General features: G+C 42.6%; 1 protein-coding gene across 2 annotated transcripts; it reads left to right on the plus strand.

Moving 5' to 3' along the window:
* Nucleotides 1–37,874: 37,874 nt before the first annotated feature.
* Nucleotides 37,875–100,160, plus strand: LOC147451097 (E3 ubiquitin ligase BIG BROTHER-related-like). 2 transcript variants are annotated; one of them, XM_086520058.1, is made up of 9 exons: nucleotides 37,875–38,031; nucleotides 38,256–38,454; nucleotides 65,501–65,795; nucleotides 66,391–66,428; nucleotides 66,504–66,545; nucleotides 97,165–97,289; nucleotides 97,389–97,497; nucleotides 98,716–98,795; nucleotides 99,007–100,160. In XM_086520058.1, exons 2-8 carry the CDS (start codon nucleotides 38,278–38,280, stop codon nucleotides 98,749–98,751), a joined length of 822 nt encoding a protein of 273 aa, XP_086376184.1. In that variant the 5' UTR covers nucleotides 37,875–38,031; nucleotides 38,256–38,277; the 3' UTR covers nucleotides 98,752–98,795; nucleotides 99,007–100,160. The 2 variants fall into 2 exon arrangements, with proteins under 2 accessions (XP_086376184.1, XP_086376183.1); XM_086520057.1 differs by lacking the exon at nucleotides 99,007–100,160 and having other exon boundaries at nucleotides 98,716–98,966.
* The last annotated feature ends 13,151 nt before the right edge of the window (nucleotides 100,161–113,311 follow it).

The following is a 113,311-nucleotide window of genomic DNA, read 5'->3' on the forward strand; positions in this document are numbered from 1 at the left end:
CCATAAAGGATTGTTTGACAGATGACAGTAGAAGAACAATCGACAAAATCAGTGAGTTTGTATGTTGGATCAGTTCAAAAGAGATAAGAAAAGATAGCATCGATCCAGCATGCTTAAATGCTATTGAAGCAGTGTGCATGGTGGAGAAGTACTTTCCAACAAACATTCTTACCATCCAAATGCATGTACATGTGCATATGGTCGATGAAGTTGCAGTTGTTGGGGTAGTCCATAGCAGGTGGATGTTCTTCTTAGAGAGATTTATGAAGACATTAAAAGGGTTCGTTCGTCAAAGGGCTCGCCCCGAGGTTAGCATGACCGAAGGATGGCTTGTACAAGAGTCTCTTGTCCTCATAAGTGAATTTTTGGGCTCAATTGATCCAGAGATGCCCCGAATGTGGACTACTGAGGTCAACATCAACGTGACATGGGACGAGCCGTAGGGACAAGGCATGATCAGGAAGATAGGCATCACAATGCGAGAAAAGGTTATGAGATTTTGCCTTCTCAACTCCGACAAGGAAAAAAGCAACAACGCTTAACAGATCACCTGCAATTCAATCGCAACCGTGCCACTAGAAACCTTCCTTTTCCAGATCGTCTTCAAAAATTACCTGACTTCCAACTGGGTGGTGGTTAGATACGACAATCGCAGAGGCAAAGAGAATGGAGTATTGATTACTAAAGAAGAAGAGGAGATGTCAGGGGGTTGCCATTGGCATGTATATTTTCATAACTTCCTTTTCAAGCTCCACATGATAACATTACTTTAATAACTTTAAGTTTGTTTCAATTTTGTGGCTGCAATATCACAAATATGGAGCTTTGTGGTCGCACGAGAAACACATCAGAGTGCAACGGATCGATGAACAAAGGGTCACTTTTGACAGTGGTGTTAGGGCAAGCTTCATCCAAGAAAGTAGGAGTAGTGCCAGGGATGAGAACACAGAGACTAGCCAACATGAATACTTTGGATACATCCAAGACATCTTGAAGATTAGCTTTAGAAAGTTTGATATTTTTATCTTTGATGTCAAGTGGTTCAAAGTTATTACCAACGGCCCTAATGCAACTATGCACAAAGACAAGAGTGGATTGATTCAAGTAAACTCTAGGCGGGTGTGGATAGATGTGTGGGATACATTCGTACTTCCGCAGCATTGTGAACAAGTTGTGTTCACACAAAATCCACTATGGACAAAAAATGATCTGCCTAAACCGCACTGGCTCTATGTTGTTCAAGTTGCTCCACGGAGCAAGCAAGTGTGAGAAGGGTTGGACATTGAGGTCAAAGAGGTGATTCATGAACAAAGTGCAGGTCCAACCGATGATATAAGTTTGTATATTGAGCTGGAGGTCAATGGTGAGCATATGCCAACCTAGAGATGAAGTGTCAAAACACTGAAGCTGATGCGGAGAGGGACGAAGAAGTAGGGTTTGATGACAAAGATGCAAAAGTACAGTTTTAGATAGACATCTTTGGTGCATTAGATCTTGTAGAAGATGAGAGATTAACTAATGATTTTTGCTAGGAACTCTTTTGTAAAACTCTTTTTATTAGTCTACAATACACTTTAGATTCATTCATTTGTGTTGGTGATTTGTTTATTTGTTATTTGTATTGATTAAGCGTTCCTTCTGTAAACTAACATATTTTGTGGGTGTTATTTGTGTATCTATAGCCATGGACGATGATGATGAGCCATACTCTCCTAGTTTTAGTTTTCTTGTCACTCCGGCCGGCATGTCAGCCGAGTAGATGGGCCTCTTTTTGACACAGTTCACACCAGAGCAGATTGCAAGGGCATAGAACCTTTGGGTAGCAGGTTCCTCTAGACCTACTACAACCGACCCTACGCCTAGGACTAATGTGGTCCCTACACTAACCGGGCCCCACATCTCAGTCGACTGTGCCTCCTACCCCTAGAGCTAGTGTGTCCCCTATATCGACGGGTGGTTCATCCTTGAGAGGAGGTAGGCGTTGTTCTGGAGGTGGTGGTTCTATGGTAGCGGCTCTACCAATGCATCCACACCACCGAGAGAGCGTCCACCACTCTCTTCAGTAGATAGTTCAACGATTGGCACACCATGTACAACTTGGGGATCACAAGAGCATGATCCTAGCAAGGTGTACAAGAGCAGGTATGGGGCTGTTGTGGTGGATAGGGTCAAAAAGGCCATGCGACAGAGGATTCGACAGCTCTGTACAATTCAGTTTAGTCACTTTGTGATGGAAATTTGGGATAATCTCAACGATGAAAGAAAGAGTTACATGGTCAAGGCCATTCACAGAGAGTACAAGCCGGTAGAGGGGTAAAATCCAATCTCGAATGGCTGGATTTTGGGCGTAGCAAAGGCCACAATGTCACACCGTCGGTCAAAGACGAGAGACACCTGCAATGTCGGCATTCCAAAGCCGGCATGGTTGGATGCAGAGGAGTGGGTGGGGATTGCACGAGAGACACAAGACAATCCTGACCAATTTCAGCAGCAGAGAGATGCAGCCAGAGCACGTTTGGAGTCTGCTAGAGAGTCAGATCTTGGGAATGGAGGCTATGACACACGTCGACATGAGTTTGTAAGTATTATACATATGCTTTGTATTGTTGAAAATATATATGTTATTTGAAGATTTACCTCATGATTAAACGATAATTTTGCAGGAAGTTGTCGTGAAGCGCCTTCCAACACACCGAGAGGAGAAGTATGGGTACAAGCATGGACTTGTGGCTCTTTTGACCCAGCTACAAGAGGAGAGAGAGGAAGTCGATTGTGAGGCATTACCATGAGGAGGGAGAGGACGTTGATTGGGAGGCATTACCATGAGGGTTTTCTTGATACAGTCATACTCAGTCATCTTGATACAGTCTTCTTGGTACAGTCTTTTTTGTAGCTGTGGTCTTCTTGATTTGATCTTACTCAGTGATTGTTTGCATGTAAAGTTTTGTAGTGCTTATGTTTATGATTTTGCATTCAATTTGCGATTATGATTTGTTTTGCAATTATGGTATGGCACAAAGGTTATGGTTATGGTTATGGTTATGGTATGGCACATAGGTTTTGGTCATGGTTTGGCAATCAGGTTATGGTTATGGTTTTGCAATGATGGTATGGCAATCATAGTATGGTTTGGGTTTCGAAATCAAGTAAAGGTTATGGTTTTGCAATGATGGTATGGCAATCATGTGATGGTTATGGTTTGGCAATCAGATTATGATTATGGTTATGGTTTTGCAATGATGGCATGGTTGTTATGCTTATGGTATGACAAGCAAGTTATGGTAATGGTTATGGTATGGGAAGTGGGTTATGTTTATGGTTTTTCAGTTTTCAAATCATGTTTTAATTATGGCTTTATAATCTTTATGCCGTTGTGCCTATGGTTTGGGAGTCGACGTTATGGTTATGCTTTTGAGAACTTCTCATGATTAAGCTTTTGATTTTGTGGTTATGTTCTTTTTATAGTTTTGCTCATCTGTATACACTCGCTCTTTAGCGTCAACTTGTAGGTGGAGTGCGGTTGCTTGTGCACTCTTCCTTTGGGCAGAGAGGGATGTTTTTTGTTGCTGCAGTACATGCAGCATCAGTTCCTAGCCCTTGCTGCCCAAAAAAAAACTTTGCAAGTTTGGTCTTTGAAACAGAATTCGGTACATGCGTCGGTATGGGCCTCGGAACAACCGTCTGTATATGAAAACATTTTTGACGCATGTAACTGCGTTTATTTCGACGTATATAACAACGTTTGTTCTGGTGCATATAACATCGTTTATTCCGACGGGCTTTATCGGTGCATATATCGACACCACAATACCTGTGTTTATTACGATGCTTATTCCAAGGCATGTTACTTTTAAAAGAAACTTTGTCTCATCGACATCTGTGCCGATATTTGCGTGATGTGTTATAGTGTACTTGACAATAACAAGTGCAGTGTTCTCTCTTAAAATTGAACCTTAACCTTGGCTTAAAACTTTGGGAGAACCACGACTTGATGAACCGCTTAGGGTTAAAAGTTCCCTAACCTTGTTTAGAATAGAAGCCAAATAAAAACTTCCATTGCTTGACTTAATGGTAACATTTACAGTATAATAGACTCTCACTTAATAGTACCAATGCTTAATAATTTGGAAGGAACCTCCCTCATGCTGCCACCCATTGCAATTTATAATATGCATACCAAATTGCATATTCTTGTACTATTTTAGTTTATGCCCATCCTTATTAAAAAACAGGAGAAGCATATTCCCTTTGAGTACCTTTGATTTTACTAGCATAGCAAACTATAGATTGTGTTATTTTGATTGAATAAGAACCCTCTTATCACTTTTTAAAAGTGAAAAACCTCCCTTGCTTAAGACTTTAAAGGAATCCTATATCCATTGTGTGGGAATGAATCCTACCTTAGCTTGGTAGTTGATCTCCTTGAAAGTAATGTTGGGCAGTAAGTGCTCCTCTCATTTTGGTGTGAAACTGTGTTTCTAGTGCCTTTCTCCCTCTACCTACTAGAAGGGTGGAGATTACCAGCCGTGGTGCAATTCTAGCTTCCGTGATGGCTATGGCCTTGATCTTCTAGCAAAGAAACTTTATGCCCCAACCATAAGTCTTGTTTTTTCTTCCTCGCCACACTTACCCTATGGGATTATATGTGAGCATGCAAATCCGATCATATTGCTCCTCCTATAGAGCTACTTGTTGATGCTCGTAATATTTTGGGACCTACATTTGACAATCCTTGTGGGCTTTGTCATAAATGAAGGTTTTCAATAAGTATGCTTTCCCTTCATTACTCTAAATTTTTTTCTTTGTCCCTCCTAGTGGGTTTTCTGTTGACCATATATGGCAAACACATTGGCACCATGGAGAACATGTTGTACTTGCTTTCCAGCATGGGGAAATGAAAAAATTGTAGTTATAAGGAGTGCTAAACATAGCATAGAGAAGTGGTGGTTGTCCTTGGTATTTTGTTCCCTCACTTAGCTTCAAATACGTGCCTGTGTCAATCACTCGCATCAAAAGAAAGGATTGCTAGTTTTTCCACAAAATGGACATTGATGTTAGAACATCCTCCTTGCATTTTAATGCTTTTGAACCACATTTGGAAGTTATTGAATTTTAGATAAAAATTTATCGGGCTTGGGTTGTTGATTTGTAGTTTTGTTAGAATATAAGACTCGAGAAATCTTTGACATAATTTTCGTTCATACTTGATGATATTGGTGTTGAGATTGGGCTACTAGGTGTTGACTTTGGTATTTTGATATTCCAACCTTGTTGTTTGCTATTGCCTCAATACTTGATGGTTATTGACTCTTTCTTGACTATTGGCCAAAGTTGTGAGAAAAGTGCTTCTTTTCTTGTTTGGTTATGGTTGAGGGCTAGTTATTGATTCCTTGAAAAAGATGGTACTTAATTTTAGACTATCCATGTGCTTGATTGTTACTACTCTTTGCCTTTATCTGATGCTTTTGGAAGAGCCTCATTGATTAAGGCTCGTGAATATTACCTAATGCTCTTCTAGTTATAGTTTGAATAATAAACTTCTAATGGGATTTTGGTATCTGAAGAGCTTACACTCTATTGTGTAGAAACGTAAAAGGTGTCCTATTTGGTTTATTCTATTAAAAGAAGAGGAAGGATATGAGGATACTCTTTTGCATAAGACGAACTTTCAGACTCCTTTGTGGTAATAGCCTTAAGGGGGGAAATTTTTTAGTCTATAGGCTTTTAATATTAATGTATTTTATGGATCACCATAGGTTTGTGGATCTATAAGTGCTACTACTTGTTAAGCTCTCCATAATTGCCTTTCCGTAGGGCTTTGATGGAATGTTGGGTTTTGTAATGCCTTGAAGATTTCCTCCTGGGCAAATTTTGACCTATAGTTAAGATTTTGTTGTAGGCTTACTTTTTTAGACAAGATTTCTATAGGTCTTCTGTCTTGGCCTCTTTATTAAGCTGATGACCTATTTGGTTTTGCATCACGTGTTGTTGATACCTACTTGGTTTAAAGGATGGGAATAATGGGATAGTTGATACCTATTGTGTTTAAAGGATGGGAATATTGGAATAGCTCATACTGATCTTTGTACCTTGTAGTCTTTCATTTTTTGACAAGGTGTATTGATTAAGTGTTTCTTATCATGCTCTCCCACTTTTACAAGATAACTTTAACTTGTTCATTCTTTTGGATTTGAATCTTGCAGTGACTCATGGCTTTAGGCTATCTATTGCAACCTTTACATGACATTTTCTCAAAGCCTATCTGCACTAGTGCTTAAGCTATTGACCCTTAAGAAATTTGGCTAGGTAGTGCACTAACTATCCCTTTGCCCTTTTGAACACATTTAAAATAGAGAATTTGTTTGCTACTTTTGCCTAAGATTGTTTCAAATGATGTTTTGACAATCATATATTTCTATTTTTGGGTATTTGCTCCTTTGTTTACTTTATCTTTTAGATTTGCTCCTTTGTTGCTTTACCTTTTAGACCATGGCATACAATTTTTGGTTGATAAAGGTATATTTGTTTCCTATTTGTAGTGTAGACCTTCTAGCTATGGTATATTTTTTAAACTTCAAGTTGCTTCTTCACCTTCTACTGACTTTGCATCTTGATTGTAGTGCATTTTCATTTTGCTTGACACACTTGTTGCACTACAGCACTGAACACTTTGATTATTGCATTCCTTGGATGATAGGAGATTCCTTGGGCTTTTAGCTTCTTGATTGAATGCCCTCTAACTATTCTTAGGTTTAGTTTGTATTTTCTTCTGAAGGATGCTTTAAGGTATTATGCACATCTAAGTAAACTTACCACAGGATTCATAGAGATTAAAATACTGTCTTCCAAATCAACTTATATGTAGTGGGTCGTACTCGTGGCCTAGGTTTTAAGTTGCTCTATTTTTTCTCTTGAAAAATAGCTTTGACCAAATCCAATGATTTCAAACTATAGGATGTTCTACTTATAAGTCTGGCTCATCATTGCAACAAGGGTATTTGCTTGATGGTAGTAACTGGTTGTTTTTTGAATCTAAGGTAGTTCCCTAGTTTCAATTAAACCATGTGAATTGATACCCCAAAGAATTACCAAGCTTGGCACATAAATATATTTGTTGCAGGTAAGGATTTAAATTTGCTACTCTGAGGTTGCTCTAAAAAGGCTTTTTACATGGAGTTATTTCTAGGAGTATGAATAATTTTTCCCCTCTGTATAGTATGACCTCTCTTCATTGTTGTGCATGATTAGATAGATTCCCTTAGGTCTTGCTTTCAAAGGATGTTTTATTTGAGTACCATTTTTCATTAAATGTGATTGAATTTGTATCATATGGCTAGGGATATTATAATAAACAAAGTTGAGTTTGGGTCTTTATAGAAAAAAGGGCTGATATGACTTAAAGGATGAAAAAGGTATGATTCTTTTGAGTAAAAATTAGCTACTTTATTCTAGAAATATTTTTAATTTCCAAAATTCTAAAAGCTAATAATCATAAATCATATTAGAAAAATGTATACTTCTTCAAAGATAGAGCCTTGATTATTAAACTTAAATTTAATTTTTGCATTCCCATCAAAATGGCTAATGGACTTTTGCATGAGAGAGAGAAAGAGAGAGGCAGGGTGTTGCTGAACCAACCAACTAGAAATGAATTAATGATTGAGTACAAGGGGGACTCAAGGTCCACTTATATATTAGCATGGGGGCCTTAAGTACCCCCCTCAACAAATTTCCCTACCTAGAGTACTAGAATCATGCCAAATAAGTAAAATAAATATAGAAGGACAATTAATTAACTAGGAACACATTTGGGCTAGATGGTTTTTTTTAAAGAGAGAATAAATGATTTTTTATTTTTTTTAAAGTTATGGGAAACCTTAAGGAGGTTATGGCCTCTTTGTTTCCTAGTCTTTTAAACTTTCACCCTTTCAAGTACTTTGAGTTTTTAACTCGATAAGACAATAGTTAATTTAATGATGTTTAAGTCTTGACATCGATAACAACTGATAGGCTCTTTGACACCTATAATACGTATCCAAAGCTCAAATGATCTATTTTTAAATATGGATGCACGCGAGAGTCCTATCCTTGCTTAATTATGTTTATGTTCATTGGAGTTTAACCTTGAAGATGAAGACCTAGTTCATCTATAGACTCAATTCTTGCCCTGATGTATCGGATAATTGGAGCGATCCATCATTTTGGCTAAACTAAACAAAAATGATTTTAATACATATATGTTTTTGTGCAAATTCTTTCCTTGTGTTTAATGTCAACTATATTTTGAACATGATGGTCTATTGTCTAAGTATTCTACTTGAAAAAACACACACGAACAAAAGTTGAACACAAAGTCCTCTCAGAAATTGGGTGGGCCAAGACATTGGCTCTAGAGTACACTTTGTCTATGGTCTTTGGGAAAACCCACTATTGGTAATCCTACAAAGGTTGACAAGTGTTGTATGGATTGGACAAAGAGATATACATGGTTTGTATGCGTAGTTATTGTAGTCCCTTGACTTATCTGGTTTCAAGATATAGGAAGTACCAATGTCACTCTCCTTTTTTGAGAATATTGTCTAAACTTGATGTTTTTTCTGCATGGAAAGACTACTTTTATACGGAGATTCTATTGCAATACATTATTCATGGAAACATTGTCTATTGGAGTACGTTGTTCATAGAAGCATTGAAAGACTACCTCGCAAAGTCTTAAAACTCCTACTAGAGCACAATGTTCAAAGAAACATTGTCTAAGACTAGCTTGCAAGGCCTTAAGACTCCTATTGGACCACAATGATTTCAAAACCTTTGTTTCTTCTTATACAGGTGTTGGGAGAAACTAAGTAACATTCTCACTCAAGATACTATTAGAAACAACCACTAGCCTCACTTAATGCTACTTACATACTCATCACAATAAATAATGAGGTAGCGAGATCATACTCATTGGGCCTACTGCAACACTGAATATGGTACCCGAGAAAGGGTAGGCACACACAAGAACATTATTATTATACTAGAATTAGTAGATAAGTTTACTCCTAATATTGGCTTTGCTTGGAATTTCTTTTGGCATGTTCTACTTGTCTTATTTGGTCTTAATCTTTTCACACAAAAGGTTCTACTATGGGTAAAACTACCCCATGAATTTAAATTGACACCTCAATCTATTGCTTAGTTCATTTATCTTGTAGTGTAATCTCATAAAAATGAACTTTATCCTTGGCTTAAAACCTTGATGGACACACACACACACACACACATATTATGTATTGGGATTGGTATTCTCTTCCTATTGCAAATCCTTATTCCGAAACTTGGCTTTGCTAAAAACTAGGATTGCATCAAGTTTTGTTGGCAAATTTTCCTTATCATAATGCTTAATTCACCTACCCTGCAACTTAGCAAACTACTTTGCCGTAACAAGTGTTATGTACTCTCTTAAAACTAAACCTTATCCTTGGCTTAAAACCTTGGTGGAAACCACCTCTTGATGAAGTAGTAGGGTTTAAAATTTCCCCGCTTTATTTAGAATAGAACAAAAATAAAAACTTTCCATTGGTAACATTTGCAGTATAATAGGCTCAAGATTATTAAGCATTGTTACTATTAAGTGAGAGCCTACTCCTTTTGAGTACCTTTGATTTTATCAGTTGTGCTCTTATAATAGGGTGAGAACCCTGCTATCACTTTTTTTAAGTGGAAAACCTCCCTTCCTTAAGACTTTATAGGAATTCTATGTCCAGTGTGTAGGAATGGATTCTACCTTAGCTTGATAGTTGATCTCCGTGTAAGTAATGTTGGGCACTAACTACCCCTCTCATGCATGTACTTGTTGAGTGCTACTCTGAACTTCTGCTATGAGCAATGAATTTGGTGCCTTTCTCTCTCTCCTACTACAAGGGTGGAGATCACCACATGGTGGGATTCTAGATTCCTTGATGACTATGAATATGATCTTCTAGCCGATAAAGTCTATGACCCCAACTATGAGTCTTTATGTTCTTCTTCTCCACACTAATTCTCATATACCCTATGGGGTTATTTGGGAGCATGGAGCATGGCAATTTGCCTCCTCATATTGGTTGATATAAGAAATCTTTTGGGACTTGCATTTGACAAGGCTTGTGGGCTTTTTCATAAAGAAATGCTTCAAATGGGTATGTAATATGTACCCCCCCCCCCCCCCCCCCCCCCCAAAAAAAAAAAAAGAACTCTCTCAATTACTCTTACTCTGTTTCTTCCTCCCTCCTGTTGGGTTTTTTGTTGACCATGTACGCAATACACGTGGGAATCATGGAGAACATGTTGTACTGCTTTCTGGCAAGGAAGCAATTAAGACTTGAGGGTTGTAAGGAGTGTTAAGCATAGAATAAATAAGTGGTGATTGTCCTTTGTCTATTGCCCACAACTTGTGTAAATTGATGTAAGGGACTCTTTTTGTCACTAGGATTGGATACTTTCCTTGGTCTATTTCATTGAGGGCTATTCAATACTTGCACTCGCACTTGGAAAGAGAGAGAGGGGGGGGGGGGGGGGGGGGGGGGGGGGGAGGGATGTGAATCACTTGCACATAAATAAGGGATTGTTGGTGTGTCCATGAAACGGACAATAATAATGGAACCTCCTTCTCATAGGTTAATTTCTTTTGAGTTACATTACATTTGGAAGTTCTTCACTTTGAGTAACTTTGAAAGGCTTGGATAAAACTTGGCTTGGGTTGCTGATTTTTATTTTTGTTGAAAATTAAAAACTGGAGAAATCTATGATATAATTTTTTGTTCATGACTTTATGATATTGGTGTTGAGAATGAGAGTCTGATTTAGTAGCCTTATTGTTTGTTATTGTTGTTTGCTCTTTCTTTACTATTAGCCAAAGCTTTGAGAAAAGTCATGGGTATTTGATTCACCTTAAGGCTTGTTTCCTTCTTTGGTTATGGATGTTGGGCTTTCCTTTGAGACTATCCTTGTACTTAATTGTTACTGATCTTTGCCTTTATATGGTGCTTCATTTTAATCATGCAGGAGCCTAGTTGATGAAGGCTATTGAATATTGGGATTTGGGTATCTGAAGAGGTAGCACTCTATGGCGTAAGAACTTAAATGATGTTCTTGTTTGGCTTGTTCTATTAAAAGAAGAGAAAAGGCATGAGGATACTTCTTTGCGTAAAAAGCACTTATAGACTCCTTGTGGTTATAGCCTTGAATGGTAAAGTTTTTGACTCTATAGGTTTTTGGACTTGAGGTATTTATGGATCACCTTAGGTTTTGTGACGTCAAAAATTAGAGTTACTTGATTCTAGAATTATCCTTTGGTTTTTCAAAGTTTTGAAAACGGATAATCATAAAGCTTATTAGAGAAATGTATACCTGTAAATTTAACAAAAATTTTACCAAACCAAAATGATTTTTTTCAAAAAAATCAATTAAAAAAAAACTATCAAAAAAACTTATGGGAAACCTTGAGGAGGTTAAGCTCCCTCTATCTCCTACTCTTTCAAACTTTTTCCCTATCAATTACTTTTAGTTTTCAGAAAAAAATTGTACCCACTAGGACAATAATTAATGTAGTTATGTATAAGTCTTGATAAGATAACAAATGATAGGCTCTAACACCTACAATATGTATCAAAGGCTAACAAACTCAATTATCTTGTTTATATGGATCTCAGTTAGAGTCATATCCTTGCTTAAAGATGTTTAGATTTGTTGGAGTCTCACTGAAGATGAAGACCTAGTTCATCTACAGACTCACTTCTTATCCTAATGTATGGGATAAATGGAATGCTTCTTCATTTTGAGTAAATTGTAGAAAAATAATTTGAATACATAAATTTTTATCTGCAAAGACTTTCTTGTTTTCTATAGTCTAGATTTCTTTTGAACATGATGTTCTTTTGTGCCTAAACCTTCTATTTAAAACAACGAAAAACACACACACACACATACACATTGCACTCCACAAATATATTAAGGTGTTGAGCATTGGCCATGGATATCATTTTTCTCCTGTTTTGAGATACTTACACAAAGAAAAATATAAAAGGCCAAGAAGCACTTATCAAAGAGAAAAAAAGGACAAGGCACAATTTTATCATGATATGGTACACACACATCAGCACCATATCATGACCAATGGAGAAATTTAGGAGGTTATGTTTTTCACTTCGGCTTGCATGTCTATTATTCTATGGAAAATTGAATATTGTATGCACATTGAGGACTAGAAGAGAAGTTTTTTTATCGCACTATGAGTTTTTCTTCCCCTTGGCTTGTATGTGTACCATCATATGGAAAATATAACCTATGTATTAGCGCACTCAATTAGATGGGACTTGTGTATGAGCTTCACATAAATTTTTTTCATGGGGCTGAAAATGTTTCTAGATCTAGTGTGGGCACCTTTGTTTTGATTGAGGGGAGACAAAATTTTATCTTACAGGTAGACAAAATTCGATTGAAGAGGTCCATGTTCTTACAAGTGATGTCAATGCCTCTTCTTACTTGCTTTGACTATTAGAGATGGCTAATTTACCCAAGTTTAAATCTCAAAATTTTAGTCCATCCTTCATGTATCTGTGTCACTTTGGTCAATGATTTTTTGACATGGTGATAGTGAGTGTTGCCATTGACTCTCTATTTATCTACTCACATGTGAGATGCTTGTCAAATCCCAAAAAGAGCCCTATTTTGCCTTGGCAATTTTATAAGCGTGGATTTCACACATCCTTTGGCAATGGTACGTGGAAGATCCAAAAGGTCCTTTTGATTTTGATAGGAAAGGTCAAGTGTAGCATTCTTTATCACTTATATAGTGTTGGGGTAAAGGCATCTAAGCTTCTTCGATCACCCAGGCTATGGGCGCCCACCCACTACTCACCCTTATTCTTGTACATATACCAAGAATAAGGAGTAGCTCATTATGATTCTTGCTCCAAACACATGGGCTACTCTCTCCCGATCCCCTTCTTGCATGCACACACACTCTTCAATTGGTAACAAGGCTATGGCGATGATCAACGTGCGCAACGGCTTTCTAGCGAGAGATGAGAGCGATGGATATTGGCTATGGAGGCACGAGATTGGGGATGGTAGATCTTGCTCGACAGTGCCAAATTGGAGCTTTTTGATGAGGACCCTCTTGGGTTTTGGGAATCTTGAGCATTCTTAGAGCAACTTGGAGGATCAAGCTAGGGACATCTCTGTGCAAAGAAGGGGATCCCTGTCTGCACTCTTCAACAGAGCTTTGGAGTAAAGCTTGAAGAATTGGCAAGGTCAAAGCTTTGCAAGCGAACAGCAAGGCCAAGATTGGCAAGCAAAATTAAGGAGCACTGAAAGCCTTTTGAGTAATTGGATGGGAGTGTTGGGAAGGCTTGGGCGTCCAAGGCAAATCGAGCAACAACTCAAAATTGGGCAGTAAAGATGAAAATCAAAGGAGCACAATCGAGCATGACAATTGCGGGTAGCATCGGGAAATTTAGCAGGAAAACGGAGCATGAGGAGGGAGTATAGCCATTAGCAGAAGCAAGTAATTAAGCAACTTGCAATTTGGGGAAGACCGATCATTGTGCAGGTAATTGGGGAAGCATTAAACAAGCAGCAATATGAGGCCAATTTCAGTAGTGTCGAGCAGAGCAAGTTGGGAGTCGATCAAGCAGGAAGCATTGTGGGAGTGCAGAGGAAGAGCAAGCAAGTGTGGTGTGTTGCACACATGCACGCATGCACACACAAACACATGCCTCGTTTAGATAGTCGAGCAAAGAAAAAAGTGAAAATAAAAATAAAAATAAATTTTAATGTCTCTCTAAGCATGTGTTCACACCCACACTTCTCACAAGATAGTACGAGAAAGAGAAGAAGCATCCACTGAGTAGCTCTAGAGAGAGACATCAAGTGGATCCATCTTCTTGAGAAAAAACAGAGAGCAAGAGAGAGAGAGAGAGAGAGTTTCAAAATTCTCTTGGTCACGACAAAACGAGCGATGGCGCATGCACTCTTGATGCACACGTGCGCACAAGCGTTTGCGAGCTTCGACGAGTCAACCCGGGCATCACTCAGCATGGGCCAAACTTTGGTGTTTTTTTCTCAACATTGACAACTTGGTATTGGTTTTGGGCATCGGATTTCAATGTTCTCCTCTATTGCTTTGCATTCACTACTTGGCATCAGCATCTACGACCTTGGCGAGTGCTTCTGTCCGGCGAGGAAGGCGACATCCACCTTCTTTTCTCGGCTTTGACATAGAGAGAGAGAGAGAGAGAGAGAGAGAGAGAGAGAGAGAGAGAGAGAGAGAGAGAGAGAGAGAGAGAGAGAGAGAGAGAGAGAGAGAGAGCAAGAGAGAGTAGTTGGGCTCTCCTCCAATGTAGCTTTTCTAGTGACTTACCTCCCACACCCATTTCATAGCAAACTTGCTCCACGGACATTGCTCAGCATCCCAGTCTCGATCTAGCACGACTTTGACAACTCCCATCTTCCAGCTTTCGTCACACACATCCAATGCATAGCGGCTCCACCGAACCATACCAAAGCGGTTTTTTCGTGAGCACAACTCTCAGACGGTGATTCCAACCACATGCAGCTGGTTCTGCTTTGCATTTGGTTTTTGGTCAATGTGCTTACCAACCGGCGATATGGTGTGTGCCAGTTTCCTGACATTTTGCTCATAGGTTGCACTTTCTTGTAGTACCAACTATGTATGATTGTGTGGGGCACTCCAAAGAGCATTTTTTAGCACGCTTTTGTGCAACTTATTCTATGCATGCATTTGCGGATACAACTTCAACTAGGTATAGCTCGCAGGTATGAGGTTAATAGGTTTACAACATTTTTGGACAGGTACAAATCCATAGAGCCACTCGTTGAGGAGTGAGCTAGTTTGCTAGGGTTTGGGCAGTGCATGTATACCATTTGTGGATCTATTTAATGCGACACTGAGTGTATGTCTATGCTTTATGCGGTATTGATACCAGTTTCTTGGCATGTTTCATTTTTATCTGCAGGTTTTGCTCTCTGATGGTTTAGTGGTCAAGTTTGACTCCCACTTTTGACAATGATCGAGTGTTTACTCTCACTTTGATAGGTTTTGGTAGCTTGGACACAATTTAGTGTGTTCTTGTACCCACTCTCATCAGAGTGAGGATTGCATATGCTCGTGTGGCTACATAATTTGCGAGTCACAGGTTTCACAGGTTCTTTGTAGATTTTTGCAAACAGTTTCTCTTGTTGGCTGCATTTTGAGCTAGTTTGCTCACTACTTGCGTACATAGTTATGCCCTTTATGCTTAGTTGAGTTGTTTGTCCCGGATTATATGCTTGCAATTTGTAGATTGTGGAGCTGTTTTTATGCATATGTGAGCATCATTTTTGATGCGTTTGATCAAGGTTTCCATGATTGTGTAGTGGTCGAGTTATCTCCCACTTTGTTGCCAGTTTTGGCATGGTTTATGGTAGAGATTGTACTTGAGTTTTTGCTCAATTTATAGGGGAGACTTTGTCGAATTTCTCTCAAGATTTCTTGCCATAGTTTCTTGGCATCTAGTTAGCAGACATGTGTGACAATTTAGAGTCTACAATGATGACTTGTGAGAGATTGCGGTCTCGATCTTGTCGATATATGCGATGTTGGCATTGTGGTCACACATGGCACATTAGGTGTTGTTGTTTCAGATGTATGAGACATCAGCAGAGATGTATGCGAGATGTAGATGAGGTTTTGACACATGCTAGAGCAGTGGCTTCAGATGCTAGTGATGGTGATGTCACGTTTGCCATTAGTGTTTCTCCTCATTACGTGTCTTTGAGAGGTGACACTTCTCCATGTTGGTTGCTAGATGAGCATGCAGTCTTCCACGTCACACCACATCGTGACTGGGTTAGCACCTTCTCTAGTGGGCTAAGCTAATGGTTTGACATTTGAGATTGCAAGTGCAGAAGAAGTTTGCTTGTCATTGCTCATTGGTGCATCATATACTCTACGACATGTGGGCTATGTTTCTCAATTGAGACATAGCTTGATCTCAGTGAGACAGTTAGCAAATTTTGGGTGTCAGACATTGCTTAGAGAGCAATTTTTTGAGATGCATTGTGGCTCCTTAATGATTGCCAGAGGAGCCCATAGTGGTTTGGTATATCATATGTATGTGTCTGACGTTCGATACAACATAGTCTTGGTTTTGTTGCTGGCATTCTTTGAGCGAGTGGTGAGACGTGTCTCCTTTGTTGGTGAGCTCCACTATGCTCATGAGATAGAACATTTAGATGTGCAGGATGTGCCATTAGACTTTGTAGAGATAGAGGTAAAGCGGTAGTGCTCTAGTGAGACACACCAGATGTTGTCAGGGTTTGTGCAGGCAAAGTTAGAGCCGGTATGCTCCCTAGAGACACAGGCAAAGATGACAGACATGGAGCTATTTGATATGCTCATGCTAGAGGCTGATGAGGTGGTTCCAAGATGCACAATTCCGCCCATGGGTGAGAGGGATGTAGCCATCCTAGTGTCAGTGTTAACACATCCATACGTGATGAGTAGTCCTGATGACGAAGTACACGTAGATAACACAGGCGAGGTAATGATAGCTAGTTTTGTGCAAATTTTGTCAGCATTTGGGCATCTCATGTACGACGTACTAGTGTAGAGGCCCAACCTAGCAGCTGCAGTGGGAGCATTTGCAGCAGCAGGGATTGTGAGTTGTACAGTAACTGACACTAGCATGATGCATAGTGGAGTTTTGCAGGCCATACAGAGTTGTCTGCAAGATTTACATGCAAACTCTAGCATGGATACGCATGCTCGCCTATCCCTAGAGACAATATGGTTGCATGTAGATCAATTGAGCGAGCTAGTGGCATAGGTTGAGAGAGTCTCTCACTTGTTTTCTTGTACATACCAGTAGTTTAGCTAGTAGGATCCACTTATCAGCACATTCACCTTTGATTGTTGGGAGATTATTGGGTAAAGGCGTCTATGCCTTGCCCGGCCACCTAGGCTATGGGCGCCCGCCCACTACTTACGTTATTCTTGTACATATACCAAAAATAAGGAGTAGTTCATTATGAGTATTGCTCCACCCACACACACTCTACTCTCTCCCTCTCCCCTTCTCGCATGCACAGACCACACCACATTCGCACCGCGTATGCACGCATCCATGCACAAGTACTCTTCATATAATTCTAATGTGCAAGATCTTGTTGTAAAGATAACCTAGTAGCCAAATTCTTATCGGTGGCATAATTGATTGTGCCATATGAGCCAGCATGGAATATACATTCTTTCTTGTTTGGCTGATCGACCTCTTTACTTTGAACTATGTGAGCATTGTGTTTATGCTAGATCTACTCATGAGACTTTGTTAAATAAGAGAAAGTTTGAGAAATGAACCTAATGCATTTGCAAATGTGTAAGCCTAGGTATTTCATATTTCACAACATTCATCAATGATTCTAGCCTAGTAAAAAATGGGCATCTCCAATGGCTCATGAAGGTGATGCATTTTGTGCCTCTCACAGGTATATGACTCTCAATCAAAATTGGGTAGACAAAAGGTACTTACATATTGTTAATGGTGGAGAATATATCTCCAATGGTCCCTTTTTCTCCAAGATAAAAGGCATTGAGTGAGAGCATAAAGCTCCTCATAATTTCAACTAGAATGAAGGATAAAAAAGTATTGTCAGACAATTTTGGGTTAAACCTATGAACACTCCATTTTGGGTGATTAATAAATCACAAAACAAGGCACTAGATGGTGATATGCCAGAGGTAGTCTAAAGTGGATACAAACCATCTTTTGATCTTACACGAGTTTTTGGTTGTGAAGTCTTTGTGCATGTGCCAAAAACTCTTTAAAAAGTCAAAAAAGTCTATTTTTGTTTGTTGTGGAGAAAGCGACAAGATGGGATATTGTTTGTGTGATCCAATGTGTCATAAGACTATTCATATTAGTAATGTCATTATCAATGAGAATAAATTTACAAAATCCCACTTCAAGAGGTTGAGATAAGGAAGGTTAATTTTCAAGATGTTATGGACCAATTTTTGAGCAATGACAACCAACTTACCATGGGAAAAGAGTGCAAGGTGATGCTCCTAGTAGCTTTGACCAAGTACAAATTAGTGGTAGTGAATCAATGTAATGCTAAAATGTTAGTGAGATAGCAAGTTGATGCTGCATAATTTGTTACATTGAGTAGATCAACTTAGTAGTGACATTTCATAAAGTAATGTAATAAGCAAGAGCAAGTTCATGATGTGTAACTTGTTGCGTTAAGTAGGTCAACTCGAGTCCCATACCGCTTGAATGGTTTGTGCCAAGCTTACATTGATAGAATTTAGAGAGTCCTCCGACCATGATGAAGCTATGTTGAAGTATGTCAATCTTAAGTGAAAGTGCCGTATGCAATAAGGAATGAAATATTTACAATAGGATCATATTTGGACTTAATACCTTTGCTAAAAGTGAAGAATTATTTTCCATGCACATGGAATAAACAAGTTGAAGATCACATCGAATACTAGTAAGTCTAAGTATAAGGGTAGATTAGTTGCCAAAGAACTCAAGACGTAGAAGAGGAGTATAGATTTTAATGAGGTCAAGTGTTAAACTGACTACTCCACTTTATAGTCTAAGCTACATGATAGTTTTAACATGAAAGATTCGGGTGAATCAAACCATATTCCTGGCTTGCGGATTTTACGATATAAGATTAAGAAGGTTCTTTACATGTCTTAGACAAAAAACATATGTAGAATTCTCAAACATTTCAATATGGAGGGGAAGCCAATTAGTACGCCATTGACTCCATATGTGACACTTACTGAAGCGGATTGTCCCAAAAGCTGATCAAGAAAAGGTTGAAATGGCCAAGGCTCATATGCATCTATAAGTTATACGGGTAGATTAGTTGCCAAAGAACTCAAGACGTAGAAGAGGAGTATAGATTTTAATGAGGTCAAGTGTTAAACTGACTACTCCACTTTATAGTCTAAGCTACATGATAGTTTTAACATGAAAGATTCGGGTGAATCAAACCATATTCCTGGCTTGCGGATTTTACGATATAAGATTAAGAAGGTTCTTTACATGTCTTAGACAAAAAACATATGTAGAATTCTCAAACATTTCAATATGGAGGGGAAGCCAATTAGTACGCCATTGACTCCATATGTGACACTTACTGAAGCGGATTGTCCCAAAAGCTGATCAAGAAAAGGTTGAAATGGCCAAGGCTCATATGCATCTATAAGTTATACTTTGATTAATGTCATGACTAGGGCTTGTGCATAGATTATATTTGTAGTTGGAGTCATTAGCAGACTCATGGAAAATTTTGGCTAGAAACATTGGGAGTTAGTATGAAATGTGATAAGAACATAAATGGTACGACAAAGTTGTACATTGTTTTGGAGGCAAAGATGCATGTGTAAATATATACGAGGACCATAATTATGTGGAGAATTAAAACAAAAGAGTATAGTAGGCTATGTATTTATAATCACTAGTGGTATAGTTTCATGGAAATCTTGTTTACAAGAGTATACACCTTAGTCTACTAGAAAAGTGAAGTATGTCGCAACATTGGAAGAGCAAGGAAGCTTTATCTCCAATTCATCTAGTGCAAGACTTGGGCATTAAATGAAAAGTTCTAATTCTGCATCCTGAGAGTCAATGTACTATTCAAACAAAGTACTTTGATTTTGGAGTGCCACTTTGTTCATGACGGGCTCAAGGACAACTGCATCAGGCTTGTAAAGATCAACATAGAGGGTAACCATGCAGATCTTCTTTTGAAAGTAATATCCTTCAAGATGTTTGCATACGTCAAATGCTTATTTGCATTGGGTAGAGATCCAAACTCTATGCATCTCATCTATATGTGCTTGAAGGCCAATTGGCCTTAAAGTGGGAGGTTCTTAGGTTAAAAATCCCATGCCTAATTAGGCATGGTAGCCCACTCTAACCTTATGTTAACTAATCTAATTCATTATTTATCTGATGGAGAGAATCATGAGATGCAACAAGTTAGTGTTGTAGGTAGAGCTCCATCCATCTACAATCTTGCTTTTCTATTGTATAGTTTTTTATTGCATGCACGTACCTACACCCATTAAATAACATAAGGAAGGTACATCCTTCCCACTTGCATAAATTGTGTAAGTGTTTTAGCGGAGCCATAGCTTCCCACAACCATGTCATTTAGTCCATGCAAGTAACATAAGCTAAGAAGGTGATGTTTTTTCACACCATGGTTCAAGGATTGGGACTGACTATAGAATGCAAATATTTAGAATGGTTAAATCTTGTAAGTATATATGCTACATTATTTCCCAAGTCCTCATTAAGGCCTTTGTAGAGGCAAACACCGAGACCCACATGAGAGACAACACTTTGACTTGAACTCTAATGTTTAAGATGGAAGAGAAGGATGAGATAGCTCAAATGAGAGAGTGCATATCAAGGTGGTATGCATAGTAGAGAAACGATTGGACAAGTGACCTATCTCTTGCCTTCTAGAGGGGCTTACAGATAAAATTCTCTATAGCCACTCTTTTGAAACAGTTACACAACTCTAATTCAATGTTACAGAGATGTTCTCTTGTATGCATATAAGTGTTGCCTCAACAAAGCTAGAGGTAGTAGGCATGTTGCCACCATAGTGGTCTCAAGTGCATCAAGCAAGCATGTAAACTTTGAATCCATTATGGATGGAGCTTTGTGCAGAAATGAGGCAAGAAGGGTGAGGTTCCTATTACTACAAAAAAGATTAAAACAATATTTAAGAGCTCATCTCTACAAAATTTGATCCCAACCAAATAGGTGCCAAGGAACAACATTGATATGATGTAATTGGGAAATTGTGGAAGCATGACACAATCAAGTTGCTAATATAGACACAAGCATTAAATGACATTGGAAGGTACACTAGCCACCAGAATGCCCAAGGTGGGGATGACCCTTCTATGGGGGGAGGTTGCCAAGTTTGATGATAGTTTTAGGAACTCAAGCTCCCCCGCTAGGAGCAACAACTCTAAGTGACAAATGAGGCCTCCGAGAGTAATTGTGAGCTTGTACCCATAAAGGGCTACTATAAGTAGGAATGTGACTCAAGATTTTATCTAGAGCATTGTTCCAAATCTAGTTATTTCTCTCTAGGTTACCCTAGTGATGGTCCTCAACCTTTCATGCTTGTAAATTAGCATAGGCCCATGCCTCAAATGGTTTGGAGACTACCACCACTTTCTTCACAAGGCCTCATATCCTTCAAATAATGGAGGTAACCACTAGATGAGAAAGTCCTTATAACAAAGGGGAAGGTTGGCCTATTGCAAAAGAATATTGTGGGGGAATGCCATGTCATCCAGTTAAGCCACAACTATCTCTCAAAGCCTAAGAAAGGGGTGTCAAAAAGAGCATGTCAAAGCCTTGTGGAGATACCTCTTCTCCATCTATTAAAAGAGAACAAGCAGGGGCTCAAGCAACTAGTGATGCTGATGAGACCAAAACAACAAGATCTACCCTACAAGGGAGCAAGAATGGGAGAAGATCCACAAAATGTAAAACAAGCACAAGACCAAAACCTACATCTCCTAATGAAATGGAGCACATTGACACACATGGAAGTGAAAAATACACATTCCTAGGAGAGCAGGGGTGAAGTCTCAAAAGTCTTTGGGACAACTTTGGGAGGTTCAATGCTTGTGCATACCATTGAAAGCTTTTGGGGTAGCTATGGAGCTGAGAGTGGCAAATAAGGCAAATTTTCCAAAGAAGCTTTAGGAAAATCCAAGTGCACTAGAGGGATCGCACGCTTCTCTTTTCAACCAATTGATCAAGAAGACTTAGACTATGGTCTCCAACAAGGACACCTCCTTTCAAGAAATCATTGAAAAAATATATGAAAGAAGCAAACATCTAAGGGTTTCGTGTGCGCGCGCACATGTGTGTCCAAGTGGTGGGTTGTGCCTAGAAATGTTCTTGTGTGTATAAAGTGGAATCTTTTGTTGCATGTTTGTCTCAAATGATCAATCCCTTCTCCCCTCTCTCTTGATGCTCTTCTCCCTACCTTTCAAACTATTGATATGTAGTTACAATAGCATATGAGAGTATGTGTGGTATATGGGTCTACAATGCAAACATAATTAATTTGTTGCCAAGATTCGTTCTCTCTTGCGTCCTCATAACTCCCCCCCCCCCGCCCATCGTGCCTCTGTGCCTCCATGTCTCTCGACTCCCTTGTCATCTCTGTGCCACGCACGTCATATCCCCACATCGCCTTGCCTCCACAAAACCTGCATGCACCTACTGAGTCCAAAGTTGCAATGCAACATCGCCTCGTCAATGCAGAAGGGGATAAAGATATCTCTCCCCCCCCCCCCCCCCCCCCCCCCCTCTCTCTCTCTCTCTCTCTCTCTCTCTCTCTCTCTCTCTCTCTCTCAAACTCTGCTCATCATGCATTTTGCAACAACAGCATATCACGCAGCTCTGATGCATCTTGCCCCCACAATGCATTGCTTAATAGTCCTTCCAATGCGGATAGCATCAAATTAGAGAATGAAAATCTCTCTCTCCATCCTCGCTCCTTGGGACGCTGGCATGTCTCCCTCTCTCACCCTCCTCCACACACCATCTTCCCTTTCTATTGTGCTCCAAGCCAGCTCGCTCGCCGCCTGCATTGAGTAGGTACTTTGCATTTGATAGGCCAACATACAGCCTCATGATAACATGGATGTAGTATGGGCAAGCAATTACCATAGATGATCTCAAAGTCTGGGACAAGCGAGGCTCATTGGACTTGAGGAAGTGGGCAAGAATGAAAAAATTGCTACATGTGGTAGTAGAGGTGGCTCCATGCTTCTTGCTGTTGAGCATGGAAAACGACTTTCATGCATAGAAGATTGGAAAATCATCATGCCACTCAAGCGATCATCTAAGTTTACAAATAACTACACTAAGGAGTTTGTGGACACCTGTGGTTGAACAACATTGCCTTCCTTAGGGTAATTTCATAGCTATGAAGTCTGCCCTCCTAGTTTGATAGGAGATTTCCCAGGTTTAAAAGGACACATAAAAGCCCCTACAAGGATGAAGGCTGCATTGAGGAGCACATGGGTCATATAGATGGTGTTCAAAATGTGATAAAATGTATTTCTATCAAGCACAAAGCCAGCTAAATCATGTGGCAATGTTCATCCAAAACCTTGATTCCACTTGTGTGTCATTGATGAGCCAAGGCATGAGAGCAGGTCACGATTATCAAAGATTAGGTATGTCCTAGAAGTGTGATTGCCCCTTCATTGTTGTGATTCAACATCCCTTAAATACCATAGACATTATAAGAATAATAATGCATGTAGGCTACAAAGGTCATGTGTTGGGATCACACGAAGATCTTTATCACTTGCTGGTGCTACCTACTATGAAAAAAAGATGCATAAAGGATTTGTTCAATGTTGGTACGTGTCACCATGGTACCGAGATGAGTGTCTCTTAAGGAACCACTCCACATCAAGATGGCATCATCAATAGATCAAGTGTTGTATAGATTCTTCATGATAGCAAAGGAAATTCAAATGATTTCATATAAGTTTTACATTAAAGATACTGTTTGAACAGAAGTATATCCACTCTATCTATGGTGAGTATTTTTTTGGTGGAAGTGGTGTCGAAGTTTACATGTGCCTATGTTTATCTGTGCTAGTTCCACACGAGGAATGCATGGGTAGAGCATTTGCTTTTATAGGTTTGTAATGTATATTAACTTACTAAGATGGATGTGGGGAGCATAGTAAATAAATAGTCTACAGGTTCCTAAGGAATTGCATGATAGTGTGTATACATCAATGGAGAAGCTAATGCAATGTGGTGAGAGGAGTAGGTATGTTCACTTGCTCATGGACTACTCATTCCACAATTATATTGTTAGGTACATTAGTAATGATTGAGCGGCAAAGGCATGCATATGGTGCTACATGTGGCCAAAATATGGATGAATATTTTCACACGGGCATGTAGACCACTCAACCAATCTAGTAGAGAGACTATGGAAATATGTGAAGTACATGCTCCAAGATGGAAAAATCAACCAATCAACCTTGGATCTGTTGCATGCCCTTTTGGATGGCTCAAGCACATAGACATGGATGGGTGGCACTACTATTGAGTTCTTGAAGAAAGGTAGGAGATTGGTATATCTTAATGTATCTTATTTCAATCTAGTTCATTGTGTCTGGGTTTACCTATGTGTGTGGGTTTACTTGTGCATGTTGGTATGGGTTTACTGGTGTGGGTCTGGGCTTACTTGTGAGTGCTTGGGTTTACTTATATGTCTGTAGGTTTACCTGTGTAACGTTGATCATGATTTTTTTATATGGGGTGTGTAATTTGTCTTGTATTAAATATGGGAAGCACAACATGTATGGAAATGACAAGATGCAAACTACACATCTTTCACGTGGCCAAAAATTCTTCGTAGATATGCAGCAGACCCTTTGATGGTTAAAGTAGCTGACCAAGATGCACTCTTCTTTGAGACTTGATCATGTCATACTCTAAAATATGGTATTATGTCAGCATACAATCCTGGTACAATGATTGCTTAGTTTGGTTTAGAAGTTGTAAGCATCTGTATAGGACGAGTCAATTTTGACAGACTCCTTTCCCGATATTCACAATATTTTGTCCATCGTGGACACGGCTCGAGAGCTAGTACAATATGTGATCATACAGGCTTTGACCCTCCTCCTGCGGAGGCGGATCCTATCCCTAATGTTAATTTGCAAGAGCTAGCACCAAGTCAAGCCTTAACCCAATGCATCAACGAGTTATAAGACCTCTTGCAAACGATTGAAGAGGGCATCCCATCATAGAATGAGTCACAAATCATATCCTTAACAAGGCAAGTGCAAGCAACGTATGCTTGTCTTTGTGAAGAGCACCTGCAGAAATCTCTCTGCTAAAGAAGGGAAGTGTAACACAAGTACAAGTACATGTGGCTACTACTCAAATAGGGCATGGCTATCCTAAGCCTCAAGAGGTGGACGCCCAAAGTACGGTGCCTACTCAACCTATGGTACAAACACTTCTGTTACAAAGGAAGCAGCAAAGGTGTCGTAATCGGGTTTGATTTGCAAAGCAGAAGTGGGTTTACTATCATCACTACTGCACAAGAACTCTCATGGTGGACAATGGTATTGAGAGATGTAAAACTTTCCATGCATTGCTGCCACTTACTCCATGGTGGACCACGTGGATGCATTGAAAGGCTGACAAGCCATCATATTTGATGGATCCAATGCTTATCAATGCCTCGATGAGTCCATGATATGTGGTCCAAATAAGGATGATGAATGTTCTCTTGGCTTGAGATTCAATAGTGGTAAATGCATGTTCAGTATCTTGGCATCAACCCATTGGATTGCACACGAGCAGATTTAACCATCATTCTCATTCTCCTTGCCAGTTCCAGGTTTAACTTGCCATGCTTGTGGGTATGTAATTGTTGTTCTCTTCTTCTCAATCTCCATATGCTTTTGGATCATTTGCTAATTACTTGCATATTATGTGACATAGATTAATTTTTTAGCTTGTTGTTTCATCAAGTGGTTTCAATGGGATTGTAATAGTAATTTGTTACAAAAAGTTTTACGTGCAATAAAAGAAAGTATCTAGTATTGTGGGTGAGTGATTAGCCAGAAAATTTATTGTTATCCCCTAATGTACCCATTCAAGTATGGTTCACAATGTGACATAATGCCAGTCTTTACAAGGCACCATTTTGACAAAGCCTTTCCTTTTGTCCCAATGGGCTGATAGTGATTGGTTTCAATAAATGATAACTAAGTGATCAATTACATTAGTTGATGGCATGGGTTTAGGGATGTGATTAGGTTATATCATGACATTAAAGACTTGGCCCAATATAAACTCAGACAAAACAATAAACCTGAACATAATCTAGAAGCTCAACCAAGCTAAGCACTTTAAACGAGTTCATGGGAATAGTTTCATAGGATTTATCATGTAATTGGGCCGACACATGGCATAAACCTAAACAAGTATAACCTCAATACTTTGAATGGGCTACTGGTGGTGTCATGGGTAAGTAATGGTCCCTTGTCAACCACAACCATGCCTTGCAGGCTGGAAAATTATTGTGCATCATGATGTTGTGTATGACGTACATGCATGTATTTATCGATTTTTATTTTTTTTTGTTGGAAGAGGTTTTAAGTCTCTCTCTCTCTCTATATATATATATAATATATATATATATATATATATATATATATATATATATATATATATATATGTACTATAAACCCAGCCACAACTGCAAACATGGACATAAATGGGTCAGTATTGCCTATGAACCAATGGCATGAAATTATACTTCAATCACAAATAAAGCATGGTAGAGGAAAAAGGATGTGAGCACACTTGATATTAAAGCAAATTAAATGGTAGAACACGACAAATTTTGTTTAAATCATAACCATAGTGATACTACAAGATTCTGCCCAAAAAATTACCATAAACTCCCATCACTAAAATAGTCTCACCCCTTCAATAAAAAAACTATCAGTGTACATCTCTTATGCATACTGACATGTATAGCAAAGTTTGCACCCAATCATCTAGATTTAGTTGCAACCTCAAGATTGTGAGGTGTGAGAACATAATTGGAGAATCCGAAAGCAAAAAACTTTTGATATTAGTGACTTTCAATGAAGGAATATAGGAACCCAAAAACACAATTAGTGCAGGCACTTTAAGTTGTCATACCCAGTCCTTGGGAAACCTATCAACAAAAGCTCCCTTATTGAACCTTTACATAAAAACCATGACATAGTTATAGGCTGCGATGGCCCATAAACTTTGATCAAAGAAAGCCTCTCCTCAGACCTAGCTAGCTCCTGGGCAAGCCTTGGTACAAGCATGTTGCTGACATGTAGGAGACTACACAAAAGCACAACACATGCATGTCAACCAAGGATTTCCTTCAAATATAAATGCACCACACCATAAGCTTGTAAATCTATGCAAGCCTTGGTACACGCATGTTGCTGACATGTAGGAGACTACACAAAAGCACAACACATGCATGTCAACCAAGGATTTCCTTCAAATATAAATGCACCACACCATAAGCTTGTAAATCTATGCATATCTATAGATTTGAGGAAGACACTTGAAAATTTATATCAATCCAAAATCTTCATAGAAAAAGAATTTATGTCTTGTCAATGGGCATGTATTGACTATTTTTGTGGCCATCCTTGAAGATTATAGCGAAACACAAATGGGCCCTATAGTTGACTTTGCTAGAGTGCATAAAGAAGCAATAAAACCACTTCAACATGCATGCAAACAACACAACTTGCTTATTGCACCACAATGGACAAAAATATATGTGAGAGAAACTCAAAATCAACACCCTCAACTAGCCTTGAAGGATTTTGATTGTTTCTTGCCATCCCATACCTAGAGAGTCTACCACCCACACCTTATTTGTTGCATTAGTGTCTATGAAGACATGAAGTTTGATAGAGGAGATGCTAAAAGTTGTGGTGCTTGCCACACCTACCAACAATTGGTAGAGAAGGCCCTGGTCAACGACAACCTCAAGAGTGCTATTAAGTGTGCTCTCTAAATGAACTGAGCAGGCAATGGTTAGTTTGAAAATTAGCACAAAGTTGTTCTAGACCTAAGTAAGAAAGATAGATAGGAAAATCCAACTCAACATTTAGCCTCGTGCAAACTAATAAACCAAAGCTTATCAAAAAAATAATTAGACTTTTAAACCCTTTTATAGAAGTAAGGGTAGCAACATTACTCTCCATCGTGTCCTCTCCCCACCATCCTCGCCACTTTCCCCATCGTCGTCCATGCTATCTTGGTCATTGTGCTAGCCATTAGACATGTCCCCAACATCATTGTCATCATATGGGGGCTTACCAACATAGGGGGCCTTAGCAACATTTATTGTTGAATCCTACAAAGAGAAGAAAACCTCAAAGTTAATCCACAACACTGCGGTCATATAAGTAAACCCACACATTATGTATACACTTCAATCATACGGGTAAACCCAAGCATTATGTATAGAACTCGATCGTACATGTAAACCCTCGCATTATGTATATCTATACATGTAGACTCTGGCCGAGGGGGCATAGACATCATGTGTATAGTTTATAAGGCTTTCTAAGTATGGTGAACTTACCACAAATGTGTAAGAGCTATCGAATCTAAGTACACATTTAACTTCAAGCTTCGACCGCTTCAGCGGGAAGGGCATGCTTGTCACTATCAAGTGGCCTTTTTACCTGCATACATGAAAGCTAAAGAGGACACACGGCTCAAGAAGGGAGTGCAAGGTTTGAGGAAAACAATTCTAAAGTCAAAAGCCTTTTTCTCCTTGTTCTTATCATATTTGTCTTCCTTGGAGAACCCCTTGTCTCCATTTGAAATATTTCCCTTCATTGGCTTCATTTTTGGCCCCTTGATCAAAATCATCATGCAACTCAAAAACAAAGGAGAGTTGCATACAAACATTGAAACATCAGGGTAGACACAAGCATGTACCTCATTTACAATTTTCCCTTTCTTCTAACTATCTTTATCCTTCTCCACTTTCACAATCTTTCCTTTCTTCTTAGTAGCTTGATCTTCCTTCTCACTAGCATACTATACTTGCTTCTAGCCCTTCTTGACCTTTACGTCTCTCTATTTCAAAAAATAAAAAGACACTATTAATACGAAGAGCACATATGTTTGGGGATTTATCGCAAAGAAAAGTAAACCCAACCCTTTGTCGTCTACTTGTTAGGCCCCCATGTTGCTAGCCTTCACTTGCCAAATAAGATGAAAAATCAATAGGATAAGTGCAAGCACTCATGTGGGAGAGACATCCATCTCCTCAAAATGAGATTGTTGATTCCTTCCTTCCATCTTTCTTGTCGTTGTTGTTCAATGTTTTGCGCTTTTCATTAATGACCTTTACTTGTGAATGAAGAGGACACTAAACAAAGACCTGCAAGCAAACCGGAATAGAAGCACACATTTGTCTTTTGAAAAGATTATAACCCTAAATAGTGCATCCATCAAAGGAGAGAATGTACATTGCTGGCCATGCATGTTTCTTTGCCTTTCGGAGCCCTCTCCCTGACCTTCACCTACAAATAGGGATGACTTCAAGACGGGTAAACCCGAGCAAACATACACTCTGCAAAGCTAGGGAACATACATCAGTGGTGGTAGTCTTGATACACCACCCATCACTCCCTCACCTCCACCCCTCCTGGCCCTTTGGAGCTAACGCCCTCCCCGTGGTGTTCGCCTCCATGTCTTTGCCTTTTAGAGCCCTCTCCCAAGCCTTCACCTTCTTGGGCTTTTGTTCTTCGATATCGTTGTCCTCCACAAATTTTTCTATTTTCTTGCTGTGAGCCCCTTGTGAAAGAAGAGGACAAAGAAACCAAAGAGAGGTGAGCACATATGTAAATGAGTTTCTGCAACACTGGCACACATATAAACCACGCTTCTACAATTAAGAAACACCTTTAGAGTTATTTATTGGCTTGCTTTCCCCTTCTTAAGGGGCTTCCCTTTCTTAATGACCTTTGGACTAAGCTTGGCGCTGGTAGCCTAGTTGGAACCTCCATTGCTAGGACATTACTATCAACATCTCCTTGTGAAAGAAGAAGACAAGGGAACCGAAGATAGGTGGACATCCATGTAAACCACATCATATAAATTTGAACATTCTTGCAGACAAACAAAAAATTGGGCACACATATATCCCATAACATTCCACATTATTGGCCATGGTGTCCCCTTGCCCCTTTGAAGACGAACCCTGAGTTTTCACTTCCATCCCTAAAACCGGTGAACCCTCATCCTTGTCCTCCTTTTCGAGTCTAGCTTGCATGCAAAAGAAAATCTAGTCTGGCATGCATTCAAACACGGTTTGCAATTGCTTAGACATACTTACCGGTTTGCTTTCCCCTTTCTTAAGGACCTTTGCCTTCTTAATGACCTTCATTTTTGGGACAATATCTTCTTCATTTTGCACTTCATCAACGAGCTCCTTTCCCTATGCATACAAACAAAGTCCCACAGTGCCTGCCTCAGGCCACCTACAAACTAACATAAATCCGAGCATTCTTGCAGATAAACATCAATTCGAACACCGAGCCAATACAAGCTAAGAGGGCTGACGAGCCAAACCTTGTGTCCTTGGGCATGGGCACATTTTCCTCACATGCAGTCACGTCGAGGAAGGCATGTCTTATGCCAGCCTTCTCCCTATGCGTGACTTCGACCTACCACGCATAGCCTTCATGAATGGGGCACCCTCATCGGGCTCATCGTCTTCAACAGGGTCCTCATCAGATTGCAACTCACTTTGCATGGGCAACGCTTTGTTCCCCCCTTCCTTGGAGGCCACCATCCTCTCCTCTTCTTCTTGCGTACATACCATTTCAGTGGCAAAGACTGTCTGCATCCTTCTTGCCAATGAAGGTACATTGGGTGTCTTGCTCCCTCCAGTGGCCGACCTTGCAATGAGCTTGGCTTTTGGTGGAGGCATAGAATAAGCCCCCCTCATTAGCCCCTGCTTGTGCCTGACATCCTCGCTCCGCCCTGCTTCACCTCCTCACGCCTCAAGAATGCTCTGCTCGTCTCCCCACCTTTATTGAGCATTGAAAGGGTGTGAGATTGCCTTTTTTGCGTATGCGTGCTCTGTTTCCCTTTTCATAACCCTCTCCCAACCCTCCTCAAGCCCCTATGGGCATGCAAGCATACTAGGATTTTACTTGACTTTGACCAGACACCACCCAAATCGAGGGCCCTTCTCATTGACGCCCCTCCACCAGCCTTCCATGTAGTTGTCCAAAACTTCCACGTTAGTGCCAAAAATTGCCACATCGATGCCCCTCGATTCTGCAATTTTTTACCGAGGTTTACACAATAAGCGCAAACCCTAGCCTTCAACCCCCGTCATGTGGATGTTTTTGATGCCCTCGTGATTCACTCCCCACTTCCACGCCATAGATCCCATCCAATGGGTTCTTACATTGGTCTGCACGGCCAGGGTTTGTCAGCGAACCCTGCTTTTAATCTTGAATTGTGCCGATTTGCGGAGTTGGGAAATCGCTTCTTCTACCCCTACGCCCGTTGAGAACGTGCAACCATTCATGCGTAGCCTCTGTGAAAGCATTTAAAAATGTAGTTCAATTTTGTTGACGATGGTGGGGGTAGAACCCCATCGTTGGGAGTCCACCCTTAAATGACATCTAAACTAACATAATATGGTGGAAGGGGGAGCCCTTTACACTTGTTAAAATTTGGGACATGAAGGCTAAACTTCAAAATTGAGAGAAGCCCCTGTGCGCGTGATAAAGAGGGAGAGAGAGAGGCCGTCGAAGGCCGCCGGCCGTACTAGTAAGGAATAAGGATAGGAGGGCCTCAACTATATCTAACACGCGCATGGGAGATGGGATCAAGGGTGGAAATGGGCCAAAAGTCACATCTACAAAGGAGATCCGTTGATTTTGTCGGCGCTAAAAAAGTAAACTCGGGTACAAAAGTAAACTCGAGTACCCGAATTTACTTTTGGTGGGGACGACGGAGGGGATTTCCGATTACTTTTAAATTTGGATGCACAGCATGTAAGGTGCTTTTATGGTGGAGAATTATAAAGATTTCCTCTAGCTTTCATGATTGTACCCTCTGCATATTATGATGATAGTGCTATAATCCAAGATACTTTTGTCATTTTGTAAACTCGGGTATTTTAGTAAACTCAGGTACCCGAGTTTACTTTTTTCCAGAATCCGGGGAAGGGGGCTTGTGAAAGTGAAGTACTACTTCCAAGCACATGCCATTGCTTTCTCTCCTTGCACACACACACCACTCCTCTTAGTTTTCAAGCATTGTTGTTTACATAACCTCCACTACTCTACTATTCACACTTTTCCCTATGTATTAAAGCGGTACTCTTGATTACCATGGATTGGATTTTCACAAGTGATGACCTTGAAAATCACTCTGATGATAGCACAAGCTCTGATGAGTCATGCAATACTTCAGACATTGAACCATTCGATGTGGTTGATCCTCTCCAATATTTGTCACCAACATTTTTCTCTTTTGACAGAGGAAATTACAACTTAATGATAATGGTTCTACATGAAGGAATGTCCATACCCTTGGATATTTTGAAAAAACATGACACTAGGGAATGCTAGATCTTAAGAAGTGGCGAAGAATACAAGAGAGCCTTTGTTTGCTACAAGATGAAGATGGTTTGCTTGGACTTTGCTTGAAAGTGGAACCCAAGCTACGGATTGCTTGCATTGAGGATTGGGAAAGCTTTGTTAGGCATGCTCATTGCAATGACGGTGGTGAACAACACCGAGGAGTCACTTCAACTCTCGAAGTTATCAAGGTAAAATGGTCTATTGATATTCATCGCCATGGAATACCGATAGCTTACATCAAGGCATTTGTAAACTCATGTAAATGCATTGTTAAAAAGAATCCTCACATGTCAAATACTCGATGCAATGATTTTGATCTCAATAAGCCAGCAATGTCCATCATAAACACAAACAGAGAGGATGTGGACAAGCATCTCACACATATAATGATAGAGCACAAGGTCAAGCTAGTGATTGCCCGATCGTCAAAGAAGCATACACCTTCCAAAGTCAAAGTGGACTATATATGCCATAGAGGAGGAACACCCAAGCGGAGTGGATTGATCAAGCGACTGCGAACATCAAAGAAATGTGGCTGCACATTCAAGGTACAAGTGGAGTTCATAGAGGAACACGATGATGTTCACATTATTGTCAATCCAGTCCATCAAGGGCATGTTCATGGGTCCATAAGTGATATTTATCATTTGCCAATTCACCCACATGTCATAAAATGTTGCTTGGATGACTTATTTGATGTTGGAAGCTCTCGCCATGTTGCACAATTGTCCTTGCCCAAATAAAAGATCCAAATGGAAAGGGCTTCCATACTCGAGTGCACAATCTACAGATTCTTTATGATCATAGGGGAGATCCAAATGTTGTCATATCGAGCTCGCATTCAAGGTACTTCTAAACAACTACCTATGATTAGAATCTTTAGTGAGTGTAATAGAATGTGAAAGTTAATGGCATGTGTGTATGGTTTTTACAGATAGAGTAAGTAATGATGATTGGACAACAATGTATATGGAAGCTTTAGCCTTGCAAAAACTACATAAGGTAAGATCCAAACCAATGAGAGTATTTTTACCATAACTACTATGTCTTGATAAGTTGTTACATGTAGGTGTTGTACATCCAACCATATAATCCCAATGCCATGGATCCAAAAGATAGACCATTCATCCTAATATTGCAAGATGAATGGATGCTCGAGATAGCTATGCGTTTTTCTCAAAATAACTCGTGGGCAATTGATAGTACCTTCAAAACAAATGCATTTGGTCTACCATTGTTTGTGGCTGTGCTTTCCAATCAACTTGGTGTGGGTATTCCTATATGGTTCATGTTGTGCACCTCAGATGTTGGTGGTCGCCATGAGGTTATAACTTTAGAGCTAACACTTAGTAAAGTGTTCTCAAAAATGGGACACATCCGTCCTAGTACTCTTGTTATTGATAAATCACAACAAGAAATTGAAGCCTTACTCACCTCTTCCTCTTGCAGGTTTTCACCAGCATCAATGTCGTTAGAGTCACCACACATCATCTCGTGTGCATTGTCCACTATGGGAAAAATGGTATTGCACACCTATAAGAGATGGGGACACTCAAAGAGAAAGAGATAATCATGCACCAATTGACGATGGCAAGAGATGCCTTGAGATCATTGGTGTCCCCATCTCAAGGCAAGAGATGCCTTGAGATCATTGGTGTCCCCATCTCTTATAGACATGCCAACTGGTGGTAGTGTGCGTCAATTTCAGGAGCATGTGACCCAAACTCGTTTAGGTCATGGTCATCGTGAAAGATCCAAAGAAGATAACCCTAAACCCAATCATGTGAGCATAGCTACGTGGCTTTGGGTGTTGGTTAGTAGCTATGCTCACATGATTGGGTTTAGGGTTATCTTCTTTGGATCTTTCACGATGACCATGACCTAAACGAGTTTGGGTCACATGCTCCTGAAATTGACGCACACTACCACCAGTTGGCATGTCTATAAGAGATGGGGACACCAATGATCTCAAGGCATCTCTTGCCATCGTCAATTGGTGCATGATTATCTCTTTCTCTTTGACACTCTTTGATGGTAGTCCTTCTTGTATAGCTAAAAGGGTTGCCTGGACTTCTTTGAAGGTAGTGAGCACCTCTTCCTCTTGCAAGTTTTCACCAGCATCAATGTCGTTAGAGTCACCACACATCATCTCGTGTGCATTGTCCACTATGGGAAAAATGGTATTCAAGTGGGGAAGCTATTGCATGACTATAAGACGAATGCCATATAAGTGTTTACATTCTGAACCCCAATCTGGACAATCACAGTAGTTGCTTTGTAAGCTCACATAGTACCATATATTTGGAGTAGTCATGCTCCGTATATGAAATTGCAACAACATCTCATCCACAACTTGCAAGCTTGTTGGGTCCTCTTTGTATATTTGCAAGAGCTTCTCCCCTTCTTTTAGCCGATGTGTGTGCCTTTTAGATGATCCACTTTGCCCAAATCGCTTTGAATCGGCTATCACCAATACATATTTATTATGATAGTTTCTAATTAACAAGCAAGAGAAAGTCACAAGACGATACCTATTTCTTGCTTTTGTTTGAAGAATCTCAACAAGGTTCCCCCCATGCGATTGCCAGTCTTAGAGTCTCCCACAAGGGCATGTAATAACTCTACAATTGATCGATTGATATGTGCTTCCAAAAGGGTATACTTTATGTACTGCCACAATCACTCTACTAAATTTGTAGTGTCCACATTGCCGTGGTTGAAAAGCCTTCCAAACTTTGGCCATCGTTTTCTCCACATGCAAGAATCCCCACACCAACCATTTGTGATGTATCGAACTATATTCTGGTAGGATGCATATCTTTGAAGCAATAGTTGGTATCTTCCCACAAAGTCTTCCTCTGTTGCACTATGCATGAGATTTGACATCGCCACGTATACATCTCCGCGCATCTCCATGGGAACCTTCCACAGGAGGAATGTACTATCACAAAAAATTCCCGCTATTCACAAAACATGCTATAAGAAAAATGAATACCTGTGGAAGAAGATTTTCAACCCAAGCCTTCTTGGTGTGGAACCAACAAAGCAACACATGGCAACAAATTTGGGATCGATCACCATTTGCCTCATGCATCCAACAATGCGGATCTTCCTCCACTACATTGAGTAAGGCTTCAAGTTCTTGTTGTGATTTATCAATAACAAGAGCACTAGGACGGATGTGTCCCATTTTTGAGAACACTTTACGAAGTGTTAGCTCTAAAGCTATAATCTCATGGCGACCACCAACATCTGAGGTGCACAACATGAACCATATAGGAATACCCACACCAAGTTGATTGGAAAGCACAGCCACAAACTATGGTAGACCAAATGCATTTGTTTTGACGGTACTATCAATTGCCCACGAGTTATTATTGAGAAAAACGCATAGCTATCTCGAGCATCCATTCATCTTGCAATATTAGGATGAATGGTCTATCTTTTGGATCCATGGCATTGGGATTATATGGTTGGACATACAACACCTACATGTAACAACTTATCAAGACATAGTAGTTATGGTAAAAATACTCTCATTGGTTTGGATCTTACCTTATGTAGTTTTTGCAAGGCTAAAGCTTCCATATACATTGTTGTCCAATCATCATTACTTACTCTATCTGTAAAAACCATACACACATGCCATTAACTTTCACATTCTATTACTCTCACTAAAGATTCTAATCATACGTAGTTGTTTAGAAGTACCTTGAATTGGTTTGGATCTTACCTTATGTAGTTTTTGCAAGGCTAAAGCTTCCATATACATTGTTGTCCAATCATCATTACTTACTCTATCTGTAAAAACCATACACACATGCCATTAACTTTCACATTCTATTACACTCACTAAAGATTCTAATCATACGTAGTTGTTTAGAAGTACCTTGAATGCGAGCTCGATATGACAACATTTGGATCTCCCCTATGATCATAAAGAATCTGTAGATTGTGCGCTCCAGTATGGAAGCCCTTTCCATTTGGATCTTTTATTTGGACAAGGACAATTGTGCAACATGGCGAGAGCTTCCAACATCAAATAAGTCATCCAAGCAACATTTTATGACATGTGGGTGAATTGGAAAATGATAAAGATCACTTATGGACCCAGGAACATGCCCTTGATGGACTGGATTGACAATAATGCGAACATCATCGTGTTCCTCTATGAACTCTACTTGTACCTTGAATGTGCAACCACACTTATTTGATGTTCACAGTCGCTTGATCAATCCACTCCGCTTGGGTGTTCCTCCTCTATGGCATATATAGTCCACTTTGACTTTGGAAGGTGTATGCTTCTTTGACGATCGGGCAATCACTAGCTTGACCTTGTGCTCTATCATTATATGTGTGAGATGCTTGTCCACATCCTCTCTGTTTGTGTTGATGATGGACATTGCTGGCTTATTGAGATCAAAATCATTGCATCGAGTATTTGACATGTGAGGATTCTTTTTAACAATGCATCCACATGAGTTTACAAATGCCTTGATGTAAGCTATTGGTATTCCATGGCGATGAATATCAATAGACCATTTTACCTTGAGAACTTCGAGAGTTGAAGTGACTCCTCGGTGTTGTTCACCACCTTCATTGCAATGAGCATGTCTAACAATGCTTTCCCAATCCTCAATGCAAGCAATCCGTAGCTTGGGTTCCACTTTCAAGCAAAGTCCAAGCAAACCATCTTCATCTTGTAGCAAACAAAGGCTCTCTTGTATTCTTCGCCACTTCTTAAGATCTAGCATTCCCCTAGTGTCATGTTTTTTCAAAATATCCAAGGGTATGGACATTCCTTCATGTAGAACCATTATCATTAAGTTGTAAGTTCCTCTATCAAAAGAGAAAAATGTTGGTGACAAATATTGGAGAGGATCAACCACAACCACATCGAATGGTTCAATGTCTGAAGTATTGCATGACTCATCAGAGCTTGTGCTATCATCAGAGTGATTTTCAAGGTCATCACTTGTGAAAAGCCAATCCATGGTAATCAAGAGTACCGCTTTAATACATAGGGAAAAGTGTGAATAGTAGAGTAGTGGAGGTTATGTAAACAACAATGCTTGAAAACTAAGAGGAGTGGTGTGTGTGTGCAAGGAGAGAAAGCAATGGCATGTGCTTGAAAATAGTACTTCACTTTCACAAGCCCCCTTCCCCGGATTCTGGAAAAAAGTAAACTGGGGTACTTGAGTTTACTAAAATACCCGAGTTTACAAAATGACAAAAGTATCTTGGATTATAGCACTATCATCATAATATGTAGAGGGTACAATCATGAAAACTAGAGGAAATCTTTATAATTCTCCACCATAAAAGCACCTTACATGCCGGGCATCCAAATTTAAACCGTGGTCCCCACCAAAAGTACCCCCGAGTTTACTTTTGTACCCGAGTTTATTTTTTTTGGCACCGACAAAATCAACGGATCTCCTTTGTAGATGTGACTTTTGGGCCATTTCCACCCCTTATAGCTGAGGATAGGAGGGTGGGTGTTTGAGTTGGCAGCAATTCGAGTTGTAAACTGCCAAAAATTGAAGTGGCCGTTAAGGAGTCAAGGTTTCAACTTTCAACGTACATGATCGAATAAGGTTCAAAATAATGTGTATCACATAGAGGCTTGTCTGGTCGAGTACTAGTAGTACTTGGCAGGGGAATCAGAGCATACATTTTATATTCTCTGCTCTTCCAAGCTGCACCTTGGCAAGTTGGCCCTCACCGGCCTTTTCTTCTTGCGCATCCATTGCGACAGTCTTGCACAGCAGGTGCTTCTTTACTCAACTTCTTTTCTGTCATTTTGAGCTCATTTTGGATTCAAGATCGCTAAAATTAGGGTCAGCTGTCTGTAGAGGTGGCGATGGTTGCCTTTGGGTGCGCGTAATGATACATACCCACTTTAGTTTATTCCTGTCACACGTTTTGGCTTGTTCATGAGAAACAAATGCTCCTTGCGGATTGGTAAATTGCTCCCATTTCAATGTTTACACAGGGAAAGCAAGTCTTTGGAAGCCATGGAGAGGTCTTCAGTTGATGGAGATGAGCTTTCCAAAGAAATTTTAGTGAATGAGGTTATTGAAGCCGTTTTAGAAGATGGTTCTTCCTCCCAAAGGACCTCAAGCAGGCAACCTTTCACTAGCCTGAGTCAAGTTGATGCTGACCTCGCGCTCGCTCGTGCACTACAACAGCAGGTAGACTTCTGAATACTTCTCTTCGGCTTAGAATTGATATATTTTCCCATCGATCGCACCCTAGTTCCGGTACCTTTTTGCTTTTTGGTGATGCACTGTTTGGATAGCTGTTATGCAAGTTTTGAAATAGATATGTAGACTAGAATTTATCAATAGCTATATGAGTACATTACGAATCTTTTCTATATACTAACTTGTGCTGAAGATTTTAGAGAACCAATACGGTTCATCCTCGAGCTTGGAGCCTGCAGCCAACAAGCTAGCCTTTACCACAAAGGTTGGCATCCCATACCACTAAGCCCACATGGATATGGGTGTACAGATAGAGCTGTCAAGGGCCTAGATTCCAAGTGTGGTGATCACAGAAGATGTTTGACAAATGAGACCTCTATCTTATTATCGGGCTCATGTAAGAGGTGGCCATGTTCACCCTCGACTAGACATTGTGTTAAGAGTTATGGCATCTCTTTGGATTCGTCTAGTCGGTCTTAGTGTCTCCCAAGGATAGGTGTTAGGGAGCGAGGGCTGTTTTGTGACTGTGCACGGCGAGTGTGAGGCAGTTTTCTCATGTCAGGCCATGTTTAGCTCACGGTTTTGGCTTGTTTTACATGGTCAATAAGCTCCTGCTAGCTGGGAGTATTTTTCCCAGCCTTGCCATTTTTCCCCTCCGAGCCCTACGGGGCATCTGGTGCCCGTGTTTGCTATTTTACCCATTTCTGGTGGACAGCTGGTAGACCAGCACCTCTAGGGCTATATATGAAGGGCAGGGGTAAGGGGGTAGTCAGTGAGTGCACATGCGTGAGGTTGCACGGTGCCCCTTGGGGGCAGCCCTAGGCTGAGGACGGCAGTCTGCTGGTGTTTTTCAGCACCCTTCTCCCAACGTTTTTGCAGCCCAGCGTTTTGCTTCACCTGCAGCAAGGCAGCACCATTGGCATTTGAAGGCAGCATGTGATCACCCTTGCTTTTTCCCTTCTCAGGGAAAATGCATGGAGGCGCCATTATCATGTAGATGTAGAGCACCTCCATTTTTGGCGTAGGCATAGGGGAGGAGGAGATCCATGTTCTCCAGGAGGCAGCCACACCATAGGGCAGCTCTGATCCGGTTTCTTCTGTAACAAAATGATGACGTGGCATGACCACCTGTGACCGGACAGAATTGATGGCAAGCTGACTGTATGAACACCGCAAATCGCGCTGATAGGCTGACTTGGCACAGCGTATGAAAATTTCACTTTTCACGTTGACAGGCTGACGTGACAGAATTGTACGGAAATTCCGCTTTTTGCGCTGCTGGTTTTTATGGCAAATTTTTGACCAACTGCTTTTGAGTTTATAGGCTTTTGGGGCTTTGCTTTTAGCACCCCTTGTAATGTTTATAAGTGATCCAAGGGGGCTCACTTCTTAGAGCATCTGGACGCAGAGTCTGAGAGCGAGCGCCCGCAAGAGTTGTACTTTGCTCAAAGGTTAGTATAAAAAAATACCGAAAGGGGCGCCAGTCGTTGGGGCCAATACCTCTGGGCACGTAACTTTGCTGGGCTGTGTAGACTCTCTCGCTCGCTTTTGATCAAAGTTCAGTGATTTTGAAGTTTCTGTTTGTGTGTTGCTATTGATTTCTCGCTTGGAGTGTCCAAGCCGGTAATAGTGGTATCAGAGCACAAAAAGATTCTTCATCTACGAAGAGTTCGATCCTTTTTGCAACATGCAGGTTTTTGTGAAAGAATCTGTGTCCTGACCCCGGACTTATTAGCCACTCCCACCCTTCATACATCGCGCATCGGGCGCGTTCCCGTCTTCATCGCTCTGTCTTACAGGGCATAAAGCCATAAAGAATCTTAGATTACACATGGGTTCTCTCGGAGAATCTGGCAAAGATAACACCTTTAGGGGGGCAGGCAAAAGAAAAGTTGAAATCCGGCGCGGAAACTGAAGAAAAGAATGAAGATTGGACAGATTCTTGGTGGAAAATTTTACCAGAGCGGAGTACAAACATCAACTGTAGGTTGATACATCTGTGAAAAGATTGATCAAGTACTCCATAGACCTGAGACTTGTGAAACACCAGACTTGTGAAACCCCATCGATAAGATTTACTCGAGATGGCATGGAGCCGTTGCTTCTTCTCTCAGGTCGGGAGGAAAGCCGAAAGGACAGACGAGTGCAGAAAAGCGGAACCTGTACTCGTAGAAAGAGATGGGCAAGAACTTTTGAAAAGAAGATGAACCAAAGGACCACCGGAAGATAAATTTGAGAGTTATAGAGCAATAGCCGAGTGCGGAAAAAAAGGAAAGATGAAAGCAAAACCGGTACCACAATGCGTGGGGACCGCGACCCGAATCAAATGAACGAAAGCACAAAACTTTGCTGCACATGTGGCAAAGTAAAAGATCAAGAAGCCCTTATTTTTCTTTGATGGAGGAGCCAAGGCCAACTTCTTTTCACTTGAATTGGCGGCTCGACTTGGAATTAGTAATTACACCCGACAGGCTGAGGCAACAGGCGGAGGCAGTTCTAGCGGCACTCGGACAGGTTGTTGCCATTATACCGATCGTTGGCAAACTTTGTTTTGCAATGTTAGGGATGTTTAGGCACGAGGACTTTTATATCATGCCTTTGGAAGGGTGTGATGTCCTCCGAGGAGTCCCTTGGTACCACAAGAACAACACCAAGGTTGAGTATCGGGCTAAGAAAGCGACTTTGACAAATGAGAAGGGCAAAGAGATTGTAATGAAATCAAGTTTTCTTTACTTGATTTTCTTGAAGGATTGAATGATGATTGAAGGTCGAATATGTTTGACCTCGAAAAGGAACGACAAGATTTTCAATAATAGAGGCCGATTGTTTCTCTGAAGGCGTACCAAGCGAGTTGCCTCCTTCACGTCGTGAAGATCACATGATTGATTCTTGATAGTACACCACGGAACTGGCCACCTTACAGAGTTAGTGGAGGCCAAAATAAAGAAACAATGAACCATAATAGATTTCCACATTACGAAGATCGATGATATACTCGACAAACTTCAGGGTTATACTTGCCAAATTGATCTGAAGAGTGATTATCATCAGATCTGTATTGCCCCTGGAGACGTCTACAAGACAACTTTCAGGACGACTTTTTAGATTTTTAGAGAGTATCGATCTTTTGTGGGTACTTTCTTTGACAACATTATTGTTTTCCCCAAGAATGAAGCAGATCACAGACACCACCTTTTGCAGGTTTTCCAAGCACTACGAAGCATAAATTCTTATAAATGTGAAAAAGAGCGAGTTTTTCTTGCCTAAGATACATTTCTTGGGACACATCGTGTCAGCAGAAGGGTTAAAGATAGATGCGGCCAAAATTGAGACTATTGGCCTGATTTGAAGAATGTTCATGAGGTTAGAGCTTTTTTGGGCTTGTGTTCATAATTATCGGTGGTTCATTCAAAAATTTGCAGAGATAGTTTCTCCTTTGCATATGCTGACTCAGAAAGGAGTTCCTTTTACTTGGGACCGACAGAGATTGCAGCCTTTGAGACTCTCAAAGAAAAGTTGACTACCGGATTCGTGTTGGCCTTACCAGACTTGCAAAAGACATTTGAAGTTTACTTTGATGCTTATGGTTGCAGTTGGAAGTAGTCTTGAAGCAAGAGGGCCATTGATACATGCTCTTACTTAGTGATGACACTATTTACTCGAAGCTGATTTTACAGTCTTTACGGATCATAAGAGTTTACGCTACTCCTCCTTGTCACAAAAGCAGCTTTCGAAAAAGCAGATGCGATGGGCTAACATCCTGTCACAATTTCACTTCCAGATTGTCCATGTTCAGGGACATAAGAATTTAGTGGCGGATGCATTGCCTCTGAAGCCCTTGGTTTTGGCTATTTCCGCAATTCATCATAGAAGCTTCGAGGATATGGTTGATCAGTACACCACGGAACCTGACTTGGCTTATATTTTTACCAACATACAAAATGGGGAGACAACTTTAGGCTATTCCGTGTGGGATGGCTATTTGATGCGGAAAAAGATGTTGTGTGTTACACAATGTTGTGTGTTACACAACATTTGAGGGAAAAGATTTTGACACAGTGCCATTGTCCACCTCTTAGAGGCCACTGCGGCATAGATACCACCTTGAAAGGTGTGGAGCATTACTTCTATTGTCCGAGGCTTAAGAAAAGATGTGGATGACTTTGTTCACAGTTGTATGCCAAAAGGTCAAGATTTGACAAGCATAAGGCTTTACCCATTTTCACCCGCCCCTAGGAAAGCATTGCGATGGATTCATCTTTGATCTCCCCAAGACTCAAAGTCGGCATGATGGCATTTGGATAGTCATCAATAGATTCAGTAAGCAGGCTCATCGCTCTGCGGTAAAGAAGATAGTTAAGCCCGATCGTTTGGCAAAACCATTTGTCTCATAGATTTTCCGAATACATGGCATGCCCGAGTCCTTTGCTTTGGATAGAGATCCCCGGTTTACTAGGTTGTTTTGGAGGGCAATCAAGGAGAACATTGGCATGTGGTTGCAGTGCTCGTCCTCGTTCCACCCGCGTAGATTGATGGGCATTGTGAGATAGCCAATCAAATGGTTTTGGATTGGTTGAAGTCTTATATTTCAGAACAGAAGACTGAATGGGAAAAGTATTTGCTCTTGGTTAAGTTTGCCTACAACAACACACGCGGAAGGCGCCATTTGAAGTATTCGAAGGTGTTAAAAAGGTTCCTAAATTTCTAAGCACCAAAGACGAGATTTGTTTGAAGCAGATTTTTGAAAAAGTCTAGAAGGCATAGAAGGCCATCTAGCAGTTTAGAGGAGGGGAGCTCGTCCTCTTTTGACAGTGACCAAATCAACAAGAAAACCAAGGAGTTCAAGGACGGGAGTCACACCATCACGTTTGAGATGTTTTTACACTACCAGGATACCCATTGAATTTGTACAACAGTTTGACGTCGCCTTCTTTGGAGGACGGTCCTCGGAACAATCCAAGGTGTGAAAGGCGGCATCTTACTTGAAATAAACTGTATCGACATGGTGGTCTACTCTGTTGTTACGCCAAGGAAGCACCTACGACGTGATCAAAATTCTTTTTTCCACGTCAACTTCGATATTAGATGGATATGCAAGAGATGTCATCACGACTTGGCATCACTTGAAAATGACTAACAAAGCTTCATAGGATGACTACTGCTAGAGGTTTTGGGATACTTGTTTGCCAGTGTCTTCATTTCGGAAGGTTACTTTGAAAGACCAGATTGAGCGGTTCTGCTGTAATTTGCTAAAGAGATTCAAGACTATGCTTTAACCAGAAGTCTGACTCCTTTCAGAGACTTATGGAACATGACTAAGCAACGATTTGGAATGCATGCCGACTCATTGACTTATGCAACGGACAGGATACTATCCACCTCAAAAAGGCAAGAGTCTGCCAGTGAAGAGAATGAATCAAGGGAACCATATGACAGCTCATCACCTGACTTTGAAGAATCAGAGGGTTCGACGAACTAAGGGAACCGGATGCAAGTTCATCAAACCATTTCAGAGAACGAGAAATCAGGTGATAGTGTGTCTTAGGGTTTCAATGGTTGACACTGACGTGCCAATGGACAGGGGAAGCGAAAGACGCTACCCACAGGTCCCAAGGCGCAAGGAAAGATAGGAAAAAGAAACTTAGAACAATATTTTTTGAAGCTGACCAGAACACGAGGGACTTGGACACTGCTTTTGCCAAGGTCCGTGAAGCTTTAGAGAAGTCTCACGAACGACATAAGAAGCCAGCAGATTGACATCGACGAGACTTGAAACTAAAGGAAGACGATTGGGTGTTGTTACGTTTTGAGAAGGCACGCCTAAGGAAATGAAAGGGAAAGGAGCGGTTTTTTCTTAGCATGAGGTATTATGGCCCTTTCCAGATTAAAGAAAAGATAAATGATGTCTCCTTTCGACTCAAGCTGCCGGATACTTGAAAGATTCACAATGCATTCCATGTGAGTCTCTTGAAACCTTTTAAAGGTGAGGTGCCAGTTGATGGGGAGCCTGATGAGCAACCCGAAGTGGAAGAGAGCAAGGAGATACTCGTTCTTGAACATATTTTGGCACACAAGGAAAGAAAGATGAAAGGTAAAGTGATTCGACAGTTCTTGATTAAAGTCAAGAACTATCCCCACATGTGGATGGAGGAGGAGGACCTAGTAGATACTCCTGAGATTTTGGAACTTTACCTTGAAGCATTCGGTTTAGCATCGTCTACTCCTATAGATGATCCCACAGATCAACAAGGTTGAATCTGGTGTAGAGGGATTGCACAAGAGGGGAGTCACTCCGCTCCTTTGTCAACAGATTACCTCGATTGAATAAGGTCACTGATGTCCCCTTTGGGTTTCAGGGATATTGCTGGGTTGACAGTATTTTGCTATTTGACTTTATGAAACGAAATTCCCAAAATTGAATATGATTGATTTGTTTTCTCTCATTTGATGAGTGCAGGAACTGAAAGACGAAATGATTGCAGCATTTTGGTCTCATAATAATCCGGCATCAATGAGGTCCGGGATGGATCTAGATGCAGTTACTAAATGCGTTGGTGGCAGTCATGGTGTGAGATTTGGAATGAATTTTTCTGTAATTGATTTGTTATTTTATCTCCTGTGATGTCATGTGCAGTGATGTGATTGTCGTCTTTGTACTAGTGCTAGAGGTGTCGTGTCTAGTGCGTCGGTACTTAAGAGTCAGTGTCTATTGAATTGGTCTATGGCCTCTGTCTGTTTTGCAGGCGTAATCGAGGGCGATTACAATTCTTTCAAGAGGGGGGTATGTCACAAAACGATGACATGGCATGACCACCTGTGACCGGAAGGAAGTGATGTCAAGCTGACTGTATGGACGCCGCAAATCGCGCTGACAGGTTGACGTGGCATAGCGCACGGAAATTCCGCTTTTTGCGCTGTTGATTTTTACGGTAGATTTTTGACCGACTGCTTTTGAGTTTACAAGCTTTTGGGGCTCTGCTTTTAGCACCCCTTGTAATTTTATAAGTGACCCAAGGGGGACTCACTTCTCAGAGCATCTGGACGCAGAGTCTGAGAGCGAGCACCCGCGGGAGTTGTACTTTGCTCAAAGATTAATATTAAAAAAAATACCGAAACGGGCACCAGTCTTAGGGGCCAATACCTCTAGGCATAGAACTCCGCTGGGTCGTGTCGACTCTCTCGCTCTCTTTCTATTAAAGTTTAGTGATTTTGAAGTTTTTGTTCGTGTGTTGCTATTGATTTCTCGCTTGGAGTGTCCAAGCTGGTTACATCTTCTCCTTTCAAATCAGTCTTCTTGCCAGGAGAGATCCTGCCAAAGCCTTGCTTTCTCAGGAGGCTAGGGCAGCCCATGTGGAGACCGTGTCCGTGGTCTTGTGTACAATTGCAGTTGGCAGTGTCAGTAGCAATTGCAGTTGTGTGTGTACCCCGGGTCTATCCATTGGGGCATCTCAGATCTATGCCGGACCACCCTTGGTCGCTTGTATGAGCAGCTTGTTATGTTATCATGGGGGGGGGGCATGTCAGATGTATGCCGGACCACCCTTGGTCACTATTATGAGCAACTTGTTATCAGCATGGAGAGCCTTTCCTCTCTCTCTCTCTCTCTCTCTCTCTCTCTCTCTCTCTCTCTCTCTCTCTCAGATGTCCCGTCTCTCTCTACCTCGGTGATCTCTCTACCTCACAGGTACCTTGTTCATGTATGTTGCATTGCAAGTGTTCTAGATCGGAGTTGAGGTGTCCACCAGATTGTGAGCGAGTTCTTGTCTTCATTGCATCTTCCGCTGCCACCTTTGATACATAGCTTAGGCGCCCATCTTAATGTCTATGGAAGTAACACTTTCCCCCTTAACAAGTTGTATGCTGTAAACTCGAGACCTCTCTCTCTCTCTCTCTCTCTCTCTCTCTCTCAAATGTCCCGTCTCTATCTACCTCAGTGATCTCTCTACCTCACAGGTGTCTTTTTTCATGTATGTGGCATTGCAGGTGTTCTAGATCGGAGTCGAGGTGTCCTCCAGATTGTGAGCGAGTTCTTGTCTTTAGTGCATTTGACATTGCCACCTTTGATACATAGCTTAGGTGCCCATCTTAATGTCTATGGATGTAACACTTCCCCCCTTAACAAGTTGTATGCTGTAAACTCGGGACTTCTCTCTCTCTCTCTCTCTCTCTCTCTCTCTCTCTCTCTCTCTCTCTCTCAGATGTCCCGTCTCTCTCTACCTCAGTGATCTCTCTACCTCACAGGTGCCTTGTTCATATATGTGGCATTGCAGGTGTTCTAGATCGGAGTCGAGGTGTCCACTAGATTGTGAGCGAGTTCTTGTCTTCATTGCATTTGTCGCTGCCACCTTTGATACATAGCTTAGGCGGCCATCTTAATGTCTATGGATGTAACACTTCCCCCCTTAACAAGTGGTATGCTATAAACTCGGGACTTCTTGCAAAGGGACGACTCGCTCATCCTGTCCAACCACTCCTTTGAGCGAGTGACGTGGGAACACAAAATGAACAGTAATGTGGAGGGGAGAATTGTTTGTAGGAGACAACATGAATCTTCGCAAAGATAATTTCGAGCATTGACCAAAACAGATCGTTTCAAAATCTTTTGGTACCTTCGGTACACCCACATCCCCTCTTGGAGGTCCATCTGGGCATGTGATACTGGCTCGGAACGGCCTGGAATGGCTTGGGCAGCCCATGTGGAGTGCTTTCTTAGGAGGCTAGGGCAGCCCATGTGGAGACCGTGTCCGTGGTCTTGTGTGCAGTTGCAGTTGGTAGTGTCAGTAGCAATTGCAGTTGTGTGTGTACCCCGGGTCTATCCATTGGGGCATCTCAGATCTATGCCGGACCACCCTTGGTCGCTTGTATGAGCAGCTTGTTATGTTATCATGGGGGGGGGGGGGGGCATGTTAGATGTATGCCGGACCACCCTTGGTCACTATTATGAGCAACTTGTTATCAGCATGGAGAGCCTTTCCTTGATCTCTCTCTCTCTCTTTCTCTCTCTCTCTCTCTCTCTCTCTCTCTCAGATGTCCCGTCTCTCTCTACCTCGGTGATCTCTCTACCTCACAGGTACCTTGTTCATGTATGTTGCATTGCAGGTGTTCTAGATTGGAATCGAGGTGTCCACCAGATTGTGAGCGAGTTCTTGTCTTCATTGCATCTTCCGCTGCCACGTTTGATACATAGCTTAGACGCCCATCTTAATGTCTATGGATGTAACACTTCCCCCCTTAACAAGTTGTATGCTGTAAACTCGGGACCTCTCTCTCTCTCTCTCTCTCAGATGTCCTGTCTCTATCTACCTCAGTGATCTCTCTACCTCACAGGTGTCTTTTTTCATGTATGTGGCATTGCAGGTGTTCTAGATCGGAGTCGAGGTGTCCTCCAGATTGTGAGCGAGTTCTTGTCTTCATTGCATTTGACACTGCCACCTTTGATACATAGCTTAGGTGCCCATCTTAATGTCTATGGATGTAACACTTCCCCCCTTAACAAGTTGTATGCTGTAAACTCGGGACTTCTCTCTCTCTCTCTCTCTCTCTCTCTCTCTCTCTCTCTCTCTCTCTCTCTCTCTCTCTCTCTCTCAGATGTCCCCGTCTCTCTCTACCTCACAGGTGCCTTGTTCATATATGTGGCATTGCAGGCGTTCTAGATCGGAGTTGAGGTGTCCACCAGATTGTGAGCGAGTTCTTGTCTTCATTGCATCTGTCGCTGCCACCTTTGATACATAGCTTAGGCGGCCATCTTAATGTCTATGGATGTAACACTTCCCCCCTTAACAAGTGGTATGCTATAAACTCGGGACTTCTTGCAAAGGGACGACTCGCTCATCCTGTCCAACCATTCCTTTGAGCGAGTGACGTGGGAACACAAAATGAACAGTAATGTGGAGGGGAGAATTGTTTGTAGGAGACAACACGAATCTTCGCGAAGATAATTTCGAGCATTGACCAAAACAGATCGTTTCAAAATCTTTTGGTACCTTCGGTACACCCACATCCCCTCTTGGAGGTCCATCCGGGCATGTGATACTGGCTCGGAACGGCCCGGAATGGCTTGGAATGCGCAGATTTTCAAATTTGGGTGTTTTTTCTTGTGAGCCTCCCCCTTATTAAATGCCCCTCCTCCCACCCCTTTACCTTCAAAATGCACACAAGCTCTCAAGTGCCAAAGGCTCAAGCTCTACCCTCTGGAGTCTCGTCTCTCAAGCTCTAGACTCTTTCAAGTCTGATTGTACAAGTCTAAAAGCTCTCTTCCTCCCCCCCCCCCCCCCCCCCTCTCTCTCTCTCTCTCTCTCTCTCTCTCTCTACTTTCAAGCTCTCTCCCTTTCCCTCTCAAGTCTACACGACACACATTTGCCATAGTAAGGTTGAATGGTCTTCAACTCAAGTTTTTTGTGAGTATTAGAGTCAAAGGACTCTGATACTACTTCTATTCAATCACACAGAGCTAAAAATTGCATTATTTAAGTGTTTTTAATATTTATGCCTCTCGTTCTGCACTGTTTTCGTTCCGGATCCCTCGACCATTCCCCTGTTCCAAGGGGATCCTGTCGCCCGTTCCGCGTTCTGGGTTAACTCTGGCGTAGAGAGGGGACAACAGGCTTACCTCGCACCCATAGAGCCAATGCGGGCTCACCACCGAGCTTGTAGCCAACAGGCTAGCCTTCACCACAAGGGTCAGTGTCCCATACCACCAAGCCCACACCCATACGGGTGTGCGGATAGAGCCGCCAAGGGCCTAGGGTCCAAGTGGGTGATGACACAAGGTGTCTCACAAATAAGACCTTTGTCTTATTCATAGGACTCACTTAAGAGGCGACCATGCTCACAATTGGCCGGACATAGCTCAGGCGTCCATCCTGATGATGGGGACGTAACAAATATAGTTAGACAACGTGTTTTTGACATTCGTTTGCCACAAGAGGAAGAGACCATTGACAAATAGTGGGGAGTAGCCCCATGTTAGACCCTTGATTGGGAGAGTGCCAATTTAGGCTTTTGAAACACTAGCTTCATATTCAATGGATTTTGGGTATCCTGTTGAAGCGAATACTTCAAGGGAGAATCTCTTAACTACCTGGACCATAGTTGTAGCCATGCTGGTATGGTTTGCTGAACCATACTCGTATGGAAAATTGTTTTCATACTTGTATGAAAAATGATAATGGCAAGAAAAATTCAAGCTATTGAGGTTGATGTAGACATAAATGATGATTGAAATTCGTAGTAGTTTTGAGACTAAAGCAAGATGTAAAAAGTTCTATTGTTCTATGGTGCTATGATTGCTTATGGTATATAATGTTTGTGTTTGTATGTTTGTATGTTTCCAAATAAAATTAGGGTTACATATGTTTCAAGTTGGGTCGAATCATACTTCCATACTCGTATGCGTTTGCCATATGGAAACGTATGGTATGACCTACACCAACTCATTAGACGAACCATTTGACCATACCACCACCAGTACCACCCTTGAGTTGTCTAGCCTCATTGGTTGACCACATGCACTCTGGCACTGAAGTCATCTAAAAATGAGGCCTTCCTCTCTTTTTGTAGGTGACTGGCCACATTGGTTGGTTCACACTGTGTGCACCGGATGGACACTCAATGCTGACTAGTGTCCCAAACTTCAGTCATGACAAGGGTCATAACCCCAGATTTTGATGCTTAGCAGAGGCTCTGGCACTCAAGTACTCTTTGGAGGTGTTGCTAATTGAAACTGGCCCTTAGGGTGGTGGACGTTAGCTTTCACCCGATTCTTTAACACTTGACTTTAGGACACAAAGCAATGACTTAAAAGGAGCCTGTAACTGAGACTGGAATTACACTTCAAAACAAAAGCACGGCCAGGAAGCTAGAATGCTCCCAAGCAGACAATGACACCTGTAGGCCCCAAAAGTTGGCGCCCCTTTTGGTATTTCTTTATTATCTTTCGGGAATGAGGAATAGACTACAAAAACCAGATTCCTTGAGCCCTTTACGTGTATCCAGCAAGATGGTACCTGTGCAGGCAAAACTTTTGGCAGCATAACGGCCCCAAAGCTTGCCCTGGACAGTTTCCCAAGCTCTGACTCGTCTCCAATAGCATAAACCCCCTGTTTCCTGCGCAAAAACAGTAATTACAGCACGCTGTAATTACTGGTTTTCTCTCTGTTTTCAGTCCTAAACAGCCCCCGAACTGTCGTCTAACAGTGGGGCACTGTTCCCAATGCTCCCGGCATCATGACGGCTGCAAAACAGTCCAAATTCAGCATGTACATAGTGCTGAAAATGCACTTGTGTGGTGAGGTTATCACCCTCACCGGTGCTTGCTTTGGTGTAGAAGTTAGCTACACCCGTTCTTGTTTAGAGAGGCTCTTGCCTCGGCACAGAAGCATAAATCCACACAGCTGTACATTGGTCAAATGAGAAGCCCACTTGAGGGGCATAACATAACTCCTCGTCGGGGGGAGAGAGAGCAGTGCGTAGCGTGCAGGGCATCACTCCTTGCACCGCACTGTACATAAGAGGGTAAGCAAGCATTCCATAGCTCTTGTACCTGTTGCAATCCACTTGGATGCTGAAATTTGCGCCCCCTTTCATCCCAGAGTGGCAGAAATGCTCACAGAGTGACACCTCGCCCAATTTCCGACTTTGGCAAACTTGGCTAAAAATATCTCAATTGGTGCATCAGTTGACTTGGCAGTAGAGCAATAAAATGTTCCCCTTGTCATTCCAGAGCTAATGACGCGAACACATTTTCAGGTCCAGAATAGCAGTTCTCTAAATTTTAGGAGATGCTTCCATGGCACTCACACGGGTCGTGTGACCATCAATCACCACTGGAACCACATAAAAAAATGCAATGTCGGCCAGCTACCAGGTGATTTACACTCGTAGCCCCACCGTGGCTAATCTTAATCCATTTGTCCAACTTTAGTGCTCACTGGCCGTCCGGCCTAGACTCTCACTGTCCGCCTCACACCATGCAACTGGGGCATTGGCATTTCCAGAGGGGTGCTTTAGAACAAGTCAAATAAAATTTCCGACAAAAAGAAATCAACAAGTAAAGTTAGTTTCCACAGACTTGTGACATATTCTTGCCATTGATGAGCAATCTGTTCCTGAGCAACTCTGCGAACACAATGGCTAAGTGATGTCTATGCTCCTCTTCATTCTTCGAGTAGACTATCATGTCCTCAAAGAATGTGCCAACAAAGTTCTGATATGGACGGAAGATCCTATCCATCATCTTATTGAACGTAGCAGGAGCATTTTTAAGACCCAATGGCATCACTAAGAACTCGTAGAGACCAAATGTCGTTCTAAACACAGTCTTATGCACATCCTCAGGCCTAATTCGAATCTGCTGGTACCCACTTTTAAGGTCAATCCTGCTGAAAATCGCCGCACCCTCTAGGCGGTCAAGAATATCATCAATCCTTGGAATAGGAAACCTATTCTTGATGGTATTCTTATTCAACGCACGGTAGTCAATACACATGCGCCACGAGCCATCCTTTTTTTGTACTAAGAGCATTGGAGAGCAATAGGGTGACGAGCTAGGCTGAATCAGCCCTTTCTCTAAGAGCTCCTCCACTTGGCTCATAATCTCTTTCCGCTGCGCCTCACTAACCCTATACGGTGGCCTATTTGGTGGGCTACAACCTGGCACCAAATCAATCGCATGATCCTCGGTCCTCTCCGGCGGTAGTTGAGACGGTAATGAATCAGAAAAACAACCATTAAACTTTTGCAAAAATGCTTACCTGTCTTTATCCAACACAGATAAATTTGATTGACTACTATCTGAAACATCACGTGCAAAAACCAAGTACGCAGAAAGATGATTCTTTATTACAGAAGTGATAGCAAAAGCAGATACTATAGGGACTGACTCTCCTTTTAGCTTTACATCCAAGATGTGAGTTTTGCCCCTGTTGTACAATGATCTTTTTGTTGTAGGCATCCAAGAGTCCATGCACTCGGAACATCCACGGGATCCCCAACAAGGCATCACATCCTTCCAGCGGCATGATGTAGAACTCTTCTGTGTCCACATACGACTAAATATGCAGACGCAACTTTCTAATGATGGGAGTGACGCACTCTGAGTGGCCTGGACATGCCAATCCTTCCTCTACGGTGTACCCCATCTCTTCAGCTCTGATGCCAAGCTTCATAGATAATTCTAGCGTGATAAAGTTCGCTTCGGTACCTGGATCAAAGAAGATGAGTGCCTATCACCCAACATGTCTGGCAGTAAACCTGCCGAGGGCATAGGCTTCTTCCTTTCCTGTCGTCTTTGTCATCTGAGTCAGCTGGCCTTTTCTTTTGTGGACAGTCGGCTGCAAAATGACCAGTCTGCTCGCATATAAAGCACTTGTTTTCAGCCATCAAGACCTTCTTTTCCTCGGGCGTCTTACGCATAAAAGGCTTCCGTTTCTGCTTCTTTGCCTGTGCTCTAGAAGTTTCGGCTGAACTCTTGCCTTTATTGAACTTCGCTGGCCCCTGGGATGCTTCAGGAGCCGCTTTTATAAAGGGCTGCTTTGCTGAATTTTTCTTTTGCTGCCCTCCTTTCTCGTTGCTCGAAAACCCACTGTCTTCTCCTTTCAACAAGGCAAGACCAGTGTTAGCAACTTCCATAAGTTGAGTGAGGGTAGCCACTCTGTTCTTGGTACAGAAATCGCGAAGCCCTTTAGGCAGCCCACAACAGTACTTCTCTATCTGCTCTGTCAATGGCACAAATCTGTAGGAGGTCACTGAGAGTAACGCTTTACAAAACCTCCTATTGTACTCGAGCAAGCTCTTGCATGTGGCCGAAGTAAGCTGGTGCCAATCTGTCATGACGTCCGCTTTAAATTCATTTGACAGCCAAGCAGATGCAAACATTTGCTTGAAGTAATCCAAGTGGCGGGTGCCTGTCCTTGCATTAGCAGTGTCGTCCACCGTGTAAGCGCATTGTCCTTTAAGAAAGTAGCAGCTTTTCTTACTTTAGAGGCCTCTGTAAAATTCCCTCCTGCATAAGCTGTATCAAACTGTTGGAGGAAAGTGAGAGCCTTTGCTTTATCCTCATAGCCACTGAAAGTGCTAAACTTTACAGCTGCACCACCTTCTTTGTAAGCTTTCAACTTTTCCAGTGCCCCCAAATTGTCATAAGGAATAGTTTGCAACATGGGCACTGTAGTAGGCATGATCGGCACATCTTGGCCATTAACATTTTGCGTCAGAGGTGTAGTATCTGGTTGCTGTCCAAAAAAACCAGCCATGCCAAATTGACCTTGTGGACCCCTCTAAACTGGCCCTGGTTGCACTGAAAACCTTGCTACATGCCGATACTACCATACATGGGGTTTGGCATCATGCCTTGTATACCCCCAAACACTGTTCTTGGTATGTATGGCTGACTTCTAGGCACATAACCAGCCGTACTTTGGAACACAGATCCACCCCCGAAATATTCAGGATGTACCGTGGGTGGTGGAAAAATTGGGTGCGGGCTCTGCAAGGTGGCAGGCTGAACTGGCATAACATGTGGAATAGGCGTTCTAGCCACCTGTTCAAGCACGGGAGGAACCTGTTTTGGAGGCCCTGACTCCGCAACATGCGAGTGTTCCCTGTCCTGCTGAGTCGCATGAAGTACTTGGGCTTGAGCCTCAGCAAGCTCTGTATGCGGTGTAGGTTGCCTCTTTTGTTGTTGCATTGGTGGCGTTTGCAAGAACTCCATAAACCTTGGATTCTGCACTAGTTGCAAAAAGACATTCACCGCAGCAACTAATTGAGTCCTGAACGCGTCATCCTCAAGTAGCCCAGTCGTAAAGCCCTGTACTACTGGAGGGAAATTCACATCAACATGAGGTACAGATTGAGGTGGCCTGTCTCGCCAATCTCGAAGACCATAGGAATTTCCAACCAAGGCTCTCTTCTTGAGGAAAAAGTGATCTTGTCCCGGTGACGGAACCATGAAACCGGCCCGTGGGGCAGTGGGCTTCACCTTTCACGTGATTCTTTAACACTTACTTTACGACACAAAGCAATGACTTAAAAGGAGCGTGTAATTGAGACTGGAATTACACTTCAAAACAAAAGCACGGCCAGGAAGCTAGAATGCTCCCAAACAGACAGTGACACCTGTAGGCCCCAAAAGTTGGCGCCCCTTTTGGTATTTCTTTATTATCTTTCGGGAATGAGGAATAGACTACAAAAACCAGAGTCCTTGAGACCTTTATGTGTATCCAGCAAGATGGTACCTGTGCAGGCAAAATTTTGGCAGCATAACGGCCCCAAAGTTGCCGTGGACAATTTCCTAAGCTCTGACTCGTCTCCAGTAGCATAAACCCCCTGTTTCCTGCGCAAAAACAGTAATTACAGCACGCTGTAGTTACTGGTTTTCTCTCTGTTTTCAGCCCTAACAGCCCTCGAACTGTTGTCTAACAGTGGGGCAGTGTTCCCAATGCTCCTGTAATCACTACTGCTGCAAAATAGTCCAAATTCAGCGTGTACACTTCGCTGAAAACGCACTTGCGTGGTGAGGTTATCACCCTCACTGGTGCTTGCTTTGGTGTAGCGGTTAGCTACACCCTTTCCTGCTCACAGAGGCTCTTGCCTCGGCACAGAAGCATAAATCCACAAAGCTCTACATTGGTCAAATGAGAAGCCCACTTGAGGGGCATAACATAACTGCTCGTCGGGGAGAGAGAGAGCGGTGCGTAGCGTACAGGGCATCACTCTTGGCACCGCACTGTACATAAGAGGGTAAGCAAGCATTCCATAGCTCTTGTACCTGTTGCAATCCACCTCGCTGCTGAAATTTGCGCCCCCTTTCACTTGTAGGCTCGCCCTATCTCTCCCAGAGTGGCAGAAATGCTCACAGAGTGACACCTCGCCCAGTTTCCGACTCTGGCCAACTTGGCTAAAAATATCTCAACTGGTGCGTCAGTTGACTTGGCAGCACAGCAATAAAATGTTCCCCTTGTCATTCCAGAGCTAATGACGCGAACACATTTTCAGGTCTAGAATAGCAGTTCCCTAAATTTTAGGAGATGCTTCCATGGCACTCACACGGGTTGTCTGACCATCAATCACCACTGGAACCACATAAAAAAATGCAATGCCGGCCAGCTATGAGGTGATTTACACTCGCAACCCCACCGTGGCTAACCTTAATCCATTTGTCCAACTTTAGTGCTCACTGGCCGTCCGGCCTAGACTCTCATTTTCCGCCTCACACCATGCAACTGGGGCATTGGCATTTCCAGAGGGGTGCTTTAGAACAAGTCAAATAAAATTTCCCCCAAAAGAAATCAACAAGTAAAGTAGTTGCCACAGACTCATGACACTAATAGCAAGGGCATGTGTGGACCAATCCCTTACATTTAGAGCACTTATCTGTGCGATTGTCAGCACATGAGAGGTGGCGCCCAGAGATAAAACATAGTGTAGCTTGTTGTAATGTGCATCGGAAGTGAATGATGATGGTGTATGCTCAGGATGAGTGATCAATGGAGAGAGAGCCCCCCTTAACTTAATGAGAGATTGTGCAATGGACCAATACAAAGAGACATAGAAAACTGAGAGAGAGAGAGAGAGAGAGAGAGAGAGAGAGAGAGAGAGAGAGAGAAGATCGACACTAGATGGGGTCCCAAAATCCCCTTCAAGGGGCCCCCTCTCTATTGCTAGAGAGGTATTTTCTTTAGATTGCACAAAGTCTGGTGCAATGGTTTTAAATGCTGAGATGCTTGACGACGACGACGTCGACGGCGCTGGATGTAAATCCTGAGACTGCGAGGCTAATGGGCTGAAATCTGAAAACACTATGGCTACTGACTGGGAATTGCGGGGCGAGGCTAAGGGCTGATTTGCTATCGTTGATGCCGACGATGACTGAAAACTGAAAAACGCTGGCTGTTCTGAGGGCTGAAAACTGAAAACCTGAGGTGTCTATGGGCTGAAATCTGACCGCTGATGAATTGCTGCGGTGACGAGGTACTGACGGCGATGATGAGGCTGAAAATGCTGAGGACTGAAGTGAATGCTGGTGTTTTGATGGCTGAAAATGCTGATGCTATGGCTGAGAAAACGTTGGTGTTGATGACCATCACGAGGTGCTTGGTACTGCTGGTACTTGAGAAGTTCTTCTTCACTGCTCCTCTGCTTGATGTTGGTGCCTCAAGGTTACATAAATAGGTGTCTACAGGCTGGGTCGAGCAGCATGCTACAAATCCCACGATTTGGAATTTGAAGAGTCATTTAATTAATAAAATGTCCTGTTAAGAGTTGGTTCTCGTGGAGTTTCGAAAATGGTTCACATGCGGTGAAAATGCTTATGCTTGGTGCTAGGTTCTGATGCTAATACTAATGGGTTGTGCAATCAGAGGGTATGCAGCTACTTTAAGTGCCTAGACATGTACATCCTGCGTATAGGCTCACAAGGTTGCCAGAACACTACCTAAGCTGTCCTAAACCCTAGAAATAGGAGTTACAGCTTGTTCACATGAACATAGGGTTAGATGTGCACATGATATCCCCCCCTTTTCAAGGTGAGGTATTGGTACCGAGCTGTATGGCTTCCGTAGAGTCCGCCAACAACTCGTCGCCAGCCCAGCCCACTCTGCTGCGGCGTCCTGTGATACTTGAACTTCAAGAATGTCTGTATTGCTTGCTTCTTTGGGCCGGCCGAAAGCGGTGTAGAGTGATCTGCTTCGGCTCCATGTCTGCAAGTTTGTCTACAATCTCGGGTTCATCTTCTTTAAGAATCTCCTTTGGGGGATTTCCCTGAAACCACCTTAAACAAAATATCATAGACACATCTTTTAATTGTCGAGTGACTGGAAAAAAACTAGGCTTCTTAAATGACTGTGCAAATGAAAAATGTGACGGAGTGCCAAACTTTCACCAAGTACATACCAAAATTGCGATCTAAACTTGACTTTTCGACCTAAAACTATCAACTGTGGTAGACCACAAAGGGAATACCAATGCTTGATGGACAAACGTGTGAGTGCTTTTGCGGAGATTGTGTCTTGCCAATGAGGATGCACTCTTATATAGAGAGCTATGTGAAGAGATGCACTCAGTGTTAGGTCAATAAGGCAGAGCCCTTAGGAAAGTTCGCCTGCTACATCCAAGTGAAATTCTTGATGCCAAGTGAGAGAGTAGTTCTATGGATTTTATTGTTGGTTTGGCAAATACTAGTCGTGGCAACAATGCCGTTTGGATTGTGTTGATCGAATCACAAAAGTGACAAAATTTATACCAATGAAGTTGATAGTAAAAAGCCATGAGTTGGTGGGTTTTGTTTGTCGATCAACTTTATAAGCTATATGGTTTGCCGAAGAATATTGTCAATGATCGAGATACCAAGTTCATTGGGCGATTTGGCGAGATGTGTTTGCTTCACCTTTGGACGAAGTTGAGTATGTCATTCTCTGATCATCTCCCAAGTCTGACGAACAAACAGAAAGGATGAATCAAACATTGCATGACTACCCGGAGGCCCGAAGACATTTAATAAGTTGTTCCAACTTATGGGTTCCTGTAGATAGGGCCTTAGGGACACAAGAAGTTGAATAAAGCTAACTGGACAGCAGTACGGATTTTTCGCAAATTACACTGACATGCTGAGTGGACTCCCATAAAAAGCACTGACAATGTTGATGTGCAGGCTGTACAGATTTTTGGAAATTACGCTGGTTGCTTTTCAAGAGTCCCAACGCTAGTTTTTGGACCAGATGCTTTTGGGATTTATTGCGTTTGAACTAAGTGCGTTTGGGGCTTTGCTTTTGGAGCATCCCTTGTAAGAATAAGTAGAGCCCTTGGGGCCTCACTTTGCAGAGCATCTGGACGCAGTGTCTGAGAGCAGAGGTCCCACGGTTGGGGCGCCAGATTTTGGGGCCAATACCTTTGGGCAGGGAACTATGCCAGGCTGTGTCGACTCCAATTTTTAAGTGTTCTAAAGTTGTGAAGTATTTTAATTGATTCTCTCGTGTGTCTTGCCAGAGCTAAGCCCATTTCTCTCTAGCCGGGAAATCCGATCATGGATTCAAGTGGAAGAATTTTGCCATAGGTGATGACTATCTATTCTACAAGGGTAGAGTATGTGTCCCAAGTGATCAAGAATTAAGTGTAAGATTCTCTACGAGTATCATGATAGCCTTAGTGTAGGACACCCCAGTGTATATAAGACGTAGTTTTATTAAAAGACAATTTTATTGGTCATGAATGCTAGATCAATAAAGGTGAAAGGTTAAAGAGTGGAGGTCTTCTCCACCCAGCAATGATCTTCATGTTGGTAACTCCTTCTCCTCCTCCTAATTGAATTTATTATTTGGGCCCTAGGCTTCGTAGAGATTTGCATGTAGATCTAGGTGAGGATATTCTTCTTGTGTAGGAGCACAAGTTATGTATCGATCCTTATCGTAGATGTGGCAAGTTGGTACCTGGGGATTCTCATACATTTTAGGAAATTGCGATTGGACAACAATATTCTAGCAGTGGTGTATGCATTTTTGTGGAACCTTGTTGGCGCCGTTGTGTACGTGACCATGGTACTTTGGTACATGGTACAGTGGTGTGGATTACTCTAGAGATTGATGATTCTCTAGTTGGTGTGATATGCATCAATGTCCCCACTTCAGGTCAAGAGAGAGCCGAGTTTTGGTAGTAGATTGTAAATATATTGCCAACTATGGATTTGCGGGTTGTTGGCGGTGATTTTAACAATGTAGAGACCACTCAGGACTAGTGAGCAGTTCAGCCTCCATCTTTACCATATGTAGCACCATGTGAGAGAGATGCTTGGAATAGATATAATTTTGTAGTTTTTGGTATAGATGCCTAGCATAGTTCCTATGTGGCTTGCTTTCCATAGTCATTGCAAATTTTGTGGGGTTTTAGAAGGCAATCAGGTCATCTGCTAGAGTGATTAGATAGAGTTCGGGCATCTCTCCGGATTCATCCAGTCGGTCCCAGTTTCTCCCAATGACAGGTGCTAGGGAGTGAGAGCTGTTTTGTGGCATTGCCTGGCCAGTGTGAGGTAGGTTTCTCATGTCGAGTCGTGTCTAGCCATGTTTAGCTTTGGTTTTGGGCTTTGCTCCATGGCGATTTGTGCTCCTGCAGGCTGGGAATATTATTCCCTAGCCTTGTGCTATATCCCCCCCCCCCCCCCCCCGAGCTTCCCATAGGCATCTGCTGCCCTTCCCCATTTTTCCTCCCTTTTCTAGGTCGTGAGGACTGAGGGCTGGGTCGGGCAGCTTCTGGATGGTCCTATATATGGACCGCTTGGTGGGGGAGTCGTCGGTCACTAGGACATAGTAGCTGTGCCTAGAGGGGGGCACCCTCCCTTGGGTGCCCGAGAGGGGCTTGGTGCAGAGGTAGAGCACCAAGCATTTCTCCTCCATATCAGCCAGCGTTTTGGCATGTGATGAGCCAATGTTTTCTTGCTCAGCAGATCAGCCCCAACGTTTTTGGTGGGCAGCAGATGCAGCGCTCAGAGATCATGTCCACGGTGTTGTACCTCCTGAGGGCAGCCCTTCACAGGCTTTGTGCCATGAAGTTGTCGGTTTCCTTGACCGAGATCTTGATCTACATCTAGGTCTAGCTAGGAGGAGATGCACCAGATCTATGCTCTCAGAGCATGTTGGAGGTGATGCACATGTGGAGACCGTGTCAGTGGTCTCGTGTGCCTCGGGTCTATCCATTGGGCATGTCAGTTCTATTCCAGACCACCCTTGGTCACTTGTATGAGCAAACTGTTATCAGCATGGGGAGCCTTTCCCAAATCTCTCTCTCTCTCTCTCTCTCTCTCTCTCTCTCTCTCTCTCTCTCTCTCACACACACACACACACACATGCTCAGATGTCCTGTCTATCTCTACCTCAGTTATCTCTCTTCTCCATAGGTGTGCCTTGTTCATGTGTTTGGCATTGCAGGTGTTCTAGATCTGAGTCGAGGTACCCACCGGATCAGGAGCCAGTTCTTGTCTTCGTTGCATCTTCCGCTACCACCTTTGACATTTACGTGGGCACATGGGCAACGTGTCATGATGGGACAATTATGATTTGGCTTGGCACAATGCTCTCTGATCATGCCCCAATTTCTTTGCATGAGATTCCAGACTTCCTCTGTGCCTAGACGAGGATCGACATACTCGACGGTGTTAGAGGATGCTTCATTGCCTCAATTTATTATTCAATGTTTGGACATGCACTGGTTTTGCAGACCCCGCGTCCCATCTGGCTACACGCATCAGAATGTCTTCTGAGGCTCGCAAACAAAAAGCTGCAAAGCGGCAACAAGGCTTGTTCCATAGGGAACGTGAGTTACATGACCGTTTGAGTTGTATACACCGGCAGCTCGAGGAGTTTCAAGGAGAGAGTTCTTGGGTGAGCGTGAGGTTGACATCCGAGAGGCACTTAGTCACAATTAGACCGAGAATTTCGAATTCGCCTATCATGCTTCGGTCTCGACATGGATATCCAAAGCGGATAGGATGAATAAGGATTTCTTTGCACACTTTGGAGAGCGTCCCAAGGGGACTTCTATTAGAGCCTTACTTGATTTTGCATATAGGTTACACACGGATCCTGATAAGGTCCTTGACATAGCCTCATTTTTTTCTTTTGTTTTTTGGTGATCAGATTGCTGATAATATTCTGGATGCCAGAGAAGAGGTTTGCCTCATGTATAGCGTGTGGGTACAAAGACTATGTGCCATATGTTACTAGCCCCCTTCTCTATGCAGGAGATGCTTGACGTGATGATTGGCATGTTGCCTCTTGTTTTGGAGAGGATGGGTTGACCAGAGAGTTCTTTTTGCAGTTCTGATTCTTTCAAGTTTACAACACATATTTGACACAAGAGAGATGCCTGCCTCTATGTGTTCGGGACTTATTTCTCTTATACCGAAAGGTGGAGATACATTGTCCCTTCGACAGTGGAGACCGATTACTCTCATGTCTTCCGTGTGTAAGATCTTTGCTCGCATGATCAGTATGGGCTTGAAACCCTTTATACCGGATCTCATCCATGCTTCACAAATAAGTTTTTTGAAGGATTGATGTATTGTGGATAACATCTTTACCTTCTATGAGGCAATTGAATGGGCTTGCAGATAGATCAGCTATAACATTCATGCTTCTTGATTTTGAGAAGGCTTAGGATAGAGTAAATTAGGGTTTCTTGGAGCCTTACTATTGCAAGAGAGACACATGAGGACCAAAATCAAAGAACAAAATGGATTCCTGCACTCTCACTTGACAGATGTTGTGTAGATTCCATGTTGAAATGTGCGCAACTTTTCAATTCCTATGGTGTTTTCCAAAGAGACATACATTAAGCTTGGACTGAGGGTCATGTGTTTGGGAATGAATGAAGTATTAATATTCTCAGATTCATTTCAGTTTTAGATCATTAGGTTTACTTAGAATAGGGAAGCTTGTTGCACTTTAGGTACTTTCTATTTGAGAGCGTACCATATTACATACACCGGATTGACGCAGTGTGCGCATGGAGATACCTTCAATTTGCAAAGTGTACCTTAAAGGATGCTAAAATTTAGTTTTTTGGGCTGATTTGGAGTTTAGAAATTGCAGGTTTTGTTGGAGCTCCTCATAGTAATTCCACACTGCTATCAATGTAGAAAGTTTCTTTTACTACTTGCAATTCTTTGAAACCCGATACAGATCATAATACCCATCTATTTTTGTTGGTCTTTGTATACTCCCGTGTATAGTGATGGGGTAATGCTTATGTTTTGATGTAAACATGAGCGAAGCGCATTTCACTCGCCCTAAGACTAGAAACGTTTGAAACGACCAAAATGATTCACTTGGTTAATGAAACACCTACAGATGAAACACATGAAACAGAGAAAAAAAGACTTATAAAAAATAAGTAGTAGGCCTTCGTATTAGGTCTTAGCTAGCTTCCTTTATACAAACAACCAACTCTAGAGAAACTATTAAACTTTAAAGCATTTCATAACCCCCTCTCTCTCTCTCTCTAGATTATTTCTTTAGTTGCTATTAGTAGGCTATTGGTAGTAATCCACTATGAACTTGGAACATGTTGACTTGCTTGTCAGTTACCTTGTAAGTCCATTCCATGTTGCATGCTACCTTTGCAAGCTTGAAAGCTGAAAGATGTTAATTGAAATGAAACTTACACTGAATATATCTATGTAGATGAAAGCACGCATGGATATATGCATACTTGCATGTATGTCTTGTTTCAATCTGGCATTTCAAATTTCACCAATACTAGTATGAAAAAAGCATGCATGGATGCATGTATACTCACATGTATGTCTTGTATATGTAGGCATTTTGATTGGGTTTCAATTTTCACCAAGTCAATCACCAAGGCTGAAACGTTTTGGGTTGAAACAGCCTATGTTAGGGGTAAAATGTTTTGAGGCTGAAAATCTTTTGCAGTGATGCTGATTTAAATGAGCAAAACTCAGGGTTGATGTGTTGCTTGGCGCGTTTCTGTGTTTTGGTACACAAAACTTCATGATGTACAATATATTTTGCACGTCCCCTTAAAACTCTCTTTGCAAGTGCTGGCCGGAAAAGGTCAAATTGGGCGTCGTTTTTAGTTTTTAGGGTTTTATGGTATGAACCAAGGCGAGATGTGGGAGGTTTCACGGTGTTATACAAGCCATGTAATCTTTTCGTGGAGTGATGTAGAGTTGCCAAATGACAACCTGCTTGCAATTTCTCTGATGGGAATGCCAAGTCTTTCTTTCCCTACTTCTATGGTGATGATTGGGCTTGAGATGCTTCATAAAGATTACGTAACTCGTTTACTTCACATTGAATGCCCGTAAATAGTGATGGGGGCTCCAAGATCGAGTGGATTTGAGGCGCTTTGCACTCTCTCTTGAAGGTTGGATGATGCAGTTTCGAGGCTTGCTTTGTGAGTTTCTTTGTTGTAGTTCTTCCCACTAGTTGACATGATGAATGTGAGTTTTTGATGGCTCCGTCCTTGATTGATGGTGACTATGTGAGGGTAACGTACAGGTGGTGTTCTTCAAATCAAGCTGTGAAATTGTGAGGGGGTAAAATTGGAAGCTTGATCATTGTTCAAACCACATTGTTTGGTGCCAAAAGTGCTTTTGCTGATTTGTGCAATGCTACTACTCATTTACATCCTTGACATTGCTTGGCACTACATGTGCCACTTTGTATTTTGTAGTTCTCGGCATCCCCCCCCCCCCCCCCCCCCCCCCCCCCCCCCCCCCCCGCTCCCCCAACAACCGAGATGCTTTTTTTTAATTCTAGCCACCATGTTTTTTTGACCTTGGTGCTCAAATGAGAGAGAACCTATCCAATGCTTCTTGTCTTGGTACCTATACCATGAGGGATGAGGACGATACATGGCAGCAAGGTGAAAAACACTGTTGAAAACATTCAAAGATTTGTCATGTAAGAGGAAAAATCAATGTGAGGAATTGCAGATAAGAACTCCTACCATTACATGTCAATGAGAGCAAGCTGGGAAAGAGTAGAGAAGCCATATTGTTAGAAGAGATGATCTTGCCTCAAGCTACGAGCTCAGCTCTAAGCTCATGCAGGCGTGATAAGACTACAGAAGAGAAACAATGGTTGATAAAGATAGAATCAACAATGCCATCTCTAAAGCAGAATGGTCACTCGAGTCGTCATGGTGTAGTTTTTGAAGTGTGGAAGCAGAATCCTAGAGGTGTTGACATGCTTGGGGTTAAGCACGTGTCTTTTTACTACAGAAACCAGAGCAACAGAAAGTCACAAGAGCCACAAGAATTTGAGGTAGAATACTAGTCAAGGTCAGGCTAGTGGCATCAAACATATTGAGGAGCTCACCTCTTTTTTAGGATCTTCTATTTTGGTTGGAGAGATTCCCAGATGTGCAGATAACTTATCATGGCAGAGGAAATTTTCTCTCTTCCAACTGTCCTCATGCGGTGATTTGGCGACATATTTTGTCTTTGCTTAACATGTTTGTCTGTAGAATGCGTTTGACAAAGTACATACAAGGGTGCCAACGCATTTTTGAGTGGAATTCTGGTCCTCGTCTCTTGCAGGCGGAGGGTTAACAATTGAAGTGTATTGCCTGTCTATAAAGTGTCTGTACCCCCTCATGAAAGAAGCGTATCATCCTTGATTATTCCTGTCAAAATTTAGCCCAAGATGACATAATAGCAACCTGTCCTTATAGCCTGTTCAATCATCCGTAAAGCTGTCCATACAGCTTGTCAACATCATCATCTGGTGAAATATAGATATCTGAATAGGGCCATGGGAAGCATGGGGGTTGACAAATCGAACTTACCCTCTTCCCCTTTTCTATTAGGGAAAGGAGGGGGTTGGGGGACTTCCTGAAATTCAAGACGACTTTCATTATGGAGGCTTCATGGAGGTTCCAACCTCCAGTTTCATAGCAAGAGAACCTGATACAAGCATGTGAACCAAATTCTGAATAACACCAGGCATGGTTCCCCTTTCCAAGTTGAGGGGTCCCAGAATGTGTCAATCTTGATTAGAAAATAGTAAGGACCAGCCTTACCTAGAACACTGGTGTGTGTACTGCTTTGCTGCTCTTCTTTAAGAATATGAAAGGTTATTGTCAGTTCAAATGTGCATAAGAAGAGTGTATTGAGGTTGGTGCATTTTACTTGTCCAGTGGCAAGCTAAGAATGACTGGTGGTACGAGGTTCCCTACAATTTGCAATCAACATAGATTCAAGCCTTGTCCTGATCATCCAAGGCGATTCATATCTGTTCTCGAAAGCCAAAATTCTCTTAGACACTAGGGTACTGAACATAATGTATTCAAAGTTGTGCTTTTTTGTCCTAATGTCATGGGTTGATGACAAAGTATTAATCTACATTTAAACTTGTACATGATCCGGGCTTCTGCTTCCAGTGCCTTTGTCTGACTAGAATTGTTGGAATTTTGGAGACTGGGCTATTTGAGCTTGATTCATCTGTACAATCTCAATTAAGGTATCGTCTTTTGTGAATTGCAGATATTTACCTTATCTTGTGTCTGTGTTTTCTTACAAGTTCTACAGGAACATGCATACCTACTTTTACATATGAGCGCTGATGGTAGCGAATATGATCAGTTGGGCAGTGGCAGCTTTGACTATGATTATGCTCATGATGAGGAGGTAGAGGAACAGGATGAGGTTGATGAGTTGCCTTGTGTACAACCGCACGAAGACGATGAAGATAGTGTGGAAGCACAGGTGGGGGAAATAGACGGGTCTCTTTATGAAAATGACGAGGCATTTGCCAGAGCTTTACAAGAGGCAGAGCATCGTGATGCCACAGTTTACATGATGGGCCTTGTGGGCGTGGAAGAATGTACGTGCTTAGCTTTAGTGCAATATGCGTGATTTGATCTTTGGCCTTTAAGTTTTATACGAAGCCGCCATTTATCATAAGCACATTCAAACAAGAGCAATTATGCGTGCACGTTGGCCATATTTCATACTTCTCCTCTAATATTTCTCATTAAGAGAGACTTCACCATTGTTTCATACAACTCTGATTCGACTAGTGTAGTCTTTTCCTTGTTATGCTTATTTCCAAATCTCTTGCCATAGCCATCTTGAATGTTCGAGCTTTGTGGTGAGAGCATGTGATGACCAGGAAAGGTGACATAAAGAAGATTTGTTGTCTGTTTCACTTTTCATACTGACTGCCGAAAAAACTTAAATAATGAGGGGTCACTACAGCTGACTGCTCAAACCATGTTTGCCTGCCTGAGTGTTTGTAAAGGTGTCCTTTAGCCAAGATGAAAACGTAAGATAATGTGAAGGTAAACAATTTCTGTAAATGTATGATCATGGTACTAATTTGCTTCTAGGCTACGCTAAGTTTCTGATCTCTTTTGGTAGCCAACATGTCAAATTTTCTCTCCTTGGATGTATGATAACATAGCGTTATAATGGTACAGCTGATGGAGAAGATGAGGATCAAAGCAATCAGTCTCAGGTCTGACTCAACTTGGTGCTTGATCTCATTGAGCTTTTTTAGAATATTATGTGATTATTGTTCTGGTTTATGTAGGATGCATGGCAGGATGTTGATCCAGATAACATGTCCTATGAGGTACAACTTCAAATATTTCTCATGTTCAGTTAACAGGTTCATTTTTGAAGGTTTTCAGGTATTATATTCTGTTATGTAGATGTTGTAATGTGACAGGGATTAGACGGTAAATCCCAAAGCTTTTGTAGCCCAATGGGAGGTAATACTTTTTTGGGTTTGCAAGGAAATTCAGTTTTGAACTATGAATCAGGGTAAAGTTAACATGCTAGATGTTGTGCGCGCCACCCACAGCGTGTACACCGAGAAAACACCTGCTTGGGGATGAAAATGCTGCTGTCCAGCGAAAATCACGTCTCTGCCAGAGCGTTGCAGAGGTCAAGAATGGATACATCTATTCGTGTGGATGAAACGTCAATGAGAATTGGAGCGTAGTGCCCACATCCTCACACACTGTTCTCTAAAACAAACTGATGAACCGGCGATCACTGTCTGAGACAATAGATGTAGGCATCCCATGCAACCGAAAAATGTGTGAGACAAACAGCTTGGCCAACTGGTCAGCTGGAGAGTAATGAAATGAAATGTTATATTAACGTCTTCAAAAGGCCAAAGTGATCTATGAGACCAGAAAGTTACAATGTGGTGGATCTGATACAATGTCTGAGTAACAAAATAAAAATACTATTGAATCCTAAGCTGCTAGACGTGAGCTAAGCAGCTAGCTCAGCTTGTGTAGGATATGGGTAGGGAGTGAAGTGAGTGCGGGGCTAAGACAACACAGTGTGAATGTATCCTTAGAAAGAGCTAAATCACAAGAGATCCAGCATCGGTCGCTGGCGGACCTCATCAATCTCCTCCATGTTCAGTAGTGTGACCGGGCGTCGTGCATTTCGGGTCAAAGTGATCTGAATCGAGAGAGAGAGAGAGAGAGAGAGAGAGAGAGAGAGAGAGAGAGAGAGAGAGAGAGAGAGAGAGAGAGAGAGAGAGAGAAATGAAATGATATATTAACGTCTACAAAAGGCCAAAATGACCTATTAGACCAAATTGATTACAATGGTGAGTCTAGTACCAAGTCTGGGTACAAACAAAGAAAACTACAAACTAGAAACTGAGATAGGAGTGCTACCGACTCCTATGTGTGGCTGGTAAGCTGAGCACTGGTATAATGCCACAAAGGTACAAAGTGGGGATAAGTGTCACCATGATACAATATAGCAGTAACATGAAGCCTATCCTGATCGACACTCTGGGTGTCGCGCTAGAATCCTGTGGATCCTCTGCCGCAGTCTCTGTCGGTGTTGCGTGGCTCCCCTCCTCAGTCGTGGTCGTCTCGATCTCCCCAAATCTATAGCTCAGTCAATGAGAGTACCACTGGTGTGTGTATGGGTGGGAGCCGAGCCCGGGGGGGGGGGGGGGGTGGTGGCCCCTCTGCTTCTATGGTGCTCAGATTGAAGAAATCTGAGATGCGTCTTTGGGACTCTCTGCCTATGTCCTCTCAATAGAGAGTCTCTATGTCTCTGTATCTCAAGTAGAAATAATCCGAGACATCTCTGATCCTGATATCTCATGACTCTATCTAACGAGTCAAAACCATCTCTGAATAAACAGTGAAAGCGTCCCCGTATCTCATAGTAGACTGTGCAATGACATATGTAGTGAAACTCTGTCTCTGGCTCTGCGTGGCATAACTGACATATCCTACTGTCTACTGGTATGCCTCTGAATCTACCTGTCTCAATCCCAAGCTGGTGTGAAGATGTGCGTATCTGGCCAATGGCACATTGTAACCCTTGAGATAGATGTGTGTCCATGTAATTGGGCCGTGTGACAAATCCATCTGTCGTGAGTTGGAGAAGATGCTCTCTATAGAAAGCCCTCTTCGTACCCAAGTCCCGTGATGGCTCTATCCATGTCCTCCTAGTATCAAGCTGGATAAGATCATGCCGAATGAGTCTAGTAATCTCCATCCGTGTAAGAGCCAAAGATGGTGCATCAAGAGAGAGAGAGAGAGAGAGAGAGAGAGAGAGAGAGAGAGAGAGAGAGAGAGAGAGAGAGAGAGAGAGAGAGAGAGAGAGAGAGAGAGAGAGAGAGAGAGAGAGAGAGAAATGAAATGAAATGAAATGTTATATTAACGTCTTCAAAAGGCCAAAGTGACCTATGAGACCAGAAAGTTACAATGTGGTGGATCTGATACAAAGTCAGAGTATGACAAAAATGAAATGCCAAATGTCACAATAAAATACTATGGAATCCTAAACTACTAGGTGTGAACTAAGCAGCTAGCTGGGATAGCTAGATCACAAGAGATCCAGCATCGGTCGCTGGCGGATCTCATCAATCTCCTCCATGGTTAGTAGTCTGACCGGGCGTCGTGCATGTCGAGCCAAAGTGATCCGAATCCTCTGATGCAGCCTCCGCCGATGCTGTGTAGTCCTCCGCAGTCGTGGGCGTCTGGATCTTCCCAGCTCAGTCGCTCGGTCGATCAGTGTGCCTCTCGTGTGAGGCGACGAGCTCTGCTGTGGTAGTAACTCCTTCGGGTGTCCAGTGGCAGCTCTAAAGAAATCTGTGATCTGTCTCTGGGACTGGCTAGCCTCTCCTCTCATCAGGCTCTCTCTGTGTCTGCGTAGCTCGAGCAAAAACAAACCCAAGCATCTTTGATCCTCGTACTGCATGACTCTGGAGAATGGTCCAAAGCCCTCTCTGAACAAGCAATGGAAGCGGCCTCGTATCTCGTAGTAGACGGGGCAGTGGCATGTGTAGTGCAACTCTGTCTCAGGCTCGATGTCACACAGGGGGCATGTCCTAGCCTTTGCTGGTACTCCGATGTATCTCCCAATCTCGATCCGCAGCTGGTGTGAAGATGTACGTATCTGGCCGATAGCGCATCGTATCCCATGAGACAAGTGGGTGTCCATGTAACCATCAACCGTAAGCTGGAGGAGATGCTCTCTGTAGAAAGCCATCTTCGTGCCCAGCTCCTGTGCTGGTTGTATCCATGTTCTCCTGATGTCTAGCTGAGTCAAGTCCTGGCGGATGAGCCCGGTGATCTCGGACTGTGTAAGAGTCAGAGAGGGTGCATCCAGTGAGTACTGGAAGGGAGGCAATCTGTCTATGCTGAACCCATGCGCCTGAAACCATGATGTCATCTCCCCATACCAGCATGCTGTATCTCCCTGCATGGCTAACTGTCCAGAGGACTCAAGTGCAAGGCGGGCATATCTGTCTCTGGGAAGTTCCCACATGTGGTGTATGAAGGAGACCGATCTAGTGAGTGCCTCAACCACTAGTGGGGGGGCAGCTAGCTCTGCTCGAACAATAGCACGTGGTACGGAGGCCTAATGAGCCGCGAGATCATAGAGACCAGAGGCTTCTCCATGTCCCCCCATCCATCACTGCGGCCTGTCCTCCCGTGATGATCTAATGAAGGTCCCCAAATCTCAGCTCCATAAAGCAATGCAGAAGCCACCAGAGTGTCAAAGAGCCAGAGCTTCGTCCGAGGCTCCTTAAACTGAACCTGTGAACACATCCTTTCCAATCTACCCAATGCTGCATGGGCTCTGGTCAGTCTAGTGTCTGCTGCCCTCCTCAATGAAAATGCTGGCCCACTAAAAACCACTCCGAGGTAAGTGTACGCCTCGGTATATTCCACAGTCTCCTGGCCGTATGTGAATGCTGGCGCTGATCTCCTGATCCACTGTGGGGTGGTATTAAATACCATGAGAGAGAGACCCGATGGGGTCTCCACCAACTCTCTCAAGGGACCCCCATACCATTGCCAATGTGCTATTTGATTTTGATTGTGTAAATGCAATGCACACACATGCAATACCTCAATGCAGACTCTAGTGACTTGAATGGGGAATGTCGCGTGGTAACTCCTTAAAATGAAGCACCTCCGGGGCTGATTTGATGCACCTCTGGATCCATCTCGATAAGGGGTTGCTGATGGCCACCTAGAGGTAGATCTGGGGCTGATTTGTGCTCCCAATGTGAGAGGAATCAAGGGCTGAAGCTTGCAGCAAAAACCCAGATCTGGTTGCAAAAATGCAGCTGATCCGTCGGGCAAAGCAGGGCTGAAAACGCAGGTGATGATGGAGCCGATGATGGACTGCAATGTGAGCACTCGATGCGGCAAGGGAATGACAAAGAAGAGGCTCAATGGGCTGTTGAAGTACCGGGCTGCAACAGGGGGATTAGCGTTAATGGATTCACCGCACTTCGGCAAGGGAATGGGCTGAAAACTGAAAAAAGGCTGGGCTGATTTTCTGGTTTGTCTGGTGGCTTCCGAAGTGAAGCAAAACGCCAGGACTGATCTGGCGCTAGTTGAGACTGTCCTAAAATGCTGGCTGAGCTACTCCCTTTAGAGGGAAAAATACTGCTTTTTAACCCATAAGGCTTAGGTAGGGTAAATTTGGAAGAGAGTTTAAAAATAAATCATTTGAATGGACTCGTTTGGACATGTAGGTCCTACAAACAGGTTCACAAAATTGCCGGTACTAATCCTGCTAGGATTCTAGACTCTCCTATCTAGGGATAGGTACATAATTGGCTTTGGAAGTCGATGAAGCATGTCCATGGGGCACATAGAGCCATGTGCACGTGACAACCTCATACGAGTAACACACAACATAGTCTTTCCCAACAAAATTCCTTCTTTGAGAGAATATCGTGAATTTGCCTCGTCACTCTGTTCCCTACTGAAGCTCGTATCCAAATTTCAGTTTGTAGCATATTACGCCAGAAGTCACGGTGATGAACTGAAACGATAGTGGATATCTATAGCGTGTGAGACAATGCGTCGGCCACTACATTCTTCTCTTTTTTTAGATATACTATCCGGCATTGGCACCGTGACCATATGGTTCCCCATCTCATATGCTTCTTAGAAAGCTTGTTTTGGGATAAGAAGTATAAACTTTGATGATCCGTGCAATCCTCTTTGGCATAGACAACAACTTGCTCTCATAAGCTATGACATGGCCACTTGCATCAATATGGCTCCTAGAGTGCTGCCACAAGCATCAGAATAAACCTGAAAAGAATTTTGCAGATCTGGTAACTCCAATACTGAGTTGTAGTCAAATTGTGTTTCTACCGCTCAGAAGCTGTAATTTGTGAAGGTCCTGAAGTGAAAGGAACCCCTTCCGGAGCGGTGAAGCAATCTCTACAAACTACCGAATGAACCGTCTGTAGTAAGACATAATCCGAGAAAGGTCCTACTATAGAAGGTTTATTCGTAATTTTACCCGATTGCTTCACCCGTACATGCTTTACAAATGAAAGAGGTCACTTGCAAATGGACTCAAAAAGAGATTTTGACTTTTAATGTTTTGAACGAAAAGATGACTATGGATCCAATACTCGTTTTACTAGTTCTTAGAAAGTCATTCGTGGTCCAAAGTGATGCTTGTGGCAATAGCATTGGTGCAATACTAATGCAAGATGGCCGGGTAGTAGCCTATGAAAACAGAATTATGTAAGGAACAGAAAAGCTGTGATTCATGCTCTTTCAAGTTGGAAACACTACCTGCTAGGTGTTGATTTTGTTATCCAAACAAATCATCAGACTTTGCGATACTTCTTGACTCAGTCAAAGTTATTTGAAAAGCATATGTGATGCTGAATCATTTTATCTATGTTTCACTCTCAAACTGCATGTGAAAGGTAAAATGAATGTTGTGGCTGATGCATCAAAAAGGCCACAAATTTCAGCTGTGTTGATTCCTTATCATCATGAGCTTGATGATATTAAGGAACAATATCCTAATGATGAAGATTTTGCATGGATCTTTGAATAGTTACTCGATAAAGAATACCATAAACACTATCTGTTAGATGGCAGACTATGTGTCACTAGGCCATTGGGACCTAACTTCTAAGGCTATAGTAGAAAGTCATGTCCCACTATATGTAGGGCATCGTGGTATAGATGCAACTGTGAAAGCGGTTGAGATATTCTTCTACTAGCCTACGTGGAGGAGAGATGTGGACGCCTTTGTGCGAGCACGCAAAATTTGCTAAAAGGTCAAGTTTGACATGCAAAAAGCACCAAGGTTTTTACAACCATTGCCTATTCGAGATAAGCAAAAAGGTTCCTCCAATTTTTATACAAAAGATAAGATTTTTGAAGCAGATCAATATGTTGAAAATATGGATGAAATGTATAAGAAAATTAAGCTTGCCTTGGACTTGGGCAAAGCAAAAAAGGGCTACTTATCGTCATCGACATGAACTCGTGTTTCACTTGGTGATTGGGTTCTATTGTGATTTGAAAAGGCAAGATTAAAGAAGATGAAGGGCAAAGAAAGGTTGTTACCAAAGCTTACTGTGTGCTAGTATGGGCCTTTTCAAGTAGTTGACAAGATCAACGATGTTGCTTGCAAGACAATTGGAAGATTCATAATGCATTTTATGCGAGTCTTCTAAGACCTTTTGTGAAAGATGTGCTGGAGGATATGCTAGTCGAAGATCAAAGTGAAGTTCTGAAACTTCTTGAGATTCTTGATATCTGAGCATATTTTGGCACATAAAGAAAGAGAAGGTAAGGGAAAAGTTGCAAGACGTTATTTGGTGAAGTTCAAGAACTCTCCACCTATGGATGCAAAATGGATGAAAAACAGTGAACAATCACCAAATGTATTGCAGCTTTACCTTGAAGCAATTGATTTACAACCCACGTATTCCCCAACTCAAATAATCTCACTAGAGCAAAGGTCAAAGGTTATGACACATGCTCAAGAGGGGGATGATGCTAGAGCTAACACTTCTCATCTATTGTCACGAGGTTGTGGCAACCACTAACTTTAGTTGTTGCCCACGTATTCCCCAACTCAAATAATCTCACTAGAGCAAAGGTCAAAGGTTATGACACATGCTCAAGAGGGGGATGATGCTGGAGCTAACACTTCTCATCTATTGTCACGAGGTTGTGACAACCACTAACTTTAGTTGTTGGTTTCTTTTCCTTGATTTGTATTTAATTTTTGGGACCCTCTTTTTTATTTTACAAATGGGCGGATATTGTATGGCCAGTGTGAAATGGTCGATGGCCGAGAGTTTCACCTGCACGAGTGAAGGCTAGGTCGCCACGAGTTGGCCCGGGCCAATCGGCATTGAAATCCTAGAAGGGTGGCTAGGCTCAGTTCAAAGTCAATTAGGCCCCAGGCGACACTTCATAAGTTGGTGGGATACGAGGACTTTTCTAACTCAAAAGGGCAAACCAGACACTTGGCAACTTTGGTACACCTCAGCTAGGAGGGGGCGCCCATAATCGATTTGGGCTGCTGGGGGCTGATTTTGAACTCCATTGTGAGCTTACAGTGTGTGTGTGAGTAGTGGGTGCAGGTCTACAGCTTTGATGGAAAGCTTGCCTTCTCCTCTGTTCTATGTAGCACGATGATTCCGCTCTCGTGCACCTCTCTCCCCTATTGGATACTAAAACGTGGTGCCCAACTTAAGGGCTACTCATCTATATGTACAATTTTGTGGGTTTATGTGCGATTGTCGAGGCAAGAGCCTCTTGTACATGTACCTGATTAGCTAATTGCTAATCCCCCGCAGGAACATGTTGATTCGGAGAGAGTTCTCGCAAGAAATCTCGTCCAAATTAAACGTCAACTAGCCTAAAGGTGTGGGAGCTCAAGGGCTTGCTACGGATGCGACCGGCACACGCCCAAAACAGAAAATCAAAGCCTGCTGTGTATTTTTGCAGGTTTAGGGTTTTGGCCGTTTTGTTGCCTAAGAGTCCTAGGAGCTTCGGGGAAGCTAGGGAGTCGTCGTATAGGTGATCCGGTGCATTTTAGAAGCCGAAAACAGAGAATTCAGCGTGCTGTAATTTCTCACCAGGTTTAGGAAAGTGCTCTAATGTGCCGGGAAAGTCACCTATTGCATGGGGATTTTGTCTGTGAAGCCTTCTACAGTTGTTATGCTACCAAAATTGGGCTAGAGTAGGCCATTTTCAGCCCAATAAAAGTGGGACAACACGTAGGAGTTTACAAGTTCTCTCCAAAGTTTACAGAGAGGGGCGCCAACCATTGGGACCAACACGGTGTCACTGTCTACTTGGGAGCACTCTAGGTGCGAAGTCGTGCTTTATTTGAAGTGTTGAATTCCAGTCTCAAGTTAATTCGTGAAGTTCCCCTGTGTTGTGAGATATAGGTAAACTTAATCACTGCAAAGAGTGGGTGAAAGCTAAAGTCTACCGCCCTTTAGTGAGTCTATGAGCCGGTTTCATGGTTTCGTGTCCGGGACAGAATCACTTTTTCCTCGAGGAATGAGCCTTGGTTGATTTTTGGCGAAGACATAAACACAAGAACTTGGAATTACACTATGGCTGATAGGAAAAATGACAGCAAGGAAGAGGGTTTCTCTTCATAGGACAGATAGACTGTTCCTCCAGTGTTCGAGGCTGGCAAGAGTTCACGGCCACCACTGTCTGTACCCTTTGTTGATGTGAATGCTCCGCAAGTTCAAGGGCTTATGACTAGGCAACCTAACGAGGATGCGTTCATGACACTGTTGGTTGCTACTACGGATGTGTTTTCTCAGCTGGTACAAAATCCCGTGTTTAGACGACATAGTTCTGGGTGAAAGCTAAAGTGTTACCTCCCTTTAGTAAGTCTATAGGCTGGTTTTATGCACCTTGCACAATGTCCTGCAAAGCTCAATGTTGGTATAAGTGTGACCTTCAAGCGTCCCCATAAAATTTAGAACAAGTGCGGCTTTAATTTTCCCTTTCTTTGCTCACTCCTCTACCACTTTTGATGATACTAGTTTGTGTTCAGTGTTCTCCTTTTGATGATGTGCGTTGTCTGTATGTACCCAAAGCATTTGCCTTGCCTATAATACTTTGCCTTCTTCTTTGCAAACATCTGTGGGGTGCAAGACTTCTTCTTGTGAGTATCGGGTTTTAGGGTTAGGATCTTTGCGTCGAGGTCATAGATGCATCGAATCAATGCGCTCGTTTGGCCTGCCCGAGACTCACTTCCCCTAGGAAGGTGGTTTATGCCAATCTCTTAGTCAAAGCTGGAATCCTCTGTGCCATGATCAATTTCTCTATATGGGATTTGCATTTGTGATTCTCTGTGTGGTACTAGGAACATCTATGTGGCCTTCGGGTCTTGGACAACTTAGACTCAGTTTCGTAGGAATCGCGCGAGAGGTCTAAAGCCTTCAACTTAAGAAGTCTTGCCAAGTGGCCGAAAGTTATAAATGGGTTACGAATATAATCCTAACCTCCACCCAATTTCCAAAGTCTCTCCGACGGGCCTAAATCCAAAAAAAACGACACACACACACACACTCACACACAAAGACAAAGAAAGTGAAAATTGCATAGAGCATGACGACGTTGCAGTAGCGTATAAACCAGCCCAATGGGTGCTTGCTTGTGGCTTGCTTGTGGATTAGATGATTTTAGACTCGGTGCTTTTCATCTTAGATGCTTTTGGGGCTCTGCTTTTGGGCATCCCTTGTAAGTTTAGAAGAGCCCAGAGGGCCACTTTTCGGAGAGCATCTGAAGGCAGAGCCTCGAAGAGAGTCGAACCCTCAAGCGTTGTACTTTGTGAAGTCTAAGAATAAAGAAATACTAAAATAAGTGTTAGTTTTTGGAGCGAGTGCGTCTTGGTTGTCACGAGTCTCAGGCAACTTTACTTGTTGATTTTCTTTTGGGGGAATTTTATTTGACTTGTTTTAAAGCACCCCTTTGCAAATGCCAATGCCCGAATTGCATGGTGTGAGGCGGATAGTGAGAGTCTAGGCCGGACGGCCAGTGAGCACTGCCTAGTGAGCACTGAAGTTGGGCAAATGGACTAAGGTTAGCCACGTGGGGCTACGAGTGTAAATCATCTGATAGCTGGCCGACATTGCATTTTTCGATTTTGTTCTAGTGGTGATTGTTGGTCAGACGACCAGTGTGAGTGCCATGGAAGCATCTCCTAAAAATTAGGGAACTGCTATTTTGGGCCGTGAAATGTGTTCGCTTCATTAGCTCTGGAATGACAAGGGGAACATTTTATTGCTCTGCTGCCAAGTCAATTGACGCACCAGTTGAGGTATTTTTAGCCAAGTTGGCCAGAGTCGGAACTGGGTGAGGTGTCACTATGTGAACATTTTTGCCACTCTAGGAGAGCTGGGGCGAGCCTACAAGAGAAAGGGGACGTATTTTTCAGCATACAGGCGGATTGCAACAGGTGCAAGAGCTATGGAGTGCTTCCTTTCCCTCTTATGTACAATGCGGTGCCAGGAGTGATGCCTTGCATGCTACGCACTGCTCTCTCTCTACCCTATGAGCAACTATGTTATACCCCTCTAGTGGGCTTCTCATTTGACCAATGTACAATTGTGTGGGTTAATGCACGATTGCCGAGGCAAGAGCGTCTTACATAGGTACTGGATTAGCTAGTGGCTAATCCCCCGTAGGTACAGGTGAATTCGGAGAGGTTTCACGTAAGAAATCTCGTCCGATTCAAAGGGCAAGTAGCCCTACAAGTGTGGGAGCTCAAGGAGCCCAAATCCTTACTGGGAATATTGACTGTGAAGCGTCCTAGTACAATTATGCTGCCGAAATCGGGCTAGAACAGATGGAATTCAGCCTGGATTATGCGGGATAGCTTGTAGGAAATCACAGGTTTTATTCCCTCTGTTAATGAATAAAGAAATACCGAAAGGGGCGCCAACCTTTGGGGCCTATAGTTGTCACTGTCTGCTTGGGAGCATTCTAGCTTCGTGGCCGTGCTTTTGTTTTGAAGTGTAATTCCAATCACAGTTACAGGTTCTTTTTAAGTCATTGCTTTGTGTCGTGAAGTCAAGTGTTAAAGATCGGGTGAAAGCTAACATCTACCGCCCTACGAGCCGGTTTCATGGTTCCATTGCCGGGACAAGATCACTTTTTCCTTAAGAAGTGAGCCTTGGTTGGTTTGCGGCGAAGACACAAGCACAGGAACTTCGGATTACACTATGGCTGACAGGACACACGATGCTAGAGAAGAGGGTTGCTCTTCCGAGGGTAGACAGGCTATTCCTTTACAGCACGAAGTTTGCGAGAGTTCACGACCGCCACTGTCTACGTCTTTTGTTCGTGTGAATGCACAACGAGAACAGGTTCAAGGGTTCATGACTGGGCACTTTGAAGAGGATGCGTTCAGGACACAATTAGTTGCTGCTGTGAATGTCTTCACTCAGTTGGTGCAGAATCCCAGGTTTATGGATTATTTGCAAGCACCATCAAAGTCACAGCAGGCAAGGGAACACCCTCAGCGTACAGAGCCCGTTGAGGCTCAAGCCCAGGTCCCCTATGAGCATTCACATGTTGCGGAGTCACGTTGTGAGCGGGATGAAAACACACACAGCGCCTCTATAATGACCCGACACACACTCTTGGGATGATACACACACACATTATGGGGCATCACTCGGCTTACACAACCAGCCTGGCCGAGACAGGAAACACACAGACGGAGTGAGAAGAGAGAGATTTCCCACTTGCCCACTCAATACTCACACATACACACTCACACACACACTCTCAATTCAGCTCAAAGGAGGCAAATTGCTGTTGTTTAGACTCAATGAAGCTCAGCCCAACACCAATGGGGCAAATAGTTTACACAGTATTGAGGAAATATACCAGATACAACCACAAAGTTAAGCAGAGGCTTCACTCACCGGAGAAGATTACACAGAAAAACAGCAGAAAATCTGTGAGGAATTTGGCAAAATGGACAGCGCCATTGCGTCCGGAACGGCCCAAAACCCCAGTCTACAATGTCAAAGTGCTCAAATCCGACCTCGGATGAGCAGTTTAGGACCAAAAAATGCTCCAAAAACAGCAAAACCACACTTGCGGCTGTTCCTCCTCTCTTCTCCACATTTTTTCTGGTCTTCTCTCCAGTTTTTCAGTTCCCACACTTAGCTTTATTCTTTGGGCACCCGTGGCCTTTTAGATGACCTCAAACGGACCCTGAACAGGCCAAAAACTGACTTCGTAGTGCATAGTTGTCACCTTTTTGCATCATCCGCACACCTGGCACTCAGTTTTTCCAAATAATGCATCCCACAACCACGTGAAGTGGCCCCAAAAAGTGGTCCTCATGATGACCTTTCTACATAAGTATCACAAGAAAACACCCACGTCGTGTCCATACTTCTCCGCGTGCAAGTATTGACCCCGTTCGACCTCCTAACGCCACTAGATGCCATCTGACGCACCTGCTTACCTCATGTCGTCGGCCCGCGGATAGCTTCCTCGAGAAGTTTTACGCGCTACCAACTCCTCCTTATTGTAGAAAAAACACACTGGTACTGATAATAGTGAAAATCGATGGACTATGTACACCCTGTCCTACCTGTACACATGTGGGCCCCACGTAACCACTTGGCTCTGGAAAATGGGCAATCCTTTATTTGATGCACCATGCATGTGTATGTACATATGCGCAATCCCTTGCTCCAAAAAACTCCTGACATAATTTGTCCACCACCCCCTAGCCTGCTAGATCATTCATGATCAGCAGCAGCAAAGAGAGATATGAGACTCGCCGCATCACAGGTCTCCTCATCCCTCACCAACACTGTTTGATCCACAGACAGCTCATCTTGCTCCACCATCATTAACCTGGCATGATACAAGTTAAGACGCAATCCATTTACCCTTGACTTATGTAGAACCCCATCCAGGTTAGCCAACTGATATGTACCATTCGGAAAACACTCCACTACCTTGAAAGGGCCTTCCCACTTAATTTGAAACTTCTTTTGGAAGGTGTTGTCCAGCTTACTGTTGTAGCGCAAAACTAAGTCATGCTTCTTGATACCCTTACTTTTGACCCTTTCATTTATCTTTGCCAAAGCCTTATCCTGCATTCAAAGAGAGGCTCTTGGAGTTACAAGAGGTTCAGTTGGATAGGATGAGCGAATTGGAGCATTATGGGCAGATGCCAGCCTCTCTTGTAACTGCAAGAGCCTCTCTTTGAATGCATCACTAGGCGGCCCAAGCAATTTCTCTAGCATCTTGATTGCAGGCAACTCTACCTCCACAGGCAATAGTGCTTCCTTTCCATACACCAAATGAAATGGAGTAAACCCTGTACCTGTCTTCACCGAAGTACGGTAAGCCCATAATGCACTAGGAAATTCCAAATCCCAATTCTTTCCTTGGTGCTCTGTCACTTCAGAAAGAATTTGTACCAACTCACCATTGAATCTTTCATTTAAGCCATTACACTGCGGGTAATAAGGAGTGGTATGCTGGCCTAATCTTCATCTTTGTGCATAAGAAGTCTAGCAGTTTAGCTCTAAATCCTGGCCCCTTATCTGAAAGTAGCTCTAATGGCACCCCAAACTTGCAACATATTTCATCATATACAAATTTTGCCACATCCTTTGCAGTGATCTGTTTTACTGCTATAGCCTCTGCCCATCTAGAGAGATAGTCCACTGCAATCAAAATATAGCTTTTGCCCCTGCTTGTGATAGGTAACGGGCCTATTGCATCAATCCCCCACTTTTCAAACACATCAAACGCCATAATGGTTTTTCGTAGCTCTGGCTTCAACACTCTCTTTCCAAATGCTTGACACCTATTGCAAGACCTACACCAATGGTGAACATCCTTGTGCAAACTAGGCCATACATACCCCTCTTGCAAAATCTTATGCAAGGTGATCTTTAGAGCAAAATGGCCACCACATGCGCCTTCATGATTCTCTTCCAACACTCTATAAAGCTCCTCTCGCCAAGGTACACGTCTCAACACGAGATTAGTCCCTTTCATGTATAAGAAATCACCAATCAATTTGTACCTGTATGCTCTACGCACAAAACCATACTTCTTAGACTTCTGAATCTCCTTTGGAATGATTCCTGTTAGCAAAAACTCCTCTTCTTGAGCCAAACTTTCCCGGCCATGATAAAGAGGTAAAGTGGTCCTTAACACAAATAGCTCCCCAATCATGCCTTGAGCTGCTTCATGTGCCTCTCCATTTAGAGCACGTTCAATGTGTCTGATGCTCCATGCTTCGAACTTTTTTAACAGGCCTTTAATTCTGAAGCACATTTCCTTCAATGAGGTGTTCTTGCTCTTCCACACACCCAGCACTTGCTTCACCACTAACAAGGCATCACCTTTTATGCTCAACCTTCGAACCCCATGCTTCAAACAAATGTGTAATCCGGCTTCCAGAGTAGCATATTCAGTCTCATTGTTACTATGAGCACCCAATTTGAACCCTCTCTTGCATACTGTGGCACTTCTTCAACTACCTTTCTCACCACCTCTTCCTTAACAATAAGGGGATTCTCCTTGTAGGTCAACAAATCAGCTAGGGTAGCCCTTGTACTATCTTCCACTAGAAAAGAGAACTCAAACTCTTGCAGCTCAATTACCCATTTCTTCACCACATTTGACATGTTAGTACCATTAATTAACTGTTGCAAAAAGGCATAACTCGTCAAGAAAACAAAAGGCCGTGGTAGCAAGTAATGACGAAATCGTCGACAAGCAAATATTACACTGGCCATCACTAACTCTACTTCCGAGAACTTTCTCTCCGCTACCAACTTCACTCGGCTTGCACAATACACTGGCCTCATATAATGGCTGCCCTTCCCCTTTTGCAATAGCATGGCTCCAATGGCATCATCTCCTACTGAGGGATTTACATAAAAAACTTTCTCCCAATTAGGAGCTTGCATGGCTAACAACCCTCGTAACACCTCTTTCACCTCTTGAAACACTTCTTCACACTTGTCATCCCATTGCAATGGATCATGCTTTGCCACTTGCTGTAATGGATAAAGAAGCTGCGAAGACAATGGAATAAACCGTGCCATGTACTTCACTTTGTGTATAAAAGTTGCCAATTGCTTCGTACTCGTAGGTGATGGAAGAAGAATAATAGACTTAACCTTTTCTGGATCAGCCTCAATGCCATTTTCTGACACCATATGGCCCAATAACTTCACCCTTGGCTGTGCTAGATGACATTTCTTTGGATTTAGTTGTCCTCCACATTCATCATATCGAGCCAATACCATCTGCAGCTTCTCATGGTGTTCAACCCTACTGCTATAAACACAGAAGTCATCCATAAAAGCTTTAACACAACTACCAATGAATGGTTCCAACACCCAATTTGCTCTCTCTTGATAGAAGGAAGGTCCATTTGACAACCCAAATGGCAATACTGTGTAGCAATAGCAGCCCCATGGCGTAATAAAAGTGGTCTTTGTGCGATCTTTAAGAGCAATCTTCAATTGAAAATAGCCTGAAAAACCATCACACACACTGTACCTCTCATAACCTGCCACTGAATCCAAGATCTGATCGATGAATGGAAGAGGATATGGGTTCTTCTTAGTGGCTGCGTTTAAGGGTTTAAAATCTACACAAATTCTCCATTTCCCATCCTTCTTTGGACTGACTACAACTGGACTCACCCATTCTGTGGTCTCCACAGGGACTATGAACCCTGCCTTCAACAACTTGTCCACCTCTTCTCGCAAGGCTTCCATTTGCTCTTGACCCATCCTTCTTAGCCTTTGCTGCACTGGCTTAGCACCTTCTTTCAGCTCTATATGCATCTCTTCGCCCTTGAACCCTCTGATCTCTTCATATGAAGTAATGAACTAATCAAGAAAACTAGCCAGCATGTGCAAATATATATCCTTCTCCATAGTTGAGAGGTCTCCACTGATCATTTGTGTCATCAATTCCTGCTTCTTTGACAACTCAACCTTGGTTTGCATCAGCCCTTCAATCACTTCATAAGGCCCTTCACTTTCATCTTCAACCTCATTCGCAAATGCAACTAAACCAAACTCCTGGATTTCTTTGTCCATCAAAAGAAATGCAACATCAGCATCCTCATCACTGCTGGTAGTGCTATCACTGTCCTCATCTGTCACCGTGGAAGAGTCTTCATCACTAGACTCATCCTCATCTTCATAAAGCTCCTCTAATCGTTTCCTTGTGTCCATATTATAAATCTTCTTGGTACCTGTCTTTCCATAGAGGCTAATTGTACCATGTCGCCAATCTTGAACAGCTCCCACTGCACGTAACCATGGTCTGCCCAGTATAATAGGATATGCTCCCAACCCTGCTAGCATCACATGAAAATCAACCACTGCCTTTGCATCATATGCCTCCACTTCTAAGCTCTTTACAACACCCAAGCATTTTACTTTTTGATGGTTTGCCAATCTGATCCGAAAACCTGACACCCCAGCCACTGTGAGACCCATCTTCTCAACGCATGAGTGTGTTATGACGCATATTTGGGCTCCGCCATCCACATAACCTTGTCTCAAATTTTTCCTTTTATGCCACACATCTACTATTGGACAAATGTCTGGTAGCTCATCCATTGCCAACACCTTTACTGAACCTCTCTCTGACTCTTTCTCCATTGGGTTAACCATCCTCTTCCACTGTCGCTTTAGCTTAGGCACCATCTCTATAAGCTGCCCAAAAGTAACATCTGCCTTCCTGCTCGTCAGATCCTCCTTCAAGTCATAGCTTAATTGCCCATCCCCTAGTGGAAAATCTGAAACATGAAACTTTCGACGAGCTCTCCTTTTCCTCTTGGCCTTGACATCCTCGCCTTCATGGCTCTTTTCTTTCTTCTTACTAGGACCTGGGGCACTTCTTCCTTCCTTATCCTCTGTGGTCCTCTTCCCAATGTATCCTCTAGCTTTGATGCCTTCTCCAAGGTGACTACACTTACCACTTTTGTCTTTCCCTTTTTCTCCTGGGTTAGTCCACTGGTTCCTTCGTCTCCCTTAATTTCGATGCCATAATCATTTGACCTAGTTAACACCTGTCTTGGCAATGGATACATGTCTCTCCCCATCCTTGGTGGCTTATCACATTGCGGGCTGATGTGACCCAACTCTCCACAATTATAACATGTGGGCGTTTGCCTCCAAAACCTACCATTGCTTTGTCCAACACCATTCTTAGGCCTTTCTTCACCTCCTGGCTGATTTGCAAACCTCCCTCGACCTCGATTATTTCCCACTTGACCTAGTATGTTTAGGCTGAGATTCTTCATCAAATCTACCACTTGCCTCATGTCTTGCCTTAGCCCATCATCTTGCACCAATGTAGTGACCACTGCTGGCATAACCTGAGTAGTAACAGGAACCACTGGTTCATGATGAACCCCTGACATGCGACCTTGTAAAGACTCTATAGGCTGAAATTCAGACCTCATGGGCAAAGACTCCACCCCTAACTGGCTCATTTTCCTTAACTTCCACTCTTTGTTCTTTGCTACCTCTAGTGCATCTTCATATGTCCTAGGCTTCTTTAGCTCCACTCTCCAACGTATATTCTCCCAAAGACCAGCCAAGAACTTGTCCTTCTTCATCATGTCAGGCGGGGGTACCTGTGGTGCTAAGGCCTTGCACATCCGCTTCCATGCCAATGAGAACTTACGTATGTACGCATCTACTGGCTCACCTTCCTTTTGCACCAAACCTTGTACTTCTTGCCACACTTTGTCAGGATCTTCTATCTTCACAAACTCCACTTCCAACCCATGCCTTAGATTGTCCCAACTCAATCTTACAGGTGGATCAGCCACACGCAACTCCTCTTCAAATGTTTTGGACCAGACTCGTGCATCACTCTTCAAACAAATTTGGAGAAGACGTAACATCTGCGCAGGGTCATGAATCTGGTTGCTAATGCAGGCAACCTCCATCTTTTTCAAAAAATCTTCCACATCTTCATCACTTCTTCCATGAAACTCCGGATAAGAGAAAGCCATGCTACCCAAGTTACAATGCTTTGAGAACCCCTTTGAACACACGTGCAAGAACCCAAAACTTTTGACTACCCAATCCCCAGAAACTTCAATGGAGCTCAACTTTAGATAAGGACAAACACATGCACATCAAATGAGTTTTCATAGTTGATCATCGGAATTACAACAGGCAAAGGACATTCCAAGATCTCTTGTAATCTTCTTGGCCCGAACATAAAGACTATGCGCTGCTGGAAAAAAAATCTTCCTGGACACATGAACATTTATCTGGATTCTTTGAGTTAAATGAAATGGAGTGAATTGAGGGCCATTTTGATCATCCATTAAAGCCAACCATGAAGCTCCCAAGAAGGCACACCTGACTTAACCTCTGATTTTGCCAAAATTTCAGCAGCATAACAGCATAAATGGCTCAAAAGACCAAAAAACCAACCATCATAACTTAGAAAAATTTTGACAGAGTTTCCTCAGAAATAGAGCAGTAGGAACCCAAAATATAGACTGTATATGTATGCATAAACTATCAACAATAGAATCCGAGCATCAAGTAGGACTCACTAGTACATAGCCTATGGCGAGGTCACAAAAAGGGTGCTCCAGCTACCTGTATCACCGAAAGGATCTCCAGATTTGAGAATCCCCCAGCTCAATAAAAACCTCACGCTATCGACCCTCACACGAAGGCTAATGCAAATCGCGTATAGTCAAGTCTCAGAAATGACTATCTTCCAGACCAAGTCTCAGAAATGGCTGGGACTGCCAAATACAACCAAGTATGGCTCCACAAATGCGTACAATGGCAGTTTCCACAAGTAACGTACAATCCAACAGACAATGCGCTCAAATAGGCGCCAAGTGATGCATACCCACAACAACTGCAAGTGACATCACTGCTAGTATATCACTGTACTCCAGCTACCTGTACCTGTACCTGTCCCTGTAACCTGTAATCTGTAACCTGTAACGTGTAGCCCCGAATCTCGAAGCTTGAAGCTCGAAGCAGAAGGTACTCGAAGAAGATCCTCCGTGGGGGCACCAAAAGAACGTGAGCGGGATGAAAACACACACAGCGCCTCTATAATGACCTGACACACACTCTTGGGATGATACACACACATATTATGGGGCACCACTCGGCTTACACAACCAGCCTGGCCGAGACAGGAAACACACAGACGGAGTGAGAAGAGAGAGATTTCCCACTTGCCCACTCAATACTCACACATACACACTCACACACACACTCTCAATTCAGCTCAAAGGAGGCAAATTGCTGTTGTTTAGACTCAATGAAGCTCAGCCCAACACCAATGGGGCAAATAGTTTACACAGTATTGAGGAAATACACTAGATACAACCACAAAGTTAAGCAGAGGCTTCACTCACCGGAGAAGATTACACAGAAAAACAGCAGAAAATCTGTGAGGAATTTGGCAATCTGTAACCTGTAACGTGTAGCCCCGAATCTCGAAGCTTGAAGCTCGAAGCAGAAGGTACTCGAAGAAGATCCTCCGTGGGGGCACCAAAAGAACGTGAGCGGGATGAAAACACACACAGCGCCTCTATAATGACCTGACACACACTCTTGGGATGATACACACACATATTATGGGGCACCACTCGGCTTACACAACCAGCCTGGCCGAGACAGGAAACACACAGACGGAGTGAGAAGAGAGAGATTTCCCACTTGCCCACTCAATACTCACACATACACACTCACACACACACTCTCAATTCAGCTCAAAGGAGGCAAATTGCTGTTGTTTAGACTCAATGAAGCTCAGCCCAACACCAATGGGGCAAATAGTTTACACAGTATTGAGGAAATACACTAGATACAACCACAAAGTTAAGCAGAGGCTTCACTCACCGGAGAAGATTACACAGAAAAACAGCAGAAAATCTGTGAGGAATTTGGCAAAATGGACAGCGCCATTGCGTCCGGAATGGCCCAAAACCCCAGTCTACAATGTCAAAGTGCTCAAATCCGACCTCGGATGAGCAGTTTAGGGCCAAAAAATGCTCCAAAAACACACTTGCGGCTATTCCTCCTCTCTTCTCCACGTTTTTTCTGGTCTTCTCTCCAATTTTTCAGTTCCCACACTTAGCTTTATTAGTTGGGCACCCGTGGCCTTTTAGATGACCTCAAACGGACCGCGAACAGGCCAAAAACTGACCTCGTAGTGCATAGTTGTCACCTTTTTGCATCATCCGCACACCTGGCACTCAGTTTTTCCAAATAATGCATCCCGCAACCACGTGAAGTGGCCACAAAAAGTGGTCCTTGTGATGACCTTTCTGCATAAGTATCACAAGAAAACACCCACGTCGTGTCCATACTTCTCCGCATGCAAGTATTGACCCCGTTCGACCTCCTGACGCCACTAGATGCCATCTGACGCACCTGCTTACCTCATGTCGTCGGCCCGCGGATAGCTTCCTCGAGAAGTTTTACGCGCTACCAACTCCTACTTATTGTAGAAAAAACACACTGGTACTGATAATAGTGAAAATCGATGCACTATGTACACCCTGTCCTACCTGTACACATGTGGGCCCCACGTAACCACTTGGCTCTGGAAAATGGGCAATCCTTTATTTGATGCACCATGCATGTGTATGTACATATGTGCAATCCCTTGCTCCAAAAAACTCCTGACAACGTCAGGCTCCTAGACAGGTCCCTTCTGTCCATGAACAGGTGGCGAGGTTCCCTACTCCACAGGTTTTGCCAGTTCAGCCTGCCACCTTTTAGGGTCAAAATGTTGCATTGAATGGACAGGGAACCAGTCTCCAGGCAATGCATCAGGTTTTTCCACCACCCATGGTACATCCTGGGTATTTCGGGGTGGATCCGTGTTCCAAATTATGGCTGCTTATGCGTCTGGAAACCAGCAATACGTGCCTGGAACAGTGTTTGGGGGTATGCATGGCATGACGCCAAACCCCATGTATGGTAATATTGGCATGCAGCAAGGCTTCCATAGCAATCATGGCCAGTTTGGGGGTGCCACAAGTCAATTTTGGCATGGCTGGTTTTTCTAGACAGCAGCCAGATATGGCACCTTTGATGCAGAATCTCAATGACCAAGGGGCACAGATGGTCTTTACTATAGTGTCCATGCTGCAGACGCTTCCCTATGACAATTTGGGGCCAATACAGAAGCCAAAACCATACAAAGAAGGTGGTGCAGTTGTGAAGTTCAGCACCTTTAGTGGCTTCGAGGATAAAGCAAAGGCTCTCACTTTCCTCCAGCAGTTTGATATAGCTTATGCAGGAGAGAATTTTACGGAGGCCTCTAAAGTAAAGCAAAGCTGCCACTTTCTTAAAGGACAATACGTTCACATGGTGGACAACATTGTTATTACAAGGACAGGCACCTGCCACTTGGGTTTACTTCAAGCAAATGTTTGCATCTTCTTGGCTATCAAATGAATTTGAAGCCGACGTCATGACAGATTGACACCAGCTTACTTCAGCTACATGCAAGAGCTTGCTAGAGTACAATAGGAGGTTTTGTAAAACGTTACTCTCAGTGACCTACAGATTTGTGCCATTGACAGAGCAGATAGAGAAGTACAGTTGTGGGCTGCCGAAAGGGCTTCGCGATTACTGTACCAAGAACAGAGTGGCTACCCTCCTTCAGCTTATGGAAATTGCTAACACTGGTCTTGCCCTGTTGAAAGGAGAGGACAGTGGGTTTCCGAGCAACGAGAAAGGAGAGCAACAAAAGAAAAATTCAGCAAAGCAGCCATTTACGAAAGCGGCTCCTGAAGCATCCTAGGGGCCAGCGAAGTTCAATAAAGACAAGAGTTCAGCCGAGACTTCTAGAGCGCACGCAAAGAAGCAGAAAAGGAAGCCTTTTATGTGTAAGATGTCCGAGGAAAAGAAGGTCTTGATGGCTGAAAACAAGTGCTTTACATGCGAGCAGACTGGTCATTTTGCAAGGAACTGTCCACAAAAGAAAAGGCCAGCTGACTCAGATGACAAAGAGGACAGGAAAGGAAAGAAGCCTATGCCCTCGGCAGGCTTAGTGCCAGACATGTTGGGCGACAGGCCTAGTACAGATGCCAGTGAGTTATGCAAAGGGTGGGGTAAAGCTAGAGACCAGACGGCCCTCATCTTCTTTGATCCAGGTGCCAAAGCGAACTTTATCACGCCAGAATTAGCTATGAAGCTGGGCATCAGAGCTGAAGAGATGGGGTACATTGCAGAGGCAGGATTGGCATGTCCTGGTCACTCAGAGTGCGTTACTCCCATCATTGGAAAGTTGCGTCTGCATATTCAGTCATATGTGGACACAGAAGAGTTCTACATCATGCCGCTGGAAGGATGTGATGTCTTGTTGGGGATCCCTTGGATGTTCCGAGTGCATGGAGTCTTGGATGCCTACAACAAAGCATGTATGTCTCGTACCATGTCGACCAGGTGTGTACAGCGAAAAGGTTAACAGCCGTGATACGGTGTCCACGAAGTGCTATACACACTAATGGATTGATATTCATGCAAATGAGGACGTTCGCGATTTCAAGAGGGAGGTATGTCACGAGTCTAAGGCAACTTTACTTGTTGATTTCTTTTTGGGAGAATTTTATTTGACTTGTTTTAAAGCACCCCTCTGGAAATGCCAATGCCCGAGTTGCATGGTGTGAGGCGGATAGTGAGAGTCTAGGCCGGACAACCAGTGAGCACTGAAGTTGGGCAAATGGACTAAGGTTAGCCACGGTGGGGCTACGAGTGTAAATCACCTGATAGCTGACTGACATTGCATTTTTCGATGTGGTTCCACTGGTGATTGATGGTCAGACGACCGGTGTGAGTGCCATGGAAGCATCTCCTAAAAATTAGGGAACAACTATTTTGGGCCGTGAAATGTGTTTGCGTCATTAGCTCTGGAATGACAAGGGGGACATTTTATTGCTTTGCTGCCAAGTCAATTGACGCACCAGTTGAGATATTTTTAGCCAAGTTGGCCAAAGTCGGAAATTGGGCGAGGTGTCACTCTTTGAGCATTTCTGCCACTCTGGGAGAGTTGGGGCAAGCCTACAAGAGAAAGGGGGCGCATTTTTCAGCATACAGGCGGATTGCAACAGGTGCAAGAGCTATGGAGTGCTTCCTTTCCCTCTTATGTACAGTACGGTGCCAGGACTGATGCCCTGCACGCTACACACTGCTCTCTCTCTCCCCTATGAGCAGTTATGTTATGCTTCTCTAGTGGGCTTCTCATTTGACCAATGTACAATTGTGTGGGTTCATGCGCGATTGCCGAGGCAAGAGCCTCTTGCATAGGTACTGGATTAGCTAGTGGCTAATCCCCCGCAGGTATAGGTGAATTCGGAGAGGTTTCACGTGAGAAATCTCGCCCGATTCAAAGGGCAAGTAGCCCTACAGGTGCGGGAGCTCGAGGACTTGCTACGGATGCAACCGGCACGCGAAACGGAGCCCGAAACAGGGAATTACAGCCTGCTGTGTATTTTTGCAGGTTTAGGGTTTCGGCCCTAAACGGACCCTAACCCCCCATGAGGTTTGGGGACGCGAAGGGACCGCTGTAGAGGTGATCTGGCGCATTTTTGGGGCAGAAAACGGAGAATTTAGCGTCCTGCAGATTCTCGCCAGGTTTTGCAAAGTGTCTGTATGCGTTGGGGAAGTCATCTATTGCGTGGGAATACTGACTGTGAAGTGTCCTAGTACAGTTATGATGTCGAAATCGGGCCAGAATAGATGGAATTCACCCCGGATTATGTGGGACAGCTTGTAGGAAATCACAGGTTTTATTCCCTCTGTTAATGAATAAAGAAATACCGAAAAGGGTGCCAACTTTTGGGGCCTACAGGTGTCACTGTCTGCTTGGGAGCATTCTAGCTTCTTGGCCGTGCTTTTGTTTTGAAGTGTAATTCTAGTCACAGTTACAGGTTCTTTTTAAGTCATTGCTTTTTGTCGTGAAGTCAAAAGTGTTAAAGATCGGGTGAAAGCTAACGTCTACCGCCCTATGGGCCGGTTTCATTGGCTCCGAGCTCGGTCGAGCCGTGTCTTCTACTTTCTCTTTCTTTCACAGTTATTCAAGAGTTTTGAAGTGTTGCCAAGTGTGTTACCTCCCTGTTTTCGTCCGATCCCTTTGTCGGAAGTGATAACAATGGTACCGGAGTACAACTTGCTTCTGTGCCCTCTGCAAATCGAAGCACGATTCTTTCAACATGGACGAAGTACCAGGAGATCACACTGCTGAGGATCTTGATGGCACTGATCTCTAACAAATATTTAGATGCACTAAGTTCAAATCATTCATTAGAAAAAATGTTGTAGACATTTCATCTTTCCATCACATACTCTAACAATACACACATGAAAGAGCATATTCAATTCTAGAAAGTTTCCAATTTAATGAACATATTTTCATAGAGTCATTCCGCAAAATATTGTCAATCAGTTAGTATCCCTAAAATCTCCGGGAGAAATTAGTGACTTTATTCGAACTAGGCAATCTGTGACAAAGGAGTGGAGTGGCTCCCGTCTTGTGCAGTCTAGCATTGCACGAGATTCAACGCGATGATTTATCGGTAACTTTTGGCATAGACTTCTAATAATTCAAAAGCTTCAAGTCACAACTCAAAATTGAACAGAATTTGCGATGTTTTCCTCCCTCGTTTACTTTCAATCAAGAGCCAAAAAGTGCCCTTGACCAAATCATCCGGTGGACCTAGCTTACCTTTCTGTTTTTTTATTGGGTGACCTTGGTAGCCCCGCTGGCCTCCCTTGTCCACTGGCACCTCAATCTAAACCGTCGAAATTCTTTGATGAACCATCATCCGATTCCCTTACTTCTTTGGAACTCTCTGATGAATTATCAAGTGATCCTTTGCTTCTTGGGAATTATGTGATGAACTATCATCTGCTGGTTCCCATGGTTCGTTCTTTTCCTTGACATACTCTTACCCCGTTGAGGTGGACACTAGCTTGTCCGCATGATAGGTTAATGAGTCGGCATGCATACCAAAACCTTAGCGTGTCTCATAAGTCTTTAAATGAGTTCAGACTTTTTTTGCAAACAACACCGTCGAATCTCTTTTGGCAAACCACAACTTAACCGCTCAATTTGGTCCTTCAAAGTGATCATCCAAAACGAGGACATTGGCAAATAGATATCCTAAAACCTTTGTCAATTTTTATCCAAAGTGTCTTTCTTATTCATTCTTTGATGATGCCAAGCCATGATAACATCTTCATATTCTTTAGTTATCCAGGCGGAAATGACAACTCTCTTGAATATTGCCCATGTAACAGACTTGGACACTCCAAGTCAAGAATCTATTGCGACAGCACAAATAACCACTTAAAAAATAGTTCACAGTTCACAATTGATTCAACACTGGCCCGACAGAGTTCCGTGCCTAGAGGTATTGGCCCCAAAGACTGGCGCGCCCCTTTCGGCATTTCTTTTTATATTAATCTGAGGTCAAAGTACAAGAGTGCGGGCAAGCGCTCACACTCAAGACTCTGCGTCCAGATACTCTGAGTTGTGAGAGGCCTGCTCACGTATTTAAAGTTACAAGGGATGCCAAAAGCAGAGCCCCGAAAAGTTGGGAATCAAAAGCTTTGTAAAAATAAAGCAAGGGTTTCTCTCTCTCTCTCTCTCTCTCTCTCTCTCTCTCTCTCTCTCTCTCTCTCTCTCTCTCTTGCTTAGTAAAATAAAGCAAGAGGCTTTTCTCTCTCTCCCAACATGTGTAGGGAAAAGCAAATAAAGCAAAGGCTGCCAAAATCTGCCCAAAAAGCTGCAGTACAGCGCTGCCACGTCAGCAGTACGGAATCTTGCGATTTGCGTTGACATCCGTACAGCCTGCCACGTGCCATCTCTGTAGCCATTTACGGTTAGGGTTTCCCACCGGAGGGAGTGTGTATATAGCGGACAGCCACGTCATCACTTTGTGACATACCGTCCTCTTGAAAGCATTGTAATCGTTCTCGATTACGCCTGCAAAACAGACACAAGCCATAAACTGCCTTAGCAACCATTGATTGTTAGTACCTACGTACTAGGAACACACATCTAGCACATGTACTAATCGACAGTCACATCACATGACATTCAACATTCATTCGGATCTTAGACCATGATTTATCGGCAATGTAGCTAGCAATCGCATCTAGATCCAGTTGGGACCTGATAGATGTCCGATTGACTAACCCCTATTGCAACCATGTCTATTTGAGATCAATTAGACCAAAATGCTGCAGTCATTTCGTCTATCAGTTCCTGCACTTGAAAAAACAAGTCAAGAACAAATCAATTTCATATTCCGGAATTCCATCACATAAAGTCATACAATAGAATACTGTCAGCTCTCAGTATCCCTGAAGCTCAAAGAGACATCAGTGACTCTAGTATACAAAAATCAAGGCATCTGTTGCAAAGGAGCGGAGTAACTCCCCTCTTTTGCAAACCCACTGCACCAGATCTCCGGCCAAGCTGAATTCTGGGTTCCGTTTGGAAGCGACTATGCTAAACCAAAAGCTTCAAGGTAAAGGTTCACAATCTCAAGAGTATCTACTAGGTCCTCCTCCTCCATCCCCTTCGCATCCAATGCAGGATAGTTCTTGAATTTAACCAACAACCGCCTTCTTACTTTACCCTTTTTCTTTGTGTCCTTATGTGCCAAAATATGTTCACAAACAAGGATCTCCTCGTTTTCCTCCACTTCAGGTTGCTCATCGGGCTCCCCATCGTCAGGCACATCACCTTTAAAAGGTATCAAGCGACTCACATGAAATGCATTGTGAATCCTCCAAGTGTGAGGCAGTTTCAATCGGAAGGAGGCATCATTGATCTTTTTGAAGATCTCGAAAGGTCCGTAGTATCTCATACTAAGCTTTGGAAAAAGCCTCTCCTTTCCCTTTTTCTTTCTCAGGCGTGCCTTCTCAAAACGTAAGAGCACCCAATCATCCTCCTTCAATTTCAAATCGCGAAGATGGCGATCCGCTTGAAGCCATAGGTACCGCGGACTGCCATGTCATCATTCGTTGCGATCTCTCTTCAAAAACAGTTCACAATTCACAATTGATTCAACATTGGCCCGGCGGAGTTCTGTGCCTAGAGGTATTGAACCCAAAGACTAGCGCCCGTTTCGGTATTCTTTTTGTATTAATCCGAGTTCAAAGTAGAAGAGTGCGGGCAGGCGCTCACACTCAGACTCTGCGTCCAAATACTCTGAGTTGTGAGAGGCCTGCTTACGTATTTAAAGTTACAAGGGATGCCAAAAGCTGGAAATCAAAAGCTCAAAAGCTTTGTAAAATAAAGCAAGGGTTCTCTCTCTCTCTCTCTCTCTCTCTCTCTCTCTCTCTCTCTCTCTCGCTTAGTAAAATAAAGCAAGAGGCTTTTCTCTCTCTCCCAACATGCGTAGGAAAAAGCAAATAAAGCAAAGGCTGTCAAAATCTGCCCAAAAAGCTACCGTACAGCGCTGCCACATCAGCAGTACGGAATCCCGCGATTTGCGCTGCATTTTGCGTTGACATCCGTACAGCTTGCCACGCGTCATCTCTGCAGCCATTTAGGGTTAGGGTTTCCCACCAGAGGGTGTGTGTATATAGCGGGCAGCCACGTCATGACTTTGTGACAGCCCACTTCTTTGGTGCTTCTTTTCGCAATGACAAAGTAGATCACCATGTTTGTGCATTTCCTTTCAAGTAAGATGTCACTCTTTGCACCTTGGAGTGTTCTGAGGAACGACCTCCTGAGAAGGCGACATCTGCTGTATGAATTCAGGGGCTCGATGGGTGTCATGGTAGTGTGAAAAGATGTTGACATTTGTACTCCAATTTGTCAAGATTTCTCGCGGGAAATCTGCCAAAAAAAATTTATGTTTTTTTGTGTTCCCATGTTGGGACTCAACTTTTCTTCACCTTCTTCACCTCCCCGTAGACCAAAGTTCGGAGGACTGTGGTCTTTGTCAGATTCTCTACGAGAATCCATGTGTGTTGCAGAAAGAAGCGGATCCTCCGTAGAAGAAGAATCGCTTGAGCTCTGATACCACTCCTACAGGCTTGGACACTCCAAGCGAGAAATCAATAGCAACACACGAACAAAAACTGCAAATAACTGAATTGAACTTCGATAGAGATAGAGAGAGAAGATTTCTCTCTTGGACACTCCAAGCAAGAAATCAATAGCAACACACGAACAAAAAGTGCAAATAAACGAATTGAACTTCAATAGAGATAGAGAGAGGAGAGGATAGTCAACATGGAATGGCGGAGTTTCGTCCCCAAACGCATTGGCCCCATAGACAATCGCCCCTTTCAGTAATCCTTTATTATTACTTCCCCAAGGTACAACTCCAGATGGTCCTCTTTTCGGAGACTCTATATCAAGATGCTCTCCGAAGTGAGGCCCTCTAGGCACTTGTAAACTTACAAGGGATGTCGAAAAGTAGATGCCCAAAAGCATTCACCCCCAAAAGGTTTGATCAAAACGCCTTGCACAAAATCAGCCAAAATCAGCAGTGAAATCATGGAAATCCGTACAGCAATGCTACGTGGCAGCCACCCTGCACAATTTACGGATATCAGCCCAAAGTCCAAGCTTTTGACCTTTTAGGTTTTAGGCCCCTCGGCCGGTCCTCCATAAGTTTAATAGGGTTAGGTTTTTATTAAAAACCATAACCCTTTCTGTTTAGGCCCCTCGGCCACGCTTTTTGGACCATTTCTTTGTAGCTGGGCACGCCACATCGTCACTTTTTCACACACATACGAGAGAGAGAGAGAGAGAGAGAGAGAGAGAGAGAGAGAGAGAGAGAGAGAGAGAGAGAGAGAGAGAGAGAGAGAGAGAGATGAAAATGAAATGAAATGATATATTAACGTCTTCAAAAGGCCAAAATGACCTATGAGACCAAGCCGTTACAACATAGTGAATCTGATACCTTGTCCGGGATAAAAAAGAACTGAAACAAAATACAATGTGTAGTACAATGAAAGAAGGGGGGAAGATCCTTCCGCATCTGCACTCTGGACGTCGAGAGAGTATGGCTCGAATCCTCTGCTGTAGTCTCCGTCGATGTCGTGTAGCTCCTCTCCTCAATCGCGGGCGTCTAGATCTCCCTAGCTCCAATGCTCGGTCTATGAGAATGCCAGTAGCGGTAGTATGAGTGCGGGCAGCGCTCAGCAATGGTGTCTGCTCATCTGGCTGCTCCCCTGGGGGTCCAATATCTAGTGTAAAGAAACCTGTAATCTGTCTCTAGGACCATCTCTCTCCAGCTCTCCTCAGTAAAGTGTCTCTGTGCCTGTGTAATTCAAGTAGATACAGTTTAAGACATCTCTGATCCTCATAGCTCATGACCCTAGATAGAGGCCCAAAACTCTCCCTGAATAGACAATGAAAACGGCCTCGTATCTCATAGTACACTGTGCAATGACTGCAAGATGGGCGATGGCTATGAGTCAATATCAGAGGGGCTGCCCTGCATGCCCGCCCAACTTGTGCTCATGAAAAACGACCTGTAGTGATTTTTTATTGGCTAAAATCACAAAATCTGGCTAGATTTCAAGCTCATTTTGAAGAAATTTGCCACATCAGTGTAAAAATGGGAAAATCCTTCATATTTCGACACAAAAAATGGGAGGATTTCATGTGTCCCCTTTTTTCCACTGGCTGAAAAGATCTTGGGGTGAGTGCACTTACCAGAGTTCCAGCCATTTGCAAAAGTGAACACTGGAAGGTCGACAATAGGCTCGATCTCCACCACTCAAGAGTTGGGGGACTCTACCCCATGGCCAAAGCCGACTTGTTGAGAGGGAGAGAGGAGAAACCATTCTAGCATGTCCCAGTGTGACATCAAAAGGCTGGCTTCATTTGGAAAAGGAAGCTAGGTGTCCGTCCTAGTGTGATAGGGGTCTCCCCGGCAATTGTATTCTGTTTATATCAGTACAACAAGTCGAGAAGTGAAGGTGAAGGTGTACTTCACATAGGCCTGCCCACACACTAAACCTGCCAAAGCCGACTTGTTGAGAGGGAGAGAGGAGAAACCATTCTAGCATGTCCCAGTGTGACATCAAAAGGCTGGCTTCATTTGGAAAAGGAAGCTAGGCGTCCGTCCTAGTGTGATAGGGGTCTCCCCGGCAATTGTATTCTGTTTATATCAGTACAACAAGTCGAGAAGTGAAGGTGAAGGTGTACTTCACATAGGCCTGCCCACACACTAAACCTGCCAGAGCCACTCCTAAGGCACATATTTAAAGGTTCAGGTGAAAAGTGGTGAGGCCCACAAGATAGCAGCTCCTAAAAGCTCTCAATAATAGGTGCCTGTTGACATGCCACGTGGCCTGCAATTTGCGGCGCGTTTTGCGGTGCTTTGAACAGACAGCCACATCATCACCGATCGGACTGCCATGTCATCATTCGTTGCGATCTCTCTTTTTACTGACTTTAGCCGGACTCCGGAGTTAGCCATGTCATCACTTTTGTGACAAAGAGGAACAACCGATTGAGGCAGAAAGGTGCTCGAAGATCAGAGGCAGCAACAGCTAGAGGAGAGAAGCAAAGAAAAGGAGGCACAGCCAATTGAGGGAGGCAAAGGCTCGTCCGGTTACACAAGTTTACAGGCGCAAGGCTGCCCTTTTGTCTGGGTCCACCTTCAGGTTTTTCTTATCGTTCTGTTTCCACCTGTTTCCTGAGGGCCTGAGAAGGCTATATTGCTCTAGCTGTAGGCATGACACAGTATGGGGAAATTTTCCACCTCTTCGATTTGAGAAAAATGTTAAAGTTAGGAGGTTGAGACTGAAAGCAAGAATAACCTTGGTGTTTTTTATTGTAACTTATTTGAGGATTTTGAAGGTTGCACCTCTGTGGTGATCGGCACTTAAAAAGTACTCTAAGGTAAGTCTATCATATTTATAGCTGATTTTCTGGGTGGATTTGTAGGAACTTGTAGCCCTTGGTGAAGCAGTTGGAAGTCACAGCAGGGGTTTGAAACCTGATGTCATTGCTGCACTGCCCTACTCACAATATGCGCAAGATGACCACTCATGCACAAGTTTCGAAGATCCGTAAGCTGGCCATTTTTTTATTGCATCTATGGATCGTTGCAAGCAACAAAATCTTTCTTCTCAGTTTTCATTCTTACAAACCATTGTTTGTTTGTGCAGATGTGTTATTTGTAGGTTTGAGTATGAGGAAGGCGATTGTTTGTCAACCTTGCCATGTAAGCACCACTATCATACAGAATGTATCAAGAACTGGCTTCAAATCAACAAGGTAGGCAAATGTCTGGGCTTTTTTTTCTGACCACCAGTGTGTTCCACTTACTATTTGGAAGTTAAGGTTGCATGATGTCAATATTTCAAGATTGTGTTAATTTTTTTGTGTATTATTTTGTCCTGGTGTGTATGCTGTAGAATCTCTATAATTCATACTAGGGCTAAAAATCTGCTCTTTTTACTTACTCTGAGTAGATTTGAGTTAAAGAAACTCAGGAATGAAGTTTTGCAGGTTTTCTCTTTTTTCATAGGTTTTTGTGTCTCTTGATTTTTTGTTTTGTGCTAGTGTTTTACCCCTCCTTAAATTTCATAAATTCAAAGTTTTCAAAACTTATGAAGGTAGATATAAGTTCCGCACAATGTTGTCTAGGATGTGGCTCTTGCGGTAACTCACTCGTTAATTTGGAAAGTAAATGCTGATGAAGGAAAGCACAACTCTAGCCATTTAAAAATAGATCAGATCTTTAGTGCTGGATAACAAATTGCGTTTCCCATGTGCCTACACTTTTATGCTTACCACTTCGGAAAATAAACATTGATGAAGACCTAGCCATCTTAAAGTAGAGCCATTCTTTTGTGCTGGATAACCACTAGTCTTACTCTCATGTGCCTTCCATTGAACAGGAACACTTCGTTGTTTGTATCTTTCCCGTATTTATTTGTGGTTTGGATCAAGCCATGGACACCACTCAGATGAGGTAGTATATCACCTGTAAAATATAGCAAATATTCTGTCTTGGATGACCATGTGTTTTGCTGTAGTGAGCCTTCCGCTAAAGAAACGTATGATGATTAAGCAGAGTGTCATCTGCATTCCATTCAAATTTTATACCAAATGTTGGTTTTGTAAAAGCAGACATGGTGGCTAGACTTGCTAACCAAGCAGATTGTGGTTATTGGCTAAACATAGAATAGCAGTACACATCTGATGCATGCAGGCTACTGATAAAGTAGAGATGGAAATGTCTTGTTTTTACTTATTCGAGAGCTCTCTCAATGGGCCGATTTGTTTTTGTAAGTCATTGTGGTCATGTTTCTGGATTTTAATACTAATCAATTATCAATGTTAGGGTGTCATCTTTTAAGCAGGTTGACTATCTTGATACCTTGCTTTTGTGGAGTTTTTCGTGTCGTATATTGCTTGTATCTCTAGTTTTCATACTAAAGGTATCTTGTGGTTATAATATCTCACCTTCTATTTGGTCGCTCTTTGCAGTCTTGTCCTATATGTAGTGCTGAAGTTCCTTCATGACAGAGAAACTCCTGAAACATCAGTCTGTACTGGCATTTCGGAAGGCAAGCTACAATTTTAGCACTGTTTTCCAGAAAGCTGTTTAAGCATTTCAAGTTGCAAGCTAATTCACTGCCATTCTCCAACATGGTTCAATTTGTACATAGATGCTGTCTGGCATCAATGCAGCTGTATGGAAGCTTTATTTGATAATCAAACAATTTTTATTGAGCCCATTCTTTATCGAGTTATGGTATTTTGATGTGATTTATGCAGAATGGATGGATGTCTTGTATTTTGGATGTTCTCCAGTTTCTTGATCTCATCTCGTATGAGGGAAATAACTGCAAATGAATCTGGATTATGTGCAAAAGAGAGCACGCCAGGCATCCATTGCCAGGATTGCGAAAGGATCCTAAGCATCATGCTCAACAGGTCCCTGGCCCCTTGGTGTGATATATATTCTGAACCTTCAAGAAGCTTCAGGAGGCCACATCGAAGTGCAATTGTAGCACTGCAATGCTCTTCAAGATGTCAGCTTGTCCGTTCAGTCTGCCTCTGAGTGATACCCTCTAGTGTAGGGCCATGCCATATATCTTATTATTATAGTTTTGTATGTAGCGCTTTAGTTGCCTCATATATAACTGGCATCACTTCATAGACATGCACTACTATTTTTATGACAATATTAAATGCAAATTATGTTGCTGGTAGGAAATGAAAAACTATTACAAAAGCACTACCAATAAGTTAGGCCCATGTGTCAGGGACAAATGGAAACTCTTTTTGGTAGTATGCAGTGCAAGCATGCCATGTACTTGCGGGTGAGTTTGTCAGGAAACATTTTTTGGTTTGTGGGGCTTTTGGCTGGAGCTGTTGATGCATCTCTTCTAGACAAAAAGAAAGCTGGATTTGGGCATCATCTCTAAAGCTCAAAGGATTGGGTCCTAAGATGGCCGTTCTGGTTATCTGAGCTTTGAATTTTGCTCATGATTGAGGAAAGTGAAGTAAAGAAAACCAATCAACCATATACGTAATGACAGATCAAACAGGATGAGAATGGCAAGTTCATCATGCTGCAATTTCGAAAGACTTATGCAAGGTAGGCTGTATCACATGGACAGCTACTGTTCGTGCTTTTTGTGGAAACGTTGTTTTGTGAATCTTGCAGAACAACTGTAAACAGCAGTTGGCAGCAAGCATTAGCAATGTGGGGAGCTTGTGAGACAGGCATAAATGCATGCTATATGGTATACGTATTGGGGAGGCATGATTTGGGCCGAGCAAATGAGTGAGCTTTTGTTTGTGCTTGTTGTGCTTTTGCAGTAAAAGTATCCGAACGGTCACAATTAAGAGCAACCTGAAGAGCTTGTGGGTTGGAGAACGCATGATTGCATGTGATATAGTATATATAATGTGTAGGGATGATACAGGCAGATTAGATGAAGTCTTCCTCCTTATCACAGTTGAGTGGTTATAATTCAGCATCAAATTAACATTAAATGTTGCATTATAAACTTGAAAGGTTCAAGTTTTTCAGCTGATCATCTTGTAGAACATCTTTCGAAAGCTGATAAAGTTAGTCTTGCTCTTTAGCTTCAACATCTACAGACGCCGCCCCAAACCAACCCACACCCCCCCCCCCCCCCCCCCCCCCCCCCCCCCGGTCTTTCACACCACCCCACCCTCTCGAGCACCAGTATATGCATGTTTTTGAGGCACCCTCTGTTGTGAATCACAATTACCCTTAGATGCCTTATAGCCAAGCTAGCAGTAGAGGGAATCGCCTTTATTGTTGCATTGTGGATTTTTGTGAAGCTTTTGAGATGGTCCCGTGGGAGAGACTCCTCCAGCGGCTCCCATCTTTGGGTGTCCCACCAGGGTGTGTAAGGGGAAGGTATGCTTTGTATGAGAGAGTGACTGGTGGGGTATGCAGCCCCTGGAGGACTATCAGATAGCTTAACTAGCACCATTGGTGTGAAGCGAGTCTGCCCTTTTTGCATAAGACCAACATCTTGAATAACCATCACTATGACTTGCAGTCGAAATTGTCATCTTTGTGGTATCAAAAACCTTCTGCTTACTTTTTCGGGATACATTTGATAAATTTGCAGAACTTACTTTTACACATACCTTCCCACTCCATGGATTGTCTTCATTACTTGAGCTATGTGAACCTTGTATGTAGTCCACTGTGCACCCGCGTTTTTTGCAGCCACATTGTCCTTTATGTTAGCACCAAAATCATCCCTTACATCAACATACGAGCTCTTCAACTCATTAAAAACAATGTCATTGATCACCATTACTTGGCACGTGACAAAGTTGAAGATAGCCTTTTTGCTTAAGGACATACCCAATAAACACACATTTTTCAGCTTTCAAGTCCTTCGTTTGCAACTCATTCGGTACATGCACAAAAACAATCAATCACTTTAAGTTGTCTAAATTTAGATTTCCTACTGATAAACTTTTTCTCAGGTGTCATATAGTGTATGACAACAGTGGTGTCCTAATATATAGCAATCAACGCTACCTTAGGTGAATATCAACTAAACAAGTTTCTCACTAATCATTGCTCTTACAAATTTTGCAATGTGCAATTTTCAACTCAGCAAGACCATTTTGTTGCACTGAATATCTGAGTAGGGGATTGGAGGGAGCTTTTCATGAAAAATGGGAAAGTAGGCAAATTTATTGAAAAAGCTCTCTCTATGAACTGTGTTGGATTCCTTAATCTTATGCAAAAAGCTCCTTCTACCAAATGCTTGTAAATGTCGCAACCGTTCACCCAAATTTGTGCGACCACATCAACAAACACCCCTATAGAGTGACGGTTGGGAGAGAGGGAGAGAGAGAGAGAAAGAGAGAGAGAGAGAGAGAAACTTTGAATAAAAAGACGTACTCAATGATAATTTTAAATTGGGTAAAAAATATAGCTTTATATGTCTTTATATAAAGTTCTCAAGCAAACCTTTATATAAAGACATATAAAGCTATATTTTTTACTCAATATAAAATATAGCTTTATATGTCTTTATATAAAGGTTTGCTTGAGAACTTTATATAAAGACATATAAAGCTATATTTTTTACTCAATTTAAAATTATCATTGAGTACGTCTTTTTATTCAAAGTCTCTCTCTCTCTCTCTCTCTCTCTCTCTCTCTCCATCGTTTCCCCAACCAAGAATTAGCACCCACTCCTTGGATGCGCTCTCTCCATCTCTCTCTCTCTCTCTCTCTCTCTCTATTCTTTTTTGGCGGAAATCTTTTCTATATATTTCATTTTCTCTCCATCCGTCCTATCCTCTCTCGTTATTTCATTTTCTCGCCATCCATCCCATCTAGTGGTAATATTCCCCAATGCGTTTCCCTCGACGTTGAGTTCTGTGCCCCTAATCCCCTCACACTCTATTCTAAAAGCGCAAGCAGCTAGCACTGAACCATCATTAGCTTTAGTGTGATCAATCCCGCTAAGCTTTTTTGCCCTCATGTACTCCACTTCGACGTTTACTCTTTCCATTTCTTCGGCCCCTGCCATCTACATCGCCAACAATATGATAACATGAGCAAAAAAATGTGATGAACAAGCGTGCGAAGGCAATGAGTATTGGTAATTCGACTCCACATTAGGCCAATTGATCATTGATTGAAATGTGATATCTTTGGCATATTGATTGCTATCATCTCCCAGGCAAACTTCAAGTGGGTGATCAAGGTATGTAAGATTTGATAACCAAGAAAATTGATGGGTCATGTGATGTGTAGCTCCAGTATCTAATAGCCATAGGTTGCTAGATGGAAAAGAGATAGTAGTAATGTATAACTACATAGGGTAATGAGGGGTACTATCATATGTAGACATTTCAACATATTGAGCTTGATCGGGGAGGGATGAGGGAAATGAGGTCCTGGCCACCCCTTGATGATAAGATGGGTGATGATGTATGTAGGTAGGAGAGATAATAGGGGGCCGTTGGTAAACATTACCTTGATGCTTGGGTTGTCGACAGTTCTTTGCCTCATCCCAAGGCAATGACAATTGGAAAATTTCTTGTGCTGCTTGTTGTGATTACGACTTTGCAAAGTATTATAGGACTTCTTTACTTGACCTTGTTGTTGAGGTTGCTGAGGATTATATGGTTTCTTTTGAAAATGCTTCTGATGCTTCCAGTAGTAATAAGAGCCATAGGCTTATGAGAACCAGAGGTTTGCTCTCTAAGAGTTTCCTCTTGTTTAATCTTTGCCACAAGATTATGTAGCTATAGATTTTCAATTGTTGCTCAAGTAGTAATAAAGGCTCTCCAGGATGACAGGAGAGATGCTAATAAAAGCATAGATTGCAGTTGCTCTGGGATTGTTAGTCAAGATATTAGGACTTATTCGAGAAAGACTTACCAAGATTCTATAAACTTGGAAGATGACTAACCTTTTGACATGGTAGTGTTAAATAGCTTCTTGATCAGGGAAACGTGGTAAACAAGGTCAGTATGCTCATAGCTTTTCTCAAAGAATTTCCAAATAGCATGAGCAGCAGGAAGGGTTCTTACCATTTGAACCTACCGATCTTGGCAATGCAGAATTAACTTCATCTTTGCACTGGTATTTTTGGTTTGCCAGGCATTTAGGCATTTACGTTTCGTATAGATGCCTTCTCTTTGGGTTGGCCAGGTTGCACCTCTTCTCCTGACGTTATATCCCAAAGTTGAAGTTGTTGGAGATAGACCTCCATTCTAATTTCCATACTTGGTAATTAGTGCCAATGAGCTTGTCGATGACATAGCGGGTTTTGTAAGTAGCTATAGTAGCGGATGTAGAGGCAAGCTCGGCCATCTTACAAGGTTCCGGATCCCTTCAAGATGATTTAGGGGTTAAGCACTAAGTAGGAAGATAAGCTCGGGAGATTAAAGCTTCATTAGCTCTGATACCATGTGAAAACTTTAATATACGAGCACTAGAAACAACTTAATTAACTTGCTAACAAAGAGAAAGAGAGACTGATGCAAAAAGAGATAATTGAACTACTAATGACACTGAAACTGATACAAAGGATTAGCTGTGCTCAATGGGAGAATGAGCATACTGGGTGTGAGGCTAAGTAGCCTTTATATAGATTGGGGCTGATCAATCATTGCCATTATTATAGGTGATTGCTAAATATGTGGTAGGTGAATAGACTTCAGTTGTTGATTGCTAATCTATAGGATATTGGGTGGTGGTAATTCACCCTTACAAGATAAAAAGTAATGTGTTTTCTAACACTGCCCGGCTTGCTACTGCTCGCGCAAGTAACGCGGAAAAGAATTGGTGTGAATCTTGAGAATTAGGCATGGGGACCTGCTGCATATCATTTCCATGAACATTGAAAGATGGCTGAGGGCACAGGGTTGTTGAATCTGCATGAGCTATACGTACTTGGAGCGGCATAATGTTGGCCATAACTAGTTGCACCTGCAGAGAAACGAGCCGAGTAAGGTAGTTAAAGCTGGACATACTGTTCAGCTAACCACAGGTTCTTGTTGCACACAAAGCTGCTATGATCGCTACTTGGGGAAGGCGCAGGTAGGCTTATAATTAGGTGTTGAGACTTCACTGCAAAAGAACGCCGATTCCAATATGCCGATGGGGCAAACAATGACATTGTCAACCTTGTACTGCTGGAATGAATAGGGAGGAGCTTGGCCTACTACCTCTATGCTACTGAAGAATGCTTACAACTAGTTGGGCGTTGCCACTTTCGACGGCGTTTTCCCTGCGGGCTGCTCCTGCTCAATCATCACCTCCACTCTCGCAGGCAGCCTACGTGCATGAGCGAGAGCTTCCTCGTGTACTCCTAGGAGAGAGAGAGAGAGAGAGAGAGAGAGATCACCCTCTCAAGTAGCCCAATGCCCCCTACTAAGCGCTAGCGCTCGCAATCTCTCTCTCTCACACACACACACACACACGAACAAGCGCTGCCTGCAGCTTGCGAATTAAAAAGCTTTTGACGTGTGAAAAATAAGGATACAGCCGTAAAAATTGTGGACGACCGTCCTTCCAGATTTTTGACTATGTATATATGCTAATGAAGTAATGATTTATGGGCGCTAGCCCTTGGACATGAGAAGAGAGAGAGAGAGAGAGAGAGAGAGAGATGAAATGAAATGAGAGATAACCAAAATGACCTATGAGGCCAAACCGATACAATCCTTGTGGATCTAATCCAATATATGGAGAGAGAGAGAGAGAGAGAGAGAGAGAGAGAGACGAGTATGGAAAAGAAGATAGAAAGAGAAAGTAAGGGGAAGATAAAGATAGATAGAGATATATGGGCAAAGAGAGGGATTGAAGAGACAAGAAATTGATACTTATAAAGTCTTCAACCACCATGGTTTTCTCCAAGCTGATAGGGGAACATATAGAGAGAGCTTCATTGCTAGCTTTGGGCATGTTGATTGTCTATAAATATAGCTTAGGTATCACCTAAAATATATTTGGATAGCCACTAAGCTCTAGAAATCTCTACCAACGATGGCTTCCTCTTTGTCATGCAAAGTGAGTTTGGTCTTGAGTATTGTTAGTGGTTAACCTTTGTTGCTTGATTGCCTTGTAAGATTTGCCATGGTCAATCCTATAGATTATGGAGGTTGTAGTAAAAGCGAGATATTTGCCATCATTCCCACTACGGATGGTCATTCTGACTCAGATGAAAGATGCACACTATCGTGAGGGCAGGAATGCATGAAAAATTCATGTTGGACACATCTTCTTCACAAGTGCGGGGCGAGAGGTATGAAATAAATAATGCAAGTAGCCCAATGTGTACATATGGTGACTTTGCAGAATGAGTGGCACAAAGCAAACCTTATATGACCTGCAAGCATATTTACTTCTTCTTCTTTCGCTACTTTGGCTTGGACCTAAACCACAATATCTCGATCCATCAAAGCAAGCTAACAAATGAGGATCTACTTTGTGTGTTCAACTATCATCGTACAACATAAAAAAGCATTGTAATTTGTAATGGAAATGGCCTATGAACTTTGAGAATAGCGGAATTAAGAGAATTTGAGTGAGCATTTTTGTGAGATTGCTTTGAGTACATAGAGGGTGAACTTAATTGATGGTAGCAACATAAGCATAGTACTTAATTAAATTGGCATGAACAGTACTTTTGCAAGAGAGAGAGTATTAGAGAACATGACAATAGTTGAGGACCGGATTTACTTGGAGCCGATCCCCCCTCCAAAAGGCGTTTGTATTATAGATCTCCCATCAAGAGAGACTTGATACAATACAATCTTTGTGTTCCTTGTGACCTAGGTGATGCAATGAAGATGGAAAGTTTCATGCATCACAAGCATACCATAAACTTTGCAAAAAGCATTAACTATCCCAAGCCTCAGTCCTAAGGCCTCAAACACCTTCGAAGGTGGAGAGAGCTAGCGGGGAATGAGGGTAGGGAAGAGGAAGAAGAATCATCCATAGGAGAAAGAAATAGTTCCTCACTTATATCACTCTTCTTGCGAACATAACATAATAGCATAGTAATGAAGATGAAGAAGATGGCAAGCTTAAGCATTGAAGCATGGCTCTTGGTTGGATTTGCATTCCATAGCCAAGAGTGGTGGTATAGGCTCTCCACTTCTCAACAAGCTTGGAGAAGGAGATGGAGCTCTTGCACTTTGCACTCCGCACAATGAGAGAATGTGTGTGTGTGGGGGGGGGGGGGGGGGGGGGGAGTGTACCCCCCCTCTCATGCTTGGTCCACCTCTCTCTCTCTCTCTCTCTCTCTCTCTCTCTCTCTCTCTCTCTCTCATATTATTTAATTATTTCATTTGGACATGTGTCCTCTTTTTTCTCTTTGAGAGAAAGAACTTAATAATTTATTTTTATGCATCTAAATTCTCATTGGATTCCTTTAAAACCTATACAATAAGATTCAAGCACATCATGAGGGCCACATGTGGAGGATCATTTGAACATGTCATTTGGTTTGAATTGAATACTTCAAGCACTTAGTCAATCAAGCATGCAAACCATTGACGCCTCTTGAGAGTTTGTCTTTGAATTGAACACTTCAAGAACCTTATTCATTTTAAGCATATTAATCACCTCAAGCTTTGGGCAAGGTTCCCACAAACATTTTAAGCACTTTAGTTAGCAAGCCGACAAGCACCTCATGCTTGGATAGGGTTCCTACCTCAAGGTTAGCCCTAGCTTACCTAAGGTAAAAGGAGTTTTAAAACTCTTAACTTTTGAAGGTCTTTAAGCTCCATTAGGTAGCATTGCTCTTTAACATGCCATCTCTCATTTGGCCCCTTTAACCTTGGCCCCGTGTTGAGACAGATCTATAAGCACATGTCTATATTCTAACCCTTGTTCCGGTTTATTCTCCCACATTAAATTATTAGTTTAATATGAGAAAATCATTTGGGTTGGTTAGATATTAGATTTTATGACATTACCTCTCTCTTGAAATCATAGTCGTCCTCGACTATGAGATAGAAGGAATAAAGTCTTAGTCATTAATCTACGTTTCTTAGCGGGTAGAGGATCCCTTTTCACCATGTGACATCATTCCAGAATGAATGACTAGTCCATTTGGTGCTTGGGAGACGCAGCTACCGCAAGCATGTCTGCTCTTTAGTCCATATCATACTCCCAAAGTAGAGTGACAAATTCTACTTGGTGTTTGAGTAACGTCGTCATCACAAACATGATTCTTAGCATACATACTATTTAAATTTTTGCACACAAAAAAATAGTCTTATAAAACAAAAACATTGTTCATTTAGAAAACATTTACATTTGCTTACTCTAGTGCAACATTGTAAGCATTGACAAGGTTCATACTATCCTTAAGTTGTATTCCTTGCATCCATCTAGCATCTTCAAAAGGATAGTCTTTGAACCTAATAAGATATCGTCGGATAATCTTACCATGCCGTAGTACCTTGTCTTCATGCCAAAGGATAGCTTCGGGTTGTAGCACCTCTTCTTGGTCTTCGATTTCTGGAGGATCTTCAATAATTGGTTCTCTTGATGGATCTCCTTTGTAGGGCTTAAGTAGGCTCACATGAAAAGCATTGTGTGTGAGCCAATGGTTGAGCAACTTGAGTTGATAAGACATGTCATTGATTGGCTTCAAGATTTGAAAAGGACCATAATATCTTTTTGCTAATTTAACATAATACTTTTGATGGCCCGTAGGATTTTTGCCCATCGTTTGCCTCAATCAAACCTTGGGATGCTTTGGGAAACTTAAGTAAGACCCAATCATTTTCTTTGAATGTTAAGGCCCTTCTGTGCTTGTCAGTAGCAGCTTTTACCCTTATTGAGAGATGGATATAGCCTCCTTACCCTTTTGAAAAACTTCTTGTAGGTCACGGCTATAGTCATCAGCAGTGAAGATCTTCCCATGTATTTTAAGTAGCAAGAGACTTTTAGGTCTTCTCTCTATGATCTCAAAAGGTGTTTTTCTCGTAGTAGTATGAACAATATTATTGTACGCATACTCTACAAGAGGTAATTACTTCTCCCATTGTGAACGTTGATCCACTTCTGTAACATAAGTCTTTAGTAGCTCGAGTATTGTAAGATTGGCTACATCACTTTGGCCATCCGTTTGTGGGCGATAGGCCAAAGAGAAATTCAATCTTGTACCTAGATTTTCAAAGAGAACTTTCCAAAAATTACCAGTCATTTTAGGATCTCTATCTGACACGATGGATGTTGGTAATCCATGGTGTTTGAAAATCTGAGATATGAAGATGGTTGCCATTTGGTGTGACTTATTAGTCTTTTTGACAGGAATAAAGTGTGTTTACGTGCTAAACCTGTCGACTATTGTCCATATTCCCATATTCCCATGGATAGACTTGGGTAATTCAAAGATAAAATACATGGATATACTCTCCCATGGTGAATTAGGGATTGGCAATGGCTTGAGTAATCTTGGTTTCTTCCCTCTATCATACTTAGTCTTTTGGCATACCGCACATTTTGAAACATACTCTTGTATGTCCACTTTCATTGGTAGGCCAACAGAAGTATGTCTCTACTCCTCAAAGAGTAGGTTGATGCCTCTATGCCCCACATAGGGAGGAGCATGGGATTCATACATGACTTTCTCACGAAGGGAGTGGGTAACACATAGCCTATTGCCACGGAGAAGATAACCATCCTGCAAGGTGAATGGTTCCTCTTTCTTCCCTAAAGCAAGGGCCGACATTACATCTTTAAAGTTAGGGTCAATAGCATACTCATCTATCATAGAAGATAGATCATTGTGAGTTGCTATAGACACCGCATTGACTTTTCGTCATCATGAAAGTGCATCGGCCACTTGATTGTGCTTACCAGCAATATGAAAATAAAATTGCGAAAGAAAGTTTTCCCACCTCATGTGTTTGTCGGAAAGCTTGGTTTGCGTCATGAAGTACTTGAGACTTTGGTGGTCTGTTTATAAAATGAATGGAGTCCCCAATAAATAGTGATTCCATGTGTTTAGGACATGTAGAACAACTAAAAGCTCTTTCTCATAAATGTCCAAGACTCGTTCATCCGTATTGAGCCTTCGGCTCTCATATACTATGGCATGCCCTGCTTGAAGCAAGACTGCTCCAAGGCAATCACCACAAGCATCACATTGGACGTCAAATGGCTTTGAGAGATCCGCAAGCATGAGGATTGGCTGAGAGGTAAGCTTCTCTTTGAGCTTTTCAAAAGCATTTTATTCCTTAGCAGTCTATGAATACTCAACGTTCTTCTTTGTTAAGTCATGTAATGGTCCAGCTATTTGAGCAAATTTTGGTATGAAGCGTCTATAGTATGCACACATACCAATAAAGCTTCTTAGTTTATGTAGATTCCTTGGATTAGGCCATGCTTTTATTACCTGTAACTTCGATGAATCCATACTGATACTATCTTGAGAAATAATATGACTTAAGTATTGAATCTCTTGAAGGAAAAATTCACTTTTCTTTTTGGTTGAGAAAAAACTTGTTCTCCCTCAATGCTTGAAAAATCACTTGGAGATGTTGCTTGTGTTCCTCCAAGGATTTAGAGTAGATGATGATATCATCAAAGAACGCTCCAATGAACTTGCGGTAGGGTCAAAATATTTTCTCCATCAAATGTTGGAATGTGGCAAGTGCATTGATTAAGCCAAAAGGCATGAGTAGTTATTCATAAAGACCAAAAGTTGTACGAAACGCGGTCTTTAGGATATCTTCTTCCACTATCCTTATTTGATGATAGCCACTTTTAAGGTCAATCCTACTGAAGTAGGTAGAGCCTTGTAGCTTATCAAACAAATCTTCTACCCGAGGCACAGAAAATCTGTTTTTGATAGTGATATGGTTTAGTGCTCGTCGATAATCCACAACATACGATATGCACCATCTTTCTTTTGCACTAAAAGGACTGGAGAACAAAAGGGAGAGGACCTAGGTCTCACCATCCCTTTATCTACCAATTCTTGTACTTGCCTCATGATCTCCTCTTGTTGAGCTTGGGAAACTTGATAAGGAGGCTTGTTAGGCGGTGAGCTTCCTGGTAGGAGCTCAATTCAATGGTCATCAACCCCTCGTTTTGGAGGTAAGTCCATAGAGGTATCATCGATGAAAATATCTTGGAATCCATTTAGAAAAGTAGACAAGTCTCACTCTTCTTGATTCCTACCATTTTCATTCGATAAATCATTAGTGGTATTCTTTGACAAAAATCATGTACGCAAAAATTGAGCTTTTCATTGACTTATCAAAAGCTGGTAAATTCACAAGTGGTATAGTACGACCAGACTCATTAGCATCTATATACATGTTCTTTCCCTTATAGGTGAGGTAGATTCTCCTTTCAAAGAACTGTACGTTGGCAGCCATGCGATCAAACCATGGTGCCCCTAGGATAGCATCCTCATGTTGGAGAGGAGAGATGAAAAATTCTTCTTTGTCGACATAACTTTGGACATGAAGCCTCAACTTCCCAATCAAGGGAGTAACGGAGGCTGCTATCCCTTGAAAATTGTGTCAGCCATTACAATATCTCCCATCTCAAAAGCTTGAATGCCCAACTTTGTGGCCAACTCCGTTGATATGAAGTTGTGAGTAGAGCCAGGGTCAAACAAGATGAAGGCATCATTCTCCCTTATCATCCTAAGCATAGGAGAGAGATGATCCTTTGCAATGAGCATCCTCTTTTGGAGCTTCGATGGTGGAAGCCCTAGGAGTCTCATTGCGAGCATTTTTCTTGGGGCAAGAACGATAGCCATGTCCTTTCTCCCCACACTTAAAACACTTATGGTCCTTGCGAAAAGCTTCAAGCTCTTCATGAGAGAGTTTGTTTTTACCTTTGTAAACTCCCTTCTCCTTGGACCTATTGTTGTTGTTGTTGTAGGAAGTGCCTTGGGAAGAATTTTGCGCATTGGTTTTCCCCTTTGCATCATTTTTGTTTTTGTTTCCAAGGGTTTTACATTCCGTCTAGCCCCTTGTTGGAAATTGATGTGGGAAGCAACCATGGTGTGGTGGATTACATCGGTGATAGAACCAGACCATTGGAAGTTGACATACTTGGTCATTTCTTTAAGTAATCCCGCACAAAATTGTTGCTTTTGCTCGGTGAAGTCTATCTTTTGGAAGACAGTAGCCTTAAGATGTAAATCCCAAAACTTGTCCACATATTTGTGAATAGACTCATGTGAGAGAAGCTTCAAACTACGCCATTTGGTAAGTACTTTGTCCTTTGCATCGCTTGCAAGAAATCGCTTCATGATAGAAACTCATAGAGTTTTCCATGTCTTTGGGGCTTCATCGTTGCCACGAAGGCTAGCCCACCATTGACGAGCCAATATTTGGAAATGGATAGCTACATGGTGTAGCTTGGAGGACTCCGTGAAGCCCTCGTCTCCAAAGGCCGCATCAAATTGCTGGATGAAGGCCCCAATACTTTGTCGGTGGCACCAAAGGTGCCATCATAGGTGAGAAAAGAGATACTCTTTCCTCCCTCTTTGAACTTCTTGAGCTTTTTTGATCTTCGCCATGCAGGGTATGATTTGCGATGTCCTCCCCTCTTGTATTCTCTAGGAGAATAGCCAGAGCTTTCGTCGAGAAAGGAGGAAGGTGAAGAAGAAGGAGAAGAGGGTGGCCTCTTTCTTGACCTTTTCTTCCTTTGTTTTGTCTCTTCCCTTTCGGAGTGACAAGGAGAAGGAATGTGTGTTGACCGTTTCCTCATGGGAGGAGTTGGCAATTGTCTAGACCGTCGTCTTCGTCGAGCCACATCTTCAGAGGAACTTAGGGATTCATTGCTTTCTTGCTCTTTGGATTCCTCCTCTCGTATGGGAGAGAGTCTTATTTTGGGGGTCTCATCAAGAGGCCTCCTAAGCTCTTTCTCCTCTTGGAGAGACAGGAAATTCCCATAAGCATGAAGTTGTTGAGTAACTTCAGCTTGTAAAGTAGGGTTGCCCATAGCTTGATGCAACCTAGTAACAAGATAATTGATAAACATGGGGGCATCATCATTAGCACTTTCATGTGCAAAATCAAAGTTATCAATGTTCATTCTACTCTCTTGGTTATTGTTAGCCATGCTAATTCTACTTATGTGTTTACTTAGTGTATTCTTTGGCAATTCAAAACCTTAGTTGCTACTCCTCAGCCTTTGAAAATAAGCACTTAAGCATCTACACCCACGACTCAAATTAGTTAATTATAGAGAGTAATAGGGTGGGTCTAACATAGCAAAATTACCGAGGGTCACACTCCTTTCGGAATTCTTATGGCTCAATAATTGGTAAAGTCGTAGGCAAGTCTTAAAAGACCCCATTATTAAGACCAAAGCTCCCGAGGTGTGCACCATATCCCACATAGTGGGCTCAACAAGATCGATAATAGATCCCAGTACTACTTACCCTAATATAATTAACAAAATCAACCATTAATAGGCTACTTAAGGACCTCTCTTCTTAAGCAAGAAAAGAGAAACCAAATGCTCTGACACCAATATAATGGAAATGGCCTATGAACTTTGAGAATAATGGAATTAAGAGAATTCAAGTGAGCATTTTTTTGAGATTACTTTGAGAACATAGAGGGTGAACTTAATTGATGGTGGCAACTTAATTAACTTGGCATGAACAATACTTTTGCAAGAGAGAGAGTATTAGAGAACATGACAATAGTTGAGGACCGGATTTACTTAGAGCCGATCCCCCCTCCAAAAGCCATTTGTATTATAGATTTTCCCATCAAGAGAGACTTGATACAATACAATCTTTGTGTTCCTTGTGACCTAGGTGATACAATGAAGATGGAAAGCTTCATGCATCACAAGCATACCATAAACTTTGCAAAAAGCATAAACTATCCCAAGCCTTAGTCCCAAGGCCTCAAACAACTTCGAAGGTGGAGAGAGCTAGCGAGGAATGAGGGCAGGGAAGAGGAAAAAAAATCATCCATAGGAGAAAGAAATAGTTCCTCACTTATCATCACTCTTCTTGCTTAGCATAATATAATAGCATAGTAATGAAGATGAAGAAGATGGCAAGCTTAAGCATTGAAGCATGGATCTTGGTTGGATTTGCATTCCATAGCCAAGAGT

This window comes from Adiantum capillus-veneris, chromosome 9, assembly GCF_014529385.1.
Source record: "Adiantum capillus-veneris isolate H3 chromosome 9, ASM1452938v2, whole genome shotgun sequence".
In the NCBI taxonomy this organism is placed as follows: Eukaryota; Viridiplantae; Streptophyta; class Polypodiopsida; order Polypodiales; family Pteridaceae; genus Adiantum; species Adiantum capillus-veneris.

Coding starts and splice junctions, on each gene's coding strand:
- LOC147451097 (XM_086520058.1), top strand. CDS start 38,278: ATGGAGAGGTCTTCAGTTGATGGAGATGAGCTTTCCAAAGAAATTTTA. Junction 66,429..66,503: donor ATCAAAGCAATCAGTCTCAG/GTCTGACTCAAC, acceptor TGGTTTATGTAG/GATGCATGGCAGGATGTTGA. Junction 97,290..97,388: donor TGCACAAGTTTCGAAGATCC/GTAAGCTGGCCA, acceptor TTGTTTGTGCAG/ATGTGTTATTTGTAGGTTTG.